This window comes from Mustela putorius, unplaced genomic scaffold (genome assembly GCF_011764305.1).
Source record: "Mustela putorius furo isolate JIRA1106 unplaced genomic scaffold, ASM1176430v1.1 tig00003976_pilon_pilon_pilon, whole genome shotgun sequence".
NCBI classification, from domain to species: Eukaryota; Metazoa; Chordata; class Mammalia; order Carnivora; family Mustelidae; genus Mustela; species Mustela putorius.
Window position 1 is genome coordinate 5,050,418 of NW_025422118.1, and position 105,645 is coordinate 5,156,062.

A 105,645-nucleotide genomic window follows, 5' to 3' on the forward strand; every position below is an offset into this window, starting at 1 on the left:
TCTCTCTGTCAAATAAATAAAATCTTTGAAAAAAAAAATAAGAATGTTAGAAGTAGAAGAAACCTTAGTGATTAATAGTGTGATGTTCTCCTCCAACCCAAAGTTGGTGATTTTTGTTAAGTCCACATATCACTCATGAAAATGCATTGTATTACTTTATGGCCATAACTGAATAGTTCCTGCCCTCAGTTTTAATAATCTTATAATGTTTTTACTTTGAGGAAAGTGATTTATGCATCCCTTATGGTTTTTCTGTCTTCTTGCAAGGAGGGCTGTTTTGGGGGCTGATAACCTGAGAACTTCACTTTAAGCTGTATGCCAGGCTGGCTCTCCTCTAGCTCTTGGAGGTTTCTATCAAGCCAAAAAGCTTCCTGTTGGCTAGGATTGTCAGACTGAGCTGCAGAGGCCAAAAGCAGGCAGCCGTACCATAGGCCATGTTGGCATACTGATTATTTAAAAATAAAAGTTACTTAAGGGGGCCTGGGTGGCTCAGTTGGTTAAGTGGCTGCCTTCCGCTCAGGTCTTCATCCCTTGGGATCAAGCCCTGCATTGGGCTCCCTTTCTTTCTGCCTCTCTCTCTGCCCCTCTGCCCGCTTGTGCTCTCAAATAAAATCTTTAAAATAAAAGTTACTTAAGAGACAGGCTGTGCAAGGACGTTCAGACCTTCCTCTGCCCCCTGAAAGCAGGAAATAAGTCTTCCAGGTGAAAGGGACCCCCCCTGCACCAGGAGGTACAAGACATCCCAAATCATGGGAAATTTACAGCCAAGAAGGCTGTGTAAACAACCCTTGTTACTTTTTACTAATTGACTACCACAGCCCAAATTCTGTTCAGAATTCCTGACTAACTGAACCTCCTAAAGTTAAATTTTCTTTGTCCTGTCAGGTCCTCACAAATTTGTGTCTGTCTAAAAAGTATAAATACTGCCTGCCTTGATCACTTCTTGAGGTCTCAATTTCATTATGGGGCCTCCATGCACACTTGTAATAATACTTTGGTGTTTTTCTCCTATTAATCTGTCCCATGTAAATTTAATTCTTAGTCCAGCTGGAAGACCTTGAGAGTTGAGGAAGACTTTTTCCTACCCTTTAGAGCCAATGTAAATGTAGCAAACGTAAATGTAAGATTTACCACTTTTAGAAAAAAACAGAACATCTTCAGGAACTATGGTTAAATAAACCAGGAGTTCTTAAGAGACCCGACACCAAAAGTTCACTCCTTAAAAGGAAAAAAAATGATAAACAGGATTGTTTCAAAATTAAAAAGTTTTGTTCTGGAAAAGACTCTGGTTAAGAGGATGAACAGCCACGTTGCAGACCAGGATAAGGGACTTGTCTCTAGCCAAAAAAAAGAATTCTGAAAACTCAGCAGTGAAGATGATGGAGCCCAAGTTTGGTTTCAATACCATTTTTCAGTAATAGGAACCAGGGTTTTTTGGAGAAATAACTGATTCTAAGATTAGAACAGGAAATATACAAGATGAGCCTGGAGATTCTTCTAGTGCCAGAAAGGGAAGGGGGTTAAAAAAAAAAAAAAGTGGGGCACCTGGGTGGCTCAGTGGGTTAAGCCTCTGCCTTCGGCTCAGGTCATGATCTCAGGGTCCTGGGATCAAGCCTCACATCAGGCTCTCTGCTCAGTAGGGAGCCTGCTTCCCCCCCTCTCTCTCTGCTTGCCTCTCTGCCTACTTGTGATCTCTCTCTGTCAAATAAATAAATAAAAATTAAAAAAAAAAAAAGTCACACACAATGATGGAGGGAATGTCAAAAGGACACAATGGAGAGAGCTCCCAAATGGCCAAAGCAAGATAATATGAGCAACAAAATAATTAAGGCAGTATTAGATCATAACACAAAGTATAAAATAAATATCTATAAATTCATACTGATATAAATTGATTAAACAAACAAATGGGAGAACAGACAAAATACCCCTTGCAAGGAAATTCCAAATAATTTATGTAGATAAATTGAGAAGAGGTGGAGGGTAACTCCCTAGTCCTTAAGCATGGCGCTATGTATAATGACTTCCTTCCAAAAGAGAACAGTATGAAAAAGGGGAAAAGAATGTTAATTTTATGGTGGAGAAACCTAACAAACCCTACCTCAGCCAGGTGATTAAGGTTAACATCAACAGTATAAGTTATTTGATATATGATGAGATGGACACTTAACCTCTGCAGTCTTCCTCCCAAAGACCAACAGCCCCAATGTATATGAGAAAAACATGAGACAAATCCCAGTTGAGGGGCAGTCTACAAAATATCTGACAGTGCTCCTCAAGATGGTCATGGTCAACGAAAACAAGGAAAGTCTGAGCAACTGTCACAGCCAAGAGGCTCCTAAGAAGATATGATGACTAAATGTAATGTGGTATTCTGAATGGGATCCTGGAAAAGGAAAAGGATGTTAGGTAAAAACTAAGTAAATCTGAAAAAAGTATGCATTTTAGTTAATGAGAATCTATGTTTATCGGTCCATTAATTGTATCAAATGTACAATACTAATTTAAAGTATTAACAGAACGTAGAGTATCAAGGAACGCTAGCATCCTAAGTTTTCTGTAAATCTATTCTAAAATAAGCAGCTTATTAAAATAAATCCCCCTAAAATGAGCAAAGAGACACACAGACATTTCATGGGAGAGAATACACAGGTGGCAAATAAGCACATGCAAAGATGTTCAACATAAATTAACTATTAAGGAAATGTAAATTAAACCACAATGAGGTATTATTACACATCTATCAGAATGCCTAAAATAAAAAGTAGTGACACCATCAAATACTGGCAAGGGTGCAGAGAAATTCATCCATGCTGGTGCGAATGTAAAATAGTACAGCCACTCTGGAAAAGTTTGGTAATTTCCTACAAAATTAAACATGCAACTACACTATGGCCCAGAGCTGCATTCCTGAGTATGTTTCCCCAAAAAAATGAAAACCACGTCCACACAAAAACCTGTACATGATTGTACATAGCAGCTTTATTCATAATAGCCCCAAACAGGAAACAACTCAGATGTCTTCAGTGGGTGAGGTTAAATTGTGATACATCTATATCACAGACTACTACTCAGCAATAAAAAAGAGAGGGGCGCCTGGGTGGCTCAGTTGGTTGGACGACTGCCTTTGGCTCAGGTCATGATCCCGGAGTCCCGGGATCAAGTCCCGCATCAGGCTCCCAGATCCATGGGAAGTCTGCTTCGCTCTCTGACCTTCTCCTAGCTCATGCTCTCTCTCACTGTTTCTCTCTCAAATAAATAAATAAAATCTTTAAAAAATAAAAAAGAAAAAAAAGAAAAAGAACTACTGAATGAAACCACTTGAATGAATCTCAAGAGAAGTATCCTGAGGGAAAAAAGGCCAATCTCTGATGGTTACAATACTGTACAATTCTACTTCTATAACATCCTCAAAATGGCAAAATTTGGAAATGGAAAACAGATTAGTGATTGCCACAGGGTTAATGTGGCGGGAAAGGAGAAGTATGTGTGCCTGTCGAATGTCAACAGTAAGAATAAATGTGGTGGTGGAACTGTTCTGTCTCTTGACTGTAACAGGGTCAGTATGCTGGCTGTGACAATGCAGTTAAGTTTTGCAAAATATTACCATTGCCGGAAACCAGGTGAAGAGTACATGAAAGCTGTGCATTTTCTTAAAACTACATGGGAACCTACCAGTATCTCAGAACTTCAAAAAATACAGTACCTCCAGTAAATCTGAATTTCAGGAAAACAGTTATTTTTAACACTGGTATGGCCCATACAATATTTGGAACATAATCATTTAAAAAATGATTTGTTATTTATGTGAAATCCAAATGTAACTAGGAGTCCTATAACCTATCAGCCAATACTACTCTTAACATTAGCCAATGAAGACAAAGTATATATTGGAAAATAAAAGGATATTTAAGTGTTGACGGACAGAAAATGTGCGCTGATCCCAGAAACCCCTAAACCCTCCCTCTCAGAGCTGGTACCTCCTCTGCCTCACATTTCATGACAACAAATGTGCCCACTATTCCTGGTGAGAAAAGCTACATAGAGTATAAAACCTCCTGTTTACACACAGGAATGAAAATTATTCAGATAATCCTTCCCTTCCTAATTTCAGATTTAAAAGAGCTATTCCCTTCTGACAAAGATTATGAAAAAATAAAAATGATAGAGTGAGGAAGCATTTTCTAGGAACAATTTTGGGTCTCTAGTAAAATACTGGAAAACGCAACCAAGAACTAACAGACATCTGAGAAAATATCTCTAACCTGATAAAGACGGAGATCAAAAAAGAAAGGGAAAACCAATTATGGAGGGAATCCATTATTTCGTAAAAAGGAAACACTGAGAAATTAACATTAATAGTCCTCACAGATAGAAGATGCTACAACCACAAAAGTAAAACAGAGAACAAAAAATTCTTAAAATTTAAAAATATATAGAAATATAAAATTTAATGAAGATTTAGAAGATAAAGGTGAATAAACCTTCCACAAAGTACAACAGAAAGGCAAAAAGTAAAAAAGAAAAGTGACTCAAAGAACCAGTCTAGGGGTGCCTGGGTGGCTTACTGGATTAAGCATCTGACTCTTGATTTTGGCTCAGGTCATGATTTCATAATCTTGAGACTGAGCCCTGTGCCCATCTCTGCACTGAGCATGGAGCCTGCTTAAGCTTCTCTCTCTCCCTCTGTCCCACCCTGTGCTCTCTCCCTCTCTCCCTTTAAAAAATAAACAAATAAAAAAGGAACCAGTCTAAGAGGTCTATAACAGAAACAGCAGAAATTCTAGAAAGAGTTAACAGATGAGGGTGATGGAGGTGAAAAATTAACAAAATCAAGACAATGTCATAGGACTTGGGGTACGAGTTTCCAAAATGAAATGTTCCCAGTAAAATGCACAAAAACAGACCCACACCAAAGCTACAATGTTAGGAAATTTCAGAACACCGGGGACAAAAATATCATACAAGCTTCCACAGTGAAGGGTTTTATACAAAGGATCTTGAAAACACATTTTCAAATATGTAAGATATAAAAAACAACTATTTCTCCTGCACCCTTTTGCAGGAAGCTACTGGAGAACATTCCACCAAACTGAAGGAATAAATTAAGAGAAGGACATAAAGTACAGAAAACAGGAAACCAAAAGGAGAAGCAAAAAGAATCCCCAAGATAAGTAGAAAATCCCAGAATGATAATTAGCAATCAGAACATACCAGTTATCCGGTCAGAATGCTCCAGGGTAGACTTCTCCAGGAGTATGAAATTGGTAAAATGTCTGTCTGAACATCTTGTATGATTTACACAAATGATGGAGGGTTTGAGGTCAAATTAGCTATAAGTACTCATGAGCAAACTCAATAAATAACACAAATGATTAACTGCAGGGAAAAAAAGGAGTTGTTCAGGAAAGGAAAAGTAATCACAGTTTACAACATGACAGCTCTGGTTAGCATTTACGTGGCCATAAAACATCATCATATAAAACAAACATAAAACAAAATCATCATATAACTACATTTGGGGGTGGGGATTTTGAGTTTTGGGGGATGAGGACTGAGATGTTTGTATGGTAAGAGCAGAGAGATAAACCTAAACCTTCAGCCTCTATAATAGAAAATTAGTAGAAATGACTTAAAAATGGATAAATAAAAGAAGCAATACAATTGTGTTATTAAAAAATATGGAAAGGTGCCTGGCTGGCTCAGTTGGTAGAGTGTGCAACTCTCGATCTTGGGGTTGTAAATTCAAGCCGCACACTGGGTGTAGAGATTACTTTAAAAAAAAAAAAAGTTTAAAACAAAAATAAAAATTTTAAATATGGAGATAACACCTAAAGAAGCTAGGGAAATAAAACAACAAACAAAACCTAAAAGCAGCACAAGGAAGGAAATAATAAAGATTAGAGCAGTAGTAAGTGATAGAGCAACTAAAAAAACAATAGGACAACACAAAAATATGGAGAGAATTTGTTAAAAACTCCATTGAAAGCACTTGCTTTTTTAGAAGAAAACAAGGGACTGGGAGCAGGAGCATGGCCTTCGTCACAGAATTGACTCTTTACCCTTATAACTTCCATAGAATTATTTCAGTCTTTAAGCTTATAACTAAAGTAGAGAAAAAAAAAAAAAAGGATGAAAAAGAAAAATCCCAGTCATCAACTATCCATCTCCCCAAAATCTTTTTGTAAATGACAATTTAATCTACAGTCTTCAACTTCATTTTAAATCTGTCTACCTTGAACGGTATTACATTAACCACTAAAGAACTGTTTTCAAAACCCTATTTTTGAAAGCATTTAGAAGAATTCCATACCAACAATGTAGAGACAAGCATAACCCACCATCCATATACTTCATTAGGGCATATTTGTCTAAACATTTATACTGGCATTTATATGTGAAACAATAATGGTTTATTATAAAGAAGACATAGCTGTATTTAACATGCTGGGTCTGGGTAACTTTATTCAAGACTTTGACAAAAACTATCCTCAAAGTAATACAAATTTAGATACTTTTAGAAAGTCCAGATGTGAAACTCCAAGAAAATTTTGAATTCAGTCTGGAGTCAACACCAGGTCAAATATTGAACCAAACTCCCAAATGATAAATACTATTTTCCTTCTTAAGCTCATTATATTTTCTGAAACAGGTTACCAAAGCTTTCCTTTCTTTGATATTGGTATATGGAATCATTTTAACATGGTTTACATCTTTAAGTTCTAAGTTTGTATTTAACCTGAATATCTTATTAAAAATATAAATCCAAATGTGATAACTCTTCCTTACAGAAGAATTCCAACTAGTAAATGTAGAAGAAATGAAATAGAAAATCACCATTAAAACACCACAGCAGTAACTGACACAAGCAAGATCTGGCAGTGGACATGAAAATAAGTGGGCAGTAGTTTAAGCAGAAACATTTGCATAGTCTCAAAGAATCTCCAGCGAATATTTTGTCATCACGAAGAAAAATGTAGGAATTTTACAGTAGAGAATCCTAGCAGATACCACCTTAGATAGCAATTAAGGTTAACAACACCAGAAACACATTATGACATCAGGCGTCATGATACACTGTCACAGACTAGGAGGACACTATGGAGACATGACAACTAAATGCAAAGTAGAATTCTGCATGGGATCTTGGAACAGTAAAAGGACATCAGTGAAAAAAAAAACAAACAAACAAGAAAATCTGTACTTTTTATAAACTCTCTAGTTAACAGTATTGTATCAAGGCTAATTTTTTTTTTTTTTTTTTTTTTTTTTTTTTTTTTAAAGATTTTATTTATTTATTTGACAGAGAGAGATCACAAGTAGGCAGAGAGGCAGGCAGAGAGAGAGGAAGGGAAGCAGGCTCCCTGCTGAGCAGAGAGCCCGATGCGGGACTCGATCCCAGCACCCTGAGATCATGACCTGAGCCGAAGGCAGCGGCTTAACCCACTGAGCCACCCAGGCGCCCTCAAGGCTAATTTCTTAATTTGACAATTGTTCTATGGTTCTAGAAGATGTTAATATAAGGGGAAGTTCAGCGAAGAGCATACAGAAACTACTAGTATTGTAACTCTTCGGGAAGTCTAAAATTATCTCAAAATTCAAGAAGAAAAGCTGCTAGCAAACATACACACACATTTATTTGCTCTGTGTGTGTGTGTGTGTGTGTGTGTGTGTGTGTGAAAATCAAGACTTTGTGGAAATTCGTAGCTTGGGCCCTCAGTTAAATAATAGTGTTCTCTCCTGAATTAGTCAAACATACACACACATTTATTTGCAGTGTGTGTGTGTGTGTGTGTGTGTGTGTGTGTGTGTTAAAATCAAGACTTTGTGGAAATTGGTAGCTTGGGCCCTCAGTTAAATAATAGTGTTCTCTCCTGAATTAGTCACTGAGTCACTGTCTCATGGGTTTCCTTTAAGCTGGGTTTAAGGTTTTCCCCCTTCTAAATTTTTAGTTTCAAGTACAATTTTCTAATTTTCATGGAAAGCCTTTTTTTAACATTCCTGTATTAGGCCAAAAATAAAAATCTTAGAATAAAACTGTCATCATATTATCTCATAAAGTCACTCATCCTACCCGTAAGACCCAGTCAATATTTTTACTCCATTTTTTCTCATCATGTGTTTGTCTGATTTTGTTTAAAAGGAGAGGGGATGGGGGAGCCTTGGGTGGCTTGGCTGGTTGGGCGGCTGACTCCTGGATTCAGCTCAGGTCTTGATCTCAGGGTTGGAAGCTCAAGCTCCACCTTGGGCTTCCATGCTGGACATGGCGCCTACTGAACCAAAAAAAAAAAAAAAAGGAGATGGCTGATAGATTTATTATCACTAATAGGCCTGATAGTCTAGAAAAAACAGTTATCACTTGGACATCTTATTAAGAAACAGCTGTTTTGGGGCGCCTGGGTGGCTCAGTGGGTTGAAGCCTCTGCCTTTGGCTCAGGTCATGATCTCAGGGTCCTGGGATCAAGCTCCACATTGGGCTCTCTGCTCAGCATGGAGCCTGCTTCCCTTCCTCTCTCTCTGCCTGCCTCTCTGCCTACTTGTGATCTCTGCCTGTCAAATAAATAAATAAAATCTTTACAAAAAAAAAGAAACAGTTGTTTTCCCAATAACAGATACTGTATACTAGAACTCACTTAGATAGCAAAAGTAAGTCATTTACCTCATCTCTTCCACACCACAGCAAAGAGCAACCCAAGCCAGCCCACCGAAGACCCTTTCAATATCCGTTTCTTAAATCTGGCTCTGAAATGACCATTATTAATGGTAATACATATATTTTTTATAAAACAATTTATCCTACGGAAATTAATGTAAACATCAAATCTACCTTTAAAAGAAGAAAATTTCCCACTCTATGGCTGATTTTCATTCCCTGAGCATGAATCCTTTATTACCCTCATTGTTTCTGAATATAAACTGAGCTGAAGTCTGCTTGTAGGGGTTTTGATGGTGAAACTAATTATTTTAGATAGAGAAGCACATTTCCAAATGGTCACATTTATTACTTTTGCAGTTATTTCTTCGCACTGTGGCTTTTTCATCTGTATCTATCGTAATGCTTTACATGGAAGCAGCAGCAGTGAAAAGATAATTAAGGGGTGGGGGAAGGAAATTTCGAGATAAAGGTGGATCTTTATCCAAAAACAATAAAAAAGCAAAAAAGAAAATGGCCATAAGCATTTCATTTCTTTGCCCTTGCCATCTCCCAATTCGCTTTCCACTATTAACATGAAAAGTAGAAGTGGTAAAACTCCACCTTAACGATCTATACAAAAAAGGAGACAATTTACCTCAAGAACTCACTAAAGACAGCAATATGTTCAAGTGGTGAAAAGATAAAAATTCATTCAGAACTGCCATACTATCTGGCTATCAATATAGTCTCTTGAATAATTAAACATATTACTACAAAACGTACCAAGAAGTAGAGAATAATACTATATTTGTGAACAGCAAATAACAAAACAAAACAGAAGTCCAAGAAGGCTAAAGTCCCAAGCTGTAATTTACACATGAAGTATATGCTGAAAGCAGTCACAATGTACAAAAATGTGACAAGTAATCCAGGTGGTTAAAAAAAAACAGAGCCTGTTGGCCTCAGATTATATCCAGTCTCATCTGGTAGATTTTTGATAAGCCTGTTACATAAAGCATGTTTCCCTCCTGCTGATAAGAAGCAGCTTGTAGATATCCACAAATTTCTTAAGGAGTGAGTCTACTTGGCAATAACGGTAACTCCACAGTTTCCTATTACATTCATTGGTCTGAAAACTGAAAACAACTCATAACTAAAATGTTCTTTCAAGTCCTTTACCAGTTTTTCAAGTTTTAATCAAAGGAAAGTTGGAATGTATTGCTTCTTGTCACCAACAATCTTTTCAAAAAGAGGGTTTTAACCAAAATCAAGAGTTCTTTGGTCAAGTTAGTAACAGGCTTCCCCTTTGTTCTAAATCCTTCATAATCCTTTTTTTTCCAGTTTTTCCAGTATGGCCTGGATTTTACAAACAGCCTCTTTCCTGGCCTGCCGGACAGAGTCCTGGCCACCAGTTTCAACTGAATCCAGTTCCAAAAGTTCCTTGGTTAGCATTTCTTCCAGAAGCCAGTATGCTTTGTCTGTCTTTTTCCCTACGAACTCTTCTACTTCTTGCTCAAGGTATTGGACCTTCTCCAGCACATGTATAATTTTTTTAATACTTGGCAGAGTACCTTCATCTGAAGATAAACACTCTTCAGGAAGATTATCACTTTCATCTTGATTGCCGGGGTGTTCACTGAGGCAATTACCATACCGCTGAGGCTCAGCACTATACTGGACTTGGGAATCCAAAAGATCTGAATTATCATTGTTCATTGTTCCCGAGGACTCATACTGATGGACATTGCAAGGAATGTTGTGCCGGTTCATGCCTTGATCTGACTGGCTATAGGGGTATGAGGAATCCTTGGAGTGGGAGAGCAAAGAGGGGAAAAGAGCTGTTTTAATGGGAATCCATCAACATCAGATTTGTTAGCCCACATCTTTCACCTGACCATGAAGGTACATGAAAAGATTCCCCACTAATAAAACTGGACCCTCCTCTTAAATCATTTGAGAAAAAAACACACTCTATAAAGATAAAAGGAGTGCTCTGTCCAGTAAAAGGCAGAGAATTCCTGAGTGCAATGGCTAGAATCTACCCTGAAGCACCCACCATTATGAACACCTCATAATCTATCCTTCCCACCTCACAATCCACAGTGACTTTTTAATAAGGAGGAGTTAGATCATTTTTCCCCTAAAGAGTTAAAACCTTAAGACAGATTTAAAAATGGAACCTAGCCACAGGCAAATGATGTTCAAGTCTATGGTTTATACAATTTCCATTGGTATCGTCTTCTGTCTACAGACTAAGGTAATAAAATAAATTTTTTATTTTGTTTAATATTCAGCTGACAGTACAACAACAAACAATAAATGAACATTTTTCTGGCTTTTGCAAAAAAGAGGTGAACCTAAAACTGCTCTAAAAACCAAAGTTTATTAAAAGGAAAGAAGAAACTGGGCTATGTAAAGTTGGTATTAATCACCAACTTTTTGCAATTAGTCTCCATTTAACACACACCAGTGTGGAAAATTTCCATGTTGTGTTCTCTCAATTACCCAAACGTCAAAAGAATGTTTAGAAGGTCTCCTACCTTGGGCTGATGGGGTGATGGTGAAGGAGGTGACTGAGGAGAGCTGTTGCTAGGCCAGGGTGAAGGACTCTCACTCATATAGAGATTCCCAGGCGGTGCTGAGGGAGCAGCTGAAGGCCAGGGGTAACGGGTTCCCATTCCATAAGCACCAGGAGAAGCCCATGAGTCCTCCTGTGGTCGTACAGTTGGTCCTGGTTGTGGAACACTACGATTACCATCCCCATAAGGATAATGAGGCAGGGTCATTCCAGGATTCTAGATTGAGAGGAAGGAAATATGCTGGTCACTGCCAAAAAAACTTAAAGTAATGAAAATATTCTAGTATAAACAGACTTCGATGCTTCCTCTCTGCTTAACCGAGTATACTTCAGCTGCTACTAACCTAAGTTGTAGCATCTCTAATCAGTTGTAGTCACTTCTCCAACTCCCCAAAAAAACTTGGTTCCAAAGATACATGGGGCAAATTTGGTGACCATCAAACTCAGAAGGAGAAAGCTTAAAATTCAAAGGTTAAAGCACAGCATAAAGTCTGTCCCATGACATTATAACTAAGTGGACCCATATGCTATTAGGAAGCACAAATAAAGATGTATTAGAACTCCCCTTAAAGCAGAGAGAGAAATAAATATGGGTATCACTCACAGAATTTAAAAAAAAAATTTTTTTTTTTTTCCCCCACCACACTTGGTGTGGAGCCCAATGCAGGGCTTGAACTCATGACCAAGAATCGGGACACTTAACTGACTGAGCCACCCAGGCACCCCTCACAGAATATTAAAAACCCAACAGAAAACTGCTCACCTGCGAAGCAGGATATCCTGGAACCTGCCCCCGGAGAGGGGCTGCTTCTGTTTGGCAGTCCTGCTGAGGATACAGCCAACGAGAGACTGGTGCCGGGCTGTTGCCAGGTGAACGGTAAGTGCTTGGAACCTCCGGGGAGTAACTGGTCTGAGTATATCCCGGTGTATAATAAGCCCCAGAGTATGAGGCAGTATTTGGTGCAGGACCGGGGGGGTATGGTGAGCCATATACTCCATTTGTATAAGAATTCAAACTCTGTTAAAAAGCAAAATTGAAAGGAAAAAAGATGACTGAATAAAAGAACTGAAATGCCCTGACTTAATACACAATTTTGAAAACTCTGGGAAGGAAAAAGATCATTAACTAATGAAAATGTGAACTCCTGGGATATCTGAGTGGCTCAGCCAGTTGAGCATCCGCCTTTGGCTCAGGTTATGATCCCAGGCTCCTGGGATGGAGCCCCCATCGGGCTCCCTGCTCAGCAGGGAGTCTGTTTCTCCCTCTCCCTTGGCCTGCCACTCCCCCTGCTATTATGCTTCTCATGAAAAACATGGAAAGTCTCACCAAGTAAGTACTCCAAGAGTTCAAAATTTTAAGCAGTTGATATCAACTCGAATTTCTCTAATACTCATTTTTGAAATTGCTAAATCTATGATCATCCATAGGTTGCTTCCTCGTGCCGTATCTCTACTTAGAGAACTATTCCAATTTTTGTCTCACCGAAATTCCTGACCACAGTTCTTAAGAGGCTGTACTTTACAACTCAGTTCCCCTTCAAATTAAATGAAAAAAGTGTTAAAGTTTCTGATCAATGGCTTTTTGTGTCATGGTTTCTCAATTCAGAACGCTATCTTCAGTTTTCAGGGCACCTGGGTGGCTCAGTTGGCTAAGCCTCTGCCTTCAGCTCAGGTCATGATCCCAAGGTCCTAGGATCAAGCCCCACATCAGGCTCCCTGCTTGGCGAGGAGTCTGCTTCTCTCTCACCCTCCGTCCCTCCCCCATGCTTGTGCTCTGTCTCTCCCTTGCTCTCTTTCGAATAAATAAAAATCTTAAAAAAAAAAAAAAAAAAAAAACTTCAGTTCTCTGTGAGAACTTTGCCAGTTCCTCAAATTGTTAAACACAGCAGAGCTACCATATGACCCAGCATCTCTATTCCTACATATATAACGAAGAGATCTGAAAAAACTTATGTCTGCATAAAAATGAGCACACAAATGTTTATAACAGCATTATTCATAACAGCAAATAAGTGGGAAAAAAACCCTCAAATTTCAATCAAATGATGAATGGATAAAATAAATGTGGTAGATCCACAGAATGGATAGTCTCTGGCCACAGAAAGGAATGAAATAGCAATACATTGCCACAATATGGATAAACATTATGCTTCAAGAAAGAAGCCAGTCATAGATTTCAAATATTATATGATTCTATGTGGCATGACCAAAATAGGCAAATCTGTAGGGATAACAAGTATATTAAAGTTGCCAGGGGCTAGGGGCAAAGAAAAATGGCGTGATAGGTATATAGTTTCTAATTGGGGTGATGAAAATGTTCTGGAATAGACAGTGATGACAGCTGCACAGCCTTGTGAATAGACTAAAAACAATGGAACTGTATATTTAAAGGATGAATTTTATGAAATATGGCCAAACCACAAGCATATCACATTAATAACAATGCCTGCTTCTCAATTTCAGTCACAGGAATGCAGATGACACAAGTAAAATGGAACTCTGTGTTACATGGTGACATGTTTTTTTCTTTATTTTGCATTCCACAGTCTCCTATCAACCTTATCCTAAAGTTCAAGTACCCAGAGTCATTATGAAAAATCAACTGTTTTTATGTTTTCTTTAAGCACATAAGTAAAGCGTGCTCTAACTTTAATAAACTCCTCTAGTTCAAAATCAGTCTTAAAGGAATGTATCACGAAATTAATGCGAAAAAAGGAAACATGATTTTTTTTTTTTAAGATTTTATTTATTTATTTGACAGACAGAGGTTACAAGTAGGCAAGAGAGGCAGGCAGGGAGAGAGGAGGAAGAAGCAGGCTCTTCGCGGAGCAGAGAGCCTGATGTAGGGCTCGATCCCAGGACCCTGGGATCATGACTTGAGCCAAAAGCAGAGGCTTTAACCCATTGAACCACCCAGGCGCCCTGGGAAAATGATTTTTTTAATGAATTAATTATTCAGCCCCATCGAAAAACTTATTTTCATCATTTCAGGCTCCATACCACCAGAAAATTAGAACAGAATTTGAATATAGTATTTGACTACCTGAAAACTATGAGGAAAATTACATTAGTATACTTTAGGGTGATCTGAAAATTTAATTCTGCAGAGAACATCAGTTTGCAGAGAATTCTGACCTATATATAAAATTCAAGATCTTTGAAAGCTGCTTTAAATGTAGCTGCTTTAAAATTGTATATACTACATACAGGTAGCCTGGCTGGCTTAGTCAGCGGAGCATGTGACTGTTGATCATAGGGTTGTAAGTTCAAGCCCCACATTGGGTAAAAAGTTTACTTTTTTTAAAAATTTTTTTTAAAGATTTTGTTTGATTTATTTGACAGACAGAGATCACATGTAGGCAGAGAGGCAGGCAGAGAGAGAGAGAGTGGGGGGAAGCAGGCTCCCTGCTGAGCAGAGAGCCGGATGCAGGGCTCGATCCCAGGACCCTGAGACCATGACCCGAGCCTAGGGCAGAGGCTTTAACCCACTGAGCCACCCAGGCGCTCCAAAAGTTTACTTTTTTAAAAATTTGAATATATTACAATCATGTTCTTAAAAATTATTTTCAGGGGCACCTGGCTGGCTTAGTCAGAAAAGTGTGCAACTCTTCATCTTGGGGTTCTGAGTTGGAGCCCCAAACGGGATGGAGAGATCACTTAAAAATAAAATCTTTAAAAAAAAGAACAATTAAAAAAAAACTATTTGCATATAGAAATACAGACTCTAGACAGAAAAAAAATGGAAAGAAATACGCAAATCTGACAATTATTGCCTTACTAAGGTTGCCAGATTATGGGTCACTTTGTAAACATTCCTCACTTCCACAATGGTATTGTGGAAAAATAATTTGGCTATATTTAATAAGCATACATACAAAAACCCCAAAATTCCATACCCCAGGGAAGTTCTTGCTTCAAATGTGTACAACAAAAAAGTGAAAAACAATGTTGAGTAAAAAAGCAAGCTGCAGGAGAATGCTAGTATGAAACCACTCATACCAAGTTTTAAAAACATGGTAAATAATATTATGTAAATGCACATACAAGGAATACCAGCATAAAAACACATAGGAGAAAATTAATATAAAAGAAGTCTTATATGTGGCTTCAACTGGGTTTTTTTTTTTTTTTTTGCTTATTTTTAAAAATCTGAAATCACGGGTCCTTTGGTGGCCCAGTCACTTAAGCACCTGCCTTTAGCTCAGGTCATGATCCCAGGGTCCTAGGATCGAGCTCCTCGTCAGGCTCCCAGCTCAGGGGTAAGCCTGCATCTCCCTCTCCCCCTGCTTGTGTTCCCTCTCTCACTGTATCTCTCTGTCAAAGAAATAAATAAAATCTTTAAAAAAAAAAATCTGAAACAAATGTAGCAAACTGAGAAACTGACAAAGCAAGTAGTGGATAAAAAGACAAATTTTCTATACTGTTTCAGTATACTTGTAATACTTAAAATTAAGTATTTGTCCTAAGAGTACAAGTTATTTGACACTAAAAGGAAAGGAACAAAAATAAAAATAACAAGGAAAACTACATCAAACTAAAAACTTCTGCACAGCAAAGTAAACCACCAACAGAATGAAAAGGCAACCTACTAAATGGAGAAAATATTTTCAAATCATATATTTGATAAGGAGCTAGTACCTAAAATATATAAAGAACTCAAAAAACTCAATAGCAAAAAACAAAAAAAAGAAGAAGAAAAAGAAACAATCTTATTAGAACATAGGCAGACAACCTGAATAGACACTTTTCCAAAGACATACTGATGGCCAACAGATACATGAAGGTGCTCAACAACACTTATCATCAGGGAAATGTAATTCAAACCACATCAAGATATCACTGCATACTTGTAAAGATGGCTCGTATCAAAAAGACAATAACAAGTGTTGGTGAGGATATGAAGAAAAGCCCTTCTGCACTGTTGGTAGTAATGTAAATTGGTACAGCCACTATGAAAAGAAAACAGTTTGGAGGTTCCTCAAAAAATTAAAAACAGAATGATCCAGCAATGCAACTACTTAAAATACGTCCAAAGAAAACAAAAACACTAGCTCGAAAAGGTATCCATCTGCATCCCGATGTTCCCTGCAGCATTATTTACAATAGCCAACACATGGAAGCAACCTAAGTGCCTATCGATAGATGAGTAAAGAAAATGTTGTGTACACATAAACAATTTACTATTATTCAGCCATAAAAAAAAAAACAACAATTCTTGCGATTGCAACAACACAGATGGAAATAAGTCAGACAGAGAAAGACAAATCTCATACAATCTTACTTACATGCGGAATCAAAAAAAAATCCTACATTCAGAGAATAGACTAATGGTTGCTAGAGGCAGGGCTAGGGGTATAAATGGGTGAAGGAGGTCAAAAGGTACAAACTTCTAGCTATAAAATAAGTAAGTCAAGAGGATGTAATATACAGCATAGTGACTATATTTAATACTGTATTGCATATTTGAAAGTTCCTAATAAGATAAATCATAAAAGTTCTCATCAGAAAAAAATCGTAATTATATGTGGTAACAGATATTAAATAGACTTAATTATGATCTCACAATATATACAAATCTCGAATCATTACATTATATACCTGAAACTAATATAATGTTACATGTCAATTATATTTCTAAAAAAAAAGTCAAACTTAAAAACACAAGTACATTATATGCTTATTGTTTCCAGGTCCTAAGCAATAATCTATTATTCCTCAAGCTACCTTTGCTACAGATATATTCGCCTAGGTATTTCCTTACTTCTGAGCCAAAAACATTAAGAGAGTCTAATAACAAAACTCCACACACTGCTACTATGAAATCTCCTCAGAGATTCTCAGATTATTGAAATAATCTTTCACAGATTATTGAAAATAAATCAATACATTAAGAAAAAATTCAGGGGGCACCTGGGTGGCTCAGTAGATTGAATGCCCAACTCTTGGTTTCAGCTCAGGTCATGATCTCAGGGTCCTGAGATCGAGCCCCAGGTCAGGCTCTGAGCTCAACCCTGAGTCTACTTGAGGATCTTTCTCCCTCCCTCTCCCTTCCCTTCTACTCCTCCCTCTGCCTGTGCTCACTCTCTCTCTAAAACAAATAAATTAGATCTTTAAAGAAAAAATTCAGGAAGTCTGTCAATTTTAGATCATACCTGGCCTTGCATTTCCGGTCTTACAGGATATGTACTTGGGTATGGAGCCCTAGGTCGTGCAGGAGAATTCCAATAGTTAGAATTGTAGCTAGAATACGGCGGCTGGTCCTAAGGGGGAAAAAAAAATCACTTTTAATAATTTCTTGTATCATAAAGAAAAGTTGATAGAGGCAGTTATAATTATTAAAAAAAAAAAAGCAAGAGACAAAAAGCAATAGAACCCTACTATAAAAATCACTCATTATTAAATTCTCATTAACAAATTGACCCAGAAATACTATATGGTAAATCACATGCCCTAGAACAAAGCAATTATTGACTATGTACTAAAAGCCTGTCCTTATGCATTATGATACCAAATGATATATAAAATTCTACTATGCCAACATGATTAGCAAAACCAGATACCTGGATTTCTTTCTTTCTTTTTTTTTTTTTAAAGGAGATACAGTAGAATATACTTAGAAAACACAAACAACGTACTTTTCTTTCTTTTTTTTTTTAAGATTTTATTTATTTATTTGACAGAGAGAGATCACAAATAGGCAGAGAGGCAGGCAGGGAGAGAGGGGGAAGCAGGCTCCCTGCCGAGCAGAGAGCCCGATGTGGGGCGTGATCCCAGGACCCTGAGATCATGATCTGAGCCAAAGGCAGAGGCTTAACCCAGTGCACCACCCAGGCACCCCGATACCTGGATTTCTTTATCTCTCTCCAATCACCAACCCCATCACTACCAATTTAATTTGTGCAACAAGATTATAGTTCTTTGCCACTGTTAAGAGCAATACTTGCCTATCTCAACAACTTGGGAGCTTGAAAATATCACTACTAAACTTCAAACACATAAATCTTCAATATGCTTTTGACTGTCACACTAGTTTTGGGTTTGTTTCTTTGTTTTTTTTTAAGATTTTATTTATTTATTTGAGATAGAGAGTGAGAGCAAGAGCCAGGAGACAAAGGGAGGGGAAAGGCAGGCTCCCCACTGAGCAGGGAGCCCAACACTGGGCTCAATCCCAGGACCCTGGGATCATGACCTGAGCCAAAGGCAGTCAGCTGCTCAAGCAACTAAAAGCCATTCAAGCGCCCCATGTCACACTAGTTTTTTCATATTCCTTTACTTTCTGTTTATGGCTATGTTTCTGCTGGCAGCCTACAACTAACCCAAGTATCAGGAATTGATAAAGAACAATTACCACTCCAAGAAGCAAATCTAGCTATAACGCTCATCTCTACAGCTTTGCACACCAACTCAAGAGTTAATGCAATGATTTGCAATAAGCCAATAAACTCCAAGAGACTAGATCAACTCAAAACTTTTTTTTTCAAGATTTTTTACTTATTTCACACAGAGAGAGAGAGAGATAGTGAGAGCGGGAATACAAGCAGGGAGAGTGGAAGAGGGAGAAGCAGGCTTCCTGCTGAGCAGGGAGCAGATGCGGGACTTGATCCCAGGACTGTGGGATCATGACCTGAGCAGAAGGCAGACGCTTAATGACTGAGCCACCCAGGTGCCCCTACTCAAAACTTTTTAGAGTCTAGTTTAATGTATACACTTGTTATCCTGTAAGTTATTATGCTTTGAACTTTTAGTTTTAGTTTTAAGCTTAAACAAAACCTTCAAACTGTTTCATAAAGAAATTCATTGGCAGTTGTAATCACTGAGAGTTTAATTATCACCATCTTAGCTTAATTGGACTACTTATCAGTTTCATACTGCTTTGTTTTCAAAGCACGTAATTATTCCATATAATATTATACAAGTTGGGCAAGTAACATCTCCTTTACATAATATAGAAACTAAAGAATAGTAAGTTTTAAAAAATTTTACAGGCGAAATTCAGATCTTCACTAAATTTCTCAAGCAGGCAGATGCCCCCAGTTAAAGACCTCCCTTCCTTTCCCTGGTTAAAGGGTAAACATTTGACTAACCGATTTCTCCCTACCAAGAATCTGAATCTTGAGTAGGAGAAATGAAAAGACAAGAGTTGAAGACGTGAAAAATGAAGAGCTGACTCACCCCAGCAGTGGTGAACAAATGCCTAAATCTCCTAGAACTACCCTGGTTTCTGTTCTCTCCTACTACCCTGGTTTCTGTTCTCTGCTACTGACGGACTCTCCTTGGTACTCCACATTTTCACTACTTCTTCACCCTACTATCCCTCACCCCACCCATGTCCTCACTTCCTTCCTCAACTCAGCTTTCCAACACCTAATCCCTTGCCACTGCTTCCCTCCGATTCACTCACCCTGCAAAAACCCAACCGAATTTAAACCCATCTGCCCACTGACTTCCTATCTGCACTTCCTCTAAATACTGGTGGAGAGAAACACTAGAGCCCTCTGGTTTCTTTCTCAATTAGAGACCACAAATCTCAAGTAGACACAGCAGCACTGCCTAGCAACTGTAACACTTCCTTAGGATGGATGTTCATCTCACTCTCCAGAACAACTATTTCACTCTTACCCCCACCCCCAAATCTCCAATATTCTTTTAGTCTACTCCTCATTTTTCAACTGACAACTTTATCACATATTTCACTTAGGGGGAAAAAAAGGAGAAGCGATCAGACAGAAACTCTGTCTTCCAACTTACTAAATCAAATGCACCCTATCTGCCATTGTCTTCCCAGAAGCATGAAGTGCCTTTGGCCCTATTAAATAATGACCAATCCCTCCACATAGCTGTGGACAACATGATCTCTTACCTTCTAAAGAATTTCATTCCTGTACTTATAGTCTTTTCTCTCCTTCTCCAGTAGATAATCCCCATCACAACACAAACCTGCCCTTAAGACTCTCCTAAAAAAATATTTAAATACTATCATATAAATCAATAAGATTAACAATAACCTACCCAGTAATTGCTGAAGGTGAGGGACAGTTATCTGGGAGTTTTATTATACTAGTCTCCCTACTTTTACATATAATTAAAAGTTTATAATATAAAAAGATTTTTTTATAAAGTTAAAATATGGGGTGCTTGGGTGGCTCAGTTGGTTAAGCGTCTGCCTTCAACTCAGGTCATGATCCTATGGTCCTGGGATCAAGCCCCACATCATTCTCCTTGCTCAGCAGGAAGCCTGCTTGTCCCTCTCCCTTTGCCTGCAGCTTCCCCTGCTTGTGCTCTCTCACTCTCTCTCAAATAAATAAATAAAATCTTTTTTAAAAAAGTTAAAAACAACACTGGGGGACAGGGATTCAAGGTAGACGTCCCTTAAATATGCCTTGTAAATATTCTGCATAATTAGAGAAAATAATGACATATTTTTAAATCCCTAAAAATGTAACATAACCACTGCCAAATCCAAAGTAATGAAGATATACTCCTTGTTTCTTCTAAGAGTTTCATAGTTTTAGTTCTTCAATTTATGTCTATGAGCCGTTTTGAGCTAACTCTTCCATATGGTGTGAGAGTTCAACTTTATCAATTGTATACAGCTATCTAGTTGTCATGGTATTGTATTTTGTGCTGTAGACTATTCTGTCCCTTTATTATATGGTCTTGCCATCTTTGCCAAAAATCACTTGACCACAGACACATGAATTTATTTCTGGACTCTCAATTCTATTCCATCACAGACATAGGTTACATATGTCTTTTTCTTGCCCAATTGCCCTAGCAAGAACTTCCAGACAATGTTGACTAGTAGTGGCAAGGGAAGATATCCTGGTCTTTTTCCTGATCTTAGGGAAAAGCATCCGGTCTTACATCACATAAATATGTGGCTGGCTGTGGTGTTTTATAGATGCCCTTTATCAGATTGGAGAAATTTCCTTGCATTCCTAGAGTGATTTTTATCAAGAAAGAGTGTTGGATTTTGTCAAATCTTTTTCTACATCTACTGAAATAATCGTAGAGGCTTTATTTTTTGACTTATATGGTATATTACATTGATTTTTAGATGTTAAACCAACTTTGCATTCTTGGGATCAATCCCACTTGGTCATGGTATACAATTCTTTTTATATGTTGCCGGATTTAGTTTACTTTTTTTTGTTTTTGTTTTTGTTTTGAGGACATGTGCATCCATATTCATGAGAGATACTGGCCCATTTTCTTTGTGAGGTCTTTGTCTGGTTTTGGTATCAGGGTAATAAATGACTTCACAGAATGAGTTTAGAACTGTTCTCTATTTCTTGGAAGTACTTGTGGGGCACCTGGATGGCTCAGTAGGTTAAGTGTCTGCTTTCAGCCCAGGTATTGGTGTCAAAGCCCTGAGATCAAGCCCCACATCAGTCTCTCCGCTCAGCGTGGAGTATGCCTCTCCCTCTCATGCTCCCTCTGTGCTCTCTCTCAAATAAATAAATAAAATCTTTAAAAAAAAAAAAAAAGGCCACTCTAGGGGCACCTGGGTGGCTCAGTCAGTTAAGCATCTGCCTATAGCTCAGATCATGATCCCAGATTTCTGGGATCAAGTCTGGCATCAGTTTCCTGCTCAGCAGGGAGTCTGCTTCTCCCTCTCCTCCCTGCTCATGGTCTCTCACTTTCTATCTCTCTCAAACAAATAAAAATAAAATCCTATTTAAAAAAAAAAACAAAAACATGGCGGGGGTGGGGGGGACCTGGGTGGCTGGCTCAGTTGGTTAAGCATCTGCCTTTGGCCCAGGTCATGATCCCAGGGTCCTGGGATTGAATCCCATATCAGGCTCCTTGACCAGCAGGGAGCCTGCTTCTCCCTCCGCCTGCCCTGCCTGTTCTGCCTGCAGCTCTCTATGCTTCTGGCCTCTCTCTGACAAATAAATAAACAAAAATCTAAAAAAAAAAAAGAAAGAAAGAAAGAAAGAAAAAGAAAAGAAAAAAAGCGATGCCTGGGTGGCTCAGTCAGTTGGGTGTCTGCCTTCTGCTCAGGTAATGATCCCAGAGTCCTGGGATCAAGCCCCACATTAGGCTCTGAGCAGAGCAACTGTCTCTCCTTCTCCCTCCGCTGCTCCCCTTCTTTGTGCTGTCAAATGAATAAATAAAACCTTTTTTTTTTAAAGAAGTATTTGTGAAGAATTGATGTATCAGTTCTTTAAATGTTTGGTAGAATTCAGTAGCCCACCTGCGCTTAGACTTTTTTTGTGGGTAGTTTTTGTTTTGTTTTGTTTATTAACAATTCAATTTCTTTATTTGTTATAGGTCTATTCAGATCTCCTATTTCTTTCTTGAGTTAGTTTTGGTATTTTGTATCTTTCTAGAAATCTGTCCAACTTCTCCTAAGTTATCTAATTTATTAGCATATAATCATCCACAGTATTCCATTATGTAAGATCCATAGTAATGTTCCCTCTTTCATTTCTGATTCTAGTAATCACTCCCTCTTTTCTCCAAGGTCCATCTAGCTAGAGAGTCTTCAATTGTGTTGATCTTTTCAAAGAACCAGCCTTTCCTTGCATTGATTTCCTCTACTGTTTCTCTGTTCTCTCCTACATTAATTTCTACCCTTCCAGATGCCAGCCAGGTGCCCCACCACTCTTATTTTTACTATTTCCTCCTTTCTGCTTGCTTGAGGTTTCCTTTGCTCTTCTTTTTTCAGTGTCAAGATGGAAGCTTAGGCTATGGATTTGAAATCATTATTCTTTTTCTTTCTTTTTTTTTTTTTAAGATTTTATTTCTTTATTAGGGTGGGGGGAGCAGAGGTAGAAGGACTAGCAGACCCCACATGAGTGGGGTTCAATCTCACCACCTTGAGATCATGAGTCAAAACTAAGAGTCAGGTACTTAACCAACTGAGCTACCCGGGGGCCCTGAAATCATTATTCTTTCGTAATATAGGCATTTATAGCTATAAGTTTCCTTCCAAGCAGTACTAGCTATATCTTAAGAGTTCAGGCATACTGTATCTTCATTTTCCTTTATCGCAAAGTATTTTTTAGTTTCCCTTTTGATTTCTTCTTTTTAAAAAAAAAATTTTTATTTATTTATTTGACAGACAGAGATCACAAGTAGGCAGAGAGACAGGCAGAGAGGAGGAAGCAGGCTCCCTGCTAAGCAGAAAGCCTGATGTGGGACTCAATCCCAGGACACTGGGATCATGACCCGAGCCAAAGGCAGAGGTTTTAACCCACAAGCCAACCAGGCACCCCTTGATTTCTTCTTTGACCTGCTGGTTATTTAGGAGTGTTTTATTAAAGGGACACCTGACTGGCTTAGTTGGCAGAGCGTGCAACTCTTGATCTTGGGGTTGTAAGTTTGAGCCCCATGTTGCATACAGAGATTACTTAAAAATAAAATCTTTATAAAATATTAAACAGTGTTTTATTTAATTCCAAATAGACATGAGTTTCCCAAGATCTTTAAAATCCAATGTCTTTACATTATGGTTGGAGAACATACTTTGTATTATTTATCTTTGTATACTAATATTTGTTTTATAGCTAGCATATGGTTTATCTTGAGATTGTTCCATGGGTACTTGAGAAAAACGTAGAGTCTATTGTTAGGTGGAATGTTCTGTAGATGTCTGTTAGGTCTAATTGGTTCACAGGGTTATTCACATATTCTCTTTCCTTGTTGATCTTATACCTAGTTGTTCTACCCACTATTGAAAATGAAGTATTGAAGTCTTTATTATTATTGAATTGTCTATTTTCTCCTTTTATTTCTTTAAGCTTATCCTTAATTTGTTTTGGTATTTTGTTATTAGGTAGATATTTTTATAGTTATTACATCTTCCTAACAGACCACCTTTTTTTTTTTTTAAAGATTTTATTTATTTGTCAGAGAGAGAGAGAGAGAGAGAGAACAAGAACACAAGCTGGCAGAGCGGCAGGCAAAGGCAGAGAGAGAAGCAGGCTCCCCACTGAGCAAGGAGCCTGATGTGGGACTCCATTCCAGGACCCTGGGATCATGACCTGAGTCGAAGGCAGTGGCTTAACCCACTGAGCCACCCAGGTGTCCCTAGATCACCCTTTTTATCATGTCCCACTTTATCCCAAGTAACACCTTTTGTTTTAAAGTTTACTTGTTGGAGGGGCACCTGGGTGGCTCAGTGGGTTAAGCCTCTGCCTTCAGCTCAGGTCATGATCTCAGGGTCCTGGGATCGAGCCCCGCATCGGGCTCTCTGCTCAGTGGGGAGCCTGCTTCTCCCTCTCTCTCTGCCTGCCTGCCTGTCTACTTGTGCTTTCTCTCTCTGCCAAATAAATAAATAAAATCTTAAAAAAAAAAAAAGTTTACTTGTTGGATACTATATAGCTACTACAGTTTTCTTCTAATTACTGTTTGCCTATTTCTTTTTCCTCTTTTTACTTTTAAGCCATTTGTATCTTTAAATCTGAAGTGTATCTCCCACAGACAGCTGAGAGAGAAAAACCTACTGCTCCCATGTTTTTCCTTTGCTCCCCTGCTATTACCACATTCACAACACTTCTGATACCAGATGTGAGATTTTTTTTCCCCATGCCAAGCAATTCAGCAACACCAGCTGGCTGTCCTACAATTAAACTATCTACCTGTAAATAGCATCAGATCCAACAAGTTAGTGGCTCAGTCCCATGAGAGTGCCCCCCACCACTTCAGACGCCAACTGCAAGGAACAGTTCCTGTGATCTCCAGGTTACCCACAATTTATGTCTCACTAGGCTACAAAGCGTAGGGTTCCATGCCTCTTTCCCCTTGATTATTTGCTAGTACATCTCACACAGCTCAGGGAAATATTTACAATTACCAGTTTATTAAAGGATATGATAAAAGATACAGATGAACAGCCAGATGAAAGAGATACATAGGGCAGGCAAAGTCTGGGAGAACCCCAAGTGCAGAAGCTTCTGTTCCCATTGAGTCACGGTGCACCACCCTTCCAGAACGTGGATATGTTCACCAAACTGGAAGCTCTCTGCACCACACTGTGTTTGGATTTTTATGGAAAATCCCTCTCTGGAAAATGAGGACAAAGACTGAAAACTCCAAACATCTAAACATGGGCTGGCCTTTCTGGTGACCAGCCCCATCCAGGAGCCATCCAAGAGAACACCCAGAGATACCTCATTAGAACAAAAAATAGTTGTATCACCCAGGAAATTCCAATGGATTTAGAAGCCCCATGTCAGGAACTGGGGTCACAGAGCAAATATTAGAACAAAAAATACTCCTAGTGCTCTCTTCATTTAGAGTTTACAAGGGTTTCAGGAGCTCTGTGCCTGGAGCCCAGGACAGAGACCAATATGTATATTTTTTTCTATTATTTCACAACAGCATATATTTGGATCCTTTTTGTTTTCTTTATCTCTTATCTGTTTTTGTTCCTCTATTCTTCTTTTACCGCTTTCTTTTGCCTTAAGTGGACATTTTCTACTGTAACATTTTAATTTCTTTAATGAGTGTATATACGTGTGTGTATTTCTTTCCTTCACCACACCTAGCTGTTAAAGCTCCACACCCTGGGATAAAAATTGTTCCACAAACTGATCCAACCAAAATTTGGAAAGAGACAGGTCTCAAAGGCAGTGTTTAAGAATTGTTCTAGCCCCAAAGGGTTTCTCCCAGCTATCTCTTTCCCTGGTTCTCTCTAGCAAACTAGGTGGTCTAAAGTTTAGACCAGATGTCTAATGAATCTACTAATCTCCTCCCAGTTGCCTTTCACAACAATCGCCACAGTTTGAGAACATCCTTAGGCTTCAACTTCTCCACACCACACTCTGTTGCAAATAAAGACAGCTCCTTTGGGAAAAGATCAGGAGCTACATGTTTTACCACCTGCTTCTGCCTCCAGATAAAATGTCTGAGCCACCCTTTGCAGCTGGGTTGGGGACAATAGTATGCTTCTCTAAGATACAGCCTGCTCTAAGAGCTGAGCACCTGTGGAGGAAAGGGCAGTAGCCTCAGGGCTTCTCAGCTTGCTTTATAAGCCAGAGTAAGGATGATCAGAACTCTAGTATTCTTCACAGTGCCCTGCCCAAAGTAAAGCCTCCATTCCCAAGTAGGTACTGGGCAGAGGAGGGAACCAGCATTACTTAACCACTCTTGCCTGGAATTTGATCTCATCAACAATAGCTGGGGGCAAGATGAGAAATGTTGATGTGCTGCCTCTCCCAGGATGATAACCCTCTAACTGGGAGCTGGGAGAAGAGGGAGCCCTGTTTTCTTGGCTACACCAGTCTGGAATGGAGTTTGTCTCACTGCTCTGAGAGAGGGGAGAAATGGAGCAGGTCTTGGCACAGACTCTCACTGTTCTCACTGAGTTTGAGTAACTTTATAGAATACATGTTTATTAATTTGCTATATATCCTAAAACCATTTACAGGGACTTCAACTGGTTGTTTTTTAAAAATAATTTTTACCAGTTTCACTGGGGACTGGGTCCACAGAGCTCCTTATGCTGTCATGCCAGAACTAGAACCTGGCATTATTTTTGCCTTGTTGGGGCACCTGGGTGGCTCAGTGGGTTAAAGCCTCTGCCTTCGGCTCAGGTCATTATCCCAGGGTCCTGGGATCGAGCCCCGCATCAGGCTCTCTGCTCAGCAGGGAGTCTGCTTCCTCCTTTCTCTCTGCCTGCCTCTCTGACTACTTGTGATCTCTGTCTGTCAAATAAATAAATAAAATCTTAAAAAAAAAAGTATTTTGGCCTTGTTATATTTATTATTGTAAGATTGTGCAAGTATTTGTAATTATCCTAACACTGTTAGTAACCAAGATATTCCGTACAAGAGAAAAGTAATAAATACCATCAAAGAAGTAAAAATAATCTGTAATGTTAAATTTGAATTAATATAAATATGAACTCATTAATTTTTCTATCTGAAAACAATCAAACAAACAAAAACCTATTTCAGGGCACCTGACCGGCTCAGTCAACAGAGCATGCAACTCTTTTTTTTTTTTTTTAAAGATTTTATTTATTTATTTATTTGACAGAGAGAGACACAGCGAGAAATGGACACAAGCAGGGGGTGGGGGAAAGGGAGAAGCAGGCTTCCTGCAGAGCAGGGAGACCGATGTGGGGCTCGATCCCAGGACCCTGGGATCATGAACTGAGCCAAAGGCAGATGTCTAATGACTGAGCCACTCAAGTGCCCCGAGCATGCAACTCTTGATCTCGGGGTTGTAAGCTCAAGCCCCAAGCTGAGTAGAAATTACTTAAAAATAAAATCGTGGGGCGCCTGGGTGGCTCAGTGGGTTAGAGCCTCTGCATTCGGCTCGGGTCATGATCACAGGGGCCTGGGATCGAGCCCCGCATCGGGCTCTCTGCTCAGCAGGGCGCCTGCTCCTCCCTCTCTCTCTGCCTGCTTCTCTGCCTACTTGTGATCTGTCTGTCAAATAAATAAATAAAATCTTTTTTAAAAAATAAAATCTTAAGAAAATATTTTTAATTAAAAAAAACTATTTCATTAACTGTCCATTGAAAGGTCTAGAAGCAGTGGTAACACAACCTCAATCAGTATATCTAGCACTCAAATTTAACTTCTCTGACTTATGAAACTACTCTCTCTCAACTCTAAACACAGCATTTCATAACTGGCTCTGTCATGCAGGATTGGCAGTCCAAACATTTCTCCTCTGAGGCCTGCTTACTCTTCGGTTCTGCCAATCGGAGGAGAGAAGGGACTTCCAGACTCCTGCCAGTTTGCTTATTTGCTGTTTCTGTCATTGTCAGCCTAACAACACCCTTCAACCTGGGGGTGACAGTTAGTGGCAATCACCAGATTCTTCTGGTTTTCTGGAATTCCCTCAGAGAGACCAGTGCCAGCTAGGAAGCACTTTCTCCTTGGCTCAAGCTCCACCAGGCCATGCTCCCAAGTATGCAGGTTTTAATAGCCCAACCTCTTCTCTTTACTTCCCAGCCCAAGGAACTACAGATGTTTCCTAGTTATCATCTTCTGTGGTACCTCCATTTTCTCTTTTGCCTTTTGAGATCTCCAGTGTTCATGTCACTAATTTCCTAATACAAATTCTCTTTTATTTATTTTTTAAAGGATTTATTTCTTTATTTGGGTGGGGGGGAGAAGCAGGCTCCCCATTGAGCACAGAGCTTGATGTGCAGTTCGATCCCAGGACCCTGAGATCATGACCTGAGCTGAAATCAAGAGTCAGATGCTTAACTGACTGAGCCTCCCAGGTAACCCCAAATCTCTCTTTTAAAAGAACTAGAATAGGCTCTGTTTTCCTGTCTGGATCCTGACATATGCTTCTAAATATAATCTTCCATTTAAAGAAAAAAAAAAAGGTTTTCTTAAAGGAATGGGTGATTATATGTCTGGGACAGAATATACACAAAATAAGCCAGGCACATCTTGTACCAGAAATCCAGGAAGCTGTCAAAAATCAATGGGTTATGTCAAAAGGACTCAGAAGCCAAGAAGAAGGAACGCCCATTCACATTATATGAAATAATTTAAGCAATAAAAATGACTGTTGCTGATTGAAACTCACTCAAAATACAGAGTACAATTTATATGTGTATACATGTATATATACACATTATGCAAATGAGATACTTTAAACAACAAATGACAGTTACTTTTCTGTAATTTTAATAGGGTTTAGAAATGAATGAAAATGATATCTTCCATCTTAACCTAGGAATCTTTTTTTTAAAAGATGGGTCATTATCTATACCTTGATTATGGCAGTGGTTAATGACTATATGCATTTGTCAAAACTCAGAGAACTATACCTTTAAAAAGATACAATTTACAGAATATAAACATATCATAATTTTTCAAAATAAAAACAGATTGTTGTCAACAGCCACACCACCCTGAACATGCCAGATCTCATCTGATCTCAGAAGGTAAGCAGGGCTGGAGACTGCTTAGTACTTGGGTGGGAGAATGTCTTCAATGAAGTGGCAGTAATTATTAATTTTATTAAGTCTTAGTAAGATTGTCTTTGCTTCTTTTTTTCCTCTCCTTTGGACAAAATGGAACAAATCTAAAAATATCGCCAGTACAATGAAAGTCTGCAGCTCAAGGCTCACCTAACATGAATCAAAAATTCTATGAAACAGCATTTGGTTTCACAGGAAGCTAGCTGAAGTCGACTCTGTTTTATAAACCAAGTTGCCAATGTCATCACATGCTGAACTCTTTCCAAACTTTTTATCTGTTGTCTGAAACTAGACAAAGGTGCTAAAAGGTGATGTAAAGCAGACAAAGATGAGAAAGGTTTTCACAAGAAGCAGTAATTAATGTGAATTTAAATTCTTGTTGCACTGGAAATTTGATCAAAATTATGCAAGAAGATAACAAATTCATTTACTTCCTTTTTGAGAAGAAATACCTAATCTCAAATGAAGGCTGGAGTCAACTTCTCTCATATATACCTTAGAACTAGTTTTGTAGAAGCACATACGAGATTAAATTTACAAAGTAACTCACGAACATACCTCCAAAGAATAACCCTAGCCCAAATAAATCTAACAGAGGAATCTGACTAGTGTTGCTGCTAAATTTCATTTACAAATTTGTTTATCTTGTTCATAAGAATTAGACAAAAATTATTAGAAAAATACATTAAAAATTATTTTTAGCTATACATGCCCAAATCACTACAAAAGCACTTTATGTTCTAGGTTGACCATCAGCCCAAGTTTTTTGTTTTGTTTTGTTTTTTTAAAGATCTTATTTATTTGACAGAGAGAGAGAGATCACAAGTAGGCAGAGAGGCAGGCAGACAGAGAGAGGGGGAAGCAGACTCCCTGCTGGGATTGATCCCAGGACCCTGAGATAATGACCTGAGCTGAAGGCAGATGCTTAACCCACTGAGTCACCCAAGTGCCCCCAGCCCAAGTTTTTATTTTCAGTCTCATTTGGGTCTTTCCCATGCTTCTCTACAATTTCCCACTTCCCCCAGCACTAGTTTCCAACATTTATCATATCAAGTTCCCAGTTTACGCTATTCCACTTCCTCTCCTCTCAGATGACCTAAGCCTCCTACTTTGCCAAGGACACCAAGAGTTATAAACTCCTTCAATGTCCCTCCCCTCCACCTCCAAAATGATTCCCCCTTCTCTAACTTTGAAAAAGGTTTGCCAGCTCTTCCTCACTTCGTCCCTCTCTCCACAAGCGACATTCCATCATTTTGTTCCCATCTTTCTTCTTACTCTCTTCTGCTTACAAACATATTCAAATCATCTAATCCAAAAAATTCTTCCCCCAATCCTGGTTCACAGTCAAGTAACCAATTTCTCATTTACTAACTTCTGGAAGTATGGTTTATACTGGTTGTCTTGGCACCCAAACCTCCCACTATTTTAAACTCCCAAAATGAAAATCAACAAGACCCTTTCAACTGCCAAATCCAACAGTATCTTTTCAGTTCTCGTATCACTTATGTTCAAAATAACTGCGTCCTTGGTTGGTTTGTATTGCATGACTTTCCTGATTGCCCTACTATCTTTCCAAGTATTCTCTCTTATTGTCTCCTTCTGAATCCTCTTTCTTTGTCACCTCTGATAGACTCTCAAAGATCTCCTATGGGAACATTACCCAGGTTAGTAATTCACATACACTTATATTTGATGACTCTCAAATCACTATCTCCATCCCCCATCACCCATCTGACCCCAATCTCTTGTTTTGTTCCTATAGAGAACAACTCCCAGATACCACAGACTAAAATTTGGCATCAAAAAACAAAAACAAGAAGAGAAAAAATCACAAACTTCTCTCTAATCAATCACATACATTCCATCCAGAGCTTGGCACATAGTGACCACAGTGAGTCACTGCCTTCTAACAGAAATGAAATAAAGGTAGTATATAAACCCTTACCAAGCATTTCTATCTTTTTAAGTTCCTCTATTAACCAATCACTAGTTCTTCTGGTACAAAGCTAAACTATTTCTTCCCATAAAAACCTGTTCTTCTTCCTTTTTATTATTATGAAACATTTATTCCTAGGAAATACTAAAACCTCAGAATCACCTTATGTTTCTCTGGCTTCCCTCACTTCCAACTGATATATACTTTTAAAAATGTCTTTCAGGGTGCCTGGGTGGCTCAATGGTTAAGCCGCTGCCTTCGGCTCAGGTCATGATCTCAGGGTCCTGGGATCGAGTCCCGCATCGGGCTCTCTGCTCTGCAGGGAGCCTGCTTCCTCCTCTCTCTCTCTCTCTCTCTCTGCCTGCCTCTCTGCCTACTTGTGATTTCTCTCTGTCAAATAAATAAATAAAATCTTAAAAAATAAATAAATAAATAAATAAAAATGTATTTCAAATCTAAGCAGCTTGTTTTGAAATGCATTCAGAAAGTAAGACAGATAGGGGCGTATGGCTGGTTCAGTTGGAAGAGCATGTGACTTCTTGATCTTGGAGTTGTGAGTTTCAGCCCCACGTTGGGTAAACAGATTAATGTAAAAAATGAAACTTAAAAAAGATAGATGTAAAAAAAGAAAGTAAGATAGATGTGATGAAGCAAATATAATAAATGCTAATTACACAATTTAGGTGGTAGCTATACAGGTATTCACTGTGTAGTTCTTTCAACTATTCTATATGCTTGAAAATTTTATAGTAAAATGTTGAAAAAAAACCTGTATATATTCAGACATTGTTCAAATGCTTGCCTTTACCTCTCTTCTGGACTATTCTGAGAGCGTAACTGAGCTCTCTTTTTCCCCAGTCCTTCCCACTGTAATCAGCCAAGATGGCCCCCAATGATCGCTGCTGGCTATTACTTGCACCTTTGTGGTAACATGTAAATCACTTAGGGATCTTGTTAAACAAACACTGTTAAATCTTGTTAAAATATACATTCTGATTTTGCAGGGCAGGGGCAGGGCCTTATACATGATTTCCAGCAAGCTCCTAAGTAATGCAGATGATGCTAATTGAGGGACCAAAGTACGGCACTGTAAGTACAGCTAACAGGATAAGAAAAGAAAGAAAACAGGGAGAGTTAGATTTCCATTTTCTTCCCCTGCCATGTTTAAATATGTTAACATAGAGTTAAGTCTTTGTAGTGGCTCTGAGCAATTTCACCTTAGTCTATTCAGTTCTACAGAGCAGTGTTTCTCAAACATGAACATGCATACGAATCACCTGGGATCTTACTAAACTGAAGCATAAATTCTGAGCAGGAGAGATTCTGCATTTCAAACAACTTCCAGGGCACACTGAAGTTTCTGGTCCAAGGACCACACTTTTTAAGTAGTAAGGTTCTAAAAATCTCCTATGCTTTTTTTTTTTTTTAGTTTGACACATTTGATTATTTAAAAATGTCAAATCTATTTTATGTCAAAACCATATGAAGATAGAAGACAACGAATTTGGAAAACACATTTGCGACATGCATAACTTTTGTATTAATTTTCTATTGCTGCATAAGAAATTGCCATCCTATACTTTTCAAGTTTCAGAAACACTAACCTGAAAGATAAAATCTTGAAATGGTTTACAAATGCTCGTAACACATTCCAGCTTTATCTCCAATCACTCCTACTCCAGCACCACCACCCACCCATGCAATGTGCACACCTATACTCTAACATATCTTATAACACGCTACACAAGTCTAAAATCTTAACTTCTCTAATCTTGCCCAGAAAACACACTCTTGTTTTAAGAATACTGCAAGTCCAAGTAGAAGTCATCAGTTTATCATTCCTTTCCTCTTTCCCTCCCATTGATCTTTGGTATAGTTTGCCTACTTATAGGCCAAGCATTTTGTCACTCTAATCTACCATGGAATAAAAGTTCCACAGCCTAGTATTCCAGATTTACACATACAAAGATAACCCTTCTTACAATTAATCTCTCAATACATGTTGTTTCTCATATAATTATTTAAAAGATATGTTTATAGATAGTTTAAAAGACTATCATAGCATAAAACCCATGCCCCCCCTTTTTTTTTAGATTTTATTTTTATTTATTCATTTGAAAGAGAGAGACGAGAGTGCGAGCAGGGGGAAGAGCAGAGGGAGAGGGACATGCAGACTCCATACTGAGAGCAGAGTCTGAGGTGGGTCTCAGGTGAGCAGAGTCTCAGGATCCTGAGAACAGAACCTGAGCTGAAATCAAGAGTCAGACACCTAAGTGACTGAGCAAGCCAGGTACCCCAAAACCACCCCGTTATAAGTGTACAATTCAAAGGTTTTCAGTATATTCAAAGTTGTGCAATCATCATCACTGTCTAATTCCAGAATATTCTCATCACCCCAAAAACAAACCCCATACACTTGACCATCATCTCAAAGTCCCCAGCCCCCAGCCCCTGGCAACCACTATTCTGGACATTTCACATAAGAGGACTAATACAGTATGGGATCTTTCTATCTTTGTTCATGTAGCATGTTTTCAAGATTTATCTATTTTGTAGAATGTTTCAATACTTCATTTCCTTCCTACAGCTAAATAATTTCATTCCATCAATGTACCATATTTTATCTATTCATCAACTGATGGCCATCTGGGTTATTTCCACTTTTTGGCTACTTTGAACAATGTTGCCATGAACATGCTTGTTCATAAAAACATGCAAGTTTTTATGTAGACATTTTTTGGTTCTCTTGGGTACATATCTAAAAGCAAACTTGCTGAGTAATATACTGACTCAACACAGAGCTAATATATTACATGTAGTTAGAGATTAATTATGAAAAGGGTTATATTTGTGTGTGTGCTTGTGTGTGTGTAACGTTCTAAGGAACTGCCAAACTATCTTCCAAAGCACTGAACCATTTTACATCCCCACCAGCAAGGTATATGGGTATCTCCCTACTACATTTTCAACCCATTAGGATATTAAAATTGCCGAAAAGAGAGAGAGGTATGCCCCCCAACTTTGATTGTATAATAATTCACTACTCAGAATACTGAATTAACAAAAGAAAAGTACAGTTCTGGCAGGAAGACAAGAAATAAAATATTATAAGTCCAAGTGTACAGGTTTCCCCTGCTATCTGAAAGCAAAACATTCCCCTATGAAATCTTTTGTAAGCCAAAATGGCATAAAAGGAAAAAAGCAATTATCATTAATTTTCATGCTAAATGTTTTAGCATTTCCAGGCCTCCAAAATAATCTTCCTTAGACTTTTCTGCTACCTTAGGACATATCTTGCCAACGGATGCACAAAATAAATAGAGATAAAGCGCCGAGGCTCACAGACTCAGTTCAAAGCACTGTGATGCCGAGATGCTGAGTGTAGTACCCAGGGAAGGAGCGTGGCGGCGCCACTCTCACTGCCCAGTTGCGCACCGCCTCTACAACTGCTTGCTGCAAAGCAAACGCTGAAGCTATTTTCGCTTTTCACCCTTTTACTAAAAGAAAAACTCCTCTTCAGATTTCTTTCAGTTAGCAAAAACAGACACTAATGTAGGTCTTTCCTAAAAAACGAAGCGGCAATAAAGGTGGACCTTCAAAAAGCCAGGGATATCTCTGCTGACCAAGTGAGTTAACCTCTCAGAGCCAACTATTAAATCATAAAATAGGGAGGCTGTAATGACAATTACGTTGCAGCCGCAACGTAATTTCACAATCCAAGTAAAGGTGAGCATTGGTGATTCAATCCCGGGCAGAGCATTAGGGGCAAAGGGCTAAATGCCCGATCCCTCCTCTTCCTTCTCGGTTCCTTCCCGTAGGGAGGGGTTGCTGAGTGACAGCGGGGGCTGCAGCCACCTCCCTTCTCGGGGAGAGCCGGCCATATGAGCCACGCAGGATAAATTGTTAGAGCTCAAAAAGCTTGGCCGGGTCACTCCAGCCCAACCTCAGTCCAAGGCGAGAGATTCCGCAGCTCGCTACTTAGCTTAGCAAGTCAGCGCAGGATCTTTCTTCCTTTTTTAATGGTCATAGACCCATTTATTAGGGTCGAAGCAGAAAAGGAGACGCGAAGAGAACACAAACATATCCCCTCCAGCCACAAATCCAGCCCGTCTCTCCAACCCCGCATAAGGAAAACAAATATGAAACCCGATCCATTACGAACTCTGGAGGTTTATCAATCCCCATGGCCCTCACCCTCCAAAGACTCCCCTTATCGGAACCCCCCCGGGATAGATGGCGCAAAGCTTACCTGGTGGTTTCCTCCAGCTCGACCGGTTTCTGACCAGGCGCCCGCAGAGGCATAGTAGCCATCGCCTCCTGCGCCTTCTCCCGGCCAGGTGGTCTCAGCAGGGCCGCCCCCGCGCACCCGCCAGGACATGGGAGGCTGGGGAGGCTCGGGACGAGGAGGATACAAGGGCGGCGGAGGTGGGTGCATGGGCACATCACCTCCCGGCCCGTAGAAGCGGCCATACGAAGGACCGTCACTGGGGCCGTAGCCCGAGCGCCTCAAGGCCGACATGGGCTCTACTGCCCCGTAGCGCTTCCCGCCCCCCACGGCCAGCCCACAGCGCAGGCGCCAGCCGAGGAAAGGAACTGGACAGCAGGGAAAGGGGTCGGCCGACAACAGCCAATCCCAAGCCCGGTCCCGCCCCTTGGGCTGCCGCGTCTGAGAGTTGAAGGACGGAGTTCCGTGACTCGGAGGTCTGGGAAGCAAGAAGACACGCGGCAGCACCGTGTTTCTTAAAAGGGAGAATACATTTTCCTTACCATCTAGTCAGTCTAGATTCCTCTTCCCCTTTTATCGGGGATGGGGAATGGGTGTCCCGGGACCGCACGGCAGCCCCGCCTCTTCCTGAGGATGGGCACGTGATACCGGAAGTGGGTGGGAATAATATGGAGGCGTTTCCGGCAGGCCCCGGCTGCTGAAAGCCGGGGCAGACGTGCTGCTCCCGGTCCGGGTTCTTGTCCCGGTCCCGCCCAGGCGGCGACTGAGGTTTGAGAAAGGAGGTGTCGGACGCGCTGGCCCACCGCCGCTGTACACTGCAGCCTTATCTCAGCTCAAAATGAACTATATGCCTGGCACCGCCAGCCTCATAGAGGACATCGACAGTGAGTAGCTCATGTCCTCTGGATGAAGTCTGGGGTGTGATCCTTCCTCCTGGGCGGGTACCTGTTCATGGGGAGCTTGTAGAATTGAGTCTGGGGCGGGCGGGGGGCTGTTTTTAGCACACTTCAGGGTGTTCGGCTTTGACATCCTCCACGTGAGTGAAGAGCCACAAGACACTCCGTTTGCCTGCCTTCTGTCCGACTACCTCTATCCTGCGTCTCGCCGCCTCCACCGGTCCCCGGGCGGATAAGCCACAAGCTGTAGAATTCATTCCTGCTTTGGAGGGACGCGGCTGCTAATACTCAAACTTGAGAGTTGCCCCTCCCTACGTCCACTATCTCCCACCTGCAATATATCGACGTACCTGGTTGTTACTCGTGGGTGAATGAGAATAGTTAAAGAAATGGTTCATTAAGGAACGAAAATTTTCAGATAACAGCTGTTGGACTTAATTGTCAGTAAACGTAGGTTTTATGCCATGTAGCCGTTTGCATTGCAGTCTTTAGCACTTTTAGGTTATGATGATAGAGATCACTGCCAGACAATGATACTGACTTTTCTGGAAAGCCTGAATCACTTCAAACCTATTTTTCTGTTCGACAGTTTTCTTTTACTTGTACTAAGAAGACTTCCCTTTTTCTAAACTCTCATCTGTGAATTATTCCTCAAGCAACATTTTCTAATCCTTTTAATCCTGTGGTCTGTCTCATTAATTTCTAATTGCTGCAGAATGGTTTACACAGTTCCAAACAAGTTACAACAATCACAGTTACTATGTATACAAATTTTAAAAGTGAGTCCGGTGGGGCACCTGGCTGGATCACACAGTAGAGCATGCAGGACTCTTGATCTCTGGATTGTGAGTTCAGCCCTTGGGTGTAGGGATTACTTAAAAATAAAATCCTCTAAAAAATAATAAGTGGGCACCTGGGTGGCCCAATTGGTTAAGCGGCTGCCTTTGGCTCCAGTTATGATCTCAGGGTCTTGGGATCAAGTCCCACATCTGGTGCCCTGCTATGCAGGAAGTCTGCTCTCCCCTCTCCCTGCTGCTCCCCCTGCTTGTACAGTCTTTCTCTGTGTCAAATACATAAAATCTTTAAAAATAATAGTAATAATAAAAAGTGAGGCTGTGATCATACTCTCTTTTTCTCATGGTCTGAAATCATTCTTTAAATCCAAATTAATGATTTTGCTATTGAAAGAAAATGTAGTGTGAACTGGACTATGTTTGTATATGAATAACAATTGCACAAGCCCATCTGTAATATGGTGGCTTTTTTCTTTTTTTAAGATTTTATTTATTTATTTATTTATTTGACAGACAGAGATCACAAGTAGGCAGAGAGGCAGGCAGAGAAAGAGGAGGAAGCAGGCTCCCCGCTGAGCAGAGAGCCCAGTGCGGGGCTCGATTCCAGGACCCTGAGATCATGACTTGAGCCAAAGGCAGAGGCTTTAACCCACTGAGCCACCCAGGTGCCCCATCTGTAGTATGTTATGAAATCTTCACTTTTAGTCATCTATGGATGCCGTTTTGCTCCCACCTCTCATTTTATGTATCTGAACTATGTGAGGCCCCTAATACATTCTGCCAGTCTACTAAAAATAATTTTTATTCTCAAACTTCTAACCACTTCTTTGTGGACTCCAAGCCTCCTTTACTGAGAAGTTTGAAACCATTTCTTACGCACCCTTCGCTGTCCCCCCAACCACACAAACTATTTCCTCTTATCTTCTCAATCTTTCTGCATATTCACCCATCCTCTCATCTGAGTAGGAAGTATTCCTCCCTTTCAGTCTGTGTCCTCTATTACTCTTTCTTCCCACTATTTCTTCCATTAATGCCCTTTTTCTCTCATATCATCTCTCTCTCCCTGGATCCTTCCCTTCATTCTTGTCCATCCATCTCGTACTTTTTTCAGTTATGTCTCCTCATCGAACTCCTATCCCGTTTTCATATCTTTACCACCAAACCTTTTGCATCCTCTCCATTTTGACTCTACTTCCTGGCCATCTACAGTAGACCTCCTCTGTTACTCCCGCAGTCTGAGTTTTGTTGTCATCACACTGCTGAAGCTGCATTCTTAAAACGCAGCAGTTTGATGCATTCTTCTGGGTTCTTCCCTGTCCTCTGCAATATTGCGATACTATTAACACTGGATTCGTAATTCTGCTCTCTTGATTTCTGCAGCACTGGACTTGCTGATTTTCTCACCTATCCAGCTCAATGTTCCCTAAAATAGGTGGCTCCTTGGGTCCTAACTTTGGTCTTCCTCTTTTTTTAAGATATATTTATTTAAGAGAGCATGTATGAGGTGAGTGTAGGGAGGTGGGGGCAGAGGGAGAGCGAGAATCCCAAGCAGACTTCCGTCTGAGCATGAAGCTCAATCCCAGGACCCTGAGATCATGATGTGAGATAAAATCAAGAGCCAGCCACTCAACCAACTGAGCCACCCAGGTACTCCATGCTTCTTTCTTTAAATCTCTAGGAGAGCTTCATGGACTTTAATGATTATATCACCTCTTCGTGGACTTATCCAAAATTGCTCTCATTCTGACCTCTTTGACATTCCAGTCTTACATTTCCAACTGCTTGTTGGCAGTGACCTGATCAGCACTTCAGAATCATAAATAGCTAATAATCTTCCACCTTAAGCTTCTTTTATTGCCAGCTTCTGGTGCATCATCCACCCTAACATGATGACTCAAAATTCCTACATGTGGGGGCGCCTAGGTCGTACAGGCAGTTAAGCATCTGACTCTTGGTTTCAGCTCAGATCATGATCTCAGGGTCACGAGATAGAGCCACATTGGGCTCAATGCAGAGTCTGCTTAGAATTTCTCTCTCCCGCTACAGTACACACCCCCACATTTGAGCACTGGCACAAGGTCTTGCTCTCTCTCCAATAAATAAGAAATCTTTAAAAAATTCCTGCATGTCCTTTACTCATTTCTTCAGCACCCCCACACACACACACACAGTCACACCCCACCTTTGCAGATTCCCATCACTTAGAACTACACGGTCTTAGGTCATCTGGGTGACAGTCTTTTAAAGTCCAACTCTTGGTCTCAGCTCAGGTCATGATCTCAGGGTCCTAGGATGAAATCCCGTTGTCTGGCGCGCCTGGGTGGCTCAGTGGGTTAAGCCTCTGCCTTCGGCTCAGGTCATGATCCCAGGGTGCTGGGTTCGAGCCCCGCATCGGGCTCTCTGCTCAGCGGGGAGCCTGCTTCCTCCTCTCTCTCTGCCTGCCTCTCTGCCTACTTGTGATCTCTGTCTGTCAAATAAATAAATAAAATCTTAAAAAAAAAAAAAAATCCCGTTGTCTGCATTTGTTTTGGTCTGCTTGAGGATTCTCTCTCTCCCTCTCCCTCTGCCCCTCCCCCTGTGAGTGTGCATGTCCTCTCTTTTTCTCTCTAAGATAAATATATATGTTTTTTTTTAATATTTTATTTATTTATTTGGCAGACAGAGATCACAAGTAGGCGAAGAGGCAGGCAGAGAGAGAGGAGGAAGCAGGCTCCCTGCTGAGCAGAGAGCCCGATGCGGGGCTCGATCCCAGGACATTGGGATCATGACCTGAGCCGAAGGCAGAGGCTTTAATCCACTGAGCCACCCAGGCGCCCCAGATAAATATATTTTTTAAAAAACAGTAGAACAACACCGTCTTAGTTCTTGCAACTCTCCCTTCTCATTGGCCTTAGTGTAGGTTTCCTCTTCATGTCTCACATTCTGCTCTCCCTTTTCTGCCCGTTCAGTCTTCAGTGTTTTCTTGTAAAGTATAATCCAAATTGAACCTGCTTCTGGTACTTTGGGGCTTCATAGCCTGTGACTTCCCTTTACATCCCCACCTTTTAGCCAAACATATGGATACATACCTGCCTTTTTCCCCTCTGCTTCCTAAATTACAGATTCCCCTTTCCCTTTCCCCGTCATTCATCCCAGAGGCCAAAAATTATCTTTTAAGGCTCAGCTCAGATACCTCCACCAGCTAGATAATTTCCCTTACATATAATTAAGATATGCTTTCTTGTTGTATTTAATTATAGTGCAAAGAAGGTTATAAATTCCTTCAGGGAAGAATCACTGTCTTATTTCTCTGTTATGTTTCTAGAATGTACTTTATGCATAGCATTAAAGAAATTAATGAATGAATTTTGCTAGCTATTCTGGTAACTGGCTTATTGTCATTCTTCAGTGTCAGCTCAAAGACACCTCTTCGGAGAGTTTTCCCCTAGTCACCCTCTCTTCTGTAGCTACCTTCCCTCTCTCTTCATCATGTTATCCTGCTATTTTGTTTATTATTCCATTGTACTAATCACAGTAGGTCGTTCGTGTGTGTGTGTGTTTGTGTGTGTGTGTTTACTTGTTTGCCTTTCTCCACCAGGAATGTAAGTTGATATGGTTGGTGACTTTGTGAGCTTTCTTCCCTACTGTATATCTAAGCCCCAGACCATTGCTCTCAATAAATATTAATTGAATTTTTGCTCTAGCTTACTATCAGCATCCTCATTCATCTGTTGGAGGCATTGTTTTTATTTAAAACCTTCCCTGCTCCCAAAGTGTGAAATAGAAGCTCTTCTATAAGTTGAGAGGAAAATAATTCTAATATTAAGATCATATAGGTCATCTAGACTAAATTTCTCAATTTGTGTATATAGTAACTGACATGACACTGGGAGGGTTTAACTGCTAACATCAGCATCTAGAGCTGGGAGTCAGACTTCCAGGCTGCTCACCCAGTCTTTTGCCCACTCTGCCACCACGGGAATCTTCTCATCTAAACCACAGGATGCCTTGGTCCTCCCTCTAATTTCCTAGTAAACTGTGCCTTAAATACTTTGGAAGAAGTGGTAGAGCTTAACCTGCTGTTAACTTTGTTTTATTGTTAATCCTGTAAACTCAATGAAGCTAACAGTGCTCACTTTTTAAATATTTTTTCCTCTCCCCAGAAAAGCATTTGGTCCTGCTTCGAGATGGAAGGACGCTCATAGGTTTTTTAAGAAGCATTGATCAATTTGGTATGTACTAGTTACAGACTTCTCTGTAGTGAACAGCTGCTGTTGTATGTTTGTGTTATGTCATGTTGAAATTTATTTATCTGCAAATTTTTCAAGTGTCTGGCATAATGGCATACTGTTTGGAGTCATTACATCATTGTTTTCTGTTTTATGATTAAGTGATTCAAAGCTAATATTTACAAGCTTGTATTTCTAAAACTGGTTTTCCCTAGAACATTTGATTAGTGTTTTGGACTTTTTTTATTTTCCCCAGTAGAGGGAGCCAAATGATAGGCATAAACTCAGTCCACTGAAAAAGCTGCTCATTTATACATTGGCTTGGGTGCGACTACTCTTCAAAGCAGTTCCTGCACTGAAGGTAATCCCTCCCTGTCCAATGAAAGCTGGGTAGTAGAAGGCATTTCCTGAAGCATTTTTGGGGTCCCAACTTTCGGTTCAAGATTTTACACTTTAGGGATACATCAGACTCGGAGAATCTCAGTCTTTGTTTTGCATCTTGCATTTTTCTATATAGAGATCTATATTTGCTTCTGTTTCAAGGAACTTCTCAGTTCATAACAACATTTGTTGGACATCTGCTAGTGGATTTCAACATAATTGAAATGCCTAGAGAAATTACAGAAGATAGCATAGATACAAACCAAGACAAATAGTACCAATTTATAAAAGAAAAATAATTATTCTTAAAAGACTGGGGTTCTGAATCTTAAGTCAGGTTTGTCCTTTGGGGGAAAAGTAGCAAATCCTGACTTTATTGTCAGATTACCAGGTATTGTTATCTGACAAAGTAAAAAAAGAGGTTTTTGTGTATCATAATCGCTGGATACCTGCACTGGGTTATGTGAATCTTAAGTACTGAAACAAAGTTAAATCTTTGGTAAATCATCATATATACATACTCACGCAACATAGAAAAACTGCTTTTTGTTTAAAAAAAAAAAAAGTTTCCAACTCTGCAGTTTTTTAGGTTCTAGAGTCTTCCAAGTGCCCTGCCCTTTTATATTTTCTTCTAGTCATGTCAGTATTCACAATCTCACTGATGTAAAGGAATTTAATTTTTGTAACTGATTCCCACCATCATTCATGCATTAGTGCAACATAATCCCCAATATTCTCTTTTTACAGTTGTTTAGAAGTCTCACAAGTGGTGTGTCTTAATAAAACAGGGGAAGACTGTTTAAAATTTTAGCTTTTCCCAGAATTAGAAAGTTTGGAAATCATGTTCAGTGAAATCTTTTCTACTCAAAATAACTGATTATTTGAGTTATGGACCTTTACCCAATAATTTGAACTAAATATCTTTGTTTCTTCCCTGTGCACTTATAGCTAATTTAGTGCTACATCAGACTGTGGAGCGTATTCATGTGGGCAAAAAATACGGTGATATTCCTCGAGGGATTTTTGTGGTCAGAGGAGAAAATGTTGTCCTACTAGGAGAAATAGTAAGTGAAAACCGTTAAGCTGCTGTGGGTCTTGATAATCATACTAGTCAGGTTTCTTTTTGCCTTTTCAAGAGGAAAAAATATATTTTCCACATGGCACCCAGCTTCTCACAGAAACCACCACATCAGTTTAGGAAAGCTACAGGTATAAAAGGAAAACTACAGAGAATAATTAACTTTGTTTCAGTGCCTCTTGGCATTTTAAACATTTTGATCCCATTAGCAGCAAAGCATCATTGATTTTACCTGATGTAGAAGTAGCATACTGTACAAACATGTTCATCAATATATTATTTCTTCTATCTTTAATAGTAGAAAGTTGAAAAACTTAATAACAAACAGATGAATAATTCAATAAAGTATGATTTATACACACTGGAATATTTTGCAGTCATTTAAACAATTGGTTATAAGTAGGTTTTCATGACAGAGCTAATGAGCAAGGCTGGGAGGAAAAAACACATTGGATATACATCGTGATGTCCTGTTTTTTAAAGGGGGAAGGGGAAGGAACGAAGGGGGCTGTAGGAGAAGCCTTTCTGTTACCTCTTGAGAACGGAGCTCAGTCTCACTTGGATCCTTAGCTCACAGCCAAAGAGGATACCTCAGTATGCCAGGGAGACCAGTTGGCAGGTGAAAAGTTAAGTCTTCTAAAGTGTTTAGGGGTGTGTGTGTGTGTACATACATAACCATGCATATACACAATATACATTTATTTAGGCATACACACAAACACACACACTATTAGAAAACTAGATAGCTAATAGAAGTGCTCTGACTTTTTGGGGGCGGGGGGCTTTTTAGGTTTTTATTTTAGTTACAGTTAGTTAATATACAATAGTTTTTTTTGTTGTTTAAGATTTTATTTTCAAGTAATTTCTACATCCAACATGGGGCTCGGACTCAACCCCAAGATCAAGAATCGCATGCTCCTCCAGCTGAATCAGCCAGGCACCCCAGCATACAGTGTTATGTTAGTTTCAGGTGTACAGTATAATGATTCTCAGACATTTTTAAAAGAAGATAAAACTTGATTTCATGTTTTACATAAAATATTTACTTAAAAAGAAAAATACCTTATTAAAACCTTTGGCTTTGCTTCTGATTATTGGGTTTGCCAGGAGTATCGAACTAAAAAGTTTTGGTGTTTGCTTTTATCCTTTTCTGTCTTGTTTGTAAAGATTTCAGTATAGTTTCTCAATAGCTAACTGCATCTTAAATCAGGTTTACAGAAGTCTTTGGAGTGGAGTGGTTTGGTCTATAGTGACTTTTAACATGAAGTTGTTTGAGAAAGTAAGGAGATAATCTGCCAGGGTCCGGTTGGCCTGGAGACCTCTAGCTGAAACACTAGCAATGACAAATCAATACTGTCAGTAACAGCATTGCTACGTGCTGCTATGAAATGGAGGAAATATTTTTTTCTAATTTTTAAAGTGTTTTTGCGATGGGTATTTTTGGTTCAGTAGATCGTTTTTTGCATGTTTCAGCGGTAGAAGTTAATCTCGTTGTAATACACAGAGGCTGAAACACAGCACTGTGGTACCATGAGGTGTGGGGAGTGGCGTGAGCAAATGACTAAAGTGCCCTGCCGGTATATGAAGAGGGGCTGACCCATCTCTGGATAGTAGAAGTAGGAGTGATTATTTTTCCTTTGTTTATGCTTTTCTTAATTTTCAAAGAGGAAACACGACTTTGCTCTCAGGAGAAAAGATTTAACTTAAAATATTTACACATACTCTGCTTCACTTTTATAGTCGTGGACACCACAAAAATGCTGTGTGTGCCATTGCATTGGCACATGTGGGCCCTCATCTACGTGGTACACATATAGATGAGGAGGAGGGAACTTGCACTTGGTCTTGAGAAAGAAAAAGTTTGTGGAGAAAATACTCATATCTGTTAATGGTTTGGATACTGCAGAATTTTTACAGTGGTACCACTAAAGCCTTGTGGTTTGGGAGTGCTTATACAGCTCTATGATTAATGGTCAGTGTGATGAAATTAAGTATCAGCCCCAGAGAAACTCATACCCAGAAACCAATTCAGGGCTGTAAACATCTTTTGTTTAGGAAGTCCCTGGATTCTGCCTCAAGGATGGTGATGCACACAGCCTTAAGTAATAAGACTGATTGTTGGGAATTGGCATCATTAGAACCACATGACTAGCCTGATGAGTAACATATTGAAAACTAGGCAGTACACCACGCTAAGAACATTATCTTCCCTTCAGCTGCTACCCATGGATTGTGAGGGTGGATTATTCTTGATTAGATATATTTCGCCTGGTTCAGCTAACATTTCAGCCAAGGCAGGACTTGCTTATGTAATTTGTGTGGCTTTCATTCCAACCTCTCTGGTGAAAATCTTCCCCCTGATGTCCCTGTCTGTGGGTTCTGAGGTCTTGGCAGCACATGGCGTGTTAGTACCCAGTGGAGGGTGCAGCGTCTGGAAGGTTTGTGTATATGTTGATGCCTTCCCAGAATTTTATAATCGAAAACCATAGAGGAAGATAAATAAGAATACCCTGTATATATAATCTTTCCATTTTACAGAAACAAGAATAGTACCTATATGTTCATTTTAAGGAGAATAAGTTGAATCTGGATAGTGAGATACTTTTATAGCAAGGTTCTGCATTATAAGATTAGTTATCAGATATTTATCAGGTGTTCAGATCTAAAAATATTAAGAATAGGGGCACCTGGGTGGCTTAGTTGGTTGAGCATCCAACTCTTGATCTCAGCTCAGGTGTTGATGTCAGCATTGTGAGTTTGAGCCCCACATTGGGCTCTACACTGGGTGTGGAGCCTACATTAAAAAGCATATGCCCGAGTGAGTGAAAAAATTACAGTTAATATTTGCATTGTAGGATTTTTTTAAGTCAATATATACATGGAAAAATTAGAAGGCTATTCACCAAAATATTGTTCCATACTGGAATTATGGGTAATTAAAAAATTTTTTTTCTGTTTGTCCATTTTCTAAATTTCATACAGTGAGCATGTATTTTTAAAATAAGAGAAAAAAAATTTTTTTCAAACCAAAATATAAAGATATATATTGGAGCCAAACTGGTTTAGTAACCTAATTGGTTTACTGAGGTTTTCTCTAGTAAATTTGTTACCATTAGAGGGGCAAAGAATCTTGCATTATAATTTAAAGACTCCTAGTTAATGGAACAGAGGGACAGTTTTTTGTCTTTGGGTGGGGGGTGCTTCTTTGAATCAGTGTTCTCTACCTCCTTAGTCAGCCACAACTGTCCTTTTTAAGCTGACTTTGATAATATAAAAATATAAAACTTATATAAAGCCATCTTGGTCTCAGTAACTTCTTTCTTGGATCCTTTGGGGTTGGGGAAAGAGCTGTTCATATGTATATACATATATATGTATAATTATTGTTTAAGAAAAACAATCCTTGAGTAATGTAGGACTTCAGGTAACTTAAAGTTTATGAGACACACTAATACTTCTCCCTGTTACCAAATTCACATAAGTATATGTTCTGGGTGGTGTTGCCAGCCACTCCTGGCAGCCACTCTGTCCCCAGGAGAAGGCTATTTCAGCCCTGTCACAATTATAAAAAATAACCCAAGCCCGACCCAGGAATCCATTTGCATAAAGGTCTGTAATGTTTTCTATTCTCAATGGTCAGTTGAGGCTTTTCAACCCTGCTTCTTTTGTAGGACTTGGAAAAGGAGAGTGACACACCCCTCCAGCAAGTGTCTATTGAAGAAATCCTAGAAGAACAAAGGGTAGAACAGCAGACCAAGCAGGAAGCCGAGAAGCTGAAAGTTCAAGCTCTGAAGGATCGGGGTCTCTCCATTCCTCGGGCAGATACTCTTGATGAGTATTAAGTCACCTGCTCGGAGGCTATTGCTCTTGGGGAGCAGGGGCTGTCACCCAATGAAAGTGACATCTGGTCACCTTACACATTTGACTAGAGACTAGAGTTTTGGAAAGTCCTTTTTATTTTGAATTCTTTCACATGTGCAACATGAAGAAAACACGTGGCTTTTTTTTTTCCTTTTTAATGACAAAAATCATGGTTAAAAAAAAAAATCAGTGGCAAGGACTCCTTTCACATACCACTGTGGAGCAGGCAACTACTTCTTTATATTGCTCTTCGTGTCCCCAAATTAGCGTTCACAGAAGACATTCTTCATTTACTTGTAAATAAAATAAAAGTCTCAAAACTTGTGTTATTTCCTAAGTTGAGTTGCCTCCAGTGAATAGATAAAATTAAGTTTCTGCTCCCAAAGGTATAAGCTGTCCACACACCAGGATCTCTCCCTTCTGTGACAATTCCAAGTTGCTAGTTACTTACGAAGGAATATTTTCATTCTAAATATCTTGCAGGCCCTCCCCCTCTCCCCTTTTCATGTTTTGGTCTGGTAAGAAAAACACATTTTCAGGCTTGAGGAAGGAGCTTTCAGTCAAGTTTTGCAGTTACCAGTGGTACCAGAAGCCTCCGTTTTGAGAAACCGCATCGCATCACAGCTATATTGGCTGGTCCTGCTTCGGCAGCAGGTGCTCCAAACTCTGCATGAGATCCAGCACTTAAGTTAACACAGAGATGGACAAGACTCATCACCCACCTTTGAAAAGCATGTGTGACTTTAATCACAAGAAGATACTGCAGGCCATCAGAATTACATTCGTTTTCCTGAGCACCACTCTTTCAGAACATCTGACACCTCCAAGGAATTTGGTTCACTGTAGGATCTTGTTTTTTTCCAACCTCCTTCAAACAACTCCAAATGCATTAGCGAGAGTTACGGTTTGTGAGGAAAAGGGACCTCATTTTCACAATAGAATTTCCTACCTTCACACGGGAAACAAAAGCAAAAATGAACTTTTGGGACTTCATCAAGATAAAGAGCTGCACAGCAAAGCAAACAGTCAACAAAACAAAGAGGCAACCCACAGAATGGGAGAAGGTATTCACAAACGACACTACAGACAAAGGGCTGATATCCAAGATCTATAAAGAACTCAAACTCAACGCCCAAATACATAAGTCAAAAAATGGGCAGGAGACATAGCAGACACTTCTCCAAAGAAGACATACTAATGGCTAACAGACACATGAAAAGATGTTCATCATCCGTAGCTATCAGGGAGATTCAAATCAAAATCACATTGAGAAACCTTACATCATTGGGATGGCAAAAATCGGCAAGGCAAGAAACAATGAATGTTGGAGAAGCTGTGGAGAAAGGGGACCCTCGTACACTGTTGGTGGGAATGCAAGTTGGTGCAGCCACTTGGGAAAACAGTGTGGAGTTTTCTCAAAAAATTAAAAATAGAGCTACCCTATGACGCAGCAATTGCACTACTAGGTATTTACCCCAAAGGTACAGATGTAGTAAAAAGAAGGGTCATCTGTAACCCAATGTTCATAGCACCAATGGCAACGATAACCAAAGTGTGAAAAGAGCTGAGATGGGGGCGCCTGGGTGGCTCAGTGGGTTAAAGCCTCTGCCTTCAGCTCAGGTCGTGATCCCAGGATCCTGGGATGGAGCTCCGCATGGGCTCTCTGCTCAGCAGGGAGCCTGCTTCCTCCTCTCTCTCTCTCTGCCTGCCTCTCTGCCTACTTGTGATCTCTGTCTCAAATAAATAAATAAATAAATAAATAAAAAGAGCTGAGATGGCCTTCAACAGACAAATAGATAAAGAAGATATGGTCCATATATGCAATGGAATAGTACTCAGCCATCGGAAAGGATGAATCCCCAACTTTTCCATCAACATGGATGGGACTGGAGGAGATTATGCTGAGTGAAATAAGTCAAACAGAGAAGGTCAGTTATCATATGGTTTCACTTATTTGTGGAACATAAGGAATAGCGTGGAGGACATTAGGAGAAGGAAGGGGAAAATGAAGCAGAGAATATCGGAGTGGGAGACAAACCATGACAGACTATGGACTCTGGGAAACAAACAGGATTTTAGAAGGGAGAGAGGTGGGGGGATGGGTGAGCCCATTGATGGGGATTAAGGATTGCATGGAGCACGGGGTGTTCTATGCAAACAATGCATCATGGAACACTACATCAAAAACTAATGATGTACGGTTTGGTGACTAACATAACACAGTAAAAGAAAAAAGATATATATGATCTTCGGGAAAAAAAAAAAAAAGAATCCCAGCCTTAGTAAGTTTTGATCCTTGCTTTCTCACCTCTGTCACCCAGGCAGCAGCTAAGAATTAGACACAAACGGTGAAACCGGACTGCTAGCTTCCTTCCATCTCCAGCTGCTTGGCACAATGGCTTGCCCCCAGCTCTGCCCGGCCCAGTCTTTTTACCGGTACTGATATCTGGTGCTGCTTCTCCTGGCCCATTGCTGGCACTCTTCTTCCATTATTAGATTTTAGACTCCTCAGTTCACACTTTTCTATTATCTTTAATCGTCTCTTCCACCAGTGGTTCCCATACGACTGCTCTCTAGGGAGACAAGTAAGGATGGCCTGCCAAAGCCCTTTTCCTGTCCGTCTTTATTCTAATAAAATTGTATACAAAAGGGTATCTTTTTCTCCTCTAGCTGTTCTTTTTCCTTTTCCTTGGCTCTTGACCTTATATTACATGCTCTTAGCTAATTTAAACCACAGCTTTGCAGCACCTGGTGGGCTCAGTTGAGCATCTGCCTTGGGCTCAGGTCATGATCCCACATCTGAGCTCCCTGCTCAGTGGGGCGTCTGCTTCTTCCCCCCCCCTCCTCTCTCACTCACTCTCAAATAAATAAAGTGTCTTTAAATAAACAAATCACAGCCTTCCCCAGCTGTGATAAGCTCCTAACAGGCCCTGGATACTCAGTAGGGCCAGATAGTCTCACAATGTCCATGGTGCAGGGCTTTTCAGGGAAGCCACGTCCACGTGAATCCCAGGCGTATTACACAGAGGGGAAGATGGCTGAAAGTGGTCTTGTTTTGCTCACGTGAGGAGGGGCTGGCGGGCTCAGGCAGAGACAGTACAGATAGTAGACACACCGGGCCACCTCTAGTCTCAGCCATGCATGAACCTCATGACGACACTGCCCAGCTCAAGAGCCAATCCCGGGAATTGCAGCGGGGAGAAACAACTAGAGGCGAGGCAGTTAAGGAACAGTTCCACACCTCCATTCTCCCCCCAAAACAAGTTAGGCATATCTCCGTACCTGTGGAGCATCTTTCACCTTTCAAAAGGCCTGCTACAAGAGCAGCTCCATGCAACTTCCTTTCCCATTAGGAGCCAGGATTCCCACTGAGGTACACAGAAGGCATCCTGGCCGCAGACGTTGCAGGCCAGAGCCCCAGTGCCTAAACAGTCCTCCGGCTTTAAAGGAAGGCCAAGCCTGCTCGTAATCAAGGGAAGAGGAGCAACAAAGAGTAGTCTGAGCGGTCGCCTTGGAGGTAACATGAGCTGAGCAGGAATGTCATCCATGATAAAAGCTCATGTGCAGGGGTGCCTGGGTGGCTCAGTAGGTTAAAGCCTCTGATTTTGGCTCGGGTCATGATTCCAGAGTCCTGGGATCGAGCCCCACATCGGGATCTCTGCTCAGCAGGGAGCCTGCTTCCTCCTCTCTCTCTCTCTCTCTCTCTCTCTGCCTGCCTCTCTGCCTATGTAATCTCTGTGTGTCAAATAAATAAATAAATCTTTAAAAAAAAAAAAAAAGCTCATGTGCACACACACTCTACCAAAGCAATTGGTTCCTAAAGGTGACCCTTGACAACACAGGGTTTAGGGATGCCAGCCCCCCTACACAGTCAGAAATTCCTATGTAACTCCTGACTCCCCAAAATCTTAACTAAGAGCCTACTGTTGACTGAAAGTCTTGCCCATAACATAAACAACTGATTAACATGGGGGCACCCGTGTGGCTCAGTCAGTTGGGCAGCCGGCTCTTGGTTTCTGCTCCAGTCATGATCTCAGGGTCCTGCGATCCAGCCCTGCACTGGGATTGATCCCTGCATCGTGGGGCTCTCTATGCTCAGCAAGGAATCAGCTTGAGGATTCTCTCTCCCTCTCCCTCTGCCCCTCCTTTCTGCCCTTCTCTGAAATCATCTTTTAAAAAGTCATAAGAGAAAATACATTTACAGTACAATACTGTATTTATCAAAATACGCCCCTGTAAGTGTACTTGCGCAGTTCAAACACATGCTGTTCAAGGACCGACTGTACCTTAAATCCAAGAGAGGTCAGGTCTTTGCTGGTAAGACTGAACATGAAAATAACTGGACCCGCCAAGCAACCAACAGGATTAATTAGTAGAGATCATTGGGTTGAATGTGGAGATGTCCTTCGCTGCAGACAGATGTCCAGGTGTGTAGAGTGGAGATACTTGGTATAAAAACGTCTGGAAAAGCATCCCAGGGAAATATGGGGGTGGGGGTGGGGGAGGACTTGTCAGGGGTGCTGGAAGGAAAGAACATAGTCTTTAGCCTGTTTTCTCCCAACTGCAGTGCCCCCCATCTTACAGATCACCCTCCGGCACTACCACCCCCCAATAAGGAGAGCAAGAGCTGGCTTCTGAGAACTAAGCAGCTCTTGTATCCAGTTAAGTGAACCAAGATCGAAAGTAACTTTTACTATCCCCTTCCCAACATCTTCTAGCCTGAAAGAATTAGAATACCGGCTCCAGGAAATGGAATGTATCCGTTGTTCATCTGGCTGGGTGCACTTCGGCAGGACTCCCCTACCGGCCTCCTCCTGGGTTCTGCCTGGGCTCCCTCGAAGCAGAGGATGAAATCAAGTTCTTTTCTTTCCTCCTACCTCATTTCACTGCTCTGCCTCTTTCCCATACTCAGCCTATACTGTACCCATTCTCCTTTTTTAAAAAGATGTTTTTCGGGGTGCATGGGTGGCTCAGTCCGCATTAAGTGTCTGCCTTCAGCTCACGTAATGGTCCCAGGACGGAGTCCCACATTGGGGGTGGGGTGGAAAAAAAAAATCTCTGCTCAGCAGGGAGTCTGCTTTTCCCTCTGACCCTCCCCCTTCTCATGCTTGCTCTCTTTCTCTCTCTCTCTCTCTCTCAAATCAACAAATAAAATCTTTTTTTAAAAAAGTGTTTTTCCTAACTCTAGCCATTCAGTAGTTGCTACAACTTGGCTGGGAATGGCCACAGATGCTGCTGCTCTGGGCAGCCAACTAGCCCATAGCAAGGACAAAAAGGAAGAGCAAGGACTCAATGTATCTCAAGGTCAGGTATCCAGATGGCCTGGGAATTTATCTGTAAGACCAGATTTTGTTGATGTACAATTTATACACAGTAAAACCTCCTCTTTCAATGCACAGCTCTATGAGTTCACAACTGCCTACAGTTATGTGCCCACCACACCTGCCCCTTTGAATTTAACTTCTCTCTCCTTCCTGGCCCCTGGCAACCACTGACCTGTTTCCTGTTGCTATAGTGTATGTTGGCAACTAATACAAAATTTTCTTAAAATACTGTACAGGTTAAAAAAAAATTCTGGAAGGTTAAATTCAGCCCACCCGTGTTCCATTTATTCTTCTGGTTTAGGCTATTCCAAAAGGCAGAAAACTTTGTGTACCCTGCCCAGGTACAAGAGATCTCCAGGCAAGGAGACCTAAAGCCCGGCTTACCTGCAGAGATGGAGAGTGAAGGGGAACACGAAACAAAATATAATCTGAGAAAGTCATTCATCGCCCTAAGTTTGTTGATGACCACTATATGCCAGGATTGACAGGCTATGAGAGGCAACACTTGGTACCAGTTTCCAGAGAGAAACACGAGGGTTGGTTTTTGTTTTTGTTTTGTTTTTTAAGATTTATATATCCAGTTATACACAATTAATGAATTATTGCACATTACATCAAAACTAATGATGTACTAGAAGTTGGCTAATTGAATTTTTTTTAAATTTTTTAAAGAAATTGTATAGCAGTCTATATTTTTTCTTTAAGATTTTGTTTATTTATGGGGCGCCTGGGTGGCTCAGTGGGTTAAGCCGCTGCCTTCGGCTCGGGTCATGATCCCAGGGTCCTGGGATCAAGTCCCGCTTCGGGTTCTCTGCTCAGCGGGGAGCCTGCTTCCTCCTCTCTCTCTGCCTGCCTCTCTGTCTGCTTGTGATTTCTCTGTCAAATAAATAAATAAAATCTTTAAAAAAAAATGTACTCTAAAGCGAGGTAATCCATAATCACCTCAAGTCTGATGACTCAAACTTGCCTTAACTTTCTGCTGCCTCCTCACAATGCCACCTTGGGAGGAAAACACTGCGTACTTTCCATCCTAAATGGATGGAAAGCAGTCCAGGATTTGCCCTCCCCTCCAGGCTGACCACCTTTCAGAGATGGAAGAAAATCAGTATTTATTGAGAATGTGTGCAGTACCAGCCTCTTACGCTTTCCGAACATTTATTAAACATTGATGTGGTTATGAATTATCTAGCACTGTGCTGAGCACGAGGGGTTTAAAAACTTGCAAAGGATCCAAGTTCTCATGGAGTTTACAGGTCCTTACGGAGCTATGGACATGCAAAAAAGGGGGACCTGCATGTGTGGGGACACGGAGTATATAAAAAACCTCTATCCCAGGGCACTTGGGTGGCTCAGTAGGTTAGACATCTGCCTTCACCTCAGGTGCTGATCCCGAGGTCCTGGGCTCAAGCTCCAAGTCAGGCTTCCCACTCTGCAGGGAGCCTGCTTCTCCCTCTCCCTCTGCTTCTGCCCCTGCTTGTGCCCTCTCTCTCAAATCATTAAATTTAAGAAAATCTTAAACACAAAACCTCTGTGTCTTTCTTCCAATCTTGCTGAGAACCTAAAGCTGCCCTAAAATAGTAGTATTTTTAAAAAGGGGTGTGTGGGAGTGAGGGGCGGGAGGGACAGTGGTCTTCCTGATACTGTGATACACTTTTATCAAGGGGGCCCACAGGAAAAAGTACTGGATTCTAGTTAAAGAGCAGAGCAAGGTGGGGGCCCAGGGGAGGGCTTGAGGGCAGGTGATGCTGTGAGTTACCTGTGAGTTACCTGGACTAGAAGAGGGTGTGTACGGGGCAGACAGCCCGCAGGCCCCAGAGAAGACAGCCAGGGTGGGAGACACTGGAGGACCCAGAGACTGGGCTAAGAGGTCTGGACTTTCTCTTTTGAGCTCCTGGTGTATTGTCACCTGATGGCAGCCTTCCCAGCACCCTGAGAGGGTCACACAAAGGAAAAGAAAAGGACAATATACCCCCATTTCATGGATCAGGAAGTTCAAATGGAAGCAGCGAGTGGCTGGGAATCTCGAAGCAAGAGACAGATGGGGGACCTGGGAACCCACTGCAGTGTAACACCCGTGTCTTCCACTCCCCAGCCTCCCCACATGGCCAGCCCAGCCTCTCAGGTCGCGACGCACCCCCCACCCCTGCCGCACACCTCCTCTGAGCCAGGGACCCAGACAGCTCAGCCCAGCACTGCAGGGGAATCTTCCCGTACCCCCCAACCCCGTACTCCACCTCCCACCAGTCCTTACCCTGCTATGGAGCAACCCTCGGATCCTTTCTCTGGGCTGCTGGCCAGACGCTCTTCCCGGAACACACACCCCATCCTCGATCTCAAACCCAGCAGCTCCTAACTGCACTTTCCATGCTCTGGCTCAAATGTCCCTTCCTCCCAGAAGTCTTCCTTCCCACTCTGCGCTCCCCCTGCATGGTGAGGCCCTCTGTACTTCCAAACTCCCTCCTGGGCTCCCCTGCTCTCCTCCACGGCCACATGGTTCATTTTCCCTCGTGAGGGCAGAGCGTCCACACAGTGGACACTCAACAAGGGGGTGTTGAAGGAATGAGGGCTCCCAAACCTGGCCTCTCGCCCCCGCCCACCCCCACCCACCACTCTGCATCGTCTGAGCCCGACCTCTGGTCGCCTTTCTCCCTGGCCTGGCTTGGCCACCCAGTCTCCTCCCTTGGGGCCTCTGTCCTCCTCAAAAAGCAAAGCCAGACACAAATGACATCCAGAGCCAGAGGAAGTTCCAAACCTGTGTCTCCCCACCTTACTGCTCAGAGGGACGGTGAGAGTTAACTGCTCATTGGTCCTGGAAAGGATGAAGAAGGGACTACGAAGGCCTTGGCCTTGGGGGAGGTCACCAGCACCCCTCCCTGAGTCAGTGGCAGCGCTGACATCAGCAGCAGCTGATGCTCGAGTCCGCCATCTCCTGCCCCAACTCCTCCCTGCTTACGGTGGCCAGAACTCTCCCCAGGATGGCAACAGCAGGGCCTTGAACATTATCTGCGTGGACTGTCCCATAATAACCCCCTCCCGCTCCCCACCACCTCCACTGAGGGGCACATGTGCTTGAGGGCGCACGTGTCCCTGTGAGGAGAAGCCAGGGGTAGCTGCCACCCAGCCTTCCCAGCTTGCCCTCTGCACCTTCTCTTGCAGCCGTGAAAGGTTCAGGCCTCCCATGCCTCCGCTGGGGCCTCTCCCTTTGGTGCTGTCTCCTCTGGGACTCTGCCGAGGCTGGAAACAAAGCCTGCAGGCTAGTTTCCTCAGCCAAAGAAAGAGTTACACCCCCCCACCTCCCGCAGCTGGTCACCCCATAGAGAAGGAGCATGAGTCTGCTCTGGGTCCTGCCTGTGGCTGAGTGTGGGGGAGAGAGGGGAGTGGACACGGCGCCTGCCTCAGGGAGGAACAGTCCCATGGAAGAGACAAGAAAACACACACAAACCATTATACAAATCGGGACCCCACACGATGTACCCCGCCAGTGGCAGTGATAGTAAGAATGGGAGACAGGGGAACAAGCCGTTCCAGAGGGTTGGGGGGGTCGAGGAAGGCTTCCCGGAGGAAGAGGGCCCACAGTGGGCCTTGAGAAATGGGCCGAGGGATCTCTAGGCAGCCACTGCTCAGAGAGGAGCCCGGGACAAGGACCCCTGGATTGCTGGACCCTTTCCACTGCTCATGAGGGGCTGATGGAGGGCGGTGGGGGGACTCACTCTGTTCTGCTGGGCGCTGGGTGCTGGGCACCGGCGGCTCTGAGCTCCCATCCCTTTCATCCTCCCTGTAGTGAAAGAGACAGCAAGAGCCAGTGGGGGTCTGCGACTGCTCCCCACCTCGGACGCCTCCCCTACCTGCCACCTCCCGTCCACCAGAACTTTCTCACAAAGAAGGCAGGCCCTGGGCCAGGGGCCACGTAGTGTGATTCTCTTGACCCCCAATATTCTTGCTGGGTGAATCTCGCTTAAAAAGCAACCTCAAGTTCAATCTTTTTTTCTTTTTTAAAGATTTTACTTATTTATTGATTTGAAGGAGAGAGACGGAAATAGCTACAGAGAGCATGAGCAGACAGGAGAGGGAGAAGCAGGCTCTCCGCGGAGCAGGGAGCCCGATGTGGGAGCTCCATCTCAGGACCCCAAGACCATGACCCGAGCCAAAGGCAGACACTTAAGATTCAACCGACAGAGCCAGGTGCCCCCTTAAGTTCAATATTAAAGGGAAAAGAGTTTGTTAGAGACCAGGGCAATGCTTCTCAATGAGTACCATGCAGTTCACAGGATACCTGTGTAGCAACCACCTGGGAATTTTTATTAAATACAAGCTTTAGGGCCTCAATTCTAGACCTGTTAAACTTGAGAGTTTCTGAGGCTGAGGGCCGAAAATCTGCATTTTATTTTTTTATTTTTAAAAAATATTTTGTTTATTGGGGTAGCTGGGTGGCTCAGTCAGTTAAGCATCTGCCTTTGGCTCTCAGGGTCCTGAGATCAAGCCCCACATCAAGCTCCCTGCTCAGTGGGGAGCCCGCTTCTCCCTCTCCCTCTGCCTGCTGCTTCCCGTTTGTGCTCTTTGTCATAAATAAATAGATCTTTAAAAAAATATTTTGTTTATTTATTTGACAAAGATGGAGAAAGCGTGAGTAAGAGCGGGAGAAGGAGAGGGAGAAGCAGACTCCACACTGAGCACAGGACCCCAGAATCCTGACCTAAGCCGCGGGCAGATGCTTAACTGAGCCCCCCAGGCACCCCCAGAAACCTGCATTTTAAACAGTACACCCACATGCTCTTTGAAAACCAGTCGGAGAGCGTGTGCTTTCTTCCAAAGGGCCTTGACCTCAGCGGCTGCTTTTTCTCCTCGCTCCATCCACTGCTCCTTCGGCGCCCGCCTCCGGGCTCCTGTCTCTGCACCCTCCTTCAGGCTCCCCGCAAGTGGCCAAAACCACAGTGTGAGGCAATCCCTCTACCCTTGACCCCTTCCTTCGCACAGCGAGCGGTGGCTTTTTTTTTATCTCCGGATGATGAAGTACAGCCTTCAGCTGGGGGGCATTTAAGACGCAGAACCCTTGGCTGGTCCCCAGCCACAGCTGCAGGACCTAGAGGCAGACCTTGACAGCCTCAGTGGAGGCAGGAGAAGCCGAGGCAACAGCAGCAGGGGCCACAGCACCGCGCCCCTGCCTCTCCCCACTGCCTGGACACCATGCTTCTGGCCACATTCAAGCTATGTGCTGGGAGCTCCTACAGACACTTGCACAACATGAAGGGTGAGCTCCCTGGCCTCTGGGGTGGCCCCGTGCTGACCCAGAGCACTCGGGCAGTGTGGTTGTGTGCGACTGGGAGTGGGGGAGGGAGCCGGCTGCTCAGGCGCTGATCCCACTTGGGCCTCCTGTTGGGGGAACCTGCACAGGTCTCTTTCCTTCTGGACCGCCCTGTTTCCCAGGAACAGCTGGGCTGGATTCTAAGACGCCTGTGTCCCTCCCAGAGTCTGTCACTTCTGCCCTTCTCTCCAGGGCTCCAATCTTTCCTGAGCTCTTCTGACTTTGCCTGGATTGGCCCCAAGGATACCAGGAAGGACTGAGCCACAGTGCAGGGGTGGGAGTGAGCCTTGAGTCCAGCAAGCAGTACTGGGAAGCCCATGCAGAGAAGAGCAAAGTGAAGAGAGAAAGTGGAAAGCTGGAAGTCTGGTTAGATTGTACAAAGAGGAGGCAGAACTGGTTACCCAAGTCTGATTTTATAGAGCTAATCAAGACCTAGGGTTATCTGAGTCAATCCCCTGCAGTTGTTGAAGGGTGCACAGACCAACTTAAAGTGCTTCCCAATTACACCGGGTGGAGCGGGCTTCTGTTTCCGTGGAAGCTGTGCTTGGAATCCCTGCACCAGCCCTAGACCAACAAGCCTCACCGCTCAGCTCACCGTGCTCAACGCCAAGCTCACCGTGCTCAACCCCAAGGACATATTGAGCAGTTACTCCTGCAAAGGACCCCAGCTGCTCACAGCAACACAGACTACAGGGGATGGGGGGGGGTCTTTGATTCTCCTCCTGCAGCAGATTTTTTCTAGTTAGACGAAGCTTCTTTCGGCTCCGGTAACCAACCCAACCCCCCCCCTCCCCCAGTCCAGGCAGGATGAGGCCTGGCCAGCCCAGCCCAGAGGGAAGGTTGACTCTGGCCCCCGGATGCAGCCTGGCTGCCAGAGTAAGGGCCCTGGACAGGGAGTCAACCTGGCACTAATTTAGGTCCCCACTAGGGATCTGTGTTCCTGAGCAAGTCACCTCCCTCTCCCAGTGTTTCCTCATCTGTGGCAAGGAACCCAGTGGTCCCTCTCTAAGGGCGTTTCTCGATCCTAGGCAACAATTTGCTCCCCTCTCTGCAGGGCTGAGGCAGCAAGCTGTGCTGGCCATTGGCCAGGAGCTGAACCGGAGGGCACTGGGGGGCCCGACCCCGGGTGCGTGGATCAGCCAGGTTCGGCGCCGGAGCTCTCTGCTTGGTAAGTGCTGAGGCTTCAGGCTCCTGCCAGCGGCAAATTCCCTCCAGCACCCTCACCTTCCCCTAACCCTAAGCTGGCCTTTCTCACTCACTTTGAGAGTTCCTGGAGTTCCTCAAGGCCAGACCCCCTGTTGGCTGCAGCTTTGTGTTTAACTTCACCTGCAGAGGGGACCCTCTGGCTTTGGCCTTGGCTCTTCAGAGGAATGAGCAGATCCAGATGGAAGGGATGGAAGCCGTGGGTGGGGGAGGCCAGGGAAACCGAGCAAGCTAGGTCTCTCCTTGGCTGTGTACAGGTTCACGGCTGGAAGACACCCTCTATAGCGACCAGGAGCTGGCCTATATCCGGCAGGGCGAGGAGGCCATGCAGAAGGCCTTGGGCATCCTCAGCAACCAGGAGGGCTGGAAGAAAGAGAACCAGCAGGTAAGTGTGGGCCTGGAGGAACCCACGCTCCTCACCGTTCCACTGCCATCCTTAAGGCCTCAGGATGCCTTTCTCATGCAGCAGGTGGTTTTAATCTGAAAATTCTCCTTTCCCAAGAATACATCCTCAGATACTCCCCTGGCCCCTCAGAGACATCCTGGAGACTCGAGTTTGGGAAACACTGTTCTGGGATCCTTTGTTACCTTCCAAACACATCGTATGCCGCATCTGGCAGAGACCATGCAGTGGGAGTTCTGCATGCGTTAGAGGCCTGCACCAGCCTGGGTCAGAAGTGCCGGGGCCAGGGCGTGATGTTGGGGCTGATCAACCTGCAGGGCTCATCTGGGTTCAGCCACAAAGGAACTGCACGAGAATACAGATGGCCCGAGGCCTTCTGGGTTTCTGGGCTCCTGAGCACTGCATCCTGACAGGGAACCAGTAATAGGCATGTGTTCAAGGCCAGGGGCTCTACTGAGACTCTGGTGGCTCTGCCGTCTTCCAGAAACTTCTATGCTGCCTGTTGCCCTAAGTTCAGGTAAACCCACTCCTTCTTCAAGTTCTGAGTTAGCAGACTCCTGGTTTGGGAGTCAGGAAATCTGAGATGCAGGCCCCGCAATGGCCTAAGGCTAAGGGTCTCTGGGCCTACAGCTTTCCGTTGTAAAATAAGGTATTGGACTGAACATCTCTCCTTTTTTTTTTTTTTTAATTTTTATTTATTTGACAGATACCACAAGCAGGCAGAGAGGCAGGCAGAGAAAGAAAGGGGGAGGCAAGCTCCTCGCCAAGCAGAGAGCCCGATGCGGGGCTCGATCCCAGGATCCCGGGATCATGACCTGAGACAAAGGCAGAGGCTTTAACCCACTGAGACACCCAGGTGCCCCTGAAAACCTCTTTTAAGCTCCCACCCGACATTGGGTGCGTGTGATTAGCTGGTTGTGGACCAGGCTCTCCCACTCCCAGGTTTGTCTCGCTCAGCAGCTTTGTGCTTCTGAGTCAAGCAGAGCCTTTTCATTTGGACCTGCCTACGCCCATCAAAACTTACCACTAAGAAAAGAGGGTCCAGGAGCGGGCAGGTTACCTCTCAAGGCTTTAGCAGATGTTCGAGGCTCGCAGCAAGAAAGATTACCGTCTTAATCAGAAGTGCTGTTAGGCTTCTTCATGCTTAGCTCAGACTTCTTTCCTGCCTTGCCTGCCTTGACGGTCTGTGGGCCTTAAGCGAGAGATATTTTTCTCTGACCTTTTTCCTGAACCTCCTCTTTTGTCCCTGACAGACGAACGGGGACAAAGTGCTGAGTAAAGTGGTCCCAGATGTGGGCAAGGTGTTCCGGCTGGAGGTGGTGGTGGACCAGCCCATGGAGAGGCTCTATGAAGAGCTCGTGGAACACATGGAGGCAATGGGAGAATGGAACCCGAATGTCAAGGAGATCAAGGTGAGGAGAGTCCAGATTTGGGGGTGGGGGGAAGTGGGAGGGTAGGGCCGGAACCCTGGGAGCTCAGTCAGAAAGCTACGCAAAGAAGCTACAAGCTGTGAGTGGTGCCTTTGCCCCAGCACTGGGTGAGTGGTAACTCTGACTCCCTGTGGCCTACTAGGTCCTGCAGAGGATTGGAAAGGACACAGTCATCACCCACGAGTTGGCTGCAGAAGCAGCAGGAAACCTGGTGGGGCCCCGTGATTTTGTGAGCGTGCGTTGTGCCAAGCGCCGTGGGTCCACCTGTGTGCTGGCTGGCATGGCCACACATTTTGGGGAGATGCCCGAGCAGAAAGGTGTCATCAGGTAATACTTGCAATCCCTCTTGGAACATAGGCTTGTGGGATGCACCGCCAAGTGTGTGATGAATCCTCAGCTCCAAGAAACCAGGCCTTGATCTCTACCTTCAGCTTCCTGTTACATGGAAATATTATTTTTCCATAGCAGGGGAGGAAGACAAGTTTGGCCCCACATAGCCACTTTGTCCCGAACTTCCCAGGAAATTTAAGCACCTAAATAATTTTCTAGAACACTTAGGGTTGAGGTTTAGCTGGTGTGTTCAGGTACAACCCTACTGGTGATCAAAATGTAATCCATATTACTCAGAACACAGCTGCTACCCCCATTTTCCAGGGGCACCAGCCACTGCCCTGGACACTTTCTCTGGCATCAGCAATTTAAAGGCACCACGGGAGGCTGCCAGGCTCCAGGTCCACCCAACATGTGTTCTGATGATCTGGCAACCATGCCAACCTTTACATATCACCCTTGGCAAACAATATTTCTGAGATTGGGAAAAGGCAAGGTAATAGGGAAGTGTGGCTAGTAGAACCGGTCAGCATAAAGAATTCTGCACGGTCCTCCTGACTTTACTTCTCTCTTCATTTGCCAGAGGTGAGCATGGTCCCACGTGCATGGTGCTCCATCCCCTGGCTGAAAGTCCCTCCAAGACCAAACTCACCTGGCTGCTCAGCATTGACCTCAAGGTGAGGGGTACAAGAGAGCTCAGTGTGCAGGTGGTGGGGAGGAAAACTGGCTCTCACCCTCCCACATTACCCCAAAAGGAACAGGAAAAACCCTCTTCCGTTTTTAGACAGGCTGTTGGAGGGAAGAGGCTTGAGTAATGACCTGTTATTCCATCATCTCAAAAGCCTGTAATAGCTTCTCTCCCTTTTACCTCTTGTGTCGCATTTCAACTCTGCAGTTATCAATTTGGAAAGAAGAAACGTAGGCCCCACAAGATATGGTCGCTAGCTCAGCGTCACACAGCTGGGATGAGAGCCGTTCTGTGCTTCTTACACTGTCGGGACAGCAGGGCAGTAATGCAGTCTTCCTGGTCGACCCCAAGGTCACCCCCATAAACAGAGCTGGAAGACCAAGCCCTAAGCAACTCATGTTTGTGATAGGATACAGAGGTTTCTACAGTGGAACATTACCCATGAGATGGCCTAATTCTTCTTCTTCTCTAGGGATGGCTGCCAAAGACCATCATCAACCAGGTCTTATCACAGACTCAGGTGGATTTTGCCAACCACCTGCGCAAGCACCTGGAGTCCAGCCCTGCTCCTGAAGCCAGGTGTTAAGGACCAGCCTGCTTCTTCCAACTGTCCCTAGCTGCACTGGCTTGCACGCTCATCGGGAAGATCCCTGCTAGAAGCCTACAAGTCTGTCTAAGATCTTCATCTGGGACTGTGGGATGGGGTGGGAGTGTATTTCCAGTAGGATACTGGGACTCTGATTGGTCAAATTTTACAACTAAGAAAATGGGGACAAGGCTTTTTAAGAGAAAGAGCTTTCTAACTTCATTCGGGGATTAGCTGCGAAATGAAGGTTAAGGGACCCCAAATATTTGTAAGACTTCTTTTTGGGCCCTTACACTTCTATTAAAAACATCTTTAAAATGGTACTGATACAGGGTGCGAGGGTGCTAAACACAACGACTGGGGCCTTGTGTTTTATGGGCTCATGAGCTCCATTCCTCATAGGTCATGTGTGTGGATGCAGCGGGGTTTGACAAAAGGGACTCCAGCAACCCTCTGTTCCTCTACCAAATAAGTAGCAAGCAGCACCAAAGATCAGCAACTCCCCACAGCGGGTGCCCTCAAGAAATGTAGTCTAAGTTTTCTTGATTGAAAAAATGCAGAAAGCTAATTAATTCCATTCTCCTATTTTTCCCATGAGCACCAGTCAGAATAAAGACTCATAACCGACACAAAAACTTCAGTCTCTACCGGTTTGTTTAAAAATTCTTTTTAAAAAAATCATTCTAGTAAACTGCAACTTTTTGATAAAGGAGTCCTGGACAAAGGTTTTTTTTTTTTTTTTAAAGATGTTATTTGAAAGAGAGACAGAGAGAGCACAAGCGGGGGAGAGGGCCATAGGAAGAAGGATAAGCAGACCCCCAGTTCATGACCTGAGCAGAAGCTGGACAAAGATTTTAATGAAACTAGATCCCATAGCTCACTAGAAGGAAAAACTACTGGGCACTTAGGTCACTCAATTATTTAAAATCTGTTATCAGGATCTTTCATAAGGGTTTAATTTCCATGATAAGGACAAACCTAAATCAATTCTTGAAAGAACTCTAGAACTGGTGGCTGATGGATGAGTACTGGAAGAGGATTCTGACTGAGGATTTTTATTTACTGACTTAAAAGATAGAACAGAGGGACGCCTGGGTGGCTCAGTTGGTTAAGCATCTGTCTTCGGCTCAGGTCATAATCCCAGGGTCCTGGGATGGAGTCCCGCATTGGGCTCCCTGCTCAGCTCCTCTGCCTGCTGCTCTGCCTACCTGTGCTCTCCATCTCTCTGTTCATAAATAAATAAAATCTTAAAAACAGACAGGGCAGGGCCAAATATGAGACAATGAATGACAAAGTTGAACAGAAACAAATCTTATTATTTTCCCTGAAGAGAATGTTGAGATCTGAAAAGGGAACTGAATCTTTAGTTCAGAGCTAATTATATCAGCTTCCAGCCTGGTTCAGGGCTGCCACTTTCTGCCATTAACAGGTCAGTGTTTTACAATCTCCAGGGGAGATGGCTAAAAAGAGGTGCTATGGTGATAGCCAACTCCCCTTCCAAGATTCAGAGAACTTTTGCTTTAAAGATATAAACTGGGATGAGATCACGCTGCTAATGTGTGTAGGGAAGGTGCAAATCCAACCCTTACCACCTGAAGCTTTTCGATTCTGGTTCTAATAGCATTGCTGATTTAAAGCATTTGGAAATAGAGCCCTAGCTTATTTATTAAAGAGTTTAGCAGGAGTGGGAGTGCTGATATTTATTGAGCTATTAAAATTTTACAGCTCAGAAAAGCATTTTTTATTATTTATTCTGATCATTTCCTAGAGTGGTTTATTTTTAGCATAGATCACATTACTGTTGGGGCGCCTGGGTGGCTCAGTCCGTTAAGCGTCTGCCTTCGGCTCAGGTCGTGATCCCAGGGTCCTGGGATCGAGTCCCACATCAGGCTCTCTGCTCTGCGGGAAGCCTGCTTCTCCCTCTGCTTGTGTTCCTGTTCTCACTCTCTGTCAAATAAATAAAAATAAAACTCACACACACAATTATTGTTTATCTATCTGGGAGCTTCAGAATGAGAGGGCATAGTTGTAGAAGTATTTCTAGAACAGAATTATCATCCACTCCCAGCTAAGCGAAAATGATTGTTTAAAGATGTTTAAAGATGTGTGAAGCAATATACACTCTGGTTTCAAAAAAGAACAGGCTGAAAGCAAAACAATGGCATTTTACCACATACCAGTGAAGTTTTGAGCTTGATTGTAATTTGCCTTCTTCAAACCAAGCAACTGTGTCTTTGAGGGGACTGGGAGATATTTTCCCACTTGTTTAATTTTACATTGGAATAAAATTAAGTTGTCAGTGATGATCTGCTTAGAGGTCTCCATGAAGAGTGGGGATTCTATGAGCTCTCCAAATGAACCTCGAAACACACATGCTTTTAAATATAAATGGGCAAAATCATTACTTCTGCAACCTCTGATCTATGAAAATCCGATGTACAAAAATTTTATCATTTAAATGGAAAGTGGGTGTACAAGTAACGTGGTAATTTATATTACAAAGAATTTACCTCCAGCTTCCCTAATGAATACTACCCTCAGTTGAAAACTAGAGCTATAATACAACCCAGGAATCACATTACTGGGTAACTACACTAAATATCCAAATGTAGTGCTCTGAAGGGGCACATGCACCTGAATGTTTATAGCAACAATGTCCACAATAGCCAAACTATGGAAAGAATCTAGATGTCCATCAACAGATGAATGGATAAAGAAGAGGTGGTGTTTATACACAATGGAATACTATGCAGCCATCAAAAGAAATGAAATCTTGCCATTTGCAACGATATGGATAGAACTAGAGGGTATTATGCTGAGTGAAATAAGTCAATTAGATAAAGACATTTTTCATAGGATCTTTCTGATATGAGGAATTTAAGAGGCAGGGTTGGGGGCTGTGGAGGGTAGGGAGGGAAAAACGAAACAAGATGGGATTGGGAGGGAGACAGACCATAAGAGACTCTCAATCTCACAAAACAAACTGAGGGCTGCTGGGAGGTATGGGGGGGTAGGAATAGGGTGGCTGGGTGATGGCCATTGGGGAGGGTATGTGCTATGGTGAGTGCTGTGAAATATGTAAGCCTAATGATTCAGACTTGTACTCCAGGGGCAACTAATACATTTTATGTTAATAAAAAGTGAGCAAGGAAAAAAAAAAGAACACTACCCTCATTCTCTGAGTTCTTCCATCTCTGATCATCCAGCTTTATAACCAAGTCTGCCCTTTAAGACCAGCCAGGAATGAATAGGTAGGTGTTCAGTGGTGATAGACTGAGTCTTTAGCCTACAATCATACTGACTGTTAGGTCTTCTGTGAAAAGATGCAAAATGGCCAAAACAGCCTGGATGGTTTGTTAGGAGACAAATATATTAGCCAAAGCTACCGTGTTCTTTTTTTGGTTTCTAATGGTTATGTCACCATACAGTACCATATATTAATTTTTGATGTAGTGTTCTATGATTCGTTGTTTGTGCTGAACACCCAGTGCTCATGCAATCCATGCCTTCCTTAACACCCATCACCGGGCTAACCCATCCCCCACCCCTCCCCTTGAAAATCCTATTTCTTGGAGTCTGTAGTCTCTCATGGTTTGCCTCCCACCCCAATTCCCCCCACCTTCATTTCCCCCTTCCTTCTTCTAATATCCTCCTTGCTATTCCTTATGTTCCACAAATAAGGGAAACCATATGATAATTGACATTCTCTTAGTATAATCTCCTCCAGCCCCAACCATGTTAATGGAAAAGCTGGGTATTTATCCTTTCTGATGGCTGAGTACTATTCCATTGTATATATGGACCACATTTTTATCCTTTCATCTGCTGAAGGGCATCCCGTTGCCACAGTTTGGCTATTGTGGACATTGCTCAAAGCTACTGTGTTAAGACACCAATAGTCACTTGAGATTTGGGAAATTTCTTTCTTCCCCCTTCACTTCTTTCTTCTTTTCTTTCTTTCCTTCCTTCAAGATTTTATTTATTTATTTGATGGAGAGAGAGAGAGAGAATATCCCAAGCGGACTCCCCACTGAGCGCAGAGCCCGATGCGGGGCGCAATCCTGGGACCCTGAGATCATGAGCTGAAATCAAGAGCCAGCCACTTAAGTCACTGAGCCACCCAGGCATTCCCCCATGAACCCTTTTAAATTCTTGTTCACCTCCTTGATATTCCGATTTCACAGGATAAAGACCATAGCTGGGTTGGCTGGAAAGACTGGAAGCAGGAGAATAGGGCTTGGGATCGAGTCAGAAACGTGCCTGTCTTCCCAGTTCTGACCACCGTTCCTCAGACTGCCTACCTTGCTACCCCAGTCCCAAGAGGAATCCAATGTGAAAGGGAAGCAAAGTGCCACACACACTTGAAGACCAGTTTTATTTGGGAAGAACTTCTAAAAAGCTGCAAGCAAGTTTTTTTTTTTTTTTTTTCACAATTACAGTTCTACAGACCTAGTAGTTCCAGAGACCCCAGTGTTCAAAAATATTTCAAAATGAATAAAAACCCACATCAAAAGGAAAGACCTTTTAGATCTGGAATGTACAGCCACAGATTTCAGGTGTTCTCAGATTCAAGCCAATTACTTCCTTGCAAATCAGATAGGATGAACTCAACATCACAAAAAGAAATGTCTTTAAATAAGTTAGCTACTTGGACAAGATTATTCATTCGGTAGAAAATACAGCAAGGTATCAAGTCCCAGTTGGTGGGATACATTGTACAGCACCAGTTTCACAGGGAGCGCATGGGATCCGAGGGTCAGCAGCTGCTGGCATATGGCACACAAAATAGAAGCAGTCACCAGAAGTGGGCGAAGTGTTGTAGGGCAGGCAGTCTCTGCCGGTCTCACCCCCACTTTTCGCTTGCTAACAGGAGAGGCTCTGTGCTGCAGTATCTTTGGAAGAATGTTTGCAATAGTTAAAAAAAAAAAAACAAAAAAACAGATCCCCCTCCCCAATTTATTCCCCAGAAAGTCCACAGCTGCAAAGAAAGAGGGACCTGGTCAGGGTTCCCATGGCGGGCTGCGCCTCCCATCCACCTCTGTTTCCACATGATATAAGACATCAGCCAGAGTATGTTCTACCACAGCGCCCCAGCCCATGTCACTCATCTGTGGGAAGGACAAGAAACAGAAATGAGGTGATGAGAACAGTGACAACGAGAAGTAACAGAGATACTGAGATTGCGTCGTGACTGTTACTCACAGGGCGGTAAGTGAGATCCTTTGGAGGATACTTGAAGCATGGTCCAAAGTTAATGGAAACCTGTGACAGTTTGATTCAGACAGACATGAAAACACAGAAGAAAAGAGTGAAACAATTTAATGTGACACAGGAACTTTTTAAATGTAGCTATGACATTCAGGGTGCAGTGGAACAAATGAAACAGATTACCATTGCTAAAAGTGGTCAACACCCTAATGTCCATCGAAAATTAGATAACTAAAACAGACTTTTGTTGAGTTCTGTTTATAACCTAAAGATTTCCTTATTCTACTTAAATGGTGGTTACTGAGAGACTAAAAATACAAGGAAACTTCCAGATTACCTTTTCAAACCACTTAAAACAACCACAAAAACCTAAAAGGATCTGATGAGAGTCCCCTTCACACTGGATCATATTAAAAACAAAACAAAACAAAACAAACACAAACAGCACAGTGTATGAAGTAACCAACAGTTAATAGTCAATGGTGGTAGGTCACCATGACCTATAACACCAAGCTGACTGATGTATGTATATACTGCATATGCCTTACACTGAACAATAACATTTGCCACACAGTACATTCAAAAGAAAAGTATGGGGCCCACTAACTGCACAATCTTGTATCTATCCAAGCAAATACTTCCTAAGACACCCAACTGTTTTTGGAACTGTTACAGCAGGAACGTATTTCCATCTCATTCAGGCTACTTAGACTTCTTTCTGGAACTCCCATCAATGGCTCTTCCAATACTATGATTCACCTATTTCCTTCAAGTCGTGTTCACAGGATGAACAGAGGATACATACCGTGCAACTCTTATATAGTGAGATGGCCGGAAAATAAACCCCCTCAAAAATATCTTTGTAGGCCACACCTTGATTGACACCGTTTTTATAAAATATTATCTGAAACAAAAACCATGGTTTTACTTCAGAATTTAACAACGGAACAAACAAACTGAAAAGGAACTCACTTGAACCCTTTAGCAGTGCTGTCACCATGCTGCTAATAATGTCTTCCATGAACAGCATGTAGCTTGCGCAGCAACAACAGTGTCTTACATTTATAGAGGACTTCCAGGTTTTTCAGAGCATATTCACATGCACTAATCTAGTTGGTCTTCAGGTTTATTTGCTTTCTGGATTCCTATACTTATACCAAACTATTACTTATACCAAACTATTCGACTCTGTATTATTCGTTACACTGTATTTATAAAAATGAATTTTGTTTTCCACCAATTCCTTGGAACCACACCCTCGTGAGCTTATTCATTTGCCCCCTTCCCTCTCGCTTCTGTATTTCTCCTTTGAAAATCTCTTCAGATCTTCTGAGTTTCAGAATCCTCATTTTCTTTGTCCTTTTGCTTTTGAAATTATTCTAAATATTCTCTCTCAACCACTATCTATGGACTTCAGAAAAGGCTTTTTCTGAAGTAACTTTCTCTGCCTGTTCTTCCCAGCAAGAGCGCTATTCTCTCAGGCTGGATTATCTGGTTGTATTATCCTTAGACCTATTAACTGTTTCCCTTTACATTTTCTCCCTAAAGACAACTGGAGCCCTACTTTATTTTCTCCTACATTCGCCTCTATTACTGTCCCAGGATGTTTTGCAGAATTATTATGGAGAAATGTCTCCCACTCAAAAATTTCTTCCGCCCTTTTCCTATTTTCGTCCCCTGTGGCTGGTCCAGTCATGCCAGCCTTTATTTACACTAGGACTTTGGGCAGACGTGTTTCCATCAACCTTGGAACAGGAAGTAGAGAAAGTTCTAGAGGACCCTGAATGAACCATGACAGCTCCTCCGCCTCTGGGTCACACAGCAACATCCTCTCCTGTTCTGGTGTTCCTCCCTCTGTGCTTGATCCTTCCTCTGAGAAGAATAAATATCTTTGACTCGCTTCCTCAATCGCTTGTAGATTTCCTCAGTAGGTTGCTGTTTCTACCCCTTTCTCTGTAGACTGTCCCTAAAAGAACCCTGAGAGCAGCAGCACGGTACCACAGGAAGAGCATAAGCACAGCAGGCAGGAGAGGGAGCTCGCTCTGCTGCTCCTTTGGGCCTCATTTTCCTTACTTTAATAATTAGGAAGTTGGTCCCAATCTTCAAAGTCTTCTAGTTCTGACATTTTTATGACCATGACTCACCTCACTATGGGGAGTCTGCTTTAAGCTCTTCTCTGCTTTATCCACAAAGTCTTTTTCCTCAAAATACAAATAACTCTTGAACTTTATCAAAGCCTTGAAAACCAAGAAAGAAAGGGGAAAAAAAGGAACATTGAAGCATCAGCTACATCATCATGAAATTAAAAAAAAAAAAAAAAAGCCAGAATCACACAAATAGCACGGAGTCCTTATGTTCTGCAACAGATATTAAAAATCTATGTAGGGTTAGCTTTGCTAGATTTTAAACAACTACGTGGTTCTTAAAAGTACCAGATAGCACATAGTTGTTAAACATTTCAAAAAAGGTCTTTACTAAAATTTATGAGGAAACATACATATACACACTTTCACCACAATAAAAATACCCATTAAACTAAAACTAATTCAAGGTTTCTTCCCCTCAATAATCTCAGTGAAAGAAGTAAGTTTACTGAGCTTAAAATCTCTTATTCTATAAAAACATTTTTCAAGTACTTCCTTTCATCCGAGTTCCCTACCTGCTTCTCCCATAGGTGGTCTCTGGGTCATCCATTCTTTGCAGTTCCCAAGAGCCCAACTATTCACTCCCAGGGAAATAGATGATATTAATTTTTTTAAAATTTGAATCTCTTAGCACATACATACATTAAACACAGTAAGAAAAAAAATTTCAAGAGATCTACCAGAATGTAAAATGAAGAGTATCTCTCACTCTCTCTCACCATGTCCCTCAACACTCAAGTTTCCCTTTGCCAAAAGCAATCTCTGTTCCAGTGTCCTTGTATATCCTTCTAGAAAGTCTAGGTATATACTAGTATCTTCAAAATTAAACACACACACACACACACACACACACACACACACCAGACAAAAATACAAAGAAGCAAGAGGACTGATAATACCCAATTTAAAAATTTACTCTAAAGCTGCAATAATCAAGACAGTGTGGTATGGCATAAAAGTCAACAAAGAGATCAATGGAACAGAGAGCCCCAAAACAAATATAACTGTAAAAGAAAAATTTGATAGATTTCATAAAAATTAGAAACTTCATTTCATCAGAAGACACCTTTAAGAAATAAATTAGTCACAGACTAGGAGGGGAAAAAAATGTTACTTTTTAAGTAGGCTTCCCGTCCTGCATATGGCTTCAACTCACGATCCTGAGATTAAGACCCGAGCTGAGATCAAGAGTCGATGCAACTGGGCCACCCAAGTGCCCCCAAAAATATTTTTTAAAAAGCCACTTCTAGGGGTGCCTGGGTGGCTCAGCTGGTTAAACATCTACTTCTGGCTCAAGTCAGGGTCCTGGGATTGAGACCTGAGCAGGGAGCCTGCTTCTTCCTTTCTTCCCTAGCTCGTACTCTCTATCTTCTTTCTCAAATAAAACCTTAAAAAAAAAAAAAAAGCCACTTCTAACCAAGAAGTGTAATCCAATATATATATTAAAAAACCCTCTATAACTCAATAAAAGGATAACCTTATATATATATATATATTTTTTTTTTTTAAAGGTGAAATATTTGAAGAGAAACGTTACAAAAGAAAATAGATGGCTAATCAGCACATGAAAACCTACAGAATATCATTAGTCATCAAAGAAATGCTAATTTAAACTACACGGGGACACCAAAAAGGCTAAAATTAAGCTGACAGACAACAAAAATGCTGACAAGGATGTGAAGCAACTACAATTATCATACATTGGTGGAAAGAGTCCAGCAATTGCTTCCCTGCTCAGTACGAAGCCTACTTCTCCCTCTCCCACTCCCCCTGCTTGTGTTCCTCTCTTGCTCTGTCTCTGTCAAATAAATAAATAAAATCTTTAAAAAAAAAACAAAAAACATTTGTACAAGAAAGTTCACATCACCTTTATTCATAATAGCCCCAACTTGAAATAGCTCAAGTCTCCATCCATAGGAAAATGGAATAATCTGATCTAGTAATTCCATTAACTGGGTATTTACCCAAAGAATAAAAAACACCAATTCAAAAAAATATATGCATCCGTATGTTTATTTACATTATTTACAATAGCCAAATTATGGAAGTAACCTAAGTCTCCATCTACAGATGAATGAATGGATAAAGATATGGTATATACACAGTGGGACATTACTCAGCCATTGCCATTTACATGGATGGAGCTAGAGAGCATAATTCTAAGTGAATTAAGTCAGAAAAAGACAAATATACGATTTCCCTCATATATGGAATTTAAGAAACACAACAAAGAAAAGACAAAAAACCAGACTCAATGGTAGAGAACAAACTGGTAGTTACCTTAGGGGAGGTGGGTGGGGGGAGTGTAAAATATGTGAAGGGGATTATAAGTACACTTATCATGATGAGCACTGAGTAATAGATGCAATTGCTGAATAACCCTATCATACACTTAAAACAAATGTAACACTGTATGTTATTTATACTGGAATTTAAAAATATTTTTTTTAAAAAAACAGGAAAATGGATAAACACACTGTGGTGTATTCATACAATGGAATACTACTCTACGATTAAAGGAAACAAGCTATGGATACATGCAAAAACATAAAAGAATCTCAAAAGCATTATGCCAAACAATAAAAGCCAGATTCAAAAGATGATATAGTGCATGGTTCCATTTACTTAAGTTTAAGAACAAACAAGACTAATGGAATAGGGGTGCCTGGGTGGCTCAGTGGGTTAAGCCTCTGCCTTCGGCTCAGGTCATGATCTCAGGGTCCTCGGATTGGGTCCCGCATCGGGCTCTCTGCTTGGCAGGGAGCCTGCTTCCTCCTCTCTCTCTGCCTGCCTCTCTGCCTACTTGTGATCTCTGTCTGTCAAATAAATAAATAAAATCTTAAAAAAAAAAAAACCTAATGGGTGGGAGGTCGGGGTACCAGGTGGTGGGTATTATAGAGGGCACAGATTGCATGGAGCACTGGGTGTGGTACAAAAACAATGAATACTGTTATGCTGAAAATAAATTAAAAAAAAATTAAAAAACAAAACAAAACAAAACAAAAACCTAATGGAATAAAATTACGACAGGGAATAAGTATTTCAAGACAGTGGTTGGCTCTATAGGGATGGGAGTTGGGACTGATTAGGAAAGAGCATGAGGGAACTTCTGGGGTGGTAAGATTCTAATGTCTCCTTTAGGCCAAACTCAAAACTCAGTGAATATACACTTATTTTTGTACATTTCATTTTATGTAAGTCTTATATCAAAAGTAAAAACTAAATAAAGGCTGAACTCTAGCTAACAACACGAATCCTGAAATACATGGGCAGGGGTGCGGTATATTGATGGCTAGCATTCTCTGAAGTGCATTGAAACAAAATGGACGGACAGATGGGTCGGTAGAGGAATGAACAAATAACAGGTCAATGGCAGAATCTAGGTGATGGGTATTTGGACATGGACTTTAAAATTCTTTCAACTCTGTCTAAACATTTTTGTAACAAAAAGTGAGAAAAACATGGGAATGGTATGTCGGTATTACAAAAACCACTCAGGCCACTGCTGCAGCATTCATTGGCAGCCACAGGTCTTCAAACCCGGGAATCTCTCAAGAGGACAAACTCACCTTATCTTTATAAGTATCAGGAAGTGACTTGGCTGTTTCTGTGTCTTCCGGAAGATTGATATAGAATCCTAGGACGTCTCCCTGTCCATAGCCAGAAGAGTAGTGTTTGCCAATTGACTGGTGGAACTTGGTTCCTTTTTTGCTCCGCCATGAATAGCTAAATTTATCATAACCTAAGGGAGCTTGAAGGTTACCTGTCCCAATAAAGACAAACGGGAAGTCAAAAGATGGCGAATCAACCCCGGTTTGCTGGAAGAAAAAATTGTACTCCTTCTCATTTTAGTTTTTGTTTTGTTACAAAATTGCAAACCACCCAATCGTTCAGGAAGCGAATTTTATGCCTCTTATCCAATAAGGTGAAAAGTCACAAAGCTCATGCAGATGGTCTGTCTCTGCCTGCTGCAATGCCCACACAGCAGCTCTCACTTACCTAAGGGCTGAGACCAGCCCAGTCTGGCAGCAGTGTCTGGAGGCATCTCATCCACTGTGATTTCAAAGTACCAGGCACCTTTCCGAACCCCATGAGAAGCCCGGACCATGGAGTAACCCTTCTCTCCAATCACAGTGAGTCGGTCATCGGAGATCTTCAGCTGGGGAGCTGCAGTACGAAGATGAAAACAAAGGTCTGTAACTTACTGGAGGCACTTGGAGACAACTGCCCCCAAAACCAGAGTCTCCTACACTCTAGTAGAACAAAGTAAAAAATTAGAAATAACAGGTCAGGAATCTGAAGTATTAGTTCAGGAATTTCAAAATCTCAATGTAAGTTATGGCTGAAGGCAAGAGGAAAAAAATGGGAAGGAAGTGGTCAGGTAATTTAGTTTCTACCAAATGATATTTAAGTTAACAGGTTAAAATTAATAATGCTGTCTATTCCCTAAAATATAACAAACCAATTATAATGTGCCTGGAGCCTGATTTGTAGAAGCCATCTTTTTTTTTTTTTTTCTTTAACTTTAAAAAAAAGATTTTTTTTTTTTTTTTGACAGAGAGAAATAGATCACAAGTAGGCAGAAAGATAGGCAGAGAGCAGGCATGGGGGTGGGAAACAGGCTCCCTGCGGAGTAGAGAACCCAATGCGGGGGATGTGGGGCTCGATCCCAGGACCTGGGATCATGACCTGAGCTGAAGGTGGAGACTTAACCCACTGAGCCACCCAGGCGCCCCAAACCATCTTTTTTTTTTTTTTTTCTTTTTAAATGAAGTTTTCCACCCAATGTGGGGCTTGAACTCACAACTCTGGAATCAAGTTGCATGCTCTACCTACTGAGCCTGCCAGGTGTCCCTAAATAAGCCATCCTTTAATAAACTTGATATTTGATTTTGAAAGAATTTTAGATTTTAAAGAATAGTATACCTTCCTCCTATGTCCTCCATTCAGCTTCCCTGAATGTTAACACCATCTATGGCTATAACACAATTATCAAAACCAGAAAATTAGCCTTGATAGAATGCTATTAAGTAATCTATAGATCATCTTCAAATTAAGCCAATTATCCAAATAATATCCTTTTTCTGTTCCAGGCTCTAATCCAACATCCCACATTTCATTTGGTTGTTGTGTGTCCTTAGTTTCCTCCAATCTGGGACAGTTCAAGTCTTTCATGACCATGACATTTTGAAGAGTACTGGTCACTTTCCTTTGTAGAATGCCCCTCGGTTAGGTCTGTCTGATGTTTTCTCCTGCTGAAGCACAGGTTTGGCTTTCTCGTCAGGAATATCAGTGAGGTCAATAATGCTGTATCTCTCAGTGGACAGTATCAGGGAACACATGATGTCAAAATGCCTATGTTACACTTTGATCACCTAACTAGTGGGGTGCCTCACTGGCTTCTCCACTATGAAGTCACTATTTTCTTTTAATTAATAAGCATTTTGTGGGGGAGAGGAAAAAAGGTATCTGACACAATCAAGGAAATCTGATTATGGACTGAATTCGGATGATGGCAAGAAATGATCTATTTTGTTAAGTATGATAAAAGCATTGTGGTTGTGAGAGAAAGAAAACACCCCTATCTTTTAGAAATGCGTATTTTTTTTAGAGTATATAGGGTGAGATTTACTTCTTAAAAATTCAGAAAAAGAGAGTCACAAAAATAAACAGATAAAACAAATATGGCAAAAACTTGATAACTGTTAAATCTGGGTGAAAAGTATACAAAGATTCATTATATTCATCTTTCCACCTTTGTGTATGGTTTGAAACTTTACTATGAGGCTTATGTAAGATAAGGGGACAATCTAAATCAATAGGAGGGGATATTGTGACTTGGAAATGAAGAAAAAAAAATGACAGAAGATAGAAGAGTATTTTCAAGTGATGTAGGTTTGATTTTATCAATGTAGAAACATCACAGATCCAATTAAGACTTCAATGAGGAAAAAGCATTTGAAACTGTTTATGACACTAAAAGCCTGAGTTCTATTGGAGGAAGCACAAAATTTAAAGATTAGCTATAGCTTTTATAAAGGTCTTTACGATTTACAAAGTACCTTCCCAGGTAGGTAGGTAGGTAGACAAGACTCTGAGATGGAGCAGCCGATCCTGTGACTGTTCGTGACCACACCACAGCTCAGTGTGGCACGGCTGACTGAAAATTCTTGGCCCCACACTCTTTCTGTTACATGGACCACAATGGCTCCTGTCCCAAGCAATGATAACTTCCTTAAATTAAATACATCCTGTTTAATGGGACTTTCTTAGGTATTCGGCAAATTCTACCTTCTCAAATACTTGTTCCCTTACCCCTTTCTGGGCAATTCAGCCCTAAAGCCATTAGGTGGGGACTGAGCAAGGCAAGTGTCCAGGATAGGACAGTAAATAATGTACCTCCCTCCTAAAACACTTACTAATTACATGCGGGGGAGGGGGGAAGCAACTTTTCAGTGGATAAACCTGGCAGATACCATGTTAGCCAAATGATCAAAGCGACATCATTGGTAATGAGGCAAATTAAAATCAGGCACCACCTGACAGGATGCAACATGCAGAACATAGCATCATTTAAATATTTCTGTCAAAGATGCAGAACTGAATCAAATCTTCAGATTTCAACCAGACAAACTCAAATTGCGGGATATTCTATAAAACAAGTGGCCTCTCATTTGCAAAAGCTTCCAGGTCATCAAAGTCTAAGAAAGACAGAAAAACTGTTACAGATTGAAGACTTAGGAGATATGACAGCTAAATGCAGCAAATGATTCTCAACGGGATTCTTTGCTACGATGGCATTATTGCACCAACTGGAGAAACCTGAATAAGATCTTAAATTCATCAGATGGTAGCAATTAGTGTTAATTTCCTGTCTTTGACGTTTATATACTGGTTCTGCAAGAATATGAAAGTTTAAAAAATATCTACTAACTCTTTGATATTCTTCCTTTGAAGAGGTGGAGGCTAATTTCCCTCCACCTGAGTGTGGGCTGAACGTAGTGACTCATTCCTAACAGAACAAAGCTGAAGCAACTATCCGGCTTGAAAGTTGGGTCACAGAAGATACTCGAACTCTACTGCTCTCTTGGATCACTTGCATTGGGAGAAGTTAGCTTCTACGGATGAGGATAAATAAGTAGTCTATGGAGAGGCCCACATGGTGAGGATCTGAGGGCATCCTGTCAAAGTAACACAAGTAAGTCATCTTGGAAGTAAGTCCTCCAGCCTCTGTCAAGTCCTCACTGTTAATAGGCCCAGCTAAGAACTTGACTGCAGATGCCTGAATTCTCCTGAGCCAAGTCACATAGCTAAGGTGCTCCCAGATTCCCAAACCTCAGAATCTGTGGGAGATAATGAACATTTGAAGTTTTAGACTGCTAAGTTTTATGGTGATTTGCTAAGCAGCACTAAATGACTAACACATAACTGGAATGTCCTTGCTTATAAGAAATACACCATGAAGTTCTCAAAATGAAAGGGCATCATGGCAACTTACTCTCAAACGGTTCGGAGAAAAAAAAAAGTTCAGTACTATTCTCACAATTTTTTTATACATCTGAAGGTATTTCAAAATAAAAACCTTAATAGATACAATATAGATTTATTTATAAATTTATATACAGACTTATAGATTTATTATATATAATTATAAATATATAATTATTATTATAATTATATATTATATATAATTATATATTATATATTATTATTATATTATAATTTATTATAAATCTATATTTATTATAGATTTATTTATTTATAGATTTAATTTTTGTAAGGCATAAAGAGCAAGCAGTCATTGCTATTTTATATATTATATATATATATATATATTATATATTAAGTTCTAACAAATAATTAACTATTACAGGTCAGTGTTCTCACTTTTTTTCTCCTTCTGGAATTATAACTATTATATATAATAGTTATAAACAAGATATAGTTATATATATATATATATATATACACACACACATACATATAAATATATAACAAGACAAGCCTCACTTTTTAAACCCTGAAGTCACTTACTTGGCTGGCCTTCCTTACTTTCAAAGTATGCTTGTCACTATCAGAAGTCAAACAATCCACATATAATGGACATTACAACATGGGATTACATTACTTCACTTTGAAATGACCACCATCAATATAAGTGTTAGCAAAAAACTAATTTGATTTGATTTTTTTTTAAGTAATCTCTACACCCAACATGGGACTTGAAATTGCAACCTCAAGATCAAAAGTCACAAGCTCTACCGACTGAGCCAGGCAGGTACCCCTATAAGTGTTAACGTTTTTAGTATTAAACCAAGAAATAATGGGATTTCAAATACAGTAAATATATGCCCTGTTTAGATCTAATTCAAGGAGACCACTGAAAGGAATATTTTAAACCATGGAAATATGAGTATGGACCGGGTATTAGATCATTAAGGAATTATTATTCATCTTAGTTAGGAATAATAATGGTATAATGGTTATATATACATATTTTAAAAATTTCATTTATCGGGGCGCCTGGGTGGCTCAGTGGGTTAAGCCGCTGCCTTCGGCTCAGGTCATGATCTCAGGGTCCTGGGATTGAGTCCCGCATCAGGCTCTCTGCTCAGCAGGGAGCCTGCTTCCTCCTCTCTCTCTCTGCCTGCCTCTGTGATCTCTCTCTGTCAAATAAATAAATAAAATATTTAAAAAAAAAATTTCATTTATCTGAGAGAGTGAGTCAGAGAACACGAGCAGTGGCAGAGGAGAGGGACAAGCAGACTCTCTACTGAGCAGGGAGCCCAACACAGGTCTCGATCCTAGAACCCCAGGATCATGACATGAGCTGAAGGCAGACGCTTAACCAACTGAGCCACCCAGGCGCCCTGGGTTAACCTTTTTGTACAACTCCTGGAACCACAGTCAGGTTTCACAGACCCTTCATGCACTCACTCCCCTGAAACACATACACAAACTCTTTCTCCGAGAGGTGGGAGACCCTAAAAATAGCAGAAAAATACTAACAAATGAACCTAACTATTGTAAAAGAGACACACAATCACCCTGAAGGAAGTGGGGCAGAAGAGAACTAATCTAACAGTAACCCAAAAGGATGCTGCAACGCTAAAAGCTGAAGAGCCGGACGTAACTGCTGTAAGCTAGCTAGTGAATGTTTCTCATAGAGGTTACCAATTCTGAATCTACTTATGTGCACACTAGAAATGAACAAATATGGGAGTACACCATAGACAGTCAGAGTCAGGTTTCTCACTGTTGGAGAAAGAAGTGACCAATAAGGATAGACGGAGGGCTGGCACAAACTGGGAGTGTTTGACTAGAATCAAGTCGTCAGTGCAAACGCAGTAGAGCCCTGTATATTTATGTGTCAGCTGGTACACATACGGTCTCCTCCTGTCCACTGGGTGGGGTCTAAAACTGAGCATACTGAACACTCAGGTCTTCATTTCTAAATCTCATTCTCCAATCAAAGGAACCAGGGCTCTTTGGAGCAAGTGGCTGATATATTTGGCCTAGGGCAGGGAAAAGACAAGGTAAGCCAGGAACATTTTGTGATGTTGGAAAGTAAAGGAAGTACTATTCAAACAAAAAAGGAGGCTTATCAAAAAAACACGGGAACTGGGGCACCTGGGTGGCTCAGTGGGTTAAAGCCTCTGCCTTCGGCTCAGGTCATGATCCCAGGGTCCTGGGATCGAGCCCCGCGTCGGGCTCTCTGCTCAGTGGGGAGCCTGCTTCCTCCTCTCTCTCTCTGCCTGCCTCTCTGCCTACTTGTAATCTCTGCCTGTCAAATAAATAAATAAAATCTTAAAAAAAAACAAAACACAGGAACTAACCTGAAGAAGCTCCCAATGGCCAAAGCAGGAATAATTTGAGCTACTAGATAAAGTATATCCCGATGGAATAAAATAAATATCTGAGTTCACACTGATAAAAGTAAAAATTGATTAAATAGTAAGTGGAGACAGGAAGAAAGAAATATAAAATCGTCAGGCAAGCACAACACACTAATAATTGTTGCAGGAGCATCTGGGGGGCTCAGTCAGCTGGGCATCTGCCTTTGGTTCAGGTCACGATCTTGGGGTCCTGGGATCGAGTCCCGTGGCAGGCTCCCTGTTCAACTCAGAGTCTGCTTCTCCCTCTCCCTCTGCTCCCCCTCCCCATCGTTTGTGCTCTCTCTCTCAATCTCTCAAATAAACAGAATCTTTAAAAAAAAAAAAAAAATTGAAGAAAAGATCCACCGAAGGATATTAGAGCAAAACTTTATAAACAAGGTTATCTCCAAAGCTCAAAGCATCTTTCCTCAAGCTATTTATTAACTACAAAGGATAAGACAGAGAAAGACACAGAAACCACCTTAACCAGATGACCATGGTCAACATGATCAATCATAAGACATCCACATCATGACTGCCATGAGATGATGCAATGAGGACTCATTTCTCTGGTATTCTGACAAAATATGCATAGCATCAGTCTAATCATGAGAAAAAGTCACACATTCACTGAGGAATATTCAACAGAATCCCGGATTAATATTTATATAGTGTCTGGTCATTAAAGACACGCAAGGACTAAGGAACTGTTAAAGGCTGCAAGAAACTGAGGAGAAATAATGAAATGCAACGTACGACCGACCTTACAGAAGAGGCCTTACTGGGGAAACTGGAGAAATGTACATCAAGCCTTTTGTTTCATTAATAGCATCATCCAATGTTAACTTCCTGGTCAGGTAACTATAGGATCAATCGTGTAAGATGTTACCATTAAAAGCTTGGGGAGGGAATATACTAAAACTATTGTTTTTACTCTAAGTTTAAAATTAGTTCAAAATAGGGGCATCTGCCTGGCTTAGTTGGTGGAGCACGCAACTTCTGATCTTGGGGGTGTAATTTGAGTCTCACGATGGGTGTCAGAGCTTACTTAAAAAGTAAAAAATAAGTTCAAAATAAAAAGTTTTAAACACACACACACCTATTTATATATAAATGTCTAGAGCTTATTGGAAGAGACAAGGAGATTCTTTGAACGTGTTCCCACTGTGTCTAGTTAAAACCAGATGGTGGGAGTGTGGTAATGATGTTGACAAGTATATCTTGTCTGGACTGGACAAAGCTGAAGACAGTATTCAAAGTAACACCTGGGTCCAACATGAACATTAACACCTTGCATACCTCGATCATGTAGGGCTAACAAAACTCGTTCATACAAGCAGGCTCTGTAGAGGTCTCCAGGAATAGGCTTTCCTGCCCAGCAGTCAAGTTCAAGCTTCTCAGGGTCAGGAGCATGGGGATCGGGCTCAGCTAGAATATACCGATAGCCATCTTTGTTAAACGGGTGTTCCAAGGGGTAGCCATGAGGGGGAAGGCGCTGAGCAGAAAACAAAGGGTCACTGCAGAAAGGAAAAAATAAAATCAAGAAACTAAAACCCCCTCTAGCTCAAATGCCTGCAAATCTGTAAGAAAGACACCTGATTTACTAGATTTCAGCAGGAGTACATGCAACTTCACAAATGGTTTTCATTGCTAAAGTAGATGATCCTGCCCTCTGGAGGCAAAATAGGGAAATGAAACAGGTTTGTTTTTAAATTTAGTAAAGTGGTTTCAAATTACTCTCTAGCCTATAGGACCGTCTTTGAAACAGAGCCAGCACTACCCGGGGAGAAAAAGGGAAAAGAGGAATAAGGGCAATTTCCTTTAGTACATTAATTACCATAAACTAATGAAACAAAATTCAGAGATGGGAGCACTATCTTGCCAATCTAAAAAAGAAAAAACCAGGATTTACTGAACAAAGCACAGGGAAGAGGCATGAGGGGAGAGGCACAAAGATGACATAAAAGTGCGTAAGTTCAATACTGGGTCCACTCTCCCTCTCCTCCACCTAACCCTTCTCAAGATGTCTTGACAGAACTTTACTCCAATAGGGTTGCCGCCCCAGGGGCTGTTTTCACAAATCTGAAAAACAGGGCTCCTCACGTGGGATTATTTTACCCCTCAAACTGCTCAAGATTTGAGAAAAATGGATAGGCTTTTGCATCTCAGACACCTGAGCTAGTGAAGAGGACAGCTCTTTGCCCACTGATGGACTGTGCCAGCCCCAAAGAACCGTCTAGCAGTGATGAGTGGGAGTGGGTGTTCTGCCCACCTCCGGGCCTTCTTGGTGGTCCCTGTGGTCCCGCCGTCCTGCTGCTTGCGCTTGGCTCCTCTTCCTTTGCCACTGCTTCCTGCTGCAATTCCCCCTTCAAAGACAAGGTAGATCACTTTCAGTGAGCTGTGACAGAAGCTTCACGTGGATATGGAAATTCCACGGCGACTAACACTCCCGACGTGCATTTGTGTAACACCGCACCCAGGAGGACCTCCTTCCTGAGAGCATAGTGGATTTCACCCTGCTTCCGAAGGAGTCTGCTGAGCATCTCATGGCTCAGAACACTGAGCTCTGGCAGTAAGCTTAAACGAACCTAGCACTAATGACGACTGTGGACCGTTTTCAACCTTCCTTTCTTATTGAACGGCAACGACTTACTGAACTACACTTTCTGAGGATGTGACACAAATGCATTTTCACTCATTCAGATTCCGAATACCCACATCTAAAAACAACCGCAAGGATAAAGATTTTTTTCCATCCAAATCAATATGAACATCCACGAAGACTATCCTCACTCTAAGTAGATGTTCACTAGCTGGAACTATGCATGATACAGTCCGTAAACATAATAAAGGCACAATATCTGCTAAAGCACTTAACTGGAAGATCCAACAAGACAAAGGTACAGAAAACATAGAAAACAGAAATGGAAATATTAAAAAGGTGTTTCTCTCCAGTGCTACTTGGTATCCACTCTGGGGTGTGCATGACACAAGTAGAAAGGCTTTAAATTTAGTAGGCAGCTTTTACAATTCTTAAGATTGTGCCAATGTATAACATTCAGTTAGACTGCCCTAGCTTGTGGAATTAAGAGCAAATATCAATCGACAATTTACTTATGTTATACAAAAAATAATTTAGCTACATACTAAGCCAAAGAAATGCTACCTAGTGATCTCTAAAATAGGTACTTGGAAATTTCTGTCCAGTTCCATCTTTCCTCTCAATTTGTTTTTCTGTCCACCAGAATATGTCCCTGAACTGCAGGAAAACACCTTTATGGAAACAACTACATAGAGTACCATATCTTAATTTGGGGCAAGCTTGGAAATTATCAGCAGTTCTGCTGCAATGAAAAGGATCAAGACATTGAGAGCAGGTCATATTCTGCACATACAGGACCAGATTTATGCAGAACTACCTTTTATGAACATACCAGGTATTAGTCTTATTTCCCATAAAAAGGTTTAATGTTAAAACTTGCAACATCCATTATCTCATGTTTGAGTTACCTAAAAAATTTATTAATCTTTAATTGTTATTTGTATTTTAATTAATTTAAGAGAGAAGCTTTAGATCTACCTGGAATAAAACAAGCAATACTAAGGGGACTGCTGGCCATGTTAGGCAGAATATGACAACATATAAGCTTTTAATTGCTAACATTCAACTGGAACTACAGTTTCATATCAAGTGCTATTGCCACCATTTTCACAATGCTTTAAAATTTTAATTTAGTTTTAGCTTCTACCACAACTCAGCAAAAAGCATTTTCCAAACCACATAATACTTAAGTCTGAGAGGCTGAAAGAAGACAGAGGAGGAATTCACCTCCAAAAGAGGCTCCACCTGTAAGAACAGAAGTGGCACCATGTATTTGTCAAAGTTTAACAATTAAAATGGGAAAAAATGGTGTAAAATATAAACAATACACTTAGCTATTTCCAACCCATCTAATATTAGTAACAGGAGACACGATTACATATTTAAGATACTATCACTCCAAAGGACAAGTTAATGACATCACATGTTAGATGAATAGCTCACTACCTCCAGCTACCCCTACTTTCATTGGATTACCATTAGTACTGAAGACCATTAGTGTCATTAGGTGGGTTACTCATAGAAAAACACGTATAGCAGGTGATAAGTACAGATTGCTGTCACGGGACTAAGCTAATGCTTCAGGGCAAGAAAAATTAGAAGACCAGCATAGGAAGTCTGTTAAATTGCAGCTGAATTAAGAGTAGGGGGAGAGAGCGACTCAATCTATAGTAGGTGTTAGTGATGAGGATACAGACATGGAGTCTAAGGTGAACACAGTAAATCTGACCTTAAACCTGTACCTTGTTTTATGCTAAATCTATTTCACTCAAGACCAAACTGTGGTGTAAAGGGACAAAATGTTCTTCACTACCATTTGTCGAATCTTTGGCTAGCTTCCAAAAACTGGGTACTGGACTTTAAAGCTTCTGTAAATATCTAATTGAGAACCAACCCAAAGGATGCCCAATTCTAGGCATATTTGGATTCAACAGCTTACAACTATTTCATCAAGAAGACATTTAAACACTTACCATTTAGATTCCCACTTGTAGACACAGCACTGCTTTGTTTTTGGTTGTCGTAAGCAGGACCAATGTTACTAAGATCCTAGAGGGAAAAATATACTCAATTATAAAGGAAGGCTAGATAATCAACGTACACTGGCAATGCTCAAAAACACCAAGAAATTCTTAAAGAATGTGAATCAAAACTGACAACCGTAAGAAGTCTGAAATTTACACGGTCCCAAACTTGGATGCTTCAGAGATCAACAAGTAACGTGTGTGTGGTGGGCCAAGTGTAAGGATCAAAGTGGTTAAGAACGAATTGGGGGTGGAATGGTGGAGGAGGCAAAGGCACACAGGAGTGCCTAAGCCCCATTTTCTCAGCTGCTGTGGGAATTCAGGCCCACTGTAATCAGATCTTCTCATTTTAGAAAAAAAGACAGATATCTGAATTTCTAAAACCAGCACAGTAAGTTAGCAAATGCTTTACTCACCTACCTTAAGAAAACTCTGGCTAACCTGATTGATTGATGAACCGATTTTGCAGAAGGTGACTGACCAAGGTCAAGACTAGCTAAGAATGGAACAAATAAGTAATTGCTGCAACTTCGCAGAAGGGACCAAGAGTAAACAACAGTAACCTCAATAAGGACACCCGTCCAACCCCCCCAACCTTATGCTGCCATTTTTTGAGCACATGTCCCATAAAGAGGCTTGATTCCTGAATGCTCACACTCAGAAAGGAAGACATCTCCTTTTGTCCCTATATCCAATCAGCATATTCTATTCAACATACATGCCACCTCATGACATCCTGTCTCCTTATGATTAAATATACCCAAGACCCATCCTTCGAGAAGGCAGATCTGAGAAATTTTCTCCCGTCTCCTTGCTTGGAACCCTGCAATAAAACCCTTTTTCTTTACAAAACTGGCGTCAGTGTTTGCCTTTCTGTGCATCATTGGGCAGTGGACCCTTGTACAGTAACATTTCTATGTGAAACCTTGAATTTTCAATGGTGCAGGTCAAACATTTTAAGGGACAGCTGGAAGATTTGGCCTCCTGACCTACTTGCCATTGAACAGAGTGGAAATTTTCTTTTTCCTCATGTTATGCTAGATACACAACACAAATTCTAATTCACAACAAATTTTTTCTTTATAATAACAAATGTTTTTAAGAGTAAACTTTGAGATGGAAAGAAAATTAGAAACAACTTGGCACAGCCCATTTATAAGGGAGGAAATTAACATTAAAAAAGATAAAAAGAATATGCATAAAGTTGTAACGTGGAGGGGAAGAGCCAGAACTAAAACGCCACACTCCTGGTTTAAGGTGAGGGCTCTTTCTTTTTGCACACAGCAATGACCCTTCATTTGGAGCCCACCATGTTAGAAGTCTTTAATGGCAGTGGCAAACAGACAAATGTTAACAGAACCTAATTCTCTGTCTCCAGATCACAAGGGGAGTACAAAGTACCTGATCCAAAAGTCCAAATTTGGGGTAATCTTCTTCTGGGTCCTTACTCCCGGGATCAGGATGTTCCTTTACTAAAAATACATCTCTTTCTTTACTCTGAAAGGAAGCAGTATTTTAGCATTACTGGAAAATTTTATTCTTCAAAGTAGTACTGAATGGATGATCAACCAGCAACTCCAATTCCTAAGTGTAATCTCCCAAAATGACAGTATTGCTTTTCCCTCTGATTAGAAAATTAATACATGACCATCCAAAAATTCAAACAGAGAAACTTGAAAAAATGAGAGCCAAAGTCCTTCGGAATCCTCACCTATCCCTCCACCTCACAGAGATAAGCACTGTTAACAGCTTGCTGTTGGCTTCTCCCCAGGTGCTCTCTTTAATTCTAAGGACAATAATGTTTAGAACAGTGTTATTTGTTTTTGTTTTTAAAGCAAAGGAAAAAATAGTCTGCAATGTCAATATAAAATTATACTTGCAAAAGTACAATGGACAAAGGTTTCAGTGTCATGTATAAAGCAACCAGGGTGATATTCACTTTAGACACAATTTGTGACGTGTGAAACCTGTTAAAATTTACAATTAGTGATACCTTACTCTCCAAGATTTAAAACTAAGTTGTTCTCATTTTCTTAGTCATCACATTTCAGTGAGACTAAAACAAATTTAATTCTTACAAAGAACACTGACTTTCAAAATGTTGAGTCTAATCATTTTAGTCTACTCACCATTGTCTTAACAATGTTATTTGGCCAAGTCATTTTCCCAGGTCTCTGTCTGGTCGTCATGCACTCCCAGTATTTATCAATAAATGGTATGATATCCTAATTTTTAAAACAGAATATATTAAGATTTCTATAGTTGCTTTCAAAGTTATACTCACAAAAAAGGAAAGAAAACTGCAGCTTTTTCAAAGACCTTGTCAGAATTGAGAGAAAAATCCAATGTTTAGTCTTCTCATGATTAAATAAATACATAATTGCATGCAAACACATAGATTGTGAGGAATTTCCAGAAAGTATATACAAACCTTAACTACATAGGGCTTACAATCCAGTTGGAAGGAAAGATCTACTCCATTCTCTTGGGTGCCATCTGGACAATGATTCCCAAATCATTCTCTCCCCCAAGTTCCTATTCCTACCTGTTTCTGACATCCCTATGTGGCCACCCCACAGGTACTTAAAACTTCTTGTAAAGAAAACTAAACTTTGGCGGGAGCAGGGGGCGCCTCGGTGGCTCAGTTGGTTAAGCATCTGACTCTTGGTTTCAGCTCAGGTCATGATCTCAGGGTCATGAGATCGAGCCTTGCATCTGGCTCCAGGGTGTGGAGGCTGTTTAAGATTCTCTCTCTCTTCCTCTACACTTCACTCCCACCCTCTAAAACAAAACAAAACAAAACAAAAATACTAAACTTTGTATCCTACCTCACAAATCTGCTTTGATTTCTATTCCTTTTCTTTCTTTTTTTTTTTTTTTTAAAGATTTTTTTGTTTATTTGACAGAAATCACAAGTAGGCAGAGAGGCAGGCAGGGGGGGGCGGGGAGCAGGCTCCCTGCCAAGCAGAGAGCCCTATGCTGTACTCAATCCTAGGGCCCTGAGATCATGACCTGAGCTGAAGGCAGAGGCTTAACCCACTGAGCCACCCAGGTGCCCCATGCTGATTTCTGTTCTTGCTCTTAATGCTCAGAATCACCTATTACCTAGAATCACAAGCTAGAACCCATGGAGCCATCTTGGATTCTTCTCTTGTGTACGCCTTTCACATCTAAACCAACACCAAATGCCTGTTCAGATTTCAGAAATTTCTCACCAATCTGGCCTCCGTTCTATCCCTGCTGCTTTGATTATCATCCTCACCAGTTCTTGCTGGTGTGACTGAAAAAATATCAGAGCTTGCTCTTCTGACATCAACCTTCCCCTATTCTCATCATTCTCCCAGAGTCCACCAGAGTCAGAGTCTACCACTAATATCCTCCACTAGTCAGTTCCATGAATACCAAATCTTTACCAAAAGAAACCAGGATTGGGGTGCCTGGCTGGCTCGGTTGGTAGTGTGTGTGGCTCTTCAGCTTGTGATTGTAAATTCAAGCCCCATATGTTGGGTGTAGAGATTACTTAAAAATAGTATCTTTAAAATAAATAACCAATAAAATAAAAGGAACCCAGGTTCAATCAAGGAAAGTCGAAAGGAAGTCTGGAATATTCTGCTGGTCCAGAAAGTAAGGAAGAGTTAAAAAACGGATAGGAACATATCACAAAGTATCAGGAGTCAGCCTAAATGGGGCTACACTGGTCAAATTTGAGCACCATTTATGAGAAATCTAGTAACAGAGTATAAAAATCCACAAATCCACAGGGATACTTTAAAAAAAAAAAGGTGGACAGAAAGAACTGCAAGAAATAAATGAATAAATGTATTCTTTTTCATAATGATCACTCTATTAACCTGATTCAGGCTAGGATAATAGGTGGTTGCTAAAACCACAGCTTGAAAGGGTTTGAACAAGACGGTAACACAATCTCACTGCATCAACACACAGAATGCTTAGTAATTACAAACAGAAAATGTCCCTTTACAATGGAGAAATCTGGTGATACCTCCTCTCTACCTAAGTAATCAAATTTAGGACTACTTCTAATAAAACAAACTAATATTTTATGCCTCCTGATGTGACACAAGGAAAACTATACACTATCTACATAATATTCTTGCAAAAAATGTTTAACCAGAGGGGCACCTGGGTCGCTCAGTCGATTAGGCATCTGACTCTTAATTTTGGCTTAGGTCATGATCTCAGGGTTGTGAGATCGAGCCCAGCACTGGGCTCTGCACTGGATGTGGAGTCTGCCTGAGATTCTTTCTCTCCTTCTCCCGCTGCCCCTCTCCTCCCCTCCATCTCTAAAACAAACAAACAAACAAACAAACAAAAAGCTCAACCATGAGGAAACAATCAGATAAATGCATATTGAGGAGCATCATGCCAAACAACCGTCTAGGCTCCTCAAAATTTTCATGTCACAGTGGACCTCGGCGCCTGGCTGGCTCAGGGGGAGGAGCGTGCAACTCTTAATCTCAGGGTCATAAACTGGAGCCCCACATTGGGTGTAGCCACTCTTAAATAAAATATATAAACTTTGTAAATAAGCAAATCAATAAATAACTGTACACCACAGCAGACCAAAAAAACAAAGTAAAATTAATTTGGGAACTGTTTTAAAGACAAAAAAAGACACTACAGGGACACCTGACTGGCTCAGTAGGGAGAGCATGTGATCTCAGGGTTGCTGAGTTCCAGCCCCATGTTGGGCGTGCAGCCCTACTTTAAAAAAAAAAAAAAAAGAGAGAGTGAGAAAGAGACACATTACAACTAAATGTAATGTGTGATCCATGCCTGGATCCTGGATGGAGGAAAAAGCTATGAGGGATTTAAGAATAGCAGTGAAAAAATAAAATTATATACTTTATTTAAAAAATAAAAACTACATATATTAGACAGTAGTATTACAACAGAATTAAATTTTCTGAGTATGATCACTGTATTGTGGTTATGAGAGAATACTGGGTATAGTGTTCAATGTAGTCTCATATAGCTTAGAGAGAAAACAGAGACACTGGGCAATAAAGCAAATGCCGTAAAGTATAACAACCCGTAAATCTAGGTAAAGAATAAACTATCTGTACTATCTGAATTTTTCTAAATGTTTGAAAATCCTAAATAATAATTTGGGGGAAAAAGTAAGAAAAAACCCAAACTTGATCACAGCACATCTCGAATGCAGGAATAAAAAGAAAGTGAAGGGGCCGTCTGCTGACTACTCCAGCTTGCAGGACTACGTTCTCACTTCTATTCAGGAGAAAATCCCTTGCAGGTCTGATCTCAGCCATACTAGTATCACCAGACACCCCACACCAGTGTCTTTCAAACAGTAGATTGCAATCAATTAACAGGTTATAAAATCAATTCTGTAGGTCAAAACTAGCATGGACTAGAATAGAAAATAACAGTGCAGAGGGAAAAGATTGGAGAGTAAGCACTGTTTGGTGATATTTTTGTTTCAGTTTTAAATGAAAGGTAGGTATAAATGTACACTAGGCACAATGTAAACTCCACTGTTCTAAAATTTACATAATTTTCTTATTTTCTTACCATGACTCACAGTAGGAAAGACTCATGATCACTCACTCTATTAAAATCATCTAATTTTGATTCCTGACTTTGGTAATGTGGTTTGGCAGTTTAATAATGAAGGATAATTCGTTTAAATAAACTCAACCCCTTCCCTCTGACAAAATCTGTAATAGCCATCTACAAAAACAGATAAACTGAGCTGCTGAGAAGGTCCACCTCAAGATCTGATTATTAATTGTTACTTATAAAGCCAACCAAAACTATTTAAGGATTCACCCAACTAATAGCTAAGCAAAGTGACATACTGTGTACATACTAAGAAGTTAGTAAATCACATAAAATATGTAACATATAACCAATGAATCTACCGTCATATATTCATAAAAATTGTGGGGAAAGTACTTATTGTTGAGAAGTATATTTAGAAGTTCCACCGGATTCTTGGGCATAATTGCAATTACATTAATTTCTTCTCTACCTTATCTTTGGAGAACATGGTTTTCGGATGCTCATCCTGTGTTCGGGACTGCCATGTTAGGTTGGCCAAAGCACTAAGGCACATTTCCTTCAAGTCTAGCAAAAACAACAAAAAAAAGTTATCTACAGTATTATATCCCTATTACCAAAAGAAATTCAACTAGGAGGTCCACAAACTAACAATTATAGCAGCAAAAAGTAGAGTCATCATTGATCTGAAATGGACAATAGCCATTATTTGGAGCTAAACCCGAACTTCTACTAGCTACCAGGCAGAGGCTTCCTGATTCTGCTACATCCAAATCCCTTTTCTTTTGCAGCTCATCAGAGGGCAATTTTGCCGCACTCCATAGTTTGTTCTTACTTGCTTGTTTCCGGAGGAAATAGGTATTCCCACTATGATGGCACACATTGCAGTGAAAACTATAGTTGGTCATGAAAGGTAGACAGGATCTGCAGAACAGCCAGATTAAACACATTAGTGAACTTCTCAACACATATTTCCTTTTGAGGAATAAATCAACAGAATCAACAAGGTTTCTCCTCTCCCCACCGTGAAAGTAAGGTAATAACAATATATTAAAACTTAGTAAAACTAGTAAAACTTAAAAAGGTCATCAAAGCCAAAAGAGGGCTTGTATTTTTACAAATACCTGGATTTTTCTTTTTCTATAGAAAGGTTTTATTTGTCAGAATGATCGAGAGTGTGCACATGCATAAGCACCAGCAGGGGGAGCTGAAGGCCCAGGGAGAAGCAGGCTTCCCGCTGAGCAGGGAGCCCAACATGGGCTTGGACCCAGGACCCTGGGATCATGACCGGAGCTGAAGGCAGATGCTTAACCGACTGAGCCACTCCAGGTGTCCCTACCTGGATTTTTCTGTTACAGAAATTTAATAAGACATTATGTACCATGGCAGATAATTCAGCACCAGGAAGTTTCTCTCTGGGACCTTGTCCAAGCTAGTTTATTATAGAATTTGAGTACCTAGAAAGAGTATGTCAGGGGGCGCCTGGGTGGCTCAGTGGGTTAAAGCCTCTGCCTTCGGCTCAGGCCATGATCCCAGGGTCCTGGGATCGAGCCCCGCATCGGGCTCTCTGCTCCTCTCTCTCTCTGCCTGCCTCTCTGCCTGCTTGTGATCTCTGTCAAATAAATAAATAAAATCCTTAAAAAAAAAAAAAAAAAGAGTATGTCAGGCCAGTTGTGGAAGAAGACAAAGCAGTCTCTTTAAATATATTTATATCTAAATATTTGTATGTAAATTATATTTAAATATAAACAGCTTTATAAATGTCCATACACAAACTATGTTTAAACACTTAAATATTTACTTAAACTGCCAATAACACCATTGGAAAAGGCAAACAGAAATTATGACAAGATTAATTAAAAATGTAAATAATGGTGGTGCCTGGGTGGCTCAGCTGGTTGGGTGTCCAACTCTCAATTTTGGCTCAAGTCCTGATCTCATGGGGGTCAGGAGCTTGAGCTCTGCATTGGGCTTCACGCAACTGCACAATCTTCTTGAGATTCTGTCCCCCGCCATCCTCTCTCTCAGCCCCTCCCCACTGCTCTCTCCCTACAATAAATACATAAAATCTTTTTTAAAATGTACATCATTATTCAGGAAAACACATAGGTCACAAAACATTACTTGTCTCATCACCAAAAGAATCCCACAGATGATAATTAGTCTTATAAGAGTTTTAAGGATACAGGTAGGAACTTCACATTTAAGAGTTAGAAAACATTTTTGGAGGATATAAGTTACGAACTGGATTTGGGAAGATGAGTCAGTTTTCTTTTCTCTACGTGAACTATGTATAGAGATGACAAAGGGCCAACCAGTGGGCAGAGAGGCAAACTGCTATAAACAAATTTGTCCTAGAGAGGGGATCTGTCAGGGATTTTTTAATTAAAAAAAAAAAAAAGGTAAGCCTTAAAAGGTAAGGAGTCCAAGGAGTCAGGTAGAGTTGGATTTTTTTCTGTGGGTAATGGGAATTCCTTGAGGGGAAAATGATGTGGTTAAAAATCCAAGTTTCATAACAGGATGGGTCCAAAGGAAGAGATTAGAAAAAGCAAATGTATGTAAGATGCTTTTTTGTCTGTTCCAGCAGAAGGTAAAGAAGGCCTCGGCCTCACCTAGGGTGAAATAAATAAAAACAGAAAGGACAAGCTTGTAAGAGAAAAAACTGGTAAAGCTTGGTGACTAACAGAGCGGGGGTGGTGTGGGTTGTGGAGTGAAAGGAGTTCTTATTACTAAGGGTGCTTTTATCACAAGGATGAAATCTTCTTAAAGGAGAGTTTGGGGACAAGAGAAGACCATCTGTTTAGAAGCAGAGAGAAAGATGCCAGTGGAGGGAAAGAGTTAAAAAATGGTGGTGCTGGGGCACCTGAGTGGCTCAGTGGGTTAAAGCCTTTGCCTTCGGCTCAGGTCATGATCCCAGGGAGCCTGCTTCCGCACCTCACCCCCCACCCTGCCCTCTGCCTGCCTCTCTGCCTACTTGGTGATCTGTCTGTCAAATAAATAACATTTAAAAAAAAATGGTGGATGCTGAGGATATAACTGAGGAATCAATGCATTGGAGAAGGAGGAGTGGTGGTGACTGTATCTAATGACTAGAAGTAGAGTACAGGGAGACATTAGTCTTAAAAAGGAGAATGTAACATAAAAATACAAGACTAGTTCAAGTTGTAAGAGAAGAAATCAAAAGCAGGCTTATAAAAAAAAAAAAAGAAAAAGGGTTTATCTTGGACTCAGCTGAAACTTGCTTAAGTTATGCTCAAAGAGAAGCTTCCCGAGTGTGTGTCCATTGCCACCATTCAAGAAATTAAGAGACATTATTGTGAATGTAAAATTGAGTTCCCTTGCCTTTACCTTGCTCTCGAAACCTTTCTGTTCAACAGCCCCCTGTGATAAAATCACCTACAGAGAGCAAAGCCTCAAACTAGAGATATATAGGCAGTCATTATTTAATTCAAATATAATCTGGTGTTTATAGCTGCCTTTTTCCAATCCTGCTAGCTCACTTCCTCCATCTCAGCTGTGAAAGATAATCTGTCCCACCTAATTGGGCTTCAGGTGTAACTTCTCAATTTCAGGTACAAACTGGTTCCTACCAAAACTCCAAACTGTGCTTTGATTCTTCCCTAGAGCACCCCAAGTTCTCTCTCTGGTAAATTTCCTAGGCTTTTTAAAAAAAGATTATTTATTTATTTATTTGACACACAAAGAGAGATCACAAGTAGGCAGAGAGGCAGGCGGCGGTGGGGTGGTGGTGGGGACAGGCTCCTTGCCGAGCAGAGAGCCAGATACGGGACACGATCCCAGGATCCTGAGATCATGACCTGAGCTGAAGGCAGAGGCATAACCCAGTAAGCCACCCAGGCGCCCAAATTTCCTAGGCTTTGTCTATCCAAGTAAACTCTTCTTCGCCAAAGGGGCCCAATTTTAGGTCTTGTCTAAATGACAAGCTTAGCTTATGTTGTATATTTTCCCTACAGATCCTTCTACCAAGATCAATTCTTTCCTCCAGATCCTTTAGTATTTTTTTTAAATTTTTTTTTTTTATTTATTTGACAGACAGAGACCACAAGTAGGCTGAGAGGCAGGCAGAGAGAGAGAGGAGGAAGCAGGCTCCCCGCTGAGCAGAGAGCCCGATGCGGGGCTCGATCCCAGGACCCTGGGATCATGACATGAGCTGAAGGCAGAGGCTTTAACCCACTGAGCCACCCAGGCGCCCCAGTATTTTCTCTTTTTTAAACATTCTATTTTAGATCACCAGTCACATGTTAATTAAACATTAGCATTTCCAAAACCCACTATAAGTTTTTAACTAGAAAACATAAAATAAATTATTAAAGGATGATATTTCTTTGCAAACCCACCCACTGAGGAAGAATTTCAGACTTAATAATGTAGCATTGAAACAATCTAAATTTACTTGCATAACCTGAACCATAAGGAACAACAGAGAGCCAGCAATACAATTATTTCCATAGACAAAGTCAATATTGAGCACTTGCTGTTGACTTGCTGTTGAGAATAAAGCACAAAGCCTTTTATTCCCAATCAATCATAAAATGATTTTGATTCATTAGAAGAGGAAATTGGAAATATGGTGAGGAGTGAACATCGGATACTTAAAGAGAGTGAGTTAGAAGCCAAAAGGATAAAAAGAATGGCTCAAGTATGAAGAGGCACTGGTCATCTCAAATTTTTGACAACAGACTTTGTCTACCATAGACACCAACCCTTTCCCCAAAATCCATAACACCCAACACAACATTTAAATGATACTGTCCCATATTTATATAGTGCTTCATAATTGCACAGCTTTGTCTCCTAACCAGATTGTAAGCTCCAAACAAGGACAATATCTATCACTGCATCTACTAGGTCTGGGCCCTCAACAGGTAGAAAACACGCTCAGGTTACTAAAACAATTTCTGATTCAAATCCTACTACTCACTGAACAGGGGTTAGAAGACACAGAAAATAATGTGCTTTTATATTTGCTCACAAACTATGATTCAGGTGTTGAACATGCTGAGATTTATTTTACAGGGCGATTCTTACAGATTACCAAAAAATACTCACGAAGTATCTATGCCAAAGGTGTCCGCTGTGAACCATTTTGTACATATCCCACACTGCAGCTCTACCTCCCCCAGCTGTCGGCCATTCTCTTCATCCACCGAGCCCGCCTGGGTATCCATCACCTCTGAAGTATCCCCAGCACCTTCCTGTGTCCACAGAGCAATCAGAAAATCAAGTTAGTTGATCCAATTGTATTTCTGACTCACTTAAAAATGTAAAACCTATTTTGCCTTGCAGACATCCAAAAATACTTACTAGTGTATCTTTTCCATTAGAAGATTCTGTCTCCAAACCACCACCTACATCGACTGAATTTGCATCCCTACGAAATAATGGAAGCATTCAAGTAAGAATTTTCAGGAGAAACAAACCTCAAAACGCGTATTCCCAAAGGTAATGATCCAAGTCTAGCTGAACTTCACACTTCTACAGCTTTTTCAACTAAGCCTGTTCTCAGCCTCGCTGCCCCGGGTTAGGAAGAACACGGCCTAGACAGACGCAGGCCCATGGGGCACAGGGAAGCCTGGTCCGCCCTTACAGGCACAACTACATGGGATGGAACTGGTCCTGGGGAAAGTTCGCAGGGGTGCAGCTCTCCCACTGTTTTCAGAGGAACCGTTACTTCTTCCAGTCCGGCAATGCAAAGTGGTTTTTTCCCTAGGATATTTGAGGGGTTCCTGCTAGAAGACAGAGCTACGAGCCCCCTGTTAGGATGCAAAAGCAGGATAGAGAACAAGAACCTTGACTCTCACAAACCGCGAAAGGTGCTGAAAGGGGCGTAGTTTCAGACCCAGTTCAGAGGGGAGGGCCAAGGGGACGGGCCAAGCAGCGGGCGGGACTACAGTCCTGGAGGGGGCAGGGCGAGCCGTTGGCGGCTGGGCCTAGGTTCGGAGGGGGCGGGCAGGAGGGCTCCTGGGAGCCGCCGGATTCCAAGAGGGGAGGGCCTCCCGCCCTGTGTCTGCCTCGGGCCACAGGATGTCTTACCCGCTTTCTGCCTCTCCAGAACCGGGTTCCGCTACTGGAGCAACAGATGTCCCCTCTCCAGCCGGGGCAGTTGCCACCGCTACCACCGGTTTTGTCTCCCCTTCTTCCGCCGCTGTTGCATTTGCGGCCGCTGCTGGGCCGGGTCCTGCATCCACTCCCGGTCCGGGTCCAGTTCCCGCCGCCGCCATCACTGCCGCCTCCCAGAGTTCTCGCGAGAACACTTTCTCTGTCTCGCGTGAGTTGCTGCCAGGCTTTCTAATCTTCAAACAGTAAAGGCTCTTGATGGGTCCACCGCTTGTCTGAAGAACGGGCACTCCGGGCCCACTTTAAGGTGGGGCGGGCAGGGGGAGGCGGGCGGGCAGGGGGAGGCGGGCGGGGTCTCGGGGTTGGGATCGCTTGGGGCTGCTCTGGGCTGGTCGGCGGGAAGGCGTAGGAGTGGGTTTCCTCTAGGACTCACTTCATTTCAGGACTGGACGCTGCGTTTTCGTAGCCAGCACTGGAAATCACCGCGCAGCCTAGGCGCTTTGAGAGCGCTGGGTACCTACGGACTCTGAAGGTTGTGGTATGCAAACATTCCTCACCATGAAATGCGGGAACCGTCTTCTGCAGACGCTAGCTAGCGCTCAGTGCCCCGCTCCAGACGCAGTTCGCTGAACTGCCCTTGAGATCGGCCACTTCGAGCACGTTTTCAAGTGGCCGTCCAGCCTAGACTGTGAATGCAGAGCCCCCGCTGTACAGGCGAGGAGCGGAGAGGGGATGTGGTTGGAATATCCAGGCGGTAGAGGTAAGCAGCAGTGTGTGTTCTGGAAGCTGCCAGCCGCTTAATAGTGTAAGAGAAGGAAAATGAAGCCCAAATTAGGCAGTCAGGTGCTTAAGGACTTACTGGTTGAAAGATTGGCCTTGGAGAAAGGAACAGGTATCGACCAAAAGGTAAGAACGTGAGGAATCCACAGGAGTATTGGTGGGTGAAATTACTGGAGTAGAATCATTCAGCGCCGTGGTCTTCCAACTCGAGAATACTAACCTCATGAAGTATTCAGGCTAAGACAGTTTTCAGGAAATCAGTGTGTACATCCTGATTTTTACAAAGTTGCCTAAGGACACTCTTTCCTCCCACTTGGCAGAAGAAGGCATACCTGTCTCCAATCCTGAATTATATCTATGATGCACTGCCCCAAGGTGTACAAACCTATGGGACTCCAGACACAAGAACACTTGGAAATATGTAGATATTTGGATTTCGCCATTGGTTCCCAAGTATTTGCTGTCAACAAAACTGAAGGAGGACCTAATTGCATTACCAGCTGATAAGATTATTTTAAAAACTGTTGGTGATAAATGCTAAAAGTAGTGGGTGAAACTTTAAGAAGAAACAATATTTTCACAGACTCAAAGTATTTTCCCCCAAAATATTTAATAGTTATAGTGGTGGTTTTAACATACAGCTAAAAATCTGTGGTACTGCTTCCTCCAGGAGGTAGAACTTGAATCCCAACTCTTGAGTGTGTGGGCTGGTCTAACTTGCTTCTAAACAATATAATATTTTATTTTATTATTTTTTTAAAAGATTTTATTTATTTATTTATTTATTTGACAGGATTATAGATTATAGATCACAAGTAGACAGAGAGGCAGGCAGAGAGAGAGGAGGAAGCAGAGAGCAAGATGTGGGGCTTGATCCCAGGACCCTGGGATCATGACCTGAGCCGAAGGCAGAGGTTATAACGCACTGAGCCACCCAGGCGCCCCAAGAACAGAATATTTTAAAGGAAGATAGTAATTTTTACAATGGAGAAACTGGCAGACACCACCTTAGCTAAGTGGTCAAAGTTAACATCCCATTAGTAAATCAAATCATGTGCCCCCTGATATGATGCAGTGAGAAGGACTTCATCTCTGGAATTCTTTCCCCAAAATCTATAATCCTAGTCTAATAAAGAGGAAACAGTCAAATCCAAATTGAGACATTCTAACTGATCAGTACACTTCAAAACTGTCAACATCATGAAAGACAAGAAAAGACTGAGAAACTCTGGGGGAGACAAGGAGATGACCACTAAAAGCAGTGTGGTGTCCTGGATTAGATCCTGGAACAGAAAAGGTATAATAGTGGGAAAACTGGTGAAATCTACAATGTCTGTAGTTAGTAGAATTACAGCAATGTTAATTTCTTATTTCTGATCAATATACTATGCTTTAAGATGTCAGCATTAGGGGAAGCTGGAACAAGACTGTATGGGGGAACTCTTTGAACTATCTTTGATTCTTCTCTAAATGTAAAAGTAACTGAAAATTTAAATTAAAAGAATTGATGATAGATCACAGTATGCTCTGGCATAGAACTTTGAAGGAGTTCAAAGAATTGAATTCGGTAGATTCAATAAATCCTAGATGGGAATCTGCTTATTTGTGTAAACAAAGATTGTCAGCTCTTACATGTATAAAAAAAGAAAAATAGGAATAATATTGATGCTAAACCTGTCTCATTCTAGCAATGGTAGTATTCATCCATGGATGTGAATTAAATAAATTCTTGGGTGGCTCAGTCCACTTGGCATCTTTAAAAAATAAATAAATAAATATTTTTTTAAAAGATTTTTAAATATTTATTTATTTATTTATCTTATTATACATATATATATCTCCATCACTTGGGCTCACTCAAATAAATAAACCTTAAAAAAATAAAGAGATAATGAGATGATGTAAAATTTCCAACAATTAAAACTTGTCCACGTATTTTTTTTTAAAGATTTTATTTATTTATTTGACAGATCACAAGTAGGCAGGGGGGGGGTGGGGGGGAGGGCGGGAAGCAGGCTCCCTGCTGAGCAGAGTCCACTGTGGGGCTCCATCCTAGGACTCTGGGATCATGACCTGAGCCAAAGGCAGAGGCTTTTCCTGGCACCCCAAAACTTGTTCATGTATTTGTTTGAAGTTTATTTTTATTTTCATCTTCATTCTTTTTTTTTGTTTTGTTTTTTTAAGATTTTATGTATTCACCTTGAGAGACAGCACGAGAGACAGAGCATGAGCCAGGGTGAGGGGCAGAGGGAGAAGCAGACTCCCTGCTGAGCAGGGAGCCCAAAGTGGGGCCCAATTCCAGGACCCTGAGATCATGACCTGAGCCAAAGGCAGACTCGTAACCTACTGAGCCAGCCAGGTGCCCTTTGATTGTGTATTTTTTGAATGGATTATGGAAGATGTCAAATCAATACAGTGGAAATTTCTTTTTAGTTTTATTTAACAATGCTAATGTTTGCAATCCACGTAAAACCCTCTGCAGATAATTAAACTTACAATAATAAATTCATGCAAATAAAATTTTGCAGACCACCAGTTTAGAACAAGGTCTTTCAAGTGTTTGACCACAACTCCCATGATACATTTTGCAATGTGATCCAGTATATACATTACATTATTTACAACTAAAAGATTCCTGAAACAATCTGCACTCTGTGTTAGAGCTTCTTTTTAAATGCCAGTAGTGACCCATTAGATTGATTTGATAACCTCAGGGAATCATGTAACAGGTTTGAAATAGTCCCTAAACAAATGTTTGACTCTGAAGGTGACAGAACAATTGAATGACAGCTGGAAGGGAATGCAGGGTGAGGGGACAGAACTAATGACACACTTCTACTCATCAGTAGGGAGCCAAAGGTTGAAAATACAGGAGAAGTGGTGGTTGATGGAACAGCTTTCTAAAGAAACTGGGTCAGGGAGCTGAGCCAGCTGTCTGATGGAGTTCAGTCTGATGGCAAGGAGAGAATCCATTCCTCTGAGACAGGAAGAAATTGGGGGGATGGAATAAGGATGTGGCTTGTAATTAGGAACAGGACGCCACGAGACAGTACAGGTGGCCGATAGTGACGGCCTCCCTGAGCTCTGAGCCTGCACAGCTATGGTGGTTCCACTTTCTTTTTTTTTTTTTTTTTTAAAGATTTTATTTATTTATTTGAGAGAGAGACAGTGAGAGAGAACATGAGCGAGGAGAAGGTCAGAGAGAGAAGCAGACTCCCCGCAGAGCTGGAAGCCCGATACGGGACTCGATCCCAGAACTCTGGGATCATGACCTGAGCTGAAGGCAGTCGTCCAACCAACTGAGCCACCCAGGCGTCCCTGGTGGTTCCACTTTCTATCTTCCGGTTCCTGCAGCAACACTAGGCTATAGGACAGTGAAGGTGAAACAGTTTGAGTGTTCTGTTTTGCCAGGCACATAAAAGGAAGGGCCAGGAGAAAGGGCGATCAGAGAGGATAGCAAGAAAGCAGTTCCGATGATTAACCATGGTCTGGGAGAAAGCAGAAGGACCGGGAAAACGGGGAACCCAAGCGTCCAGAAGTCCAGATGAGAAGGTAGGAACTGGAAAGGGGAGAGTTTGAAGTCAGAGAATATTTGAGTTTCCAGATGTTAGAAGAATTCAGAGCGCCTGGGTGGCTCAGTTAGTTAAGTGTCTGCCTTTCCCTCAGGTCATGATCTCAGGGTCCTGGGACTGAGCTCCAGGCCGGCTCCCTGCTCAGTGGGATGTGTGCTTCTCCCTCTCCATCTGCCCTCCCCCTGGCTTGTGCTTTCTCTCTCTCGCTTGCTCGCTCGCTCTCCCTCTCCTGCAAATAAGTGATCTTAAAAAAATATTTTAGGAGAATTCCACAGCCAACTCACCTGTGGGTAAAAATGGGTAAGGCTCAGGTGGAACCAGACCTAATTTCAAGAACTGGAAAGCAAGGCATCCTCCACACTGGGCAGCTGTTCAAGATAAAGGTTACCGAAAATCACTAATAGCACCGGGTTAGAAGTTTAAGATGGATAAATGGGAGAAACTCCACATTTTTAGAAGCTCTCCCTGTCAGCCGCAGGGAACTCCCCTGGCTTGCCAGAAAGCTGTCTCCCTCTGCCCGCTGGAGAGTCCATTATTCGCCCAGCCCTGGTGAAAATACGGAGCCTGTTCCCTCGTCCGCAAACACAGTATTCAGAATGCTCACAATTGTTATTCTTGAGCAGTGGGTTGATAAAGACTGCCTCTTACTCTCTCCTCTCTGTTTTCCAAATGCTCGACAATGTGCAAGTGTTGTTCAAATCAGAAGTAAGTAAAAGCTTTAAAAAAAAGACTGTCTCCTTCCTCATTTTTCTCCAGATTTGTCTGGAGATTGATCCTGTCTCAGTTGTGCCTCCCTCTGGCCTCTTGTAATTGTTCACCTCACTAGGATGATCACACCTGAACCTTCCTGCTTCGGGGTTTCCTACTCCAGCCCAGTCAGCCATTTGACACCCCTGCACCACTGCATCTTTCCTTAGCAAGCTACCTACCACCTTTCAGGGAAAACGCCGACTCAGCCCTGTGTTCAAGAGTGCCCAGCAGCTGAGCCCCAGACTTGTTGGAACCCACCATTCTCAGGATAGATCTCTAGGTCCTGTTTCAGATCTCTAGGGTCCTGTTTCCCTCCATCTGGATTGCCCCACACCCCATTCTTACATCCATGTGCATTACATCTAGGATGCCGGGGTGGCCCAGTCAGTTAAGCCATGGGCCCTAGCCATGGCTTAGCAGGAAGCCTGCTGCTCCCTCTCCCATGCCCCTCCCCTCACTCATGCTCCCTGGTGCGCACTCCCTCAAATAAATAAAATCTTCGAGAGAAAAAAAAAAGACCCACATCCAAGTTATTTCCTCCTGGAAACCTTGCTTCATGCGGTCTTTATGTGAGTACATGTGACTCAATAGTCCTCAGCTGCAAATTAGAAAATTTTATTGCAGACACAGTGTCCATAATCCTGGTTGGTTCACCTGTATGAGGTCAAACACAGGCAATCATTTCATTTCTAACAAACCATGATGTCTTATGAATAATTGACTTCTTTAAAATGTTCAAAAGCAATCAGCACCCCACTCTGCACGCAGTTCACATTGAGCTGCTCCCTCTGGCTTGAAGAGCAAATGTGAAAAACCAGGTTTCAGATCGGTATTGTTTGACGCTGTGGGATTTAATTATTTTGGATAAAGTTAGTAGGGCACCTGGCTGGCTCAGTCAATAGAACATGCTTCTTCATCTCAGGGTTGTAAAAAAAAATGTTTTTTTTTTAGATTTATTTATTTATTTATTTGACAGAGATCACAAGTAGGCAGAGAGGCAGGCAAAGAGAGAGAGAGAGAGAGGGAAGCAGGCTCCCTGCTGAGCAAAGAGCCCCATGTGGGACTCAATCCCACGACCCTGAGATCATGACCTGAGCTGAAGGCAGCGGCTTAACCCACTGAGCCACCCAGGCGCCCTAAAAAAATTTTTTTTTAAGATTTTATTTATTTACTTGACACAGAGAGAGAGATCACAAGTAGGCAGAGAGGCAGGCAGAGAGAGAGAGAAGCAGGCTCCCCGCTGAGCAGGGAGCCCAATTCGGGGCTTGATCTCAGGACCCTGAGATAATGACCTGAGCCGAAGGCAGAGGCTCAACCCACTGAGCCACCCAGATGCCCCTCAGGGTTGTAAATTTGAGTCCCATGCTGGGTGTAGAGATTACTTTAAAAATCCTAAATCAGTTTAAATAAGAAGCAATTATTTTGTCTGATGGACCTTCTGGATTTAAGAATAAAAAGAGTGTACAGGAAAAAACAGTATTGGGGCTCCTGGCTGGCTCAGTCAGGAGTCTCTTGATCTTGGGGTTGTGGGTTCGCACACCACACTGGGTGTAGAGATTACTTAAATAAACTTAAAAAAGGAAAAGAGAACTATTATGCTGTGATCCTACTTTTGTATGTTTGTTACTATACACAAAAAAATCTGGGTTATGGCTTTTCTCAGTGGTTATCTCTGAGGGAGGGGAGGTGATTACAATATATACTTCCGTAGTATCTGTAATATACTTCCATAGTAATATACTTCCCGTAGTATCTTAGATTTTTCTGTGAATTGGATTTGTTATCAGAAAAGGTGAACTCATGGGGCTCCTGGGTGGCTCAGTGGGTTAAGCCGCTGCCTTCGGCTCAGGTCATGATCTCAGGGTCCTAGGATCGAGTCCCGCATCAGGCTCTCTGCTCAGCAGGGAGCCTGCTTCCTCCCCCCTCTCTCTCTCTCTGCCTGCCTCTCTGCCTACTTGTGATCTCTCTCTGTCAAATAAATAAATAAATAAATCTTTAAAAAAAAGAAAGAAAGAAAAGGTGAACTCATGGGGCTCCTGGGTGGCTCAGTGGGTTAAGGGTCTGCCTTCCACTCAGGTCATGATCCCAGGGTCCTGGGATTGAGTCCCACATCAAGCTCTGCTCAGCAGGAAGTCTGCTTCCCCCTTTCACTCTCCCTCTGTGCACTTTCTCTCAAATAAATAAAATCCTGAAAAAAGAAAATGCGAACACATTTTTAAGAACTTTACACATATATGAACTAAATAATTCCCCCAAGGTAAGTGTTGAAGTGAACTAACCTAATCATCTTTTAAGCTGAAAAAAGATGTTCCAGACCCTTAAGGAACTGAAGATTTTTTTTCTCATTTAAAAACAAAACTGGGGTGCGCCTGGGTGGTACAGTGGTTAAGCGTCTGGCTTTGGCTCGATCACGATCCCAGGGTCCTGGGATCAAGCCCAAAGGACTGCATCTGGCTCCTTGCTCAGCGGGGAGCCTGCTTCTTTTCCACTCCCCCTGCTTCTGTTCCCTCTCCCGCTGTGTCTCTCTGTCAAATAAATAAATAAAATCTTTAAAAAAATAAAAACAAAACCAAGACCTATCTGAGCCAGTTTCTAACTGTTGCTGGATTATTTCTCACTCCAGAAACACACTCAAGCTGTGTCCATTTTGTCTCTTCATCAAACAGCTGCAGTAACTTTTTTTTTTTAAGATTTTATTTATTTATTTGACAGAGAGACACAGCGAGAAAGGGAACACAAGCAAGGGGAGTGGGAGAGTGAAAGCAGGCTTCCCGCTGAGCAAGGAGCCAGATGCAGGGCTGGATCCCAGGACTCTGAGATCATGACCTGAGCTGAAGGCAGAGGCTTAACGACTGAGCCACCCAGGCGCCCCCACAGTAACTTCTTGCATGACTGTTTTTTTTTTGCTGTTGTCTCCAAGAATGAAACCTTCCAGAAAGCCTTGCAGCTTAAAAACCTAGTTCTAGACCTTCCTCCTCCCAAGAGTCTGCTTTAACAAAATAGCGGCATTGGCAACGGGCAGTACTTTGCAGAGGCTGAAAGTCTGGGGTGTGGCCTGAAATTCTTGCATTTGCATTTCTAACAATCTCCCTGGTGGGGGCCAGGACGCTCTTCTGAGGATCACGCTCTGAGTGGCAGGGAGTAGAGTATTTCTAACCCTATTTCACCTCCCCACTAGCTTTTCTCCTGCAATCCCTTGCAACAGGGCGTTGTGTACAGCGGGTAATAACTAACCATGCTTAGCTAGTAGCTAACATAGCAGAATGATTCCCGGAACAGTAATGGGTTTCCCGTCTTTTCTTTTCCCTCTTTAGTCTTTTTGCCGCAACACTCTTGCTTCCCACATAGTGCTTAACCCTGGTTATACGTTAAAAATCACCTGAGGAGCTTTAGGAAGAACAGGCAATGCCCTTTGGCCAATTCAATTCAACCTTGTAAAGCAGGGATCCAGACATTGGTAGATTTAAAAAAGCTTCCTGTGGGGGCACCTGGGTGGCTTAGTGGGTTAAACCTCTGCCTTCAGCTCAGATCATGATCCCAGGGTCGTGGAATCGAGCCCCCGCATCGGACTCTCTGCTCAGCGGGGAGCCTGCTTCCTCCTATCTCTCTGCCTACTTTCGATCTGTCTGTTAAATAAATAAAATAAGATCTTAAAAAAAAAAAAAGCTTCCTGTCTGGTTCTAACGTGCGACCAGGGTTGCCCTATGCTTCACTGACTGAAGGAGCAATAGCGCAAGGTGACACAGTCATCTGCATTCCTTAGAGGTCCAGAAAGGTCTCATAACTAAGATACTCAGGATAATACTTCTACCCCCCATGTACATTACCCAGATGAGAATGGATGCGCCATGACTGTGGGGTAAGTCTAGATAGATGGGACTGAGCCTGGTGGTGATTTCAGTGCCCTTGTGTGGCACAGGGGGGACAGGATGACTCCTACACACTCTGACTTGGCCCAGAAGTTGCAGAGGGTGCTGCTGGAGCTGAAGGGGCCAGGGCCCATCACTGAACACCAGATGGGGAAAGGGAAGGCTCAGTGGATGCCTTTCGGGGGGAGCCTTAGGTATACCACCCCCAATAGAACGTAAAGTTCTATTGTTGGATTACGAAAAGAAATGGAAAGAGAATATAAAGAGAAATTATTTTGGATTATATAGTCCCAGTCCTTGCTAACTTGAGTTGTGGACCAAGATTCACATTTGTAACACTGGCAAGGATTCCAGTGTTGGGCCTTCAGAAACACTGTATGTGTACTTTATATAGACGGTTCTTGACTACCAGAGGGCCTCCTGTCCCCCGGGGAGAGAACTCATGGGGTGGGGGAAGCATGTCCCATCCCCAGCCTTTGCCAAAGGTTTCTGGGCCCTTTCTGAAAAAAGAGCAATGGGCCGGATGTCCAGGACTCTGCTCCGTGCTCCCCACTCTCCCTCTACCTCCATATTTTATTTTTTTATCAACTATAAAGCAAAACAAAAACAAAAACAAAAACAAAATCCAACAACAAAAAACAAACAAACAAAAAAAACCCACCAAAAAAACAAAACCCAAAACCAAAGCAAAAAATGTTGTATTTGTTGTAACTATCAAAAGATGAAGATAGGGGCCCCTGGGTGGCTCAGTGGGTTAAGCCTCTGCCTTCGCCTCTGTCATGATCCCAGGGTCCTGGGATCTAGCCCCGCATTGGACTCTCTGTTCAGTGGGAAGCCTGCTTCTTTCTCTCCCACTCCCCCTGCTTGTGTTCCCTCTCACACTGTCTCGATCTCCCTGTCAAATAAATAAAATCTTAAAAAAAAAAAAAAAGATGAAGATAATTACTGTGGTGTTTCATCTCAATGAAGCATTTATTTAGTCTCTGCCTGAGCTCTTGGTCCTTAATCTCATATGTATATAAACAGAGTTAACTAAACACTCCTGATTACTTCCAGTAACCAGACACTTGAGTCCTAAAAACAGTAAAAAGGGTTTTATTCTTCATTTCATTAGGAAAAAATGTAAGCTCCACATGGGTGGGGATTTTTGTGTTTTGCTCACTGATGTATCCCACACACCTAGAACAGTGCCCTGCACACAGAAGGCACTTGGGAAATATTTGTTGAATAAGTGAAAATGCATCTCCTGTGAAGGACTGTCCCACTATAAGTCCAAACGTGCCACCAGCCCCACTGGGCAAAAGTGGCCCAAAGAGTTCAACAAGGGGGTCCTCAAGAGTCTGAGGAGTTTGGAAACAAGTTTCCTTTGCCTACCCAAAGATATAAGGGCACCTATTGGCTGCTTCTCCCCTCTGGCCCTTGTAGCAGACGCAAGCTTGCTGTGA

The 105,645-nt window shown here is 41.8% G+C and overlaps 4 protein-coding genes across 10 annotated transcripts; 2 read left to right on the top strand and 2 right to left on the bottom strand.

The window, feature by feature from the left end:
- Window positions 1-8,977: 8,977 nt before the first annotated feature.
- On the bottom strand, window positions 8,978-35,643 carry BAG4 (BAG cochaperone 4). 2 transcript variants are annotated; one of them, XM_004758228.3, is made up of 5 exons: window positions 35,298-35,639; window positions 17,366-17,473; window positions 11,977-12,231; window positions 11,176-11,430; window positions 8,978-10,441 (listed from the first exon to the last, which is right to left on the bottom strand). In XM_004758228.3, the coding sequence occupies exons 1-5, from the start codon at window positions 35,565-35,567 to the stop codon at window positions 9,956-9,958; spliced, it is 1,374 nt and encodes a 457-aa protein (XP_004758285.1). In that variant the 5' UTR covers window positions 35,568-35,639; the 3' UTR covers window positions 8,978-9,955. The 2 variants fall into 2 exon arrangements, with proteins under 2 accessions (XP_004758285.1, XP_004758287.1); XM_004758230.3 differs by lacking the exon at window positions 11,977-12,231 and having other exon boundaries at window positions 35,298-35,643.
- A 64-nt stretch (window positions 35,644-35,707) lies between these two features.
- On the top strand, window positions 35,708-46,828 carry LSM1 (LSM1 homolog, mRNA degradation associated). The gene is made up of 4 exons (XM_004758227.3): window positions 35,708-36,157; window positions 41,106-41,174; window positions 42,501-42,616; window positions 46,302-46,828. The coding sequence occupies exons 1-4, from the start codon at window positions 36,112-36,114 to the stop codon at window positions 46,470-46,472; spliced, it is 402 nt and encodes a 133-aa protein (XP_004758284.1). The 5' UTR covers window positions 35,708-36,111; the 3' UTR covers window positions 46,473-46,828.
- A 10,007-nt stretch (window positions 46,829-56,835) lies between these two features.
- STAR (steroidogenic acute regulatory protein) lies at window positions 56,836-62,392 on the top strand. Its single transcript, XM_004758232.3, has 7 exons — window positions 56,836-57,063; window positions 58,172-58,285; window positions 58,578-58,705; window positions 59,977-60,135; window positions 60,296-60,480; window positions 61,067-61,160; window positions 61,644-62,392. The coding sequence occupies exons 1-7, from the start codon at window positions 57,000-57,002 to the stop codon at window positions 61,755-61,757; spliced, it is 858 nt and encodes a 285-aa protein (XP_004758289.1). The 5' UTR covers window positions 56,836-56,999; the 3' UTR covers window positions 61,758-62,392.
- Window positions 62,393-66,113: 3,721 nt separating this feature from the next.
- ASH2L (ASH2 like, histone lysine methyltransferase complex subunit) lies at window positions 66,114-95,431 on the bottom strand. Of its 6 annotated transcripts, XM_004758234.3 has the most exons (17): window positions 95,206-95,431; window positions 94,477-94,543; window positions 94,222-94,373; window positions 89,987-90,075; window positions 89,624-89,718; window positions 85,740-85,835; window positions 85,012-85,107; window positions 83,560-83,635; window positions 81,257-81,350; window positions 80,284-80,501; window positions 73,109-73,276; window positions 72,679-72,872; window positions 69,110-69,202; window positions 67,771-67,869; window positions 66,960-67,019; window positions 66,754-66,865; window positions 66,114-66,649 (listed from the first exon to the last, which is right to left on the bottom strand). In XM_004758234.3, exons 1-16 carry the CDS (start codon window positions 95,391-95,393, stop codon window positions 66,758-66,760), a joined length of 1,893 nt encoding a protein of 630 aa, XP_004758291.1. In that variant the 5' UTR covers window positions 95,394-95,431; the 3' UTR covers window positions 66,114-66,649; window positions 66,754-66,757. The 6 variants fall into 6 exon arrangements, with proteins under 6 accessions (XP_004758291.1, XP_004758292.1, XP_004758290.1 ...); XM_004758235.3 differs by having other exon boundaries at window positions 66,114-66,865; window positions 94,222-94,367; XM_004758233.3 differs by having other exon boundaries at window positions 66,114-66,865.
- Between the last annotated feature and the right edge of the window lie 10,214 nt (window positions 95,432-105,645).

Excerpts from the sequence above, each read along its gene's own strand:
- LSM1 (XM_004758227.3), top strand. The coding sequence starts at position 36,112 with ATGAACTATATGCCTGGCACCGCCAGCCTCATAGAGGACATCGACA. Across the intron at positions 41,175-42,500 it reads AAGAAGCATTGATCAATTTG|CTAATTTAGTGCTACATCAG; the intron begins GTATGTACTAGT and ends GTGCACTTATAG. Across the intron at positions 42,617-46,301 it reads TTGTCCTACTAGGAGAAATA|GACTTGGAAAAGGAGAGTGA; the intron begins GTAAGTGAAAAC and ends CTTCTTTTGTAG.
- STAR (XM_004758232.3), top strand. The coding sequence starts at position 57,000 with ATGCTTCTGGCCACATTCAAGCTATGTGCTGGGAGCTCCTACAGACAC. Across the intron at positions 57,064-58,171 it reads ACACTTGCACAACATGAAGG|GGCTGAGGCAGCAAGCTGTG; the intron begins GTGAGCTCCCTG and ends CCCTCTCTGCAG. Across the intron at positions 60,481-61,066 it reads GAGCAGAAAGGTGTCATCAG|AGGTGAGCATGGTCCCACGT; the intron begins GTAATACTTGCA and ends TTCATTTGCCAG.
- ASH2L (XM_004758234.3), bottom strand. The coding sequence starts at position 95,393 with ATGGCGGCGGCGGGAACTGGACCCGGACCGGGAGTGGATGCAGGACCC. Across the intron at positions 85,108-85,739 it reads ATAACATTGTTAAGACAATG|AGTAAAGAAAGAGATGTATT; the intron begins GTGAGTAGACTA and ends GCTTCCTTTCAG. Across the intron at positions 73,277-80,283 it reads GTTAGCCCTACATGATCGAG|CTCCCCAGCTGAAGATCTCC; the intron begins GTATGCAAGGTG and ends TTCGTACTGCAG.
- BAG4 (XM_004758228.3), bottom strand. The coding sequence starts at position 35,567 with ATGTCGGCCTTGAGGCGCTCGGGCTACGGCCCCAGTGACGGTCCTTCG. Across the intron at positions 17,474-35,297 it reads GAGCTGGAGGAAACCACCAG|GACCAGCCGCCGTATTCTAG; the intron begins GTAAGCTTTGCG and ends TTTCCCCCTTAG. Across the intron at positions 12,232-17,365 it reads GACCGGAAATGCAAGGCCAG|AGTTTGAATTCTTATACAAA; the intron begins GTATGATCTAAA and ends GCTTTTTAACAG.